The sequence below is a fragment of the Lepisosteus oculatus genome, chromosome 6 (genome assembly GCF_040954835.1).
Source record: "Lepisosteus oculatus isolate fLepOcu1 chromosome 6, fLepOcu1.hap2, whole genome shotgun sequence".
NCBI lineage: Eukaryota > Metazoa > Chordata > Actinopteri > Semionotiformes > Lepisosteidae > Lepisosteus > Lepisosteus oculatus.
The window spans coordinates 49,770,516-49,914,694 of record NC_090701.1 but is presented as its reverse complement, the minus strand read 5'-3'; the positions used below and the strand labels follow the sequence as shown (position 1 = coordinate 49,914,694).

General features: G+C 35.1%; 1 protein-coding gene across 5 annotated transcripts; it reads left to right on the top strand.

Annotated features, from left to right (window-relative positions):
• Positions 1-29,835: 29,835 nt before the first annotated feature.
• Positions 29,836-141,147, top strand: tox (thymocyte selection-associated high mobility group box). 5 transcript variants are annotated; one of them, XM_015353771.2, is made up of 10 exons: positions 29,837-30,357; positions 87,411-87,476; positions 90,598-90,705; positions 104,881-105,129; positions 124,377-124,637; positions 126,779-127,009; positions 130,462-130,542; positions 131,921-132,292; positions 139,662-139,813; positions 139,982-141,147. In XM_015353771.2, the coding sequence occupies exons 1-10, from the start codon at positions 30,256-30,258 to the stop codon at positions 140,016-140,018; spliced, it is 1,659 nt and encodes a 552-aa protein (XP_015209257.1). In that variant the 5' UTR covers positions 29,837-30,255; the 3' UTR covers positions 140,019-141,147. The 5 variants fall into 5 exon arrangements, with proteins under 5 accessions (XP_006633974.1, XP_015209258.1, XP_015209257.1 ...); XM_015353770.2 differs by having other exon boundaries at positions 126,749-127,009; XM_015353773.2 differs by lacking the exon at positions 29,837-30,357 and adding an exon at positions 32,256-32,357 and having other exon boundaries at positions 126,749-127,009.
• The last annotated feature ends 3,032 nt before the right edge of the window (positions 141,148-144,179 follow it).

The following is a 144,179-nucleotide window of genomic DNA, read 5'->3' as shown; positions in this document are numbered from 1 at the left end:
CCCTTTGATCATCTGTGTCTTACTGTGTGTTTACTTGCATCTTATCCTACAGACAACTAGACAAACACCTCAAAATAATTTTAAGCCTTATAGCTTGGAAATCCATATTTAAACTTTGCTGCCATCAGACCTTCCAAATAAAATACTATAAGAGTAGTGTTTTCAGCATGGAATAAACCTTTACTTGTTCCTTTGCAGTCTACGCATGCTGATGCAGCTACCAACTTGAAATAAAACACTATTATGAGTAAATTAGCAGCCCATAAGTAACTGGGATTATAACAAAATTGCAAACACTAGTGACAAAGGAAATACCCAATCACACATCTGCATTGATATAAAATACACAAACCAGTCAGTAATGTGTTTTGATTGGAAAATGTTGCGGGTTAAGGGTCAAGACATGGTCTCCAGCTTTGCTAGGCTCAAATCAAGGTTAGTGGTTGAACCCTCAACAGCATGCATAACAGGCACAATAGGCATGCAGATGATAGTTATATTCTAATACTTATCACTTAACTAACAACTCAAAGTGGTAATAAGCTGAACTTCCTTTCTTTTTTGGAAATTTGAATAATGTTTTACTTTCGAGACTTCCACGTTTTGAATAGTGGCAAGTGCAGTGTTACAGTCTTCACTTAGAAACAGACTGCACTAAGACTTCCTGTTTTGGCTCAAGTGAACCATTTAGTTAGTTAAAAAGTCTAAATGAAGATGTAAAAAATGCTTATTGTAATAAAAGTAAACATACAGTACTGTACAAGTAAATGTTATATAAAAAACACTGTGTAGAATATGAGACTGATTTCCACTGGTAGGGACAGAGTCTGCAGAGACAAGACAAGTCCTTGGGGGGATTCAAGTGATCAAGAGGATGTAAATGTATTCAACACTTCAATGAAATGCATATTGTGATACATATGTGATACATTAATAAATAGCCACACATTAAAAAATAATGAGATTTCTACTAAAAAACATCTTGCATGATGCATGGGTTCTTGCAACGGAGCTCCAAATGCATTCAAAGTAATTGATATTCATAAGTATCACTGTACGGTTGTCAGTTCATACAATAACAGGGGTCACTGCACTGGATTTCAAGTGCACTTTCAATAGATTAGCATGATGGACATATGTAGTAAATAAAATCTCAGAATGAAGACTAAGAGAGAATTAAAAATATGTGAAACTGATTGGTACTTATTTGTGCATAGAAAGCTGGAAGACTCAGGTTTTGCAAGACAAAATTAAAGTTAATTATATAGCAATATAGCTAAGAACTGATTTTCACAGTGTGTAGTTTAGACAAAAGACAAATCACAATTTTATGTCAAATGATTTAATGCCATGATAATTTCACTGTTGGCAGTGACTGGGATCAATTATCAGCAGGTGTGCTTGGTAAATAAAATTAAAAATACCTGCTCTGCTTGCCGATTCAGGTCCTGTGAGTGACAATGTTGCTTATTATATATGAAGGCACAATTAAGAGAGGACATTTAGATATTTTAAACATACAGCATATAAAGAGAAGAGAAATGTTTAAAGTCCCTTACAGACATTTTAGGTCATTTTAATTATGTAAAGATTTGCCATTTAACATGTATAAAACTAACTTAAAGTGGTCATGACATTATGTAAAATGTATTAATTAAATTATTTAAGTTTCATCAGTCACCCAGTCATTCAAGTATGCAAAAATAGTAAAAGAGGAACATAAAGCCATTCAGTCATTTCTTAATTTAATATCATATCACATAAATTCAGTGCTTTGTTCCTGTAAGTGGATTTCAAGTCAGTTTGGTGCTGCCTCAGAAATAATTTACCACTAACCCATACATTCAAATTTATTCATATTCTTTGCAGATTGTCTTTACTTGCAGATTCTACTGTCAGATTTTGCCTCACATTGTCTATGTGGTTTAGATCAGATGATTAGACTTCCAAGTCATATATTCTCTTCATTAGAGCCTCCTTTACAATTTTAGATATGAAAGCCATTCACTACATACACATTGGGTCATTTTTAGTAATAATGTTTTATGCAAACTATCAGATTTTAATTTCCGCATGTGTGTATCTTTACAATTATATAAAATGGGACCAAAAAAATAAATGATTTCTTTAAACAACATCTCATTTGAACAGATGCTCATTTTTGTCTTGTCAGATGAATTTGTACATCATTCCTTGAGTACTCAGTTCCAATGAAACATAAAGGCTCTGCATGTCCCCTTTCTTTTGCAATACAGAAAACATGTTGTTTTAATAAAAAAAATAGTAACACAGGAACACAGCAATGCAGATATCAGATATGTAACAATGCAGACATAACTTTATCCTGCTTTACCTTAACCACTGAACAGATGTCCATATGTCCATTTTACATTTATTAATTATGTTTAAAAATAATAACAATAAAATGAGTTGCCAATGTTTATGACTAGGCCTACAATTATTTTAATCAAATCAAAACCCTAATTTCAAATGGCCTTGACACTTAACAACATATTGTTAATAATTTGACTATTATTAAAATTACAAAAAGAGTTTCACGAATGTTTCTAAACAAAAAAAGAAACATTTCAATGATTGTTGAAATACAAAAACAGGAAAATGGAAGATTTATATAAGTTTTTAGATCACGTTATTTTAATAAAGGAATATTGAAAAAAGTAAGAATGATTTAACATGTTTTTCCCTTTTTCCCTCTTGTTCCGGTGGTCTCCTCATTGCATCCCATTGGTAAAGTCCATGATAATCACATGGCAGCATTTCATTTACTCTAGTCACAAATTTAAACTGTTTTTTTTTAACATAAGAATGGACACTATATGTTTGTAACCTTTCTGTCGATCAGTAGCAAGTTGTTCATCAAGGATCTGGTCCAGCTGTTTCTTTAAAAAGTCAGGGTATCAGTGTTGACAACATGACAGGGTAGCCTGATCCCTACTCCCACATATCTTTGTGTACGAGCCACTTTCTGAAATAACTGAAGTGTAGGGGAAGATTAACAGCAAGGTGAGTTGCAACATAACTAAAGAGACCCATATGGGCAACACCGTTTCTGTCAAGCTCCAAAATGAAACTATACGAATGGTAAGAGTGAAGATAAGAAAAAAAACCCCAAGATTATCTCCCACTTTAACAGAGGCCAAAAGGAGAAACATTTACTAAATCCTAATCCTATCTACTATATATACATGAACCAGGAAAAATAGTGAACACAAATAACGTTTCTCCTCCTATTGGAGCCAGTGGTTTTAACATTTAAAACAGTCAGTTAAAAAAACACACCACATCCTTTCTGCTTATAATAGAAAACATTTTAAAACCGACTGAAGCATTATAATCGGCAATGTAAGAATTGCACTGACTCGGGTTTCTCTGTTACTTCTGGACACAGTTGATTGTCCTTTTAAATTTGGGTTCATCCAATCAACAAAAGGCACGGGGAATCAGCCAATCCATGCAATTAACCCTCCCCCCTCGGATTCTCAACAGGCTGCGCGGACACTGTTGAATTAGGGAAGAGAGAATAAACACACCCACCCACATAAAAAAAGTAAAACGCCAATAGGCGTAACGCGTACGTTTCGGTATTTTTATGAACATCGTAAACCTAACAGAAAAAGAGCTGGCTGCAGGTGATCTGTTGATTTGGCCGTGTAAAAGAAAAGACCAAGAGATACTGAAGATCTGAGTTGAACTGAGAATAATGTGAAAGTCTGTAAAGAGATTTCTTATTAATTTGTAAAGATCTTGTTGGGTAAATGGTAAATGGTTTGGTTTCATTTAACTGGTGCATATACTGATATTGAAATACTGTAACATATTGCATTGAACACATTAAATGTTTAATTTGTTTTGGGTGTGTGGGTAATGTTGATGTGTTTATATAAAGAGTCACATTACTCCTAATCTTTTTCAGTAGTGGTCTTAGATACAGTAGGTTGACGTAATAGCCCCCCATCTTATATTGTTTTTGTCACGAACAGTTCTTTCCGGGCCCTATGCGGACGACGCAGTCCGACGGAGTGGGGGAACACTGGGGAAACGTCATGCAGGAATACGGGGCAGAAGACAGGGGGGCGTGTCCATGCAGTGCTAGTGTCCGGGGGGAGTGAATCCAGGGCGAACAATCCAAGGGTAAATCCAGATGAGGAATCCAAGACGAGAGGTTTAGTCCAAGACCAGGGGATCCATCCGTAGTTAAAACCAGAACCGGGTCGGGACCGGCGGGACAGGGAATCAGGACCAGGAAACTAAAACCATAACGGAGCCCGACGCAGCAGGACCCCGGGCTCTCACGACACGGAAATCAATGAGAAGCGAGGAGTGAGGTCAGCGTCTGGCTTTTAAAGGGGAACGGGAATAGGGAACAGGTGCAGACAATGGGAAGGAACGAGGAAGGGCTGGAGCTCCCTTAAGAGGAGGGGTTAGCGATCGTGACAGTTTTCATGTTAATAGTGACATTGTGTGAGAAACACCTGTCTAAACTGTTTTATTTTCATTTTTCACCTTTCTATGCAACTGCAATTGCATGGCAGAACCATTAAACTAGAAAATAGGGAAAACAAAAGTATAACAGGATTGAAAGCTATTAACTTGCTGAACTTAATTCAGCTATTAATTCAATGTATTTTCTTAGTCAGACATCTGAGATAGGACACGTTTTTTAATCATGTAGTATTAAGGTAAAAAATGTTTTGTATTATTATGTTTTCAAAGCACTTTATTTTCTTACCACTTTTTGTTTTTACCAACCGACTATTGTATTCAGTTCTAGTAAGAGTAACTGAGGAGAAAAAGATTGAAAAGGTTGATGAAATGATGAACATTCACATAATATTTTTGTTTTATCTATTATCTCATTTTCATGTTCAAAGATTAACACATGAGCTGACCTTTTTCTTGAATAATTTTTTAATTACTTACGTTATTATAATCTCACAGTTTATGATCTTGTGTGGCATATGTGTGTTTTTCCCTGTGCTGTTTTTGCTCTCTCAGTATGAAGATAACCTTTACAGTTTGTGGCATGACCTTTATATTTTCTTTTCCTATTGACTAAAATTGACACTAGTGGGTTCTCTGTATTTGCAGCAAAACAATACCATGAAATCAACAAGGTCTAATACCCAGAGTACACCAAATATATTGCATTTTAAGAATAACCTGAAAGGTTGAAGTTGAACAAAAAAACATCAATATGGTTCTGCAAATGCATGGATTTTTCATTATTCATTATTCTGTTGCACATTAATTTGCTCCTTTAATTTCAAAAGATTTTTTATTAGTTTTGTGTCTGATTTGCATTTTAGTATAGATAAGTATTTATATTGCAACTTGACCAACAGAGGTCAGTACTTTTCAAACAGATGATCATCTATAATTCTTGTTAGATTTTTCAAATTAATGTGAGATTAGAAAAACTCATGTGAATCATTGGGCACCACATTGTTCCTGTGACACTGCTTTTTTATACCAACAAACTAACAACATCATATACAAAAATGTATAAAGGCTAGTGAGAAGGATTTCTTGAGAAAGTTACAAGAAAAAGTCATTTTCCTCTCCAGAAAATGATTTGAGATTGCCAAACCATATGTTAATTAGGCTGTATGATGTTGGCATAAAAGCTTATTCACTGTTGAAAGTAAATTGAAAATATTATGCTCAGATGGTGAAGCTTATGTTTGGCGACGGTCCGGAGAAGAACATTCTGTTGCACGCAGCGTCTGGACTGCAAGATTTGGAGGAGGTTGTTATGTTTCTGCACAGCAAGTACATGTGAAGTTCATCTTTATTTTATAGATGAATCTGTGAAGCAATGCGTGAATCAATAAATTCTGGATCTGAAAATTATCGCATATAAAATGAGCCTCTGAGCTCAGGGATGGATAACTCGTGAAAATAGAAAAAAAACGACAACATTAGTTTTATTAACACTCCTAGCTCAGAGTCCGCACAGTTTTTACATGCCATTTCAAAGCACTTGCCATCACTAATGGCGAGTTACAAAATGCTATGTGTAATTCCATCCATCCGTTTTCAAATCTCTTTATCCAATTCAGGTCACAGGGGAGCTGGTGCCTATCCCAGCAAGCAACAGGCAAAAGGCAGGATACACCCTGGACTGGATGACAATCCACACTCATGGAGACACAAACACACACACTCACACCAGTTTCCCAGAAGCCAGTTAACCTACCCATATGTTTTTGGACTGTGGGAGGAAACCAGAGCCCCCGGCAGAAACGCACACAAACATAGGAAGAACATAACTCCATACCAATAACACACCAGGTCTGGAATTGAACCCAGGGCCCCATCACTGCAAGGCAGCAATGCTAATATGCCATCCTGTGTCATTATACATCCAAAATCTACATACTATGTGTTCTCTATATGTACTGAATGTACTACTTCATGTATGTATGGCTCTGTTCATTCTAATGTCTTTCATTATTAGTGAGAGCTGTTCACACCTGAATATTTTAATATACCATTCATATCCCTAAGTACTTGAAGAGCATATACTGTAGCTACTCTTCCCGGGACTTCTTGGACTTCTAGACTTACAGAGGCAATTTCCTCTACATTACATTCATTTTTGGCCACATCTTCATGACTTTAGAGAGACATGTGTACTTCTGTTGTATTCTGAGCCATTCTTGATATCTAATGAACACCCAAAAATTCCCTTGTACACTCAGGTGGAGTACTTATCCACTGTGCCATTTCATGCTAAAGCTTTCCTGGATAGCCTTGTTACCCAATTTGCCCCTGTCTGAACACCTTTAAGATGTTCATGGAGTTTGGTTGAGTTATATTTCAATTTTTTTCATGGATTTAAAGTGATTGCTGGCAACGTCTGATAAATCACAGATTTTTAATAAATACTGACAGTTCTAATTCAATTTATTGTATAATAGGTCAAAATAGACTAATTACTGTTAAGTATTTGGCAAAGGAGATCGAAAGCTGTGCTGTTTTTTTACAATACTGGTAATAAAGTTATTTTTATGCATGCATGTTTCCAACTGTACAGAAAGAAAGCCTCACCACTTAAAAACACCATTAAGTATAATTAGACTTTAATTATAAATATACTCTAGATTATATGGATAGCTTATACAGAATATCATATAGAACTTATATAAGTCTAGTAGTTCAGGTGGGTAGCTGCGTCAGCATGCGTAGGCTGCAAAGGAACAAGTAATAGGTTTATTCCATGCTGAAAAAAAGAAGAAAGAGAACACTATATAAGTCTATACAGTATATATAGTTATACAAATATAGAACAGAGTACTTTAATACAGTATACAATGTTTCACATTAAAATACTTCAATAAATTGTAAAAATATTTTAATTTGCAAAAAATGCAATCATATGAATGTACTAGAGACAAGCACTATATCAGTTCCTCTAGTACTCCTTGTGGCCATGACTCACTGGTCAATTAAAAGAAAAGCAGAAAGAAGGTACAGTAACAAAAAATTTAAAACTGAACTTTATTACCATATTGATTGGAATGTCTAATTCTTTAAAATCTAATGTTTTGAATGTAACATCACTTTATTAATGTCTATTAATATTCAAAAGGTTAATGAGAATTAAAACCCTTTGTACCTTGAAATTGCAGAAAACCAGATGTAGAGCCAGCATTGTTCTTCAACAAAATGCCATAATTGCTTCAAATGTAAAGATTTGTGAGTATCTCTTACAAAGTCGGCTGTTTAAATATGTTATAGTGTTGTGTTCTGTGTGTCACTTCACTCAATTGGAGAAGATTCTACTTTTACTTACAATTTAGCTCAATCTGAATTCCAAAATGACTCACTATTTTTAGGAAACACATACAGGCTTATTACATAGGAAAGAAAGAAGCTTTTGTTTTATTCCTTTTAAAAAATAAATATACTATCATTTTTGGCTAATTATTTTTCAAACAGAGTTTGAGGTCAAAATATTTAAACCTTTTGAAAGGCTCAAATTTCTTATAAACATCCCATCTATATCTCCTTATATGGTCTTAAACATACCTTTGACCTACACTAAATATGAGTGTTGTGTAATTCTGAAGAGGTTTATTTCATCTGTATGCATGAATGATTGTTTATATAGGTGAATGTAATCCACATGAATGTTTAAGAATGTTTATGTTTTACTGTTTAGATTGAATTACCATTCCAATTACAATCACCTACAGAAAACTACATGCCGTTGCTTTCTTTCAGAAAATATTAACATCTTCAAACCAAGCTCAGAGGAAACCAACTTAAGTAGATAGCTAAAAAAGCTAAGTCTGAATGATATGATGCCTGTTTATTTCTTAATGCTGGCTGGTAGGTTTGAAATATATTTTTCTTCAGTTTTCCTAAAAGAGGGTTTATTTTACAGAACGTTAAGAATGGCAGTACTTTTTGGGCTATCAGTCACACATGGAAATGAGATTAACCATCTGTGAAAAACCGCTGACATTGCTTTGGCCACTTAAAAGCTTGCTGTTGACTGCATTAGCATTCAATGTCTGTTTCAAAGTGTTCATATCCAAACATTTACCAGCAGGACTCCTTTTTCATTCTGGGCTCAGAAGTACCTCTTAAATGGACCTGCTGAAAGATACCATTAATAGATAAAGGTGTCTTTATGCATCACTCACATTCGGAATGAATAGCTGAACATACTGTATGATTAACTTATAGTGTTTTGACTGTTAAATACATCTCGATAAACAAAAGGAAAATAAAAATGTTTCATTAGTCACTTGTAAAAAAAATGAATTATTTTTCCACTGTAAGAAATAAAAAGGTCATTTATTTTCTTTTGGCCAGCTAAGCTCTTAATTAACATGCAAATCGGCTCCTTGTGTAAGCCTGTTCCACACTTTCCACTAACAGTTTTAATAACGTTCACTTTGTTCTTTGTAAAGATGTTGCAAGGTAGACAGATCAGATAGAGACAAAATGTTCCATACAAACTTAATATAATAAGCTACTTTGGTAAATTAAAGCCACAAATGTGACTATAATATAATGATTTATTTTGTATTCCCTGTAAAAGAAGTTCACATTGAATGGACACTGCTTTCATCCCATGGAAAAAGCTAGAACATCTAACTGACATTAGAACCATGAGCCCTCACTTCTATTCTCTAAGGTGTATATTCTTGTAGAAATCCAAAAGAAAATGCCACGAAAAACTGGAACCAATTTATACAAATATAACTTAAATCCCATATAGATATTGCATAGACTGGTCCAGACAGACAAATAAAGAGCATTTCATTTCAGTTCAAATCCAATCCAGTGTGAGTCTTTCATGACATTTGCAGATGCTTTATCAGTGCATTTCTACTCTGAACAACAACAAAAATGTATGAAGTAGTATAGGGCTTCTCCTGATATTCATCTTCCTTTGCACATGGAATGCTTCACCATTTATTTAACTGCACGAAAGCAATAGTTATTCCTTAATATTGTATTATGAAATATTGTTTTCACAATAATATTGTATAAAACAATATTAACTTTGGTAAAAATGGTAGTAATACAATAAACTACAGTCCAATCTATTAAACAGCAATATACTATTTGGACATGGGAAGGGAGTGAGTCATTTATGGCTTCTGCTGGAATGTAAAAATATATACCGTAACACTATATTCAGAGCAATTTAGTGTAACTACATAAATTATATTTAACACTAATGTGCAAAATCTCTGTCAAATCTATAGTTGTGTAAAGGGACTGATAAAACAACAGTAGAGTATTTTTGTACTCTGTGAACTATAGTGTAAAGCTCCAAATAACATTGATATTATTACTGCAGTCCTCTTTTCTAAAAGTTCTCTCTGCAAGGGATTGAAAGATATGCATGGACTAGGTTTTGATTATTTTGTTTAGTGTATGATGGGGGAAGGGGTTAGCTCTTCAATGCCTCCTATGTTTTGTACTGCTGGCCCTTGTCTTAAAGGGTCAGTGCACTGATTATTTTTCTTCTTCCCTTTATTGAAATAAATAACATTTTTTCCTTCACTTTCCTGCCTTCTGGCGATTCATGTGGCCCTGCTAAGGCTACAATATCACAGAATCATCTTGCACAATCCAGTAACATATGAATCAGTAGTAAAAAATCTGAATAATGTTAATAGAGATGATAAACACAAAGGCATTTTTTCTCATGACAGGATTTGGATTAAGATAATTGTGTTCTTTTAATATTACAGATACGACAAATATCTCACAGTTACACTAATGATTTAAGAATTTAAATCAATAGGTTAAAAGAAAAGAAGCATTAACCCAGTGAGATGTTTCAAGCTTTCACATTCTACACTGGCATAACCTGCTATCAGGCCAAAGATGTTTACAGGGAGACATGGAAATTAAGATCAGTACGCATTAAATTGTTTGAAAATAAAAGTGATCTCATTGTGGCCCTCTCTCAGGTGCAAACACAGAAAAATGTCAACGGTCATTCTTTAACTGTTACAGACTGGGAATGACTTGATGGAGTGTGACACCCGCAGAGAAGCAATTTGAGCATTTTTGAATGATAGAAAAGCATTTTCTATGTTCTTTGTTTGAACACTTAGATTTATCTTAATTTATAATGCCAACACCATGAAAACAATAAAAATGACCAGTCTGGGTATCACATTTATCTGTTGTCCCAGAAAAAAAGCTATTGTATAGCATTAGCGCCCTACTGTGCTTCTCTGTGTTGTTTAAGCCTGAGCACTAAACTACTGATTTTAACTAATTCATTGCTTAACTAATTACAACTACCATCTTACCTTGGTGTATAGAAGGTTATACTGACTAAATAAAGGATCTGGCTGCCCACACCTCTGGAGTTTGGACTCTCTTAGTCTGCAGTGACTTTGCTTAAGTTTCCTGTCTAATTTCCATTTTGGGGCGGCTCAATCTTGTATAATGTAAATACTCAAAGCAATTTCCTTACTTCTTTGCTTTGTAATGCATCTGGTGTGCATCACCCAGGTGAGTGCGGCATTTCAGTGGTGTGACATGATAAAATTATGTTCTTCATCTTTTTGGTGCAGTCATCATATTTTATGTATTAATTTCTGTGCGCTATTAGCTGGTTGTTGTCTCGATATGGATGTTACTTTGCTTTTAACATAAAGGCAGCTTCAATGTTAGGGTCAATTAACATAAAACGATGAAGATTTAACCAATGGATCAAAGTAATAGAAGGGCCTGGAATAAGCTCAGGGAGGTTTATGTTGTACATTGTCATTTATGTTAATAGAGGTGATCCACCTGAGTGTTCTGAATCAGCCCTACAAAACGTTAAGAATTATAGATCAAAACCTTTCACCACCTTGATTACCTCAGCACATTTGGTAATAGAATCAGAATTCTTCAGTAAAGCACTCCTAATGAAATGTAAAGAATGTTTTAACATGTTTTTGTATAAATTCAAACGAGTCTGTTAGGTTACTCTTTTCAGTGATCTTGCATGCCTTTATGTTTTTTCATTTGCAGAGCAAGCCTTTTGCTTCCAAACCACAAGCATGAAGAGAGATGCATCGATTTTATGTTATTCTTGCTCCTGGGCACTTTTCTCATTAAAATGAGAGAGACCCTCATTCAGATTAATCTGTATAATTGTACTGCATGAACATGTCAGACTATCTCAACTCTATTAAATTTTTATCTTGTTAGCAATACTGAGCAAAATGTCAGGAAAATGAAAAGAAATGGTGGTCTTATCCCCAGATGAAAAATCACTCTAGTCAAGAGCTAAAGTGAAACAGCACATTTTAATAGAACATAAGTGTAGTGAATAATCAGATCTCTCAAGCTCAGGATCATTTACAATAGCATTAGCAGAGATGCAAGGAGAAGCAATTAATTGTGTTTCTTAATCTCGCAAAATGTTGATAAATTTGTTAACATGATGTCTTTCTGTGTTATCTTTAATTAGCTGTATTCATTTAGTAATCAAATCAGCTTTTGTTAAATATTTTTTGTCTTTTACAGTATTGTTTTACATAAAATCTTCTAAAAGTCATTGATATGGCATAATCATGGAATCTCTCAGCTAACTGTGACAACATGCTTTGCACGGGGATTTGGAAATGTAACTAAACTGTAAAATGCAGCATAGCACTAAGCAAGCTCTTAATTCTGTGGCTTTTAGAATGAATTTAATAAAATAAAGCACTGGACAAGGTTTGAAATTTAAAATGTCCTCTTTTCCATCAGACATATGCTGACAAAAATCAAGTTGTTCCTTGAATCATCCTCAGCATGTTTAGCAATTATATATAAAGTGAAAGTACACAGACAGAGACAACAGCCCCTTATTAGGGCCCAACATCACATAGCTATTTCTGACCAGGTCAATGGACTTCTATATATATTATAAGGGACACTCTTTAGAGTTATTTTTTGTTTTGTAAGAAAGCAAGACTCTATTAATTATTTTGAAATGTGAACATTATTTTTTCACTACGACTTGAACCATAATAATAAAGCCAACTCGACTGTCCTTGGCGTCTTACTTTAACTTTATAGTATGTACGTGAAGGTGCTTGATTACTTGATTTTGTACTTTTAAACAATGAAGTGATTATTTCTCTGTTTTTGATCATGACACAGATCAACAGTAAAAACAAATTTTAGTAAATGATTTCCATTGAATGTTTCCATTGATTTCAGTCATATAGTTTTTCACCACCGTGTATCCATCTATAATTGATTTGGCTATACCATTTGCCCCTTTCCTATTTTCTGAATCAGTTTTTGTAATTTTTAAAAGGAGAATATAGCCTTTAATGTCCCTTCACAGCATGTCTCAAATATGTTTTGTAAAGAACATTGAGTATCTTTTGTAATCTGTTAGCTGTTTTGTTGCATAAGTTACACTGTAGTTAGTTTTAATTATAGTCGAAGACATGGTCCTTGAGGTGTAGTGTACTGTATGTGTTTACTGGTTTTCACTCCCTCTGGACTCTCAGACCTTGGTTTCAGAAATACCCTAGCTGAAGTACATTATTTTCAACAACTTTAACTTAATGTGTAGCCTCTCCTCAACTTGCTCCCTTATTTATGACTTAGCTGTTCTAAAAAGAGCAGTCACAGGTGGGAGTGACAATGGATCAGATACTCCCACAGTGAGTGAATGTTTCCAAATGGTCACATGTCAACTAATACACCGGCATAAGGAAAGCTCTGAAACTCCCTAATTGTAAAGAACAGTTCTTTCCGGACCCTATGCGGACGACACAATCCAGAATAGTGAGGAAGGAATACGCTAGGAAAAAGTCATGCAGGAATACAGGGATGAAAACAGGGGGGCGTGTCCAATGTGCGCTGGTGCACAGGGGAGGTGTGGCCGAGGCAAACAATCTAAAAGTAATCCAGAGAGTAATCCAAAAACACAAGAATAAGTCCAAAGCCAAGTGATCCATCCAACAAGGAATTAAAAACATGAACCGGTTCGGAACTGGCGGACAGGGAATGGGAACAGAGATTAAAACCTTAACGGACTCGCACGGTACGGAAATCAGATGCAGAGCCCAGATGAACATCAGCACCTGGCTTTTAAGGTGGACTGGGAACAGGGGTCAGGTGCACAGAATTAAATCCAAAGTGAGCCGGAGCGCCCTTAAAGAGGAGGGACTACAATCGTGACACTAATTAATACAGGATTGATACCTACACTATTACAAATCTCATACAACATCTTAAAAGTCCAAAGCAAAGACACAGGCCTCAAGTAGAACATTTAAATAAATTAGCATGTGATTATGAAATTGGCTGGAGCACAAACAAGACGACAGTGATACCTTAGGACCAGAGCTGTAAATCTTCCATTCTGATTGAAATATTAAGTATACCTGTATATATTTATCGGAAATGACCTGTGTCTTTTTTTCCACACAACAAGGGAAATTCAAATCTATAGTTCAAAATGCATTATATTACCTCATGACAAGGAAACATAAAAGAATAACTCTGTTTTTGTATTATCATCTTCAGAATGTACCCAAGCTTCACTGTTATGCACCGGTAAGTGCTTGAGATTTTCTACACATACCTGTTACTTGTGTATGCTATTAACAACACATGTAGACATAGTAACCATCATTTCTTGTATGTCCTTGCAGTGAACAAGGATAATTATGGAGCCATGGTACCAATAACCATTTCACTCATATTTTTCAAATCACATGAAGATGGCCAGTTGTGACCCTTTCTGTCTTGATCTTGCCAAATGTTTTTTTTTTCTCTTCCACCTAGGTTTCAGATCATTTTCTATCTTGCAAGCTGCTCTCTGACAATAATAAGGCACTGAGTGGAAAATTTCGACTTTCTTTGCCTTTCTGTCATAGTAATTTGAATTCCAAAAGCTGTTACCTTAGCTCACTTTACTGTCAGCTCAGTAGTCAGACTTGGACTCTCATTTACATACTGACTTTTATTGGTTGCTTGACACTTGACAGTAATTTTCTGTCGCTTTAACGTGCTGGTACAACGTGACCGTCATGCTATTTATCCTGACATTGCTTTTATGTACGACTATAAGAGTAACATTTTAATAGCACAATATGGACACACCACATACAATTAATAATAACCCCCCCCCATAGTACAGCACTTGGAATAATAGCATGGATGCTGAATAGCAGTAATTCAGAGGAAACACAAAGTTTGGGGGAAATTAACTTTATTTGGTCAGGCAAAAAATAGCACACAAAATACCACTTATTAATGAGAATCAATAACGAATATCTTCTTTTCAGTTTTTTTGTCTTATGGCATGCTGGCATATCAGTTTTAGAATATAGTATGATAGGTACTGTATTGCTGTCTTTCATTATTAATTTTTGATTTAAATGCTTAAATGTATTGCTTTAACACATGTTGATTACTTTAGTTATCCCTATCTCTGTTCCCTAGAGTGGCTGTTGGATATTAACAGGAGTCTGACTCAATTTAACTTGAGCTGGTAGTTTGCATTGTGCCTCGTGTTTAGTACACTACGCTATCTTATTGTCATTGGAGTTTACTAATACGTTGTTTATTACTGTTATTTATATAAGATGTACATGGGTAATTTGAAATGACTTTAAGAGTAAGGAGAGCGGTATTTACTCATGTAATAAGTAATAAGAAAGCACTGAATTTTCTTAGGACGCTGCAGGCAACATAATAGTTAATTAGTACAATACTTTAGAATAGCATAATTTAATTTAATTAGCACTCATCTACCGGCATCACACCTGCTTATGATGGAAGGTAAAGCATATTCCAGGTTTGGGTTCAATAACACCAAATTCACCATAACCTGAAAGTGTTTTATTTGAAAACTCGTGTTCCTGAAGGCACATGTAGGCATCAATTATTGATCGCTTATCGCAAAAATGCATAAAAGCATCACAGTCATTCATAAAAAACACTCAAAGGAACATATCCATCCATTATCAGATTAATACTGATCCCAGTGAGAGTGGCCACAAGTCAGAGTTTCTCCTGAAACCGAAGGGCACAAGCAGAACTGAGAGGATGTGACTGGCCTTTTCCTAGATGGGACATCAGTCCATGAAAGAAGGGATAATTTAGATCTGCCAGCATGTTTTTGGGAGGTGGAGGGAAAGACAGACATCTTGAAATGTAAGCCAGCACTGCTACTTGCCAGGTCATCATGTGCAGTATAAAAGCCTTGCTTACACAACTTCATTATTTATTCAAAGGTCAACACTATTGGGTATTATTTTCCCAGCCCTGGTTCCTTAAATATTAAAAAATAATCATAAAGAGCCGCCAGTGTACCATTTTTACAATCCCTAACAAAGCACCAGACATAACTGTCTCCAGCATCATTACAATGCTAAACCCACTGTTCAATTCTTGCTCATAAAATAAACACTGTATGGGTTTCATAAGATAGTTTATTTAAACTTACTTTAAGGAAAGCGCCAGTTTAATGTGGTTTCCTATACGCATTCAACTACATGCAATTACTGAAAGATTTCAGAATTTATCAGCCAAGCAAAACAAAATGTAAACAATACATTGAACTCTATTCATTATAGTCAGTTAATTAAAAAAAACTAATTTAAAAATAGGAAAGACATCTCACAAGAAAATAGAACAGTATGTAGTGTATTGAAGGGTTTCTTTTTCACAGTAATCTAGATGAAGCACACAGGGATAAGCAATGACAAAGGATGACACTTCTTTGTTAGGCCTACAACTATTAAGTCTCAGTGAAAATAATGGAGCTTGACAGTTCTAGGTTTATTTGTATTCTGTAAGAACAGTTTCTGCTACAGCTACACATTCCCAAATGTCTAATTTTATTTTCATTGACTTCATGTATATCTTGATTTTCTTTTTATTTTGCTTGATTTTTTCCTTGCATGCAGTCTTGAAAAGCAACTAAAAATGAAAAACGTTCATGTTAATGATTTAAAAATGAGCAGCCACTGAGTCTTTATAATGAAGACCACTGAATTTATTTTATCTACAGTATGAATGATTTTTTTTTCTTGTATATGATGACTGAATATTTAAGTAATACAGTGGACTAAATTGGATCAGCAATTGAATGTTGCACAAATAAGACTAGGATAATGGAGCAGTTAAAAAAAGGTATTTTTTTTAAATGTACATGAATTGAAAATACAAGCATGGGGCTGCAGTTCTTTAAAAAATATTTTAAAACAATAATGGAAAAGTTAGGATTATCATATATTTTTACAATATATATCCATTTTTACCTCATAAGCATAGGTTAGAAGCTGAAAACAAAGAAATATACTGCTAAATGGCAGTAATTTGGACCTCATAGTGCCTGATAAATGGAGATCACTCCATGCCGTTATGCCCTGTGTCTAACCTCAGATTTACTAAAGTAATTAGATGTTATACTGCCGCAGGTAAAAATTAAAATTAGCATAGAAATTGGGATGATGTCAATCCACAACAGACGTAAGAGCCTACTGGATGGCGGCAGCAAAAATAGAAAAAGAAAATGTTTACTCCTCTCACTGCATTGAGAAGGTGCTACTGTTTGTTACAGTATGTGCACTTCTTACATGCACAAAATGCTCGTCGGAAATTTGGGAATAACATATAAATATAAGATGTTATCATTGATGTTCCACATCCTGCTTTGCACGTGTACACTTTATTAATCTCGTGCAAATGAAAAGTGGCAGTATCCACACCCCTATCAATTTTCTCCCTGTTAAAGCCTTATTTTCCACAGGGCAAAGGGAGAATTAAAAAGCGCAATGGAGAATAACGAGGGGCATTCGTCTTTTCTGAGCAACAAGTCTACCGTTTAGTAAATTTGTAAAGTAAAATTGAAGCACAGGTAAATACTATTTTTAATAGGAAGCTCAAATGATGGTGAAATGAGTATTTCATTTCAGACTTCAGCCATTTGCCTGTTTGAAATTATTTGTATAACACTATACAGTATATGACTAGATGGACTGAACGACCTTGTCTAGTTAGTAATCTCTCATTATTTGCTTTTTAGAAGGTGGTGAAATAAATCCGGAAGACTAAATTTGATAGGTTCTTAAACTAAAATCAGTAGATTTGTAATGTAGAATCGTTCTTTCATTCCGTCTTCAAATCAGTGCAATATGTGGAAAAAAGAAAACCAACCATAGCTATTTTAAAGACAAGAGACTATATTAATCATCTACTCTGTCAGATATCTTATATTAATCATTTTTTGGATCCGCTTAAGTGTTTTTTGTTCCACACACCCGCAGGCAGTAATTACTGTAATTGTGTGCAGATTCCCACAATGTTACAGCATTGTAACAACAAAGTAGATTGCTGTCAACAAATCTTAGATAACTGCAACATTGTTCTGTTCTTGGCAAAACAAAATACCAGTGTTTACCCTATAATGAAGAAGTATACAAGCAGGTGTCATTGGGCTTCTAATTTTACTAGCAGAATCAATGGTTTAAAACTGATCTAAGCACATTAAAACTGATGTCTGCTGATTAAATTATTTAAGATTGTCTCCTTTATGAAACACATGTGGAGTATACTGGATTTGTAAAAGTCTCATATTCAGTTTATAATGCATTTTTACTTTAGAAGAAACATATCTATTTTGCATTCAGTTTTTGAGTTGTTTTTTTCTGTGTTTAATAGGCATGGAGTGTATTTTGTATATCAAAGCATCAATAAACATATAATGTAGGAAAAATATATTGGTAAAAAAAATCAAAGAGGATATTGAAAAATGTCCTGAAAAGGTCTGTGTCATATTAACATTATTTTTATCAATATATTATGCGTTGTCAGATTTCAGAAGTTTAATTTTACAGACATCAAAACAGACGTATTGACATTGACTTTTAATAAAAAATAAAGGAGTAGAACACACCAGATTTAAGATGGATATTTCTGCTGCTGATGGCATTAACTTCTGTATTTTTAATACTCTCTGATCACAACTGAAAAATCCTAACCGTAGAAAATACTTCACAAAGGAGTTATTTTGCATCAACATTACATTTTATTTCTCCTTTTTTCATTTCATTCTGACCTATTTCAATTCCATTTCAAGTGCTAATTAGGATTAGATGACATGCAGTATTATGTAATATTTCAAATCCCTGCTTTTTGTTTCCAGAACAAGGCACTCCAAATACCCAGCATAATTTAAGATTGCAGTATAAATAGACTCTTTCTCAGTGTTATTGCCTATATGCTCTTGGAATAATTTGGTGTAGTGGTGGTTTTTAACCCTTATTTTGCCTAGCCTTTTTTAATGTTTCAACGACAAATTTATCACTTACTGAAAACATTTTTGTATCTCCAGTTTTGAGATACAAATGAACAAATACGGTTTCCATGCAATACTCTTCTACTCAACACCATATAGTTTTCGAATGAGAAACAAATCTTCTACCTAGCATAAACCATTTAATTACTTGTGCAAAGTAATGGTTGCCCCCTTTTATTTTTAAAAGCTACTGTGTGAACAGTTTCATTTTGTGCCCGCTTATGTTGGAATTGCTAATTGTTTAAGTCTTGGGGAACAACAATGTCTCCTGCTTTTCAATGGGGGATATGAGGAAGAGCAGACATGCCCTCCCTCTTAAACCATTCACATTTGGACACACAACAAGCTGTATAGTGGTTGACAAAGGGATTCGCATTGATTTGAGGAGGACCAAGATCTGGTGATGTCACTGCAAGCCTATAAACACCTGGGGAAGCTGCCGGTGTTGCTATTTGCTGGGAAATCTATAGAGCTCCAACGGACTAATCCTGTGTTTCCGTAATAATGGTTGTAAATTGTGTCATCCCATATTTTAATTTCCTGACCAAGATACTGGTGCTGTTTAACATCAAGAAAGGATAAGTTATTCAAAAACAATGAAAAGGGTTTTTTGCTCAACAAAATTTAGTGGTTATGCATTATGAATGCTCTACTATGATATACTGGAATACTGCGATTTTGCTGAACTGGTAATAGGGTTATAAACCGCACAAGTGAAAAAAAAAACAGTCAACCGCACGCATTTCCTCACTGTTGATTAAACAAAAGCCTAACATTTTATTTGGGTGCTCGCAAATTCTAATTCAATTGAGTAAGTATTTTGCAATGCAAGCATTAAAATGATGAATCTTTCTCAAGTTGGAATATGTTAAGATCTGTAAAAACTAAAATAGAACAAATTAAATGGTGCCATCATTGCATTTAATTCATTTTATTTAATGTAAACAACATGAAAAACAATATGTGATGTGTCATGCTGTCTTGCATGGTTTTATTTTCCTTTAATTTGTGTGGCATAAAACCAAACACTCATAATGCTATTAGGAAATAATCAGGCCTGTAATTATGTTGATTGCTAAAGTCTTACATCAGTCCTTTAGCAAAGAGGATAAGAATTCCAGAATGCCATTAGAAGAAAATAACAGAGGGAGTAACAAATCATTAAATGTTTCATTTGGTTTATATATACAAGAACATTAATTATGTTACTTAATCTTTTGCAGCCTTTTATTCTATTTTAAACAGACATAAAATCAGCAGCACAGTAGTACATAACATGACAACCTGGCTAGTTTGAATGAGAATGGATTAGAAAATATCCTGTTGTGTCAATAATGTCCTGGTCATTTAAGATGTCTTTTTTGATAAGAGGCGCTTTAGAATTCAACCGAACATTCAGATGTAGGCGCAGTGTTTTTCTGTCACTTTAACAAGATGAAATATTGTATGACACATAAAACACATTATTCTTGTTTTTTTTAAAAACGAAATATTTACTTCTCATTGCATGGGATATTTTATGTAGCTTTTTTAAATGTAATGAAAAATAAAAGGAATGAGCTAGATTATTGGGAATGAAACAATACAGAGGAGTTACAAGTAATGCCCATCATTTTAACTCAGAAAAGGTTACTAAGGGAGACTCTTACATATAACAATACAGATAAATCCCTTATCCTTGATTGCAGTTATTTGAAGAAGACAGAAGACAAAGGAATCTTGTCTAATGGTAAGAGAAAACCATTGCTTTAATATGGGTTGCCTATAGTGCCTGGATTCAGTTGAAATGACTGATTAGAAAGGAAATGTTAGTTTTATAAAACTCCATTTATGCTATTTTTACTACTTAATTACTATTTAATCTATTTAAATCCAGACTTTCTTGAAAGAAAACTCATATTTCTAACAATACAACAAAGGTCTTATTCTTGCAGGCTGCTACAACACATACTGTTATTACATGGACATCGTCTAAAACATATGTTACAAATTAGTTCTAATATAAGCACAATTTGTGAAGAAAAAATAGGTTGCTGAGAATAAATACTTTTTTAATGTATCGATTTTACTTATTATCCCTATTTGGAAAGGTAATGAGAAATACAGAAATGAAAGACTAGGTAGTCTGCTGTAAATGTGATATGCTTGTGCTATAGATTTTATATTACAGTAAGTGATTGAGAAAGGACAGTTGCATTTTATTATGAATAAGATGTGGATTCATATTAAAAGGTCACGGGAATCTGAAGAGAAATGTCAGGCATACAGACTGACCTATTCATAATGAAATAAGCCTGAAAGAAAGCATCTGCATTATGAAGAGCCAGAAAGCTTATTGCATTTATTCCACTAAATAAACACAAGCACAGACAAGCTTAACAACAAAAAATGGCATATTAATCAACAATATGTTAATTGGATGGAATATCAATTGTTACATAATAAATTAGTTTAAAAATATTGTTATGGTTAAACCCTCTCAATTTGTCTTACTGTTTTGAGTTCAGCATTAAGGTTGTTTTAAATGCATAGCTTTGCAGACAGACTATTAGGTACTGGACAGTATCTACAAACCAAAATTCCCAATTCATTCGTTTTTAAATTGTAGCCCTAATGCCTGTGGGAAAAATGCACAAAGTAAAACCGATTGGCTTCTGACAACTGAAACAGCACAGCTTACCTAACAAGGTGGTAAATAATTAAAAGAATAATTGTCCATGAAGTAGTTCTTTTACTTCCCTGGAAGGGAAGGAGGCAGGGAGAGCAAGTGTCCGGAACAGCATGTCATTGATTCCCCTTTTATTTGGGCTTCTTATTATGCACAGTTTATAGACAACTTAGCAAAGCAGATGTGGTTTTTGGAGCCTCTTGAAAGGAGAATGTTTGGTCTTAAGTAGGTTGCCACCAGGCCCTCTAAAAACAATATTCATTGAATACTTTAGTGTTGGCACCTAAGAATGGTTTGCATAGTATACGTCAAGAGAAAAAGAACATTTTGCAACAACCTTAATGTTAATTAAATGAGGATTTAAGAAAGGACATTTAAAACCTTACTTAAACACAAATAAATCAGCAAAATAATTAAAAAAAATAATTCCTTAAAATACATACAGTATGCAGCTTCATGAGAAGGCAACAAGTGACACATTATTTGAACTGCTTTCTATCAGATGCCAGGACCTTCTGTTTAACAGATTGCGGCTTACTATTCTTTAAATTATTCTCCTAGGCAATAAAGATGCAATTCCAAGAGTGAAACCATTCAAGGACTCTGTGAATGTTAATATGGCACTGCTTTGTTCAGTTTATTAATGCCATACATGGAGGAAACAATCACAGCCCACAATGATGCAAACTGGATTTTACAGATGCCGTGAAAGCTTCCAGGGATCACTAATGTCTAGTAAGGTGTAAACACCTTGTATTCATTGATGCTTAAGATCTATGAGACATAGAGCAACATACAGGTCTTGCAAGTGCTTGTGGCATAGCTGTTTAATGATGCTGCCAGGCCCGTAACTCTTCTGATATGGAGCGGTTGAGAATGTTGCTTTCAAACATCTCATCCAATCAGTGTCCAGCTGGGCTCAAATGAAGTGATGATGAAGGCTAAACCAACCCCTGAGCATGAAGGAATACCTGTGCAACTCCACTTCATGGGGGTGAATACTTTAGTTGTTGAAATTAGCTTTCTGTATCTGCCAAATGGTACTAAGAGAGGAATGAAAACGGATCACAAGATATTGTCCATATTGAGTGCCAAATGTTGTCATTGGAACCAATTAGTAATTGCACCCTATACTCCTCCTTCAATAAAAGGATCTCTTTCAATATTATAGTCCCATGCAAGTCTATCTGCTCAGTGTTGAAGGACATGCAGCTGCCAATTAGAAAATCTCAGACTGAACGTCATCAGAAAAACATCTTATCCTTTGTGTACAAGGTAGCCATCATTTGCTGCCAAATGTGGCTGTGAGAAATGATGTTCATGTGTCAGAACATATGAAAAGTTACAAAAGAGAGGAGGCCCATTTGGTAGTTTATTAATCCAAGGATCTCCTCCAGCTGTTTCTTGAAAGCTGTTTCTATGAGGAAAACAAAGTATCAGCTTCAACCACATAGCTGGGTAACTACATACTCCCACAAACCAATTAAACAACAAATGGATCCAACATAATCCAACAAGATGGATTCGTCAGCACTACAAACCATAGTGACCATGGCCTGTCACTTACCTGCATTTTCTTTAGCTAATATGTTCCAATATTATTTCACTGTGATGACATGTTGGGTATTATGCAAAGAAAGACCACTAACACTACCAGTCTTCCTAACACAGTCCAATGGACAGTAATTGGTCACTGGGTGGACATTAAGGTGGCATATAGCCAGCTGCTGTGAATGTCCAACATTTCCCAGTCCAATTTCCTCTCCACAGTTGCCAGCCATAAAACTTTGCAAATGAATGGTGGAACCCATTCAGGCACTGTTACTGTAAGCCTGGGTTATGCATGATGCATGTACACAGTGGCATCCTCACACTGAATGTCATCCTAGAAAATGTATGTACTGTTGCATTCGTTGCTATCAATTCAGGAACAACACTGGCAAAATATATTTCCACTCTCCATAACACTCTATAAGCATTTGTTTTAATTCAGATTGGTGTCACAAGTCATCTGAAGATTTATTGCATGACTTGTATGACCTCAAGAGGATGCCATTGCACTTGTATGCTTTCAGTATATAATCTATTTTTATTCTGAAAATCAAAAATAAAAACACATTTTTTATTTTCACAAGCAAGTAAAAACAATAATGCGATTGCAATGTGATGGATTCCTACTCCGAGAATCCTGAAGTTGGTTATATTTTAAAGTAAGAACTTTAAATGTATATGCTTGTTAGTGTAGATTTATGATGTACAGTATCTAGCCATCGGGAACTCATTTCTAAAAGACAGAAAAGCAATTTAGGCAGTGCCAAAAATGCAGAATCAGAAAAATAGCGAAAGTACGTTTTTTTAATAAACCAAAACAAATAGAGAGATATGAGGTTGGAACATGGTAATTTTTTTAATTAGAAGGGGAATTAGGAAGTCTAATTTGTTAAAGTCTAAATTGACTTACGAAGTAATTGACTTACTTTTTTCAGGGTTGCTGAGTTTCCACTCTTGCACAACTTCTGAATTTTGTCTGTCAAAAAATTGTGTTGTTCTCTTATCACATGCACATTTCACAGTTAAGCACACACAGAAGTACTGAGTAGGATGAATATTGTAATAGAGTTGCAGTGAGGTTCTCAGAAATCTTCTATACCATGGCCAGTATGCAAAGAGCAGACACTATTGGGACTGAATCTTGGGCCCTGAGCACCACAACAGGAAATGAGTATACTGTACAAAAGTTACTAGAAAGACAGTGATTCTCTTTTACAAAAGACTGTTGTCTTTTTCAAAAGCTCATTAAAAAAATTCATGACTAAAAAAGTCATGGCTTTTAAAAAAGACTGTTGCTCATGCTTTCTTCTACCATCGCCTGATAGTGATGCTGTCTTCCCAGTAGGGGTCACTCTAACCATACATCCCCAGACATGAGGCACTACAGTCAGCTCATTGCCTGTGGTTTACTACCTGCTTGGTGGTAGTGGTACTGGTCTGCGGTAGTGGGAGGATATCAGTAGGATGTCTTGTACAGGAGGCGAGTTCTATCCTGCCACAACATTTAAAACTAAGGAGTTCCAGGAAGATAATTTACAGATACTCCTTTGCAGAGATGTACCAAAAAAAAACCACACTATACCATCCCATGACTGACTGGCATCCAGTGACTGCAGTCCAATAAACCTGTGAAAATCCTATGCATTGGTAATAGATGACAGTGTTCCCAGAAAAAAAAAAATAACGGCAAAAGAAATGACTAAGTTACAAGCAGCCATAAAACTTCATTTCTAACCGTTTCTTCTTTGTTGCCCATCATCCTTGTCTCCTGAGCATGGGTTGAAGATTGATTTTCATCTTCTTGCTCTTGTGCTTCATGCTGAGGACACTATTATTGTTACTCATGCACATTTGCACACTCTTCCATATGACACTTTGAGTGGGACCTCAAGCCTTTAGTACATACAGGAAATGCCACGACCAACATACTAGGAAATGACCTCTTGTGTAAGGCAGTAGGTGTATCTTCAAGTATTCAAGCTATAGTACATTAATTATTTATGACTGTTATTACATGAACAGAGACAACCCTTTTCTTTTCTTTTTCCCTTTTCTTGTGGGTAGAAGCATGTGATTCAAACACCATTATTTTCAACAGGACAAGGTGTCCAATCTGTGCTTGCTGTTTATGGCTTCATTCTACATGACTGAGTACTACATGCAAGTTGTATTCACATAATTAATACCAATGCTCAAAAACTATGTGAGTACTTTTTACAGTCTAATTACTTTCAAAATAGTATTAAGTAATGTATAGGATATGAGTTACTGTATATGAGCCTGACATGACCTAGGTGACCAATAAAATCAAGAACAACAGATTAATGGTCTGGACCAAGCAGAATGGTTTGGAACCATCTACACCATAAGCTATTAAGAACATTAAAACACAAGAATTCCGGACAAGAGCAGGATACTTTGCCTCTGTAGCTTGCTTCACTGCCAGTAATTAATATATCAACAACCCAATACCTGAACGAGATTAAATAGTTAAAGCAGAATCTGAATGAAACATAAATTAAATTAAATATGAATGAAATTAATATGAACAGGTGCAGTGTTAAGTTAATTAGCTTTGAAAAGCACAGAAAAAAGAGGACAAGAACATGTTTTATAGCATATACATTTCTCAAATCATGATATAAATTTAAAAAATGTTAAAAAAATTAAATGCAGAGCTTACATTGCTTTGTATTTGTACTGTAGTATTTTTATGCCTTTGTAATTTGTAAACCTTTTTGTGAAATGTTCTCTGTATTTTTATATTATACATGATGTTTTCCACTTGCCTCTCAAGCCACAGGGTGCTTCATTTAGTCAATTAAGGAAAATTGATTAGTTTACATTTTTCAATAGGCAGGTTAATGGGGAAAAGTTAATATTGTATCAACAATGACAGACAGAGGAATACATGACATTCTTTTCTATATTTTGATCAACAATAAATATGGTAATAAGGGCATCATAATGGCTAATAATGTAATGACACGATCACAGAGCTTTGGTTTCGTGAATCAAAAATGTGCACACAAGAACAAGAATGTTTGCAAAGAAGATGAAGCCATTTGGCCCACATAACTTGTTTGGCTGCGAGTAACAAATTGATCCAGTGATCTCATCCCTCATCTAGCCATATCTTGAAAGCAGTGAAATTGAACGTCTAGTCAATTTACTTATAATTGGTTCCAAAATAAACAGATTACATTCAGTATGAGTATCATTTTGGAAGCCATTCGTGCATACATACAAGTTAAATTAAAAAAAAAACTCAAATTCTGATATCTAATAGTTATATAAACCATTAATTTGAGCCAAAGCACTACATAGCTAGTTTCAATCATTATTGTGTGCTTTCACCCACTGTCAACAGTGAAAGTTCTAACTATGTACTGTGTAACCATAAATCTGTCTACGCCTTTTCTAACGATGACAGTTGTACATTGTCAACCCTGGAAAAGAGAGAAGTACATCTCCCAGTAAAGACACATTACCTGTTTCTGAAGCTGTGCAAAACTGCTTGACATAGCTGGTCCCTGGTTATTGACAGAATGGAAAACGCCTGAGAACCATGGACGCAGGTCACTCCGCTGTTTTGAAAGTTGTCCTGTGCCAGGATTGCTTGGGTGGCCCTTGTATGTGAGCACTCCACAAGTCACACACAAACACAAGTCACAGAAATCATCAATGAAAGATAATTGACTGTACTCAGCAGCATCAAGATATGGAACTCCTCCCAGCTGTCAGTATTTAATAGTGGGGTAATATATCTCTCTGTATCTGGAAGATTACCTGATGGATCTAAATATCTAGTAGACTGACCTTCTTCTCGATATCCTGTGTGTGACATGTCTAAACCAGCAGACCAAGACTTTACCTCTATGCATAGTTAGTCTTTGTGACTTGACTTGCAGGCCTGCCAGTTTACTTAAGTCAAGTCTCTTATACTGGAAATACAATACAGAGACACCTATAGCAATATCACTATCTGCCTTTCATTAAAGTTCATAAACTTGCAGAGATGAGTTCTGTCACACCCTCCACATCTAGAGGGCGCTCCTGCTCTGTCCTGTTCCTAGTTTCCCTGTGCTTTACTTGTTCTTCTGCTGTGTCTTGTTGTCTGGGGCTTTATATTTCCGGGTCTCCCTATACTCCTTGTTCGGCATTGGGATGGGTTTCCAGAGGCTCGCCTCACCAGGTCAACTACCTGAGGGCTTATGTCTCATTCCGACTCCGACCGATACCTTGAGCTCGGACCGAAACCCCATGTTTGCTCCCTTCCTCCCGCTACGCATATAGACCTCCCGTCTCTCCGTCTCTCTCCACGGCTAGCCCCCAGCTTCCATGACAGCATGCTGAGTCTGCTATGGACCCCGCGAGTGGTCTCCTGGCCACCCTGCCTTCAGTTTATTGTCTCCCTTTTCTTCTTTCCTGGCTTTTGTTTTTCTGGCTGCCCTGGCTTCTGGTCCTGGTATCTCCTGTCCTTTTTCCTGGTTTTTGGTTCCCTGTCTCCCTGGTATTTTTCATGTTGTTCATCCCCCTGTTCCATCAGGGTTTATTTTTGTGTGTGATTTTTTTTTAATGTGCTTTGTCTCCAGGGCTCCCGTGCCTGCTGTCTCCCTGCCCTGGGCTCCCAAGCCCACTGTATCCCTGTCCTGGGCTCCCACGCCCTCTGGTCTCTCTGGTCTGGGCTTCCATGTCCCCTGGTCTCCTTATTTTTTGTGAGTCATTTTTATGTGTTGTTTGCTCCCCTGTTCCATCATGGCTTATTTCTTGTTGTGCGTGCTTTTTTTAGTGTTTTGTCTGTTTTTTTTTTGTCTCGCTCCCCCGGAGCCCTTCCCGCCCCCCTTCCTCTACTCAATAGAGGGTTTTACGCCGGAGGAGGGGGTCGTGCTCAGCCGTGGACTCCCGGAGGTTTCCTTTCAGTTAAATGAGGTTTTTCCTCCCCTCAGTGCTGTGCAGCTCATTTATTTATTTTTGGGGCATCAGGAGCTGTCCTTGAAAGGGGGGTTACTGTCACGCCCTCCACATCTAGAGGGCGCTCCTGCTCTGTCCTGTTCCTAGTTTCCCTGTGCTTTACTTGTCCTTCCAGCGTGTCTTGTTGTCTGGGGCTTTATATTTCCGGGTCTCCCTATCCTCCTTGCTCGACATTGGGATGGGTTGTCCAGAGGCTCGCCTCACCAGGTCGCCCCACGTCTGCTACCTGAGGGCTTATGTCTCGTTCTGACTCCACACGATACCTTGAGCCCCAACCAAACCCCCTAATTTGCTCCGTTCCTCCCGCTACGCAGCCAGCCCCTGGCTTCCGCGACAAGTTCGGAGTGATCAATAAATGATTTATTAAAAATAAAAATGACCTCAAACACTTCGATCCACATGTACAATCCAGTCTCATCTCAGCTACATGGTGAACTCATCGTTACAGGTTCATAAACCTCTAAGATGAGGACAGTCATCAATAAATAATTTATTTAAAAAATATAAATGAGGTTTTATTTACTCACCCAAAAGACTTCAAAAAGCTAATCACAAACCACATGAATGTGAATATACAGTATACTTGTGAGACTTGTGAGAGGGACTAGCGTCCCGTCCAGAGTATACCCTGCCTTGCGCCTGTTGCATGCCTGGATAGGCTTCAGCTCCCCTGTGGCCCTGTATTGGATAAAGTGGTTCGAAAATGGATGGATGGATAGTTGTGAGATTAATAAGGGGAAAGCCACAATGGTACTTTTTGTGTTATTCATTGAACACATGGATATAGAAAAAGTAGATATTCATATTTAGAATTCAACAACAAATTATTATTACAATATGTGCATAGAATGAAAGGATTTCAAAACAAATGGACAGCACTGAGGAATTAATTCTAATGTATAGGTGAGCTCTACCTCTTGAGTACCAATACTTTCGTTTTTGATTATATACACATAGTGCACTATGCAAACATTTGAAAGCATCTTGTGGAGGACAGAACCAGCATATTTACCCGTACAGTAATAAGTACTTTAAATTGATTTATCAGGTAACTCACAAATTTCCCAACAAAAGGGGAACACTTTGGGTTGTTGTATTTTATTTTGTTAAAGAGGAGAGTGAAGGAAGCAGATGGAAAGATATTTTACATTTCATCCCGTCTCTCTGCTTAAAATATTTTTCAATCCATACCATTCGAGGGCAGATTGAAATGTGTATTAAAAATACAGAAACAGTCACAAATTCAGCGATTTTTCATGAAACTTGTATTTTTTCCCCACACGAATAGCTCAACGCTGTTTTTTTATTTCTTTCCTATTCACTACTGATGATTTCACATGAACCATTAGGATCCAAACTTAAAAATCTATTAAGCTACCGCAACATATCACAACCCTAAACACAAAAATGTATATCAATAGAATTTTTCAATCAAAATAAAATGGTTTTGACCATTTCACCTGCGATAAATTCTCACTGTTTTTTTACATATCTGGACACCCAATACTATTCAAATTACTACCAACTGCAGGACTGCACTTGTCCCACAATAGAATGAAAAAAAAATCTACGGCTCAGGGAAGTAAGATTTTCTACAACTGTATACACTATATAGTATGTCAATCAGTACGGAAGAATCAAGTGGAACAAGGACTGACTTTATTCCAGTTAAAGTAATAGATTTTCATAATGTCTCATAACTTGCGAAGCAGCAAAAGAAAGCCCTGTTCAAGGACTGTGAATAGAAGCGATTTGGTATTCGCTCTCTTTGTGGCGCCCCCTGTACACCGCTGAGGGGTACAAGCGCTTTAGCTCATGTTCTGTCGTGCGAGTCTTTTGTGTGAAATGTTGGAGGCTAAGAGCAAACAGAGCCCTGCTTCACTAAATGCGTTGGGAAGCCATTCCGAAAGGATCCTCTGATTTGTTTTTTTCCGTAAAAAAATAAACAGAAAAATAAACTTGCATAAAAATAGGCTAACGTCGTTCAATGAGGAGATAAACAGTAGTTTCCAGGTAGATTTTGTATTAATTCGCTTTTGAGAACGCTTGCGAGACTGGTTCATTTTTGGAGAGTTTTTCGCAAACCGCAAACGGATGTGAGGCAGAGAAGGTGTTCCTCTCTACTGTATTTCAGTACTACGAGCGCTACTAATACCCATTACTAAGTCACATACATCTTGCTCTTTTTTACTCTTAATCCTTGTGTACACGAAAACAAGAACCCGAAATACAGGAGTTGATTGATGTTTCTACTGAGATGGACGTGAGATTTTATCCTCCACCAGCACAGCCTGCATCAGCTACAGATCCTTCCTGCTTGGGACCCTCGCATTGCCTGGACCCTTACTATTGCAATAAGGTGATACTCGTTTGTTTTACTGTTCTGATTTGTTTATTTATTTGAAGTTTATGGACCGAGTCGGTGCTGTAATAAGATTTTTTAAAAAACTTTTCCCAGCGTTAATAATAAGAATAATAAGAATAATAATGACTATTGCCAGCATAACTCTTTAACGTTAGTGAGTGTCAAACTGCGTGTTAAATGAAAAAAAAAGTAAATTGATTACAGTCTCAGCCAATTGGATGGCAGCCGAGATAGAAAAGTAAGCATGCACTTTAATTATTACAGTGTCCAGATGTGTTTAGGTGATGTATCCGTTCCTGAACCAATAATCTGTAGATACAGACTTTATACGGCAGGAGCGTGCAGCACACAGCTTCTGCGTTCTGTATTGTTGGTGGTGCCGCTTTTCGGACAATAAAAAAAAACGAATGACTTTAGATATAATTCTTGCATTATGCGTGACAGCAAGATTATGTTTTGTTGTGGGTATTCCCGTTTTAGATTGTACAATGTGGCTTTCCCCCAGGAGCTCTGTCACACCAAGCAATGCATGTTACTTTTATTGATAAAAATGTTACAGTGGCAGCAAACCACAACGGGATCGACAAAGATTTCACATCATTCGAGGGCAGACGGATCCGTTGCTGTTTCTCCAGACAGTCTATCCGATACAATTAACTCGCATCGAAGATAAAATATGAAAGAGACACGAAAATGGGAAGGTTTTACATTACTCAATTAAGTTCAATAAGCATATTAACAATAAAGAAGCATTTTAGTCCTTTTGATAATAATTGTCCTTCGTTCATTTTTCATAATATAAAGTTCACCATTTTGGACTTAAATTAGAGTTTTTGTTGTCATCTTTTTCAGTGCGCACATTGACGGACTAGGGTATTTTGATATATTTTTTATGTGTTTGAGATGTTGAAGTGTTTCACCGTGCCCATTTTTCCTGGGGAATAGGGGTCATCTTCTTGTCTTCATGCTGTAGGACAGTCGTGCTTTACAGTATTTTAAACGAACGCACACTGAATACGCTAAGGAATTATAATACAGTAGATGGGTATCGAAATATAAACTATTGAAACTTGTGTATTGAGTATTAGTGTGGCTGCTGTAGTTTAAGTGACGTTATGTGATAGGATCCAATTTCGAATTAAAGATTAAAAATCCTCGCACCTGATAAAGCCATTGGAGACTTAAGACACTATTTTGTTCTTAGACAAGTTTTAACATTACACTGTGAAATGGCATGTATTGCCTCTAAGGTATTGTACATACAGTATGCGTCCCTGGCAGTGTTACAGCTACTGTAATATAGAGTTAAACATGTTTATCTCGTCAGCCAAGTGCTAGTACTACTAGTGTTGTTTTCAAATCAGAAGTGTGGGGATCGTTTACGTATACTTGCAACAGTTTTTATGTTTAAGCCTTGCCTGTACTCTCCCAGTATGTGTTTAACGAAACAAAATCTAGAAAATACTGTCATGATGTGCCTTTACGTGCTACTAATGGAACTGTGTTTTTAATGTAGGTGCATTCATTAAACGCTGGTCTACTGCATTCACATGTCGTGGTCGTATGTACTGTACTCATTCTTATTTTGTATGCAATATTTTTTTTACGGAGACCTCTACACGGCAAAGAGGTGTGTGATTTTAAGTGGAAACAAACCCTCTATGTAAAGATTTTATAATTTTATGAATCAATATAAAATGTCTAGAAGCAAATCTTTTCTGGGGGGGTTGGGGGTGGTGGCAGGTCAGTTTATTAAGAGGGCAGTGTTTGCATGGTTTCCAGAGTGTGATAGTGAGGCTTCGTGGGCTTTGTGATATTTCTCCGTGCTTAGGACTTCTCGCTGAGACCACTATCTTGTGAGAAGGAAAATTGAGGCTGGAGTGCAAACGAGGGTGATTGTGGCAACTGTGCGATCCATCTCTTATACAAACAGACCGAGATTGATGGTGTGCTACTCGATACGGGTCAGGCTTTCATAGCTGCATATATTAAATGTAAGATTTCCCCGAGAAAGACTTTGAAGAAAAAAACAGTTTTGTAATGTAGTTTTATAGCGCATAGACTTGATTTAGTTGTTAAAATGTGCTCTCTTGTGCATATGTACTGACTTCAGTCATGAAAAAATGTTGATGGTATGGTGAACTGTAAGTATGTTCATGAATAGGTTTAATCCAGTATACTTTTGGAATATTCAGTAATAAGGTGACTGTTAAATTCACTTTGTGGGGATCATACTGTAGGTCAGTTGGGCATTTTAGGCAACAATTACAGAAAATATATAATTCGCCAAACAAATAGTTACCTATTGTAGATGAATGATATTAAATTTAAGAAAACATTTTAAAAGAACATTACTCATAATGTTCAATATAGAAAAAAATGAACATATTAATTTGCCTGAGACACAGGACTACTTTGAAGTGATAGAAAGAAAACTAATCTAGATGTGCAAATCCTCGCTTGTGGGAAGACATCCAGGTACCTAAGGCAATCATTTTTCTTTGCTAACATGAAGAATAAAAATAAAAAAAAACTAGAAAATAAATGAGTTTAAATGCTATCGTAGTATGGCTGGGAGGTATGTTAATGATTAGAGGATTTGAACATACTGTAAATAGCATTTCCTAACTAGTTTTCAAAATTGTATTAATTAGCTAGTGCCTTTAGCATTTTGGACATAAATTCAATTATTGAATTAATGGACAGCTTCATTAAGTGAATTTAAAACTCTGTGTCTCAGCACTCTTCATGGCTATAGCTCTTGTGGACTTTCGGTAAAGTTTATTTTTGCTGTTTGTACATCTTCTGGTAAAATGTAATGTCTTTTATATTTATACCATCGTGTAACCATTTTTTTCTGTTTTCCATGATAGTATGAATATAGTGACATATTTCCATTTAGAAGCTGAACACTTGTGTAAACATTGTTATCAAATCTGATCAGTGACATGGTTTTGAAAGCCACTCTTTCACAATAGATGAATGACGTTATGGTTGCAGAACAGTATGTGACATTTTCACAGAGAGAAAGACATTTAAAAAATACTTACAAAACAGGTCTGAAAAATTAGAAATTAAATGGAGGTGATAATGACTATTCACATTCTGTGCCTGTCTCTAGGTAGTTTAATTAATGTTTCCATTAAGAATATTCATTACTGTTTTCACAAATTGACTTTGGTTTTCTGAATGCTCTGCAGTAAAATATGTCCATCAGTACTTCAATAAAAGCAAAACAAAAGAAGAAAATGACAGTGTTTTCAAATCATACCTCTCATTTTGAAGTGTAACTAACATTTCCAGGAATTTCAATCTCGTTTTTCTTTGTTTTTAACGTAGGAAACCTTCTTTCACAAACTGAAACAAAACCAGAATCAATTTCACCCAGCTGTGTTGAAATGCCAAATTTTATATCTTCACACCTTTCAAATAAAATGATAATTCCGTGGTATGTTGTGTTAGATATTTTATATGTAAATCAAATAAAGCAGAAATGTTCTGAATTGCTTCTTTCAGAACATGTTCCAATAGGGTTTGTAAAAATGCTACGGTGCTGCATTAAGAAAATTAATTGAGGCATTTTTATTGATGGCGAGGATGAAAACTTCTGGCATGTTTTAAGTGAATACAATTAAATAGAAAATCAGCTATGAAAATGAAATAAGAAATGAAACATAGGGGCAATTGCCTTTTGTCTTATGCTTATATAAGTCTTACAGTGATTTTGAAAACATCAGCGTTTTTACCATCTGTTCACAGAATGAGAATAAACTTTCCTATAACTGCTCTGGCAGTTAAAAGAATTGTACTTTGTGGGTAGAGGACAAATGCTTAACAAAAAAATACGTTTTTTTGCATACACCGTATCATTAGAAGCTATTAATATTGCTGTGTAGTTTATAAATAAGTTACTTGCAATAGATTGCATACACTCTCAGGTCTTAGGAGTATTCTGTTTGTACTTCAGAATTTATACTGAGAGTAGAAGAGAAAAGAATATTTGAAAACCTTGCTCAATAAGTTTCAGAAAGTTTATTGTGTCCCAATTCTAATAATTTGGTGCATGACTTGGTATTAATTATTAAATAATGAAACATGTCTCTAATCCATTATCATTCAAAGGTAAAGAAGGGGTGAATGGAAGAAGCAAAGTATGTGATTATGTTGGGATATAATGAAAAACAAACACAAATACTGCAGACTTCTCATGAATGTATTTGAAGCTCAACATTCTTATTTAATATGGATGTCTGATTAGCTGATTTATGCACTCTTTAAGCCTGCCTTGCGTTAAAGGCTTATGGTTTCAGAGGAGAAAAAGAAAACAAAAATAAAAATTCCTTCTTAATATAGAACGAGCCTGAACTCTCTGGGGAGTGGTCCACATTTGTCAGAGATGAGAGAAGCGACAGGGCACCCTTTGAGTAAAATAGAATACAGCATAGTGTTGCATAGATTCAGCCATGGTCATTAATCATACACAAAACCTGTTCACTGTGGAGGGCTAATGATTTTCTTTATGTTAATGACTTTCTGTTGGCATATAAAAACATATTCTTAATAGAGTTTCGAGGCTTTAAGTTATTAAAGCTAATGAGATAATACTTTGGTCACAGGAGCGAGCTGTTTAAGCCATACGTGCCTTTACTTTTGTAAGCCTGCCATTGAAGTGGCTTGGGGGATCAGCAAGGTTTGATGCCAAGAATCCCCAGGGCTCTCGGGTTCAAATTATGTTCGTGATTGATATTAGGAATTCACGACTGGGCAACTTCCACTGTGTAGCCTCCAAAAGATTAAAAGGAGAAAGGAAGTGTGTCCTGAAACATAATTGATGGAGGTCATAGAAAAGCCTAAAGGTATGCTTAACTTAACAATAAAGTATACGTAACAGACAAGCGCCTTGTTTTTCTAGCTCAAATGCGTTTAAAATATATGACATTTGTATATATAAACACTATATATATTGAAGCCCTTTACAAAGTTCCACAGCAAAGTAAAGCTGCTTTAAAGTAACAGAACAATTGTGTGACATTTAAACATTTAAACAATAAACAATTGTGTGACATTTAAACAATAATCCTATTTAGTTAATTATCTTGTGAGCCTCCATATGTGGGACAGTTCCACATGAAACAAAACAACAGTCTGTGTGGCATAGAATTATAGGCTGATAATTAAAATATGCAATAAATAAGTACCCCATAGAAATGGCTGATACATACTGTAAATGTTAGGCATTTAAATGCCAAAAAATCTACTTCTTTTTGGTTGCCGTACTTTGTAACCACACTGTTACAGCTCTTACACATTTACACTTTCATACACTGACTTTGGTGCTTTCAACTGTAAAATATTTGAACAGGAACATGAAAAACAAAGCCGACACAGACTGATAGATGGTCATCCTGCGCTTTCGCTATTTTTGTACATCTGATGAAAAGTCTTCATTTCAGAAGAAGCACATGTTATTTATAGAAGTACAGTCATGCATTCACACAAGATTGATTTAATGTTACACTGTCAGTAAGGTTTTTGTTATGTGGGCAAAAATTTCACCCAAGCTTTTGCTCTTAACTTATTATACAGTAATCTGTCTAAAAGAACTGCCATTTAGATGTCTTTCATTTTTCAGAGTAGATGATTTATGCATGTCTTTCAAAAGGAGTTTATTAAAATGACACCAGAGCCATCCAAATCTATGTTTTGAGCAATGCTGAATAATAATACAGGAGAAAAATGATAGAATTCAAAGGTTAAAGTACTTTTGTCTTTCACCTTATTATGATGAACAGTTTTGCTTTGTTGAAAAAGTAAGAGTTCGTGGCTTTGCTTGCTCACTTACAGTGTGACACCAAGGCCAAAGTGCAAAAATGGGTGACTTTAATTTTTTATTGAGCACTTAACTTTATCATAAAGATTAATTATTTATGCAAGGTGCAGAAACAACGTTAGTCTTAATTAAATATCCGGGAAAGAAAAAGCAGTTTTACTTCAATAATTTATCTAATTTGTTAATCTAGTTTAGGGGAATAATAAAGGGCTTGTATCTACACTCCCCTGTTGGCTATAAAAGGCTATTATGTTCATGGCAGTGGTTCAGGTACAGCTGCTGAGTGTTAATGATACATCATCACCTCCCAGATAGACACAGCAAAGGTCAGCTCAGGAGTGACCCTCTGAACACTTCAACAAGCTAATCTTCTTCCAAATTACATATTATCACCTTGGAAACCTTAGTATTGGAGGGCAATTCTTGGCAAGCAGATACCACCCACAGCAGAGTGTGTGATAAGAAGGCTGGCAGCAGCAATCATTCAGAAAACGATTTTTTAAGGAGCTGCTATGCATCGAAATGTAAGGTTTTGCCTAAATTGTGAAGCACTACCATTATTCTTTATTTTTCTGATCCACTACTGCTTTTAAGACTAAAAAGGTGGCCATCATCTGTTATATCTTTACTGCATTAAAAATGTGTTAAGACATTTAGAAATATCAGAAATTTTAATTATAGAAATTATTCAAACATAGACATAACTTAATAATCAAATTAACAGTCTGCATGTCTTCAAATATTAGCTTGAGAAATTTCAGGTAAGGGTTTGAAGTTGTAAATCTTATTTCAACTTAACAAAGTATAGTAGTGCAGTTTTGAATGGGCGATAATGTAGGACAATTCATCATTTAAAACACGCTATCTATGTATGCCTACAGATTTTCGTAACTATATTGATCCAGTTAGAGGATTACTCATTAGGCCCCTATTTTTGGACTTGCAAAAGTGATTTATATTAATGTTACTCATGTTTTGAGTCATTTAGATGGGTGATTTCTATATGATCGATTTTCAGACTTGGGCGTTCAGGTTTTTTTTTTCACTTAACCCAGCTTTCTGTTTTAATTGCCACACGTTGGAATAGCTGTCACACCTCAATACGTGAGTTTTAAAGCATATATAAATGACTAATCTGAATCATTAAAGTATTTTTAAGTTACACTGTCTTCGTCCTGTGTGAACATTACAATTCACTCTCAGATTGGAAGTGAAACAAGCAGACGTTTTTGTATTTTTCTTTTTTTTAAATTGTATATGGTGCAGGCATAGAGAGTGAATAAAGGAATACACAAGATGCTTTTGTGTTGCATTGTACAGACCTCTGTTATCGTTATTAATAGAAAATGAGGTTAATGATAAGGTTATGGAAGTATGAAGATTGCTTTACAAGCAAATAATACTGAATGTGTTCTGTGTTATAAACCAATACAGAATACTGATAGTAGTATAGATGTAAAGTATAGTAGTGTACTTCGAGCAGTATAGTGGTTTTGTAGTTTTGCAAGGGTGATCACTTAAAGCACTGCAGTATGTTTATATTTAGGGTGCAAAACCACACTTAATTTTTCTTCAGTGTTGCCTTGCTGTTCGTTTTGCTGATTGATAGCCTCACTATCACCATTGAAGGGAATGCATTTAATTTTTAGTTTATGGAAAAAATTCTATGTTAAACCAATTTCCACCCATGCAAAGGACTTGATCCTTGTGAAAATGAACGGAGAACACAGAGTTGCAAAGATGATACGGAATCCAGACTATTCTTAAGTGAAACGATAAGCATTGATTTCTAGATGGAGGCAGCATTGCGGCCAAGCATTTAGAAAATGTAGTTAAATAAAGGACGACAAGGTGGTTAGCTCAGCTGACTCATAGCTCCTGGGTCTGAGTACAGTCTGACACGTCTGGGTGGAGCATGCATGTTATCCCGTGGGTTTTCACAGGTTTCTCCCATTTTCTCAAACCTCACAAAGTTCCTTTAGCCCTTACCAGGAATAAGTGACTTTCTGAAAGCAGATGGATCACCTGCAAAGACATGTTCTTTTTGGGGGGTGGAAATATGTTTTTATTCCTCCATTACCATTTTCACCATTCTCAGGCCAGTGTATTGGGATTTCTTTCATTTATGGCAACCTTTCCTGACCAGAAATGCAAATGTGATTTGTAAAAGAATACTTGACTAAAATGAGGCTATTTTGAGCTCTTGTTGATTAGTAACAACTGAAATAATAATAATACGCCAACTAGGACAAAAGTGACTAAAGGTTTGGAGAGTTATTACTAAACTTTCACAAGTTTAAGAAAAAATATCTTTGAATGCAATACTTGGTAGAGAAGAAGTGGTCGGCTGCTGTAAATACATACTAGTCAAATTAAACATCAAAACTATACTGTCTCACACTATACCTCACTACAAACATAAATCACGTTTGTGAATTTGAACATTTATAATACAAATAATTACAGAGTCCAGCTACCAAGACATTTTCTAATATTAGTGCTTGTTCTTTCACTGTGTAAAAGATTTGTCTTTTGATTCCTAATGACCTTTGGCCTTTTAGCATTTCTAAATGTGGGAGGCAATGACTGTGGTTAGTATTTTTTACAAAAATGTAGCAGTGAAGCATATAATTGTCTAAAAAGTCTGGCAAATGTCTTCAGAGAGGATTTTGAGCATTGTACTATTCATGAAGCAATTCCTGGCATGCCAGGCAAACATTTCACCAATAATAAGTGGTTTGTGAGAGAAAATACAAAAGAATGTATATAGGTGATGAAATAATTGCAAATTGTTTATATTGCCACAAAATTATTAAACGACATTTTCTAAAGAAAATATCAGAATGTAAAAGCATTTCAGACCTATCGCTTACAATAAATTCACATAATTTATTATAATTCGAATTAATGTAACCGTAGAGAAAAAAAAATGCAGGGTATTTCCAGAATACTGCTAGATCTGTAATAGCGATTGCGCAATGGAAAATTCTGCACTAGCATTTATATTTTAGTTTGACAAAATCAGTTGCTGAAATTTTAAATTCTCTGAGGTTCAAATACTATGAAAATCAAGTCAAATACAAAAAATTCAAGTCAAGGAACGTTCGATCCATATTCACTATGTACCAGCTGTCTGGAGGAACTGTATCGGTACAGCCTGTGAGAGATGGGCAATACTGGTTCGTGGGAGGCTGGTGAATAGTCCTACATCCTTCCAATTAGTTCCATAAAACAGTGGGACTATTTCAGTAAATACACGTGCACGTTTCTGCGTATTAGTATGACTGCTGTTTAGCAAAGACTGTTAGGAAAGCTTGCTTTACAATACAATATTTTTTTTAAATTATGTAGAAGTTGGCGAAATTACTTTTCAGAGGCATGGTATAACTAAGTTGAATGGTGTGTGACCCGAAGAAGGCTCCACAGCTGAAACGCTGAGTTTCCTTTCGTTTCTTCTCAGCATGGAATAAACCTTTATGTGTCCCATGGTATAACTACGGACTTCATATAAGCTGCTACTGTGCAAAATATGTTATTTCAGATGATTTTTCGACTACCTTGTTATTCATTTTTAAAATAAACCCAGTATGTAACTAATACATAAGAGCAAATGGACAACAAAAAGCACTCGTTTTCTTCTTCAGTCCATATGTTACTAATACATTTGAACTCTTGTACTTGTAACCACCTGTTGTTTTTACAGTAGTTGGAAGGGGAGCGCAGTCTCATAATTGTAATGACAGGATAGCTTCGTTTTTTTTGTTGGGAAGTGTTTGACAAGGCATTGCAGTAGAGGACAGTTACTGGTAACATGGCATTGTCTTGTTCATGGAAAAGTAAGTGGTGTTATAAATTGTCGCTGTGAAATGCTTCTGTCACTGAATTAAAAATGGTCTCCTTAGATAATCAAATATTTTTATGATAAAGAATGTTATATTTATTGCTTTTGTTTCACTTAACATTGCATGCAGTTAGTACAACTGATCGGTGTGAGGGAGTATACACTGTGCTTGACATAATTTATTTCAGAACTAACCCATCTATCCATCTTCTATCCTCTTCATCCGATATGAAGCCTGAGCCTAACCCAGCAAGCAACATGTACAATAGGCAGGATGCCAGTCAAACACAGGGCACACACAGAGAGAGACACACACTTACACCAGTGCCAGTTTTCCCAGAACCAGTATGGCTTTGGACTGTGGGAGGAAAATGGAGCACCCAGAGGAAACCCATGTGAATAAGGGATTACGTACAAACTCCACACAGATGTCAGCCTGGTACTTGAACCCAGGGCCCCAGTGCTATGAGGCAGCAATACTAACCACAGTTGCCACAGTGCCGCCCATTAACAACACCCCAAAAGCAAAAATGTAAATTACCCAACATAAGTGCATTAGCTTTCAGCTTCTATATATTTACTATATTGTTAAGGTTTTAGAAAATGTGATTTCACAGTTACATATTAGTAATATGGATTCTGATCTGCAATATTAGTTCTTGTATGTGTTTTAGCCTCAGGCCTCTTCAATTATGTTGACATTTTTCTGGTCTTAGGAGATACTGCCCCTTTGGGTGTTACATGAAGTTGACCTTGTCTTTTTATGATGCTTGATTTACAATGATTTTTTTTATCCTAAAATTGACTGATTATAAGATAAGCCGTCTTCACCTATCGCATGAGGTGATAGAACAGAAACGTTTCTGACATGTTTGAGAGCTATGACAAAATCCTGGTGCTGTAATTTTAATATTTCATATTAACAATGTCATCGGATGTTGGGGTCAACTTTAGATGATCCACTTACTTGAAAAGTCAAGAAGCCTCCGTTATTTTTTGTTTAAACTCATTAGTGTATGTGGAAACACAGGAATGAAAGAAAATAAAAAGCCCCCAAATATTAATTTTTCAGTTGCAGTCAATCACAGAAGAAACAGGGTGAAAAGGATGCCCTTCAATACTCATAATTTATGAGGTGGCTATACAGTTGGACAGTTCGGATTTTAGGAACAGAATGCTCATTCTGTGCAGAAGAAAATACAGGCCTAGTAAATTATGTATGTTTTTTTATGGTCAATTTAGATAGTAGTTTGATCTTTCGATTGCCAGACAAATTGCAGACAGCAGAATACATCAGAATGAAAGAACATATTTGGTTTCTTTATGGAGAAGCAATTGTCACAATAGGATGTTTATCTGGGTTATGTTTATACTGCATATAATGCTATATAAACAGCACTGCACTTTTACAATGTCTGGAGATTGTTGGTTCTCATGTCATACATTTATTTTTGTAGTGTTTGCCGCACATTTCTCTTCACTTCGCTTGAGATTACACTATATTTTAACACTGGTTTGCTGCCTTATAATTCTGCCATAAAGGTGGTTTATATGAATTTGACAGCTACAGCTATCATTATATGATTTTCTTTATGTAGCCAGCCTTTCAGAAGCTGGTTTCTGCTTACTAATATATCAGATAAATTGCCCTGGGTCAGTGTTACCATTTTAAGATTACTTTTAAGATGTAAGTATGAAGAATCTTGGATAGGAACAGGTCAAGCTAATGTCATTTTAATGTGTTATAATGATATAAGCTATAGAACTTAGTAAAATTACTCCTTGATTGAGATGTACTGAACATTTCACCCATGCAAAAAGTTTAATTTAAAGATCTGAAAATAAAACAGAGCAGAAGCTCTATTTGCATTTAAATGAGCTCAAAAATGAGTTTTGTAAACTTGACAGTTTTGATTGCTAAATGAAAATTTAAGCTACTATCTGACTTACATAAAAATATATTCAAATTCTCTAGTATCTGCATTATCTGTTCTTTTTGTAAATAAATCGGGGGTCCCAAATGCTTGTTGGCAGGTGATTAGAGCTGTCCTGCAGTGTTGTTCCCTCTGTCATGTGCACCATTCATTAGAAAGGTGATTTGTCATGAGTGTTAATAGTCAGGAGGCAGCTGTTCTCAGCATGGTTGGAAAGCATGAAAAGAAGGGAGATGTATGATGAGTGGCCAGTAACATTTGTATTCCAACAGTTTGCTGTATGTTGAAATTTCACAAGCTTTTACATCATAATTCCAGATTCTTCAGTCATGTCATTAGCATACAAAGTTAATTGTTTTTGAGTGACAGTATCCAGTCTTTTTTTGTGCCATTGTTTTGTAAACAGAACTTTGGACATCATGTGGTTTACTAGAAATTGGCAGCAAAGTGCTCTGATTGACAACCTTCTCTCTATAGACATGTGGGAGTGACTTGGGTGACTTCTGATTAAAAGTGAATAAAGCATTTTTTATTTTGTGGCCAGTACAAGTTTCACATGGACAATTAACCTTTGTGTTCTATCTCCCTGATCTGCAGCCATTGAGAAGTGCAGATTCTATGTGTTAAATAAAGCAGAGATCTGGGAAACATCTAGAAATTAAGCAAATGATTGGGCCAGCTTAATCATCAGTGCTTTGATGGAACTGAAACTATAAGACACTGACTGTTCAGGAAGAAAGTTGCAGATCCCTGCATTATTTGTTTCATGCAAAGCTTAGCCATGGTGCCTGTGCCGTATGTTTTTTCTTATGTAAATCGGTCTAAACATTGATTCTCATTGGTTCTTCCCCCGTTTCTGCACTTTGTTAACCCTGCTGTGGTTACAGAGCTTTGCTGTGTGAGTAATGGCAATGCGAATGATCTATGATCATGTCCACTGATTTCAGCCAGTGAGCAAATGAAAATTTGTATGAACTAAAATGACTTTTCAAAGCATGCTATTTTTTAACAAAAAATCCATACTTTAATTTTGTAATGATTGCCATGCGCTTTCAGGCTTTCCTTTTTATTTAAATATTAATCAAATGGTTTATTGGTTTATAATCATTGATTCGCTTAACTGGAAGTACTGAAAGGAGGTATTATAAACTAAGACCAATAAGTTATTTTGTTATCTGTGTGTTTTTTTCAAATACATACAATGCAGAAACCAAATAATATAATATATTTTTTTAAAAACTCAATTAGAACATTTTCTTATCCATTTATATTAGCCAGAGCTTTTAAAAATGTAGCTTAATCTTCAGTAGCGTTTCAGTTCAGTCTGGCAAGGAGTCCTTAACTTAAACTGTTTTTAAGTAACTCCTTTTTAAAAATATATGTATTTTGGATTATGTAGTGTCTTAGCGACATATGAATTCCTTTGACACATTTCCATTATTAATCATACGCTAAAAAAAATTCTGAACATAATAATTTCTTAGAAATCCAACCTAATTGCACTAAAATTCCTTCTTGCTGGTAACAAAAGCTGTTACTGTTTAAGTTCCTGTTCAGTGGTTAGTTGGTACGGTTCAGTGAGTGCTGTCAAAAAGGCTTTTCTTCTGATTGACATCCCCACAGGAATGTGAATGGAGATTTTAATTGCATATCATGTGTGCATATCAGAGGAGATGGATTCACTGGCTCTTCCTGCAATTCATCAATGCTTAACTCTATTTCTCTACAGGTCATCCATGCAACAACAACAGTGAATTTACATTTTTGAACTATTTTTGAGGGGCTGAAAGAATGTGTTATAGCGAGCCATTTTTCACCTTGATAGTGCAACTAAATCATACATTTGCGCTATTGGGAATGTGTAATATCTGTTTTTTTTGTGAGAAAATGTTTTTGATTTGGGTATGCTAATGTAATATTTACTTATTGCCAGAGTATGTCTGTACTTTTCAGTGTAAAAAGAAATGTCTTTCAACACTAAACTCATAGTTTTAAAATATAAACATTGACACCATGCAATGCATTGCATAAAAATAAACGCACATAGCAACTTTGCTGTTTGAGATGGCTTTTAATTATTAAAGAAAGATGTTATAAAGAGCCCCCTGGTGGAATTCATTAGTTAGTGAATTCCTTTATTTTCTAATTACAAAATAAAAGAAAAGCTTAATTATATAATCTTTATGAGAAAATAAGGACTATCAAATAGTTTCTAATTCGGGTTATTATGGCAGAACAAAACAATAATAAACACATTTTATTATTTATTATAATTTATCTTTGTGGTGTGTACAAAGGTACAGTTTTATCTGGTACAGTTGTGTGTGCAGTAGCATTTTGTAAGAAAACCAACAATTTCATGGAAAAACAGAAGATATTAACTGGGAACTGTTTTTTGCTAATTGACACAGTCTTTATCTCATTTAGTTTCCACATTCAAATCAAATGAAACTGTAAATGAAATAGCTCCTTTATTTTTTTTATATTTACACCACTTGTAAATCATACAATAACTCACTTTTATGGCCATTAAAATTATGGCCTGTAAATATTCACATATTTATACATTCTACTGTCAGAGAATGCATTATATATTGTACAGTAGGGAAAACAGTACTCCTAAATGATGTGAGCTCTGGTGCAACAATTAGTAATGATTAAAAATTTGCATCTTAAGCAGCAAAATACTTAATTGTTTTTTTTGTATGAGTTTCTTTAGTAGAATGCATCATCATCTTATCTTTAGGACTGTTATTCAGGAGTAATACAAAATCGAATACATCGGCTTTGTAACACTGAATATAAACTAATGTGACAGAACAATGAAGTAATTACATGAATGTTAAATAATCATAACACTGACATATTTTTAAAGCCTGTTGAAATGAAACTCATCCTCCCTACACAAATTTATCCCATGCTGTGGGATGAATATTTGAATATTGAATGAATATTTGTTAAGGACCTATTGTAGGTAATAGGGTTAAACTCAAATGGGCTTGCTAAGCAGTTTTCTTCTTAGACAAGCTGTTTATACAGTAATGCATTAATGTAACCCCCCCACCCCCCAGCTCAGTTTTCCTTTTCTTTTAGCATTATCAAGGTCAACAAACATGTTTTTGGAGTGGATGGGACTTTACAGCTTTTTAAAGTCTTGTGTAAATAAGACTTTCTGTTTGTTTTAATTCACCTTCTTGATCTTGCAAAATGTATTTTGGAGTAGAATTTTATAAATACGCAGACCACAGACCATAGCCTTTTTGGAGAGTGGGCCAGGAATTGTGGTGACCAGGACTGATTTTCTCGCCTTTTGCTTTTTGCTGGGAGGACCCCTGCAGCTCTGTGTCTTTGATATCCATTTGCAATAACCACCGAGTCCAATATGGTGAGGTGGAACAAAACAGGACGCACCCTGGACGAGATGCTGATCCAACACGAGGCACAGATGCATGCACGCACCCAGAACTGGACTATGGGAACACATGGAAGCCCATGTGGCTGTAGGGAGAATATGGAAATTTCACACAGAAGGTGCCCCCTAGACCCAGTCAAACCCAGGTTCTGTGAAGCAGTAGTTTGGACAAGTTATTATACTTCTTATGATGTAATATCAATATGTAATATCTTATGGTTTTGTTATTGTTCTGCTATGGTGGACTTGTTGAGAAGCATTAAAGGACAAGAAAGAAAAAAAGATGTATTATACATTTTCCTGCACTCCTTCGTATCAGAACAAGGTCTTTACAAAAACACTCCATTAATATAAGTACAACTTTGTGGTGAAGTGGATGAGATAGTTGCATTTGAATATTTATTATCCATTCAAATTGTGCTGTAAGATGTGAAGCCTTGAAAAAAAAGTATCACCATAAAGAATGAGCCTGACCTCTGTTATTGCATTCAATATTCTGTGTCATGGTGAGAATTAATGTCGCCTAAATTACAGCCTCAGTGGATCTGTGAGAATAAAAAAAAAACGCTTTTCTTAAAGAAAAAAAAAACTTGCTTCTGACCTCACTTTTAAAGGGAGTGTATCTTCTTTGAACATAACAAGGCATACAATATTCTTCTGAGGTAAATCTGGTTTACAATCCTATAGTTCCAAGTCATTCACTCATTTGATACCACACACTCACTCTTTACACTAATATGTTATGGTATTAGACCACAATTGCACCTTTACAATTGCTGCATTATGTGAAATGAAATATACTCTCTTGTCTCCAGTTACATTTTGCATACACCATGTGCACATGACTACTGATGCATCTAGTCCTCTACACAATTGCCCATTCTTAGCAGGTTATGTTTAACATAATTTACTCTTGAGTAACTTTCCCCCTATTTTTAAACATATCTCATACTATATTACTTATTTTCCCTGAAGAGGTATGGTCTTCCAAGCTATCCTGAATTAGTTTTTAATCACATTTTCTTGTGTAATTTTAAAATATGTCTCAGCAGGGTGTCCTTACTTGTGGGGAAATCATGAATTGGACACACATTGGAGTAATACATGTAATAGTGTTATACATCTGTATTGGTAACAATGATGCTGTTCCTTGGGTTGTCTCTATGTCTGCTTTATAGAACTGGAATGTTATTGAGCACACTATGACCTGAATTTTTTTTAATAACACAATACAGTAAGCAGGACTAATGCTCAGAACAGCCAAACAGTGTTGGTAAAATCACTTTTTAGTGACTGCTGTGCTAGACATATTGAACTTTGTCTTTTGTCCTTATTTATTACTGCGTTGAATAGCTAATCAGATATTTAGTACATTTGGAGGGATGTACTGTAGGCTTTGCCAGCAGGCGTTTTCTTATTGAGTTATATTTTGGTTTCTCAGTAGCATTTGGTGTAGCTAAGTTTTTCATTGCATGTGAAGATAAACCCCAGGGCAAATCATTTTTTGCCTGCCACAAATGTCTCATGGAAACTGGCATATGATGTTCATCTTTTGTTTTTCTGTTGGACTGATTGTACAAAATATATGATATGAGCAAACTGTTTTTTGAGTATCAGCAGGGTTTGAATGAAATGTCATGTTTTAGATAAGAAAATAGTCTTAGAAAATATTTATAATATGTCACAACAACAAAGGGTACACGCAGGAATTACAGCAAAATAACGTTTTAGAAAACAAAGCATCATACATGAATTAGCATTGATATTAACCCTCACTTTCACAAGTGGGACTTTTACACCAACCAAACATACCAACCGGAATGTTGAATATTGTTTTGTATTTCCTTGGTCTTTGACTGTAATTTTGACAGTAATTGTGAACACATTGTTCAAAACTTGGTGCTGGGTCTCATCAAAGTAAGAACATATAACTGACTTCATAGTCAAGTCGCTATGTAAGAGGACAACACTAGACCTGTAAGGACCCCTGCCTTGCAGAAATTAGGGTCTATTGACCCTTCTGAGCATGAGAGATTTTTTTTATTGTTTCTTTTATTTAAGTCAATTGAGAATAAATTAGCACTTAAATGATGAACTGGCCAAAGTTAAGCCACCACACTATAAATAAAGCAGTGCAAGAAGGAATAGAACAATCACTAATCACATCCTGTAACGTTATTAACATTTTATAGTGTATTGACACCACTATATAACATTTTGCATGAGTTAAATAGTTTCCTTATATAGCTCAGTCGTTTTTTAGCATATAACATCTTCGATTTTTTTTATTCTGTATCAGTATGGTAAATTAAAAGTTTGGCAGACAATGACAATCTGATTTGATCTAGAATAAGATTATCTCTAGAACATAATTGGATTTCTGTCTTTGCTTTTCTGTTAGCTAATCTCGTCTGGTAGAAATGAAGCCAAAGATCAACTCATTAAATTGCTGAACATAATGATCATAAAATCTGTACATGCATTTATGCCATTTTGGCTAGGGGAATGGGTTTTTTTTCTTCAGATAGTTTATAAATGCTGGCTTAGATCAGTGATTGCAATTCATTCATGGCACTTAATTTGCTTTTGCTTTTCCAGTAACAATCCAAATGTGACTATCTGATTAATCTCCCGTTTGAAAAATCAGAAACATCTAAACAGATGGTGAAGTGGGAACCTGTATTTTAAATAGCTTAATTGTTTGTTTTGTTCCTGCTACAAAACATATTGCAATAATTTTACTTTAAAAGATTTGAATATTAAGTGAAATACATTTAGAATTTTTAGTACACATATTTAGGTAAAATATAGTTCAATATGTAACTCCATTCTTTGAAATGCATTTTTATCTCTTGAAGAAAGGTTTGACAGAGATTACAACAAAGAATTATGCAGTAACAATACAGTAGGTGTGTTACTTAAACCATGATTTGCACAATATTTCAGATTTTCTACTTCCGAATATACAATATTTAAACTATTGAATGATTTATGATACCTGCATTGGCAAAATACAAACATAAAATCTATAATAATACTAAGGGGAGCAACATCTGGACAAGACAAGTCATCCTGGGCTGTGGAATATTGCTCTTTCCTGGTGAGTGAGTTCCAGATAGTTGTAGATACTGGGACACATCAACATAGCAGTATGAAATGAGGCACCTTCTTTTTTCTCTGTATAGATTACCACTGGCAGAACAATTTTATTTACCATGCAGAAGTTATAGTGTTTTTATGAAAGCAAGCGTCATCGCTATAAGGTAACAATGCCAATCCAATACAAAGACAATCAGGCCAATCACTGGACACTGTTGTGCTCAACCAATGAACCTAATACAGCTTCTCTGCTAGGAATAGTTGGGGCTATAGACCAAGATCAGATGCACTTCCAAGAGTAATCAAAAATCTTATCTGCCTATGAACAGCCCAATTCTCTGACAAACAAAGGTGTGTTGTATTTACTATCTGTGGAATCAGGATAGAAGTGTCTTATTTGTTTTTTGGACCAGAATGTCTGTGCTCTGATTATTTTTTAGTGGACAGACACCTTTTGACTTATTAGTTAAAGTCAACATCTTCATATGGACATTTGATTACTTTTATGATTCTGGGCATTTACAGACTGTGATACAAACTTATATTCATTGAAGGTGCATATTAAGGTGCTCTATAATAAGGTGCATATTAAGGTTGGCTATAACTCACCATGCATTAATCTTGCGCAGCCACACTGAACAGAATAAAGGCAAAGTAAGACTTTTGCTAAGCTAGTACCACAACCAGTCTAAATTATGGTTTATTTTATATGATTTATTAACTAGTTTATTGCAGCAGCCAAACATTACATGTAAAGGTTGTATAGTTATTTATATGAAAAGCTTTTAATGTTACCTTTATCTCATTCTCCTTATGTTCTCATTTTCCTTGAGAATGCACAAAAAGTCTGTAGTTGCGAGCTCAGCAAATATATGTTTTTTAAGAACTACACTACAAGGCAGTGCTCTGTACTGTTGACATCCCTGGTCTTAAGTCCAACAGTAATTCTGGTGATACACAGACCACTCAGCTTTCAATCATAGTACATTTTTGTAAGGCTAACATTTAGTGGTTTGGGTAAATTATGCTTATCCATGGCTTGCCTATATATATTAACACCTTCTGCTTATACTTCATTTGTAGAGTGACTGGCCAAAGGAAGAGAGAAAAGCACCTTTACTATTGCAGTTTGACTTTCAAAACAGTTTTCCGCGCACTAGAGTTACCTCGGGCTCTGCACTGCCATTTCTGAAACAGTCTCAGCTCCTGACAGACCAACACACATCCAAATACACACATACAACGTTTATGAAGCAGTATAACACTGCCTTTGTATAGCTGCTGTCTCATGAAATTTTAATGCAATAGGCCATCTGTAGGTGAATTAATAGCCCGTTGCTTGTTCTTTTATTCAGAGTAGACCTGGGGATTTAAGTGGCACCTGCCAGCCTTAAATGGCAGGTGACTCTTAATGGTGAGTGCGAAGCATATTGTGTGAAGCTGACCACTGTCCTATGATAAACGTATCTCATATCTCAGCTTCATCTGGCAGGTGGGCCTCCCCCTTTTCTTGTGAAACACAATCAATTGTGACACAGCAAAATTAGATACTGTTTATTATCAGTTGAAATCAAAAACCATAACTGGCAAGCCATGTGTCCATTGGAACAGTTTTCCTGCAGGTAGAGAGGAAGAGTACACATGATTTGTGGCAGTGCAATGTAGAAGTGGAAGAAAATGCCACCGATTCAGATCAAATCTTTCCTGTTATTACAGATTTCTAAAATTGCTAGGGGCCCTATTTTTATCCAGTTAATCATGGAATAAGGGTGTATTGTGAAGGGAGATTGTATTTAAAAACCTCCAATAAATAAAAGGTGGTAGGTGGCAAAGCACATTTGTGGGAGATGCTATTATGGAAAGCTTCCATCTGAAGTGGCAATACATTTGCAGTGCTGCTTATAGGAAAAATACCTTGGCATGGAAAATGAAATGTGTGGTGATAGAGTGTGTATAGATGTATAAGGCAAATGTAGATGAAGGTGTTTTAATTGGGGGTGATTAATTAATTAATTAAATTGGTTTCTCATAGAAATCCTTCTGTTTTGCCTAACAAGCAAGAAGCACAATAATGGAAGTCATTATTTGTTCATTAAGAAGGTCCTCAATAGGAAAAAGAGAATAGGAGACTTATTCCTATTATTATTCAGATCTTATGGGAAAAAGGTTTTGGATACCATGAACAGGAATGCAGGACAATTATATTCCTTTATAAAAGAGTCACTTGTCTGACATTTTTTCAAAATGACATAACTCAAGTGGAATTACTGGTAAAACATTAGGATCGTAGGATATTAGGATTAGAATTTTTGTGGCATCTGACTGACTGTTTGTCTTGGTTGTCGTGCTGAACTGTAACTTCTCCCTGTTAGCTTGCAAACCTCACAACAAGCTATTAGAATTTACAGGTGCGAATCTCGTGAAAATGGTATCTTTCAACTCTAAATACCTTATTAACCTTTTTAAAAAGGTATGGTCAATTAGTAATCAGTAATAGCTTTAGTAATAGATTTTTTGTTCTTTAATTTCACAATTTAAGTCCATAGAGAACAAATTCTCTTTTAGAATTATGACCTGGGGACCTGTCTTCACAATTTACTGGAATTGGGCACTTTGGACAAATGTTGCGTTCTTAAAATAAGAATTAGGAGGCTTCCTGTCCCATCTCACTTGAGTCATTGGAGAACTAACATATCTAAAATTCCTGCCAGATGTTTCTTGAACGAGCATAGATACATGTCCTGTCTGCCAGATACCAGATACTCTGGAATTATTACTTCTTCTCTTATTGAATTCCCTTTTTATTTCCAGTTGTGATCCAGTGTACTTACAGTAGGTTCCTTGGGTTGACGCTATGTATACATCTTAGAGTTTTAGACATGTTCAGATCATTTCTCAGTCTCCTTGATTCTAGATTGAAGAGATTTAGTTCCTAGATCGTGCCAGGAAAGAGGGTGCGCTGATGCCAGTGAGGTTCAATCATCACTGCAGTAATACCAGCCAGACTGTTTTCTATAGTCTAGTTAAACCGCAACAGGGAACATTCCTCTCTAGAAGCAAGGATACATTTGCAGCATTCTCCAAAACACCAACATATCTATAAACTATATGGCTGCATAAAAATGTCCCCGACTGAGGAATGTTGAAGGGGCGCCCAGATAAGAGGGTAGCATTGTAAAAAATAGCAAAATGTGAGGACCATTTTGTTCCAATTTTAATATCTTTCTACTAGGCACCACAACCCATAATTAAATATGAAATAACAGGGTTGAATCTCATTGCACTCTGTCAAAGATATGCCAGCGAAGAGTAGCTCTTGCAGTTTATATGGAAAGACTACATTTTAACAGAGTTGTCGCTATAAAACTGAAGCTCCATTATCACACCCAACCATGACTGAACACAGCACAGATGGTCAGAAAAAAAGTTTCAGATACCATTCTTTTAAACGTTTATTTCTAGTTTAACTCTAAAATTGATTTTCTAGACTAATTTAATAGCATACATTTTCTAGTAGCACAAGTAAGGCAGTTTGGTCTGTTGGTTACGTTTTCTGTCCCTTTTTTTAAGAAGTGTTGTTTGCATTCTTCAGTTTGTGCTTATAAATCCCCTTCCTTTTAGAGAGCTGAAATATTTTAGTTAAGAATATATGATTAACATCACCTATTTCAGTATGACTGTGAAAATGCCACCAGGCTCAGGTTTTATTAGTTTTTAGGTACTCTGGCCCTTCGGAGTACCTCAGTGTTATTCTAAAATAACCCAGTAGTAATGAAGCTTCTTCAGTAACAAAGGGCATATAACAGATGTTTTCTTTTATAAGAATGTGTGTAAATATTTATCATGTTAACAATTTCTTTATCATTTTGTGCTATTAATCCCCAATTATTTTGTAAATGGTTGCGTCAACGTTTACAGTTTTTTTTTTATTGTTGCAGTGGGTAACACAAATAATAATAAGTTTTAAACTGGACACAGAATGTTTTCAAATCAAACATTTACATGGTTACACTCCTAACAAACCAAATTTCATGGTTCTTTCCTTGATTCATAAGAAGGAATTTTCAGAATTTCCTTTGCCATCTCTATAATCTCCCTGAATTTCTTTTAGGGAGGGGGAGTGTCAGGAGAAATGTTATCCACTTTGGTGTTTGCTTAAACTTTTTATTTTTTTGGCTCGGAATGATGTTTGGAACCAGCAGGGCTTGAACTTAAAAGCGGCTTGAAATAGCACTCCTTTTTAGTGTAATTGCACATGAGATTTTTAGGCAACTGTAGACTGTTCATAAAATAATAGAAGTGTGCACAAGATAACTCTGGTAAAATGTCTCACAACAAGATATATTTAACTAAACTTATGTGAATTAAAAAAAAAATTGAGTGTCATACAGTAGGTTGCTTTTTTGACCATACCAACTGGTCTAAGGCAGATCAGGCTGTATTTAAGCTTTCAGAAACAGAATAAGCACACTTTGGAAAATTGCATTCCACTCTGAGAAGCTTAACGTAAATCTCTATGTGTGTGTTTATGAAGTTACATTAAATAAATTAAAGATATATATTTTTTTTTTATTCCTTCAAGTTAAGAACCAGTTACTACTTTGGAATTAAGAAAATTACTTCTTTATGTGTTCTTTCAAATTCTGTCTCATAAGTGATACAGTTTTTGATTTAGTTACATCTGTGAAAGTAAAACTAACCCCTGTTGCTTTGACTTGTTATATTATATGTACTATAGCATTTCACCAGGCTAAAAATAGATTTGTTTATGGAATGTACAATATAGATTTTCTACTGATTTATTATTATTATATTTAGGTGCTCACTTGTTATTTCTGTGTTTAGCAAAGAAAATATATAATAAATAGCCCTAATCTTAAAAGGTGTTACAGAAAACAGTGCTTTGTTGTAGAATCAGATCATTTAAAATTATAAAACAGAATTGTCCAGAAATCCCTGATCCAAATGGAAATACGGATCTTCTGTGCTTTCTAGCGGAAGCAAAGATTTCTCTATCTCTGCATCATTAATATTTCCTAACTTATGGTGATAAAATTGATGTGCAAAAAAAATTAGCATCAGTTTTTATTTTTTGGAAGTCTAGAGAAACTGTCCTTTACCTTCTGCTAAACATTATTTGTACTGGAGCTGAATTTGGGTCTGATTACGCATTTATGCTTTTGTCATTGGAGTAATCCAAGTCTTGGCTTTGCTTCAAAAGGAAATCAGCAAGGTCCCAATGAACCCTTTTTTCTCGTTTATACTGTGTATATATATAAACATTTTTATCTGCCTGTTTATTTAAAATAAACTTCATGTTTTTGTCAAATTGCTCTGTGCAGCTTTTTGGACTATGTGTTATTCTTGGAACAGTTTTCACTGGTTCAAACAAAATTAATAAAAACTGAAAGCCAGTTTCACTCCCATCTTAGTTTTTAAAGTTGAAATAACACATTGGCTTCTGTGTATATTTATTATGTTTTCATTGTCATTCAATTACAGTATATGCTATATACAGTACACAAATACATTATGGTACCAATAGCCCCATAGTGCTCTCATTTTACTGGAACGTGCTGAAGAAATCCTGAGTTTCATTTTGCTCATGAAATTCAGATTTAGTCTCTGTGACATGAAGGTTGTGGAGTCTCCTCCCCACCAGTATGACTATAGTGCTAAAGCAGTTTTAATTCTTCAAAAGGTCAGCACCACACATCATATATCTTCATCTGCAGTTCGGTGAGATTAACAACTGTGGGGTAATAGATTTGCTGGAAAATCTAAGGTACTAAGTCATGAAATAATGAGGATCTTCTCCTGTTGTGATGTCAGTGTTCATTATTGAGTATTTTCTTATTGGACAGATTATTTAGTAAGTGCGTAATAAGTTATTTTTTGTTACCTACTCATTTGTAGAAATGCTGAATTGTGTTAAGTGCTTACCTTTCTAATGCATTTATAATTATGTACTGTATGACTATTGGTTGCCTCCTTGAAGGTTTTGGGGCCCTTCTTAGGAGACTAATACTTAGTGAACCATATCCCAGCTGCGTGGGTCTTGAGGAAGTTGATGGTAATGTATTCTGTCATGTTTGTACACTCAGTTCTCAGTGAACAACATACTGGGGAGGTAAAGGAGTTTCAAATATATCACCCTAGTGCAAAATAGGAACAGCTGCGCCATTGTAATTAACTACAAAGAAATCTTTGAACAAAATGAGGCTAATGACATGAAGTTCACATGCCAGAGTGTTGAATATTAAACGCCCTTTTACAGGTGGTTTGCTTTGGAACATGAAATGACTGCAGTGCAAGGTGAAATAAAAAAAAAAATCAGTTATTTCTTATTTAATAATATTCAGTTCCTTACCCGTAGACGACTTTTATTTCGACATTTCTCAGGCTGGATTAGAAATTCATATATGAAAGCTATTATGTTTAATGAGCACAATACGTTTTCTCTTCCATCAGCCTCCATTTCAATTCTAATTGTCTTACATATACCAGGAACCCAGGAAGTGATCTTTGCAGTTTACATTCAGTCAGAATTACTGAAGTATTGAAATAATATATTCTTTAAGAATTATGTTGTAGTACAGAGCTATAATGCATCTAATGTGTCTTCTGTCAAAAAAGAAAAATATGTTTGGTTCAGACATGGGACTAATAATAGGAGCTTGTCTTGAATGGTTTTGGTATAAACAGTGAGGCATTTGAATAGGCTTGATATTTTACAACCATCATGATGATGCTGTTCTCACCATGTTTTAAATTTTACACCGGGTCATGTTTTAAATCTAAACAGGAAGCAAAAATTAAACAAACTGTTCCCAGATTTTCTTGGAAAGAAATGTTACAATGTTCGATATTATAAGGGTTTTAGACTTTTTAAGTTTGTTTTTCGTTCATGCTTTAAAATCCCTCAAAGTGGGCCCCTTGTAGGAACTTGGAATAGAATTAATGTAAGCTTAGTCCAAATTACCATTAGAATGGTCTTTTTATTTTACTTTATTTATACAAAGATCTTTGTTTTGTTAAAACGGGGACACCCAGTAGAAAACACTTTAAAATAACACTACATGAACAGAGTTAATTTTCATCTGTTCTCCCCTGAGTGTCTCAAGAGTATATTCAGATATAATAATATACCATTAGCATCAAATGGAGCTAGACTCAAGGAATGTATTTGTATAAAGGAAAGGAATTAATGTCACTCAGTCCTCCATAGTTTACATGAAGGCTCTAATGCTAGTGAAGGCTCTATTTTAGTTAAATTTTTGTCATCCCATTTTTGCTATTAATATTAAGACATGAAATCATGCTGGTTCAAATATATGAATTAACTTCAGTCTAGCAATTCTGAATAAGAAATGCTGTTCCTATTCATCAGTATCTCTGAGATTATTAGAAGAGCTTGTGAAGAAACTCAGATTATAGAGATGCAGTAGCCTATCTATTTAGAGGCACCGTTTTTGTTGTCAGTAATGATAAAAGCATTTTGTTTTATCATTGGGAAATCAAGACTCTCAGGTTTTGCAAGTCTTTTCATGTATAAGTAAGTATACGATCTGTAAGTAGATATCTAGTATACTACAGGCAGATTACTCTGACAAAAAGAGCCTGCTCTTTTTTTCTCTGCAGAAAACATCATAAATAAATACTTCATATAATGGGAAACACGTGAAAATATGTTTTTTACATGTTCTTTGTAACCATACTCATTGACCCAAACAAAACCATTACCTAATCCCAAAGCACTCAGGTAAGAAGAGGCAATTAATATTTTAAGAGTTGAAAACAAAAGTGCATGAGATTAGTTACAGTCTCTTAACCGAAAGTGGCAGAAGAGAAGCTATAAACGTGGTGCCTTATAAGCTGTCTTGACCTCTCTGGTAAAAAAAAATACCTTCCCCTAAAACCAATTTATTTGAAAATACCCATAAACACTTGTCAGTTAGGCCAGTGCTGAATTGTAGTTCTAGGTGCCTGTGTTCAACCCATAACGTGATTAAAAATGGTAAAATGCATTACATGTCTATTTTGAAATTATTTGTAAATAATGTTTCATCAACAAGGATTAGTTTATTTGGGCAGATATGCTCATTATCAGCCTTCTGTGATCCAATTTGTACTATAATCTCTTCTTTGACACTGTCACAACTCTCAGCATGGTATCTGGAGAAATTTTGAGTCACTCATGTAGACACTATCAAGGAGGTTTTAAGTTTGAAATGTTTCATTGTTTAAAATGACACTTTTATTAATTAAATTACATTTTTCTCATAGAATATTAACAAATTGAGTTCTGGGTACCAGCATTGAAATATGTGTGGTTCATTTTACACCATAGTTGATGTTACATGAAGAAAAAACACAATTTTGCTACCATGAAAGATTATGTAAAATTATTGTTATTTTCAGACTAATGAACAGAAAATATAAGTGATTATAATTTTCTAACTTTGTAAACAGATGCAAAAATGTAGTATTGTATTTTGAAGTTGGATGCAGTTTAAGATACTAAAATAATCTTATTCTAAGTGCAGGTTATATGATATTACCAAATCAAAGGAAAGTGTTTAAATCATAAAATTCGTTATAATGCATTTTTACTAATGTCATGCAAATCCTATTAAGTATTTTTAATGTTTTTTTAATCAAACACATTTAGAAACAAAACAGACATTCATCACTGTTTTTACCAAGACAAGATCGGTTTCTTTTCATATCCATTATTGATTAGTTATTATTAAGAACTAGTGCACGGTATCTGTGCTTATAAAATACACAAGCCATACAGTACTTTTGCATCTATAATTAAATATATACCAACATTTAAAATCATACTCTTGGAAATGTTTCAGTTTTTAACAGATTTATTGTAAACTAGACACCGCAAAGCTAATCTGCTATATAATCAATGTAGATGAATGTCTTTATTTTGAGAGTTACATAGATTCTTCACAATCTCTTCACAATTTTATCAGATGGATTACACAACGTGCAAGAGCATTATATTCCATTTTGGCCTTTTATTCCTTCATACAAACGTCTTTATCAAACGTTTGAAAAAGTTTACATAATGTCAGTGATCAAGGAGAGAACATGCCTGCTATAATTTTTGAAGAAACTGAAAACTGACAGGAAATAGGTTTGGTGGTCCACAAAGTTAAATACGTTTATAAGAGTCTTCTTTAAAATAAAGTAATTTGTTTGATAAGTGACACTCTTCCTCAGAAGGATTTGCTTGACAGCAACTGACATATCACAATGACTGATCATAATGTAAAAAGATGTGAGAGCATGAATTCCTGCCTCAAGTACCAAGTTTCTTTTATACAGTATATGTACTTCTTGTTAGCTAAGTATTGTATACATTTTGAGTTTAAAAATGTATTGCAACCACTAAAAAAACTAGCTCTATAGCTTTACATAAGACAGTTGCAGTCTGCTATAAATGACTAAGAATATATTTTATATGCACCTCATGAATTGTGTTTGTTAATACTAGCATGTGTATAAAAGTTTAGAAAGAACTCCTAAAAACTCTTAAACCACAATTAAATGAGACAGTTATGCCATCTGGAACCTTTTTGCTATATTACTCCATGATGGCTTTCTGAAGGATCCGTAACATCATCTCAACTAAAATAACTCCCTAGATTATAATTCTGGTTTATGCATTATTTATGTAAGGATGTCCTACCGCATTTAATTATACTTCTGTTTCATTTAATTTTTGACCCACCTGGGGTGATAGTACCCTGTCATTGTTCCATTGACTTGAAATACTTCAGTGGGAATCTCAATTTAAAAACGTCTGAGTTTCAGGACCTTGGTACAGTATGTTTCAAATGACAATTGTTAGTTTCCCAAGCAGAAAGCATGATTCTGCAATATCTAGAGCTTACCTGAATTTCCTGGGAAAGGTGTGTCTTCTGATTTTATGACTTGGAAAGGTGATTTTTGTTTAATGTAAATGCATCTGACAGTGAGAGAAGAAATCTGAATGTAGCATTTAATGCAAAAGGATTGGAAATTGCTGTTTAGAGAATTGTGATAAATGAAAAAAAAACATAAATAATACATCCAGTTTTACATCAGCTCTATCTGCTTCCTCTGAGTTCTAAAGCATAGCTTAAGAAGGCATTAGGGAAGGTGTTAACAGCTGCATAGGTTTAATCAATTAAAAAGTGTAGGTGAAAATACCCAGGAGTGCTCCACTTATTCCCTACTCATTTGTCTGTTAAACTCATGTTTAAATGGCCTCTTAGCTGTATACTTTCTTACATTTTATGTTCAGTGATTACTATAGAAATGGTCCCTTTTAAGACATTTTTCTGCTATAATAAATAAAGACTGACTCATGCTGTGACGGTTTTTATGATAATGCTTCTCTCTTCACCTCCTTGAGATGATTATAGAATTTCCATGCTGTAGTATTTAATCAAGATGAACCACCTGATCAACACAATCTCATATTGATTTCATAGATCTCAGACTTCTATCCCTAATCAGATCATCATTTCAAAGTCATGACTAATTTGACACTCAATTCCTTGATTATCTTTTAATACTGTAGGTGTTTAGAAAATAACTGTGTAAGAAAATGATCTTTTAATCCCAGTTTTGACAATACTGCTTGTCGCTTTGGGTCTTACTGTAGTACAGTATGTTGTTATGCATAATACCATTTTCATCTGCAAATGATGTAAATTGAATCATTTTATTGTTTGGTTATAATTCAATATCACAACAATGCAAGAAAGACATAGACACACTGCAGTTTTCTGTGACCTGGAATCTAACATATTTTATATTTTCAATGCACAGTTCTTGAAAATCTCTATTATAACACTATGATAACCTCAAACAGCTGTGCACATTTCAAATGTCTTTGCAGAGGTATACTGTATGTGAGTGTCCCAGTTTTGTTTGATGTTAATGAAAGATTCGGTTCCATTCATTAGATCTTAACATTTGCTGCTGTTTAAAAACATGGATTTATCAGAAGGATGATAGACTTTTTAAAGAATAGAAATTATGACCAAAGAACAGATCATTACTGTATGTGCAACACTATGAGGTCTGGGGTGTACTAGCAATTCATCAGATTTTTCTGTATGCAGTTTTATATTGCTTAATATCGATTGGAACTGTAAGATATAAGAGTTTTATAAACCATGTTCTATTAAACAAAAAAATAGACAATCTAAATTATATAAAATGTTGAATTCAAAATATGGACTTTCTGTTACTGAGGCCTAGAATAAATCAAAATTTAAACACACCTGCCAATCACAAATTATAAACCTACTACTTGGCAGTGGCTTTCTGTTTGCCAGAGGCTTTTACTTCTAACCCAATGGAAACCTGCCAACAGGCAACTGTACTGTGTCTATAATTGCAACTGTACTGTGTTGCAGTTGGTGGATGGGTTGTTTCATCCAGGCCTCACTGTTACTGAAACATCACCAAGGAATATTTCAAACAATGTTTTTCCTTAATTTGACCTTTTTTATTTAAATTACTGAAGTATATATAATTGTAAACCATTGGTCGCATTCACAATAAAAAAGTAGATATGGTTGCATAGCAACCGCTACCAAATGTCTCACAAATTGAATTACAGGATTTTATTTTGCCAAGAACAAGTACCGGACATGTTGAATTTGTTATCGCTGTGATGAGTAATCAGTTATCTTTTGAAAGGACCCACGTTTGTGCTACATTATTAGTGTTGTTGTTTTAAATGCTTTTTGGTCATATGCTCAAAGAATGAAGTTGTTGTTATAAATAATTATCTTGTAGTGTTTATGAGACTATTTGCTGGTCTGAAAGTCAGCTGTACTGAACCTTAATTTACGTGTTATGCATCAGGTCTCAGAAGCTCTCTCTCAGAATCTACTATAGGAGCTTTCAGATCAGTTATTTGCTGATCTGAAAGCAAGCATTGTGATATCTAAAAGTTTGAACCTAAACATATTCAACCTAATACTACACTGACAAGCAGTTTTTGGTTCATCTTGTGGTTTTCAATGACAGCCTGTGAAGTTACAGATCATGTTTGTCACTGTATATAGATGCACATCCCTTCAAGAGCTATTGACAATGTTATGTATAGGTTTTAAAACAGCAGCATTACCACCCTGTAACCTGAACTCAGAAGGTTGAGTCTATTAAAGGAGAACTTCAATGCTATTTTTATATTTTGGGGTTGGAAAGAATCGGCATTGATGAGTGCATTTCAAACCACATTGGAAGGAAAATGTACACAGTAATGTGTTAAAACCTTCAATTTACATCATGAAATAGGTCAAATTTCAAGGCATGTGCCATATTCTACAATTAAACAAGGCAAAAAATCCTCAGGTTACGTGAAGTGGACCTATTACATTGTAAACAAGCAGGCTTGTGAATACATATCTTTTAATCCAAAAGAAATATTGATCTTGACTTGCGACAATCTTGCCGATAAATATAACTTATTCTGCATGCAGATCACACTGGAACATTTTTGCAGTGAAATGTCTGTTGTACAAACTTCACGTATTCATTTGTACATCACATTACACTTGTCATTTCAGTGACTAGTGAGCAGGAAGGGCCACTTCACATTGCAATTTGAGCAAACTCCTATCCCAACAGACTCACAGCTGTTATTGCTTCCAAAAGTGCTTCCACCAAGTATTAACACTGGTAATTGGAGACTTTTCCAAATACGATATTTCTGTTCAGGATTTTGATATATATTTTTTCCAATCAAATATTTTCCTTTCAAAAATGTGTAGTGTGGTGTCTAGATAAGATTTAAAAAATCATAATTTGATCATTTAAATGCATGAATCTCTGAGGCACCAACATAAAATGTGAAAAAAGTTCAAGGGGGTGTAAATGTTCTATAGGATCTATGTATTATATAAGCACTATCTAAAATAATGGCTTTGTTTCTTTTTCATAGAGAGACCTTTCAGGTTTGTGTTGAAAAGAATACAGTCACTAAGAATAATATACCGTATTAAACAATATATTTATATAATGGCGTGAATAGTTTTTTATCTTCAACTGATTGTAACGTTCATGTAACTTATTATTTTGATAGTTATTGTATTACACATGTCATGAAACCACACCTTTTCAGCAGTCAGTAAAAGAATTGGATTTTACAACAGTACCGGTTTAATGGTTCCTAAGGAACCAGTTTATGTGACTAAGCTGTCACAGGCATAGCTGGGTCCCATTAATCTAGGCCAGATTTGTGTGTTTGTTCAGGATGTCGAAATCTCATGTGAAATGGAGTGCTAAAAGGCCTGTCATGGCAACAACATGTATCAATAAAGTCATCTTTATTTCTTGACAGCAGGGGAGACCTGCATTCTAATGTGGAGGTGCAGTATTATGATGTGTTACAGACACATGACTCCATTTGTGCCACAAATGTTTTTTTTTCTTTAGTTTGTTATTAATATAGGAAGTATTTGTTTGGCATAACGCATATGCCAAAGCTTTTTGCATGTTTAATGCTGTATTTCTTCACAGTTTGTGAATGTCCATGCCGGATGATTCTGTGTTTAAGCAGGATTGAGATTAATTAGGATACTTAATTAGGAAAAATATAAAGATTTAGTACTTTGGTAGCATTTGATAACAAAATAAAATTAAGATGCGTATGTAGCTTTTTGTCAATGGCTCAATAATGTTGAACAACGGGGTCAAGGTTGTATTTGGTAATGATATTCATTGAAAGCAGATTTGACTGCAACTTAAAGTAAATACCTATATCCTCATAATGTAATATAGCATTGACTTTTTCCTGTTATTGTAAATATTCTGCCTTTTGTTGCAGCATTCCAGTAGTCATGACAAGCTAAGGTGGTATATTAGATGTAGTAGCAGTAACCTTTAAAGCAACTTTGACATTTTGATTTTTTATTTCAAATGTCTTTAATGGTTATGATTCACATCTAATGTGAATGTAGAAATAAATGAAAAGATGGCCAGGGGACCTGTTTCTAGTGCAGAATCTGTGTTACTCACTGGTTATTATACTCCAGCTGGAATTTACAAGAATTAAGTTTAATTACCTTAATCTAAAAATCAGCCTTTCCCTCTATTTTGTTTGGCAATAAGAATGCTTGGTTTAAGCAAAGAATTCATTTTGCAAGAACGCTTGTGTTAAATATCAGTAAAGAGAATTAAATGAGGAAATTAATACAGTGACGGTTACTATTTCATTCTTTAAATGTTTTCTTTTCCCATGTGGTTCAGTAATCTTATAGTTCTGATGTACAAGTTAATGTTACTGGTTTCAGCTGGAACACAAGATGCATTTGAAAAGAAAAGAGCTTTGACCTGCTTTCACAGCAGATGGAACATTATGTGCAGGAGAATACACTGCAAATACTGAACTGCAGTACAACATTCACAGTGTTAGATTCACATGTAGATGTTGATTTAAACGTTATGGATAGAAACAACAGTATATCTTAATACTGTTCATGCAAGCAGAATGCAATGGTGCACACAAGAAATAATTTACACATCTCTGATGACATCATTTGTCAAGCACTGTAGTTCGTTCATTCGTTTTTTTATTTCTCTTGATTTTCGAGCTACAGAGGCTTTCAATAATTAAATGTGCCTTAGTTCATTACACTCCACCTTTAATTAGGTAAAGATCATGTGTTGTCATGTGTCATTATTATTTTAGATAAATAGTAAATACCTTATGAATGAACTTAAAACAATTATTATTTTTTTCCTAAAAAATGCCTTTCCTGAACCCCTGCACTACTCACTTTAGATACATAATAACTCTGTCTTTACATCATGCTCCTCAGTGATTTAAACAGATGGCAACAGCTTCCCTCTTGATTATAACTTTGAGGCAGGCTTTACTAAATGGAAACAGCAGGGTTCATTAAGGTCCCATTTGATGTATCAGTATTATAAAAATACCATGTTAATTATGCTCAAACGCTGCAAGTTACCTCCATTTTTCTGCAATCAGAAGAGGAGAGAAACCCTGTGAAGCAAATTAGTCCTAATTGAAAGAGGACTGATTAATATTTAAATAAGGCATTGTGTGAGGGATTCTGCCATGAGAAAAATAAGCTGAACATCTGAATTAATTGCATAGCAGGTTAAATTAAATTTCATATAATGGGTTGGAAGATGAGTTGGCACAGTGCTTTTACAGGGAGCACAATGGCTGAAATACCAGCCTTTTCTTTTTCTCTTGGCTAGATTCCATTGAGATCCTTGTGGTTCTACCTCTTTGTTGTCTCATTTTCACAGCAAACAAAGGCACTAACAGAAAACTGCAACCACATTTTGAAAAATGTTAATCCTTTTAGGACACAGCACCTGCCGATATTTTCGACACCCCACTCCCCATCTCCTGTATGCTTGTGTGCATCCCCACAGTTGTAGTTTTTGAAGCTTGTGTTGGCAGTTGATATTATAAAACAGGCCAAACTTGGACGTAGACACAGTTGTGCTCTTAGTAGATTGTTACATTTCTGACAATGTCCTGTGCAGGAGTGTGCATGTGGAGTCTGTTTAAAGTGATTAGGTTTCTTAAGGGTCCTTGTTGGAGAAATTCTACCCAACATAAATTACTTATGCACTGTGTAAAAGCGTTCAAAGAGAGAATGTCATGTTGTAGTTGTTGGCAGGTTTCCAGACAAGAGGTTGTTAATTACTGTATGGCTCTCATAAAACTGAAGACCTAAAAAATAAAATGTGAGAAAGCGGCACTGAATTTTTAAAATACAATTTTCTGAAGTTGAAAACTCCAAGAAGCAATATTGCATTAAGGCTTGTTTTAAAAAGACGTCAGACCAGTTTTTTAAGAACGACATGAAAAACAAGCAGCTCTGACTCAATAAAATGTTCTCTTCTACCAGAACTGGACAAACAACAACAACAACAAGACTAGGAACATTCAGAGAAAAAAATAAGCATCCTAACATTTTTTCTTAAAACACTAAATTTAAAGTGCATAAAAGTGTGTTGTGACCTCCAATTCAAAATAGAAATGCTCCTTGCAGATGTACAAAACAGTGTGTCCTATGGAGAACTGTTAGATGTAGATTTTTTGAGTAGCATCTGTTTAATAATGATCATGATGCGGATCATCATGATTCTGAGTTAAGAGATCATATTCATTATTTAGACATAAAGATGCAGGAGCGAAAAGTGTAGCAAAAATTGCCTATCAGCATTCAAGCAAAGAGAGAATATCCTAGAGAATAAGAAGTTAATTTAACCATGGTTGTTGACTGAAAGCTGGTATTCAGCCATTTTATGAATTGCTGAATGTGTAGATGTATCTGATACACATAAAAGCCAGTAGTATCTAGAAACTAGACTCGTCTTATAAGCTATTCTCTTACATTCTTCAGTTTTACTAATTTCTAATACACTTGCTCGGGGCAATATTTAGGGTATTGCTTTTTTGTGTGCTAACCTTGATTAATAGAGGTGCGCTAATTTCCATCAGCAGAATAATAAGCATGCTCATATTCTGAATATCCTGAATAGGCCTGTATATGTCTTACTTATGAATCTAATGGCTGTATTCTGTCACTTCAGACAGAATCTTTTTAAGGTCCTCAGCTGGACCTTTGCATACTGCAGGTTTTTCAACATGTTATTATTTTTTGAGGGGGAAATTTTTTCAACCATTTTAAATGTCCTTTTAGACTGTGAGTCATGAAGGACTTAATAAATAAATAGTTGCTTTGTTTTGACATGTACTGTATGGAACAAAAGCTTCTGTTTACCATCATTAGAGAAGCAAAAGCTGCATCAGAAACAGACCATCTGACACATATGTTAAATCTGTAAGAAATGTTCTAAAATTATGTTATTTTTCTATTATTATGTTTTTTTATTTTATGTTTGGGCTTAGATCTTAAACTACAGAAACCAATTTAGTGGTTATTCACAATAATGGATAATATATTATACTTCATGCATGTTGTCTCACTTGCAAGATCACACAGTCGGATATAAAAAGCACAAAGAACATTTTTCTTGTTGGCATTTATTTGATAAGATCTGTTGTGATTGGGTACCAAAATATAATTCTTTCCTAAAAAGTCTTCTATAATGTTTTTATGGCCTTTATTTGTGCTTAAGAGCAGCCATTCTGAGAAACATTAAATTGAATCTTTCAGTAAAATTCCAAGAGCTTCAAATTGCTGTAACTGTATTGGTGCATAGTGTCATGTAAACAAATGTCACATTATCTTAAATTATTTCAGATTAGAAAATCTGTATTTTACTGCCGTGTTGAAAATAGAAATAGTTTTCAGTGTGGTCGTTTTACAGAACAGATTTCTACATTTATTGTTTAATTTTTTAAAGCAAGACATTTCAAGTTCTGTTATTTATTATCCATGTAAAATCTTTAAAAAGCTGCCTGTTTAAAAAGAAAGAAATTAACTGTATTTTTAGTACTTTGCTTTATCTGTCTTCTGTTTGTAGAAAGGTTTTTCGGACATTTCAGCAGCTTAAATCAGCTCTGTTCTGGAATCTATGTGTGTTCTACCCTGCTTAGTTCTTTAAATTGCCTTATGGTCTGAGGTGCTTGACCCTCGTATGTTTTTTCAATCCCTAAGTAGACATATTGATTATGATGAGATATGGAGACTTAAGTGGACCAATCCAGCATCTAAATATTGCCCTTCTTCATTAAACCAATCAATCACTCTGCTTTTATTTTATGAAATGCCCTTTTTTGGTAATTTCAAGGCACTTTAAGCAATTCATGTTGCTATAGGTCAAATACATCATGGAGGACAAGAGTTAAAAGTTGTTACAAACGACTGGTTAAAAAAGGGGTTGACCTTACAGTTACCAAGTCAGACTCATAAAGTCCTTACTTTGACATTTTTTCCAGAACAAAAAAAAGTGAGTGTTTAGACATACTGTATGCTGGCAACTTTAAAATTACCAAGACACTCAATGTTTCTCTGCAAAGTTATGTAAGAAATTGACAACTGTCATAGATTCTTCTGCAATCAAAACTGACTGGTGCATGACACAGCCCTAAATCTCTATTGATCCACCCCGGCGCATCACTTTGGGTCTAGTTTTAGCATTCTTTGTTGTTTCTCCTGATATGTAAGGGTAGTATTCGATGTAATTTGACATGTATGCTGAGAGCAGGATGAGAATACAATATGAGTATGTTATCCTTCCTTTAATCTGTAGTGTTATGTTTAAATATTTTTAGTATTATGTATAATTGCAGATTTACTGCACTTGACTAGGACAAATCTTTCAGAGATATCTGGTAAGATCAAAGTTCCACTGTGCATGTGTATACCATATAGATCTTTTGATAATTCTAAAATGTTTTTCACTGTTCTTGGTCACTTGAGAAAAGAAGACTATACTTCTTTTCATTTCTTTTCATCAGAAAGCATACTTTTTGCTCATTTACTTCAAATGAAGAGGTCGTGTAGCAATGGAAAAACCTTATTACGGATTAGAAGAGTTCTTCCAATTGCAGACATTCTTTTGATCATACTGCATTTATAGATTTCTTGCAAATACATGAACTCTGTCAAGGGACTACTATAAAGCAGTTGTGCTGTAGCTACATATATATTTACGTGGGTATCTTTAATAAGGAAATTATTATTTTACTTTCATTTTTTTCATCTGAAACTGGTGATATTCAAATCCAGTTGAGGAGTGAATATTCCTGCACTGCACTTTCTCTACTTTTTAGAGAAAGTAGAGTCACTGGAAATGCTAAAACTACATTTTGCTCCTAAGTAGCATCTTAAAGTATACAATCTCCGATTATTTTGATGAAACTTTTGATTTGTAAAGAACGTTTCAAGCCAAACCTTCACAAGGCGCTGTATAATATTTATAAATCAACTAATATAGGAAATTACTAATCACAACAATAACAAATGGTAGAGTTACAGAGATTCTTGGTAAAAAATTAGATTGATTAAATCATTTTAGATAGATTTAGACAGTCATTGGTCCTCCCCAATCAAGGTGTTTCTCTAAGGAGATGTATACCCATGAGATGCACATGTTACATGCAACATTGTTTTCTTACTCATCCAAAGGCACTCAGGAATTATCCAGACCCAAATGCTGAGCAGATGTCATGAGAATATATAGCAAGAGATTGCTGGTGCATCTTGTTTTTTGATGACAGGCCATTCGTTGTCCAGTGTTTTTTAATGATTAACATTATAATAATTAGAAAGTAATTGGAACATCATGTTATATTAAAAGAGTATGCAAAGATGTTGCCATAGATGAGACATATCAACATATACAAAAATAACAAATACCACACACTGCATAGTTTACTTGAGAGTTTTTACTTTTTATGACAAAATTATTACAACAAATGATATTGGACGGTATCATTTTTGTGGCTTTTGTTATTGAGCAAGAGTTTTGCCATCCTAAATGTAGTTTTTTTTTTGCTTAGGTTTATGCTTTCACAGGTTGTCACAAATTCTTTGAAAAATTATAATAAATTAAGTTCATAGTCGATTAGTTCCAAGAATATGCGACTGATATTAAACACATGTTATCACAATCTGAAAATGTATTCAGACTCGATGACACATAGTCATGATAATTACACAACATGGTCATCTTCGTGACAGATGTAAATCTGATGTGAATGAAGCAGGAAGTGTTACTATGTGTATTATTAGTTTTACCCTTATTACCTACCAAGAGGCCCTTTAACTGAAAATTGACATCTGGCATGTAGACACTCGTTTGCATTCTTGGGTCTCATCTCCTAATGCCTGATTTGCAGGAGAGGTTTGATTCTTGGTCTTCTACCAAACAGTACTTCAATTAAGAGAAGATATCTTTGATGTCCACTTGTTCCAGCTTGCTCTAAGCAATGCTGGCTGTCTTTAGATTTTACACTTAAGAGGTTTCCAAAAAACATAAAAACACATTTCTTACCTCTTTGGAAAATACATATTTTTTGTTTATCCAGAATGCAGACTTAATCTGTGTTTTATTCAATATTTAAATCACCTTTTGGCTCTTTACCATGGAAAATGAATTATTTTTATATTAGGATGTATTCTATATGGAAAGTATTCTTATTTTTGTGTGCACATGTATTCTCAGATGTTTGTGCTGCACTGCAGTTAAATATAGCAACATTCACACCACTTGTTGATTGGTGTGGTAAAATGTTAACCTTAACACTCTCCTTAACACACTGTTTATATTTTAATCTTGTAAATATTTAAGATGAGAATATAATTTGGAAATTGTAGATTTTCTGTGTTTTTTTATTTTTGCAGTATAAAATTATCAATACGGGGTGCATAAAGAAATATTAGGTATCCATTCATTTTCTAACCACTTCATCCAGTACAGGGTCATGGGGGAGCTGGAGCCTATCACTGCAAGCAGTGGGTGCAAGGCAAGATAGACCCTGGATGAGATACCAGTCTATGACAGGGCACACACAAATACAGACATGCACACACTCACATCAGCCCAGTTTTCCTTTTGGATTATTGAGTGCCAACACTGTGATGCTAACCATTATTCCACCATGCCTGCCCCATCACACAAAAATACATATCACAGAAAATAAATATATTGTTGAAACAGGTTTTTTTTCTGAATTCATTATGCTGTCAGGTACACTGCAATCTGTTTGCACACAAATGAAAACAAGCAGCATCTGAGACAGGCAGCTGATGTAGCAGTCGGTTCAATTAATACCACTGAATTCGAGCATTGAAAAGAGTAAAAGTAAATAGCCTGTAGATAAAAACAAACAAATGAAATACCAAAATTAAAAATGTGTATTATTTGTGTCACCACCTGTCTGAACCACACAGCCACCTGATCTTAGCAATTATTTGTAGATTTAGTTTTGAACATTTGCTTTCCATGTTGCAGACTTTCAACATGCTTTCAGAGGACAAGTCACATTTATTTGGCAGTTTGGCAGTAAAGGATATGATGTCATAAGCTCAGAGCACAAACTGTTTGGTGAGAAATGGTGAACTCTGTCTCCAAGGGATCACTTAAGCTGTCAAATTATAATGGCAGAAAATGTAATGCTAGAACAATGGCTTGTGACACCAGCCCAAACATCTGCTACATTACAGTGTGGAAACCCTCATTTACCACTTAAGAGAAATAAATGAGACACTTAACTTAAACACGGTGTGATAAAAATAACCTGACCTATCTTTCACTTGCTTACATCCTGGACCCTGAAGGTGCTTTCATTTTGTCAATATGTGCTCTAGAATAAAACTTGACATGCATCGGCACTGAGGTAACAAATAAAAACAGACACATACTGTACCTGTTTTGAGAATTCTTTTAGGTTATAGGTGGTATTTTTATTTTATTTGCTTGTTAACATTTGCAGAAGAATCGCATCATGATTTAAGTGCTTTCTGAACACTATAAAACTGATCAGTAGAAATATAAAAAATATTCTTACCTTACAAATATATTGAGATATTTAAAAGAAACACAACATTCTGATCATTCTCACATCTTTAACTGGTTCTCTGTTATTTTTATTTGCTTTATAACGGTCTTAATTATTCTTCATCTTTACACTGGATAATCAGACTACTATATTAGTCAGGAAAGCAATAGCATTTTAGTTATTCAGTATTTAAATTTCAAGCAAAAAATAGCTTTGCAGACAAATAATGTATTTTCTCAATTCTTGAGTTTAGGAAAAAATCTTATTTATTTGTTGAAAATGTCCTGAACAAGTTGTAAGGATACCCAAAGGTGGAGATATGGCTCCTGTGCAGCCGCAGGAGTAGCTGGTAGACGAAGCAACAGACTATCCGAAATCGAGAGGCGAGTTCGTGGTCAAGGGGAGTAAGGAGGGTCGAAATCCAAGACAGACACCAGAGGCGAACAGTCCAAATCGAGAGGCGAGTTCGTGGTCAAGGGGAGTAAGGAGGGTCGAAATCCAAGACAGACACCAGAGGCGAACAGTCCAAAACGAGAGGCGAGATCGTGGTCGGAGGGAGAAAGGTAGGTCGAAATCCAGGACAATCACAGGAGGCAAACGATCCGAAACAAGAGACGAGGTACGAAGTCAAATGGCAAAAGGGGAAGTCCAAAATCCAAAGTGTCACGAGGTATCGGGTACGCCAGGTAGAGCTCTAAGGGCGATACCTCAATGCCGAGCAGCGGGAAGCGGGTTATGATGGTATAAATAGCGCAGGGTGCCGCGCGGTAAAGCGTGTGCAGGTGGATTAACACGTGCGGCGGCGCTTGCTATAATTAACCTGCTGCTGGTGCTGATTAGTTCGCTTATGGGTTGTTCTCCGCTGGCTGGCGGTCGTGACACAAGTGCACAAAAAAGAGAGAACAAAGTATAACCCTGTGAATAAATTGTCGCATTATGTAGTCTGATTTAAGATTTAAGTATCTGAATAAAATTTAATTTCTCATAGTTTAATTATATAATTGTAACAAGCCTTCAGTCCAAGCTAGGAGCAGTTTAAATAGATTAGAATACTGTATTATAGGACTCCAAGCACACACTTGCTGTTTTATATGGAAATCAAATTGGAACTGATGAGTGTGTACAGTAATACGAAAAAAAAAACCCCTAAGATTTCTGCTTTTCTGATTATTTATATATTATATATTTATATAGCCTAGGTAAGGTATTCGGGATATGGAGAGTTTGAAACCAGGAATAATATAAAACACTGATGCATTTTCATTTTCATGCATAAGCTGTTTTATGTTATTTTTCCCTCTTTTAACTTTCAGGAATACCCAGCATATACTGTATCTACTGTATCCCTTTTAAAAAATCCACTCCTGATCTGTCATCCCTTCAGAACTACTATCTTCTCCACAGGGGTGTTAACCCTGGCTTCCTGGCAACATTTTCCCATTATTTTCTAATGATTTGAATAATCCACATCTATGAACTGGCTTCATCACTTTGTTCTCCTCCCCACTGGTAGCAGGTGTGCTATGAGATTACTGGCACACTATGGCTGCCGTCGCATCATCCAGGTGGGGATGCACATTGGTGGTGGTGGAGGGGAGTCCCCATTACCTGAAAAACACTTTGAGTAGAGTGTCTAGAAAAGTATATAAATGTAAGGAATTACTATTATTAATCTCATTTTGCAGGTGTTCCTCAGGGCTCTGTCCAAGGTCCCCCCACATTTCTCTTTCTACATCCACTTTTAGGTCCCATCATTTCTTCCTCCAGAGTTTCACGTCAGATTGATGCTGCCAGTGCTCAGATCATTCATTTTCCCTTGCTGCAACTCAGATCTTCTACCATGCCTGTGCCTGTTTTTGCTGCTATCTGTACAAGCATGCACTGCCACCATTTTCAACTCAACCTCTCAAAGTCTAGGAAGTTTTTTTTTTCATTTCTTCTATTCCTGCCTCTGTGGACTTCTTTATTTGTGTCTTTACTGCACCACCCTCTCCTCTTCTTCTTCTGCCTAGATCCTCTGTCTTACTCTTGACACTTCCCTCTTCTGTTCCAGCACATTTCTTGTCTCGCTCATTGCTCTGCTTCTTATGCACCGCTCACTGAATCTTAACAACTCTTCTACACAGTAGACTGTTGTTACTCCTTGTTGGCCAGGCTCCCTGCTAAAACTACATGTCCACTCCAAATCTTTGCTTTTTCTCTTCTTTGCTTTGACCTCAACATTAAATTCCTACTTCTGCCTGTGTCTGGTTCAGAATCCTAGTCTTTCTTTGTCTCTTACCTGTCCTCAATCCCTTCTCCCTCCCTTTAGCACCTCCCGTTCCTCCTTTTCTAACCGATTTTCCACACCCCTCCATGTTCTCCCCACTCACAGAGCCAGGCCATTTTCCATCCCTCACCCCTCCCGTTTTTAAACAAACCGAACACAGTAATGAGACTGGCTCAGCGCCTGACCACCTTTCACCGCCAGCTCATGGCTCATCTATTTAGACATCACCTATGGTCTCTCAGCTTTCAGTTCCATTCTTCTGTATGTCCTTGACTCTCAGGCTGGCAGTGCGATTTGCTTATTTTTCCTGTTCATTGTTGATACGGAATACATGCTGCTGGACTGCCTTTGCTGCTTCTTGATATCTACACCATTCATAAACTGTTGTAAATCTTACTATTTAATTGTGCCTGTCACTCTGCTTGAATTGCACTAGAGTTTGAACTAGTCATATTTTTGTTATTTTCTGATCTTGTTGTATTCACTTGATTTTTACATACCTACATTATATACTTCATTTTAATGTATAAGGTTGCTTGGAAATAAAGAATAATATCAAGGAATTACTTATTAGTTATAAGAATATGTAATTGTGGGAGCATTTGTTTTATTTTAAGAGCTTAATGAGTAGAACACAGTAAAGATGACAGATATAGTAAATTTAGGTATTTCTTCTTAGACATCTTAGAATTGCCAATGTATTTGGAAGATGTCAGAGTGGCCGTCAGAGTGGCATTTTAAATCTCCATTTCAGATCAGAAAGAAGAGAAGGACAAGGAACAGATGAGAGAGGGGCGTGCTTGTCTTTTTTATAAGTTTCATTCAGTTCAATCTTCTGTAGTAAGACGAAAATAAAATTCTGATTGTAAAATATTACCTGTTTTTTAACTCAAGACTATTTGACTTCTTGTGATCTCCATTTGCATTATGCAGTGCATGTAGTCTGTCCCCAGATTTGAGCTCCCATCTCAGGCACAATTAAGAAGTCTGAGCTACACAACCCAAATGGGTTTCAGACCCACCTGGGGACTATACTGAACCTTGACTGCTGAAATGGGCTTTTCAGATTATATAAGTGCATTATGTGTTTATGTGTGATTTTTCTGAGAGCATATGGATTTCTCATGACCAGCTAAAACTGATAATTGGACTTTCCATTGAGTTCCAGGGTTAAAATACAATTAATATTTAATAAAATGTGAATGTTGTTTTTGCATTAAATGTATTTTATGTGCATAATACAACAGACGTAAGCAGAACAATCTTCTTGGTGCAACCCAACCCTGCTTCTTGCTATATTAAAGTGTAAAAATAATAATCATGAGATTGTTGTTTCACCTTATGCTTATTGCATAGATTCTACGTGCTGACTCGGCAAACTCCCAAAATGAGTCTTCTAGCCCAGAAAACCTTTGGAATGTGTATAAGCCATTTTCAAACATCCAAGCTCTGCAGCAGTAATTAATGTATTTTTTTTCTTTTTATGGCTTATGCATTATAATCCTTTACATTGTTTTGACAAGGGGTTCAGACTCAGGCTTGTAAATCTGAGCGCTTAAAGGATTTATTCCCTGTGTATTGCAATTTAGGAATGAATACCTGAAAGATAAATCAGTCCTACAAAGTTTAGTATTTAAATTTGTTTCTTGCAAATATAGCCATATATGGTCCCACACCCTGGTTAGAAATAAGTGGAAGTAAAAGCTTAAGTTGCTTGCCCCAAAGGGAGTATAGAGAAGTGCAACACAAAGGAGCTTTGTGCATGACTGTACCCCAAACTCTACAAACTCTAACCCACCAATGCAACCAGTCTTCTCTAACAAAAATAAGTAGAAATTTCAAATAACTGTTTAATTTACTTCCCATTTTCCAGCCAACTTGTTCTAAGAAGAAAAGAATAGAAGCAGAGAAATTTAGACCGTCATTTAGAATCGTTATTTACAGGTTGCAAAAGAAATTTCGTTTGCATCTTTTTTTTTTACCGATATGAATCCCCCGTTATTAGTAGACAAGAAAATCACAATAGCTCTCTTTCTAAACCAGAGTGGCGGAGCAGCAGGATTTCAGGCACTTGGTTGTGCCGGAGCTTTAGAAACAATTGCAATTTGGAAATAAAACATGATTTTGTGGTGGTGCAGTGCAGACAAAGAGGGGATCATCAAAAGCATGATTTTCAGTTAAAAGATGATTGACATGCTGATATTGCAGGGAAGGGGTGGGGGGAGGTGCACTGGTCTCTCCCTCTCGACTCTGACCTACTTTTGTGGCTGCTTATTATTCAAGCTACAGTATATGTTTCAAAAAATCTGTGTAATTCAGTTTGGCATCCTCTCCTGCATGTTCACCCTGGAGCAGTAGGTGCTCTGTAATATTAGCAACGTCCCCTGTTGAGTTGTATTTAATATAAAAATCCTAATATACTCATAACTCAGGAAGAAGCTGTTAATTGTTACTAGGGAACTGCTTGATTGTAGACTACATGTCTCATCAAGGGCTCTGCCTATTAGTAACCAGTGTTGACATTTAGATTTAAATTGAATTTGCTCCTAATTAAACCCGGAGGGGACTGATCCTTTCAGATCTACAGGTTAATAATATTAGTCAGAAATTGTTAAACACTGAAGCTAAATTCTCCAAGAGTATTGTTGTCTGCTGAATTTCAGGGGTTAGGGGGCGGGCGGGGGGGGTGCATAATTAAAAATAAAATAATTAATTAGTCGCTTCATGTTATGGAATTTTTAATGTGCATATTCTGTTTTGTTCTGTTTCTTTTTAAATCCCGAACCATAAAGGTTCAAGTAGTTGTGGGCGTTAAAAAAAAGAGATTTCAAACTGAATTTATTTTGTCATCTTCAGATATTTATTTTAAAGAGCCATAGGAAATCAAACAACTAAACCGTTACATAACGTTGTTGTTTCCATTAGCAAGGTGTTCTTTTCCACAGTATTTTGATGTGGCTTGTAAGCATATTTCTTTTCTGTTTGTGATCCTACATGGTTTTGCACTTATGGTACAGTCAGCATACAGGCCTCAGAGTCAAAAGACCAACCAAATTGGTGGAGAAGGAGTCAATAAAATACCCCAGTTATGTAAACGTCTGCTAAAACTGCTAAAAAAGTGTCAGGCTGCAATGGGAGTAATGATGAGGAATAAAATTGGTTCCAGTCTCCGAAAGATTTATGATTCTTGAAATACAAGTTAAAATGCTAGTGCTGTTTTTGTGGGGGGTAGAAAATAAGACTTTATTTGTAAGCACTTCTTGTCACAGAAGTACCATTCACCATTTGATAACCTTTTAAAAGCTCTTCTTGCCCATAAGAGAATGTTTTAGATTGACCTGATTTACATTATATATCTACTTCCATATAAAAACATAAGAAGCATAATACAGATGAACTATAGATGCCCTGAAACCAAGATCTTTTTGGTTAGAAAAGAAAAACAGACTTTTGTATACCTCTGATTTTATAATGTAAGACAGAGATTAGAAATTTGTGTTTTATGACCACAGAGTTTTTTAATTGATGTGTCACGGTAGTTGATGATGGATTACTGCACCAGCTGTGGTTTAAGAAAGTCCTTTCTTAGCCAAACAAGCAAACTAGATTCAGCCAATATCCATATGAACTTCTTTTTCTGGAAAAAAATGGAAAGAATTGAGCATTTAAAAGTCATTGAATCTTTCAAACTCCAGAGATATTTCCACTCAGAAGTTTGTTTTAGAAAATGTTTCCTTTTTCAGAACTTCAAAACATTTAAACATCAATGTTTTGAAAATGTAAGGTTTACAATTACTTTTCTCATTGGAAAAATGATTCTGTTGAAATGTAGTTTAAAATGCTCCTAAGGGAAATTACAAAGGTGTCTCACATAACACATAACACTTTCCATATATTTGCAATAAGCACACTGTAAAACTTCACAGATTAAGCTAAATACAGTATGTGAAGTTGCCATCTAATCGTGTACTGTAAATAAGTGTAATATTTCATCAGCAGTTAATAGAAAACTTATTTGTACTGTATATACAGTATTCATACAAACATGATATAAATAAACTTCAACAGAAACTTGCTTTAAATAAGGCTTTTTCACCCTTAATCATAACGTACATCTGAGCAGCAACTTTGATTTGGAATCTAGATCAGTAGGCATCCTTCTTTTCTTTTAAACTCCACCCCAGCATCTCAAGATCTGCGGTCTGCAACGTGCCAATTTATTGTTAAACCACACCTCTGCAAAGGTGCAAGGTGAGGTTAATTCCTCACTGAAAAGTAGAAAAAAAAACAGTTCTGCTGCTGAGATGTTTTCAGGTGTGACACACCTCAGCAATGTTTTTCTAACTGAAATGTTGAATTTGCTGAATATTTCAGTTTTTTTAGATTTTATTTACTCACTAATGGGACAAGTGGAATAGATTTGTTCTGCATCTCAAATAGTTTTAAACTGTTTAAACCACCCATTTGCCACTGATTTCAATTTTATACTTCTCTTAAGTTGAGTCTTCTACCTTCAAACTCTGCTTTCCAGAAGGCATTGAAGGCCTTTTTGTGAGTACTTTGTAAACATTTCCAAGGTACTGTATAGCTGATGTCATGGAAGGTAGGGTTACCACAACTGACTAATTGACATTATCCAATCCATTATTTATTCTTACCATCCAAGTAGTGGTATACACCACTCAAACAAAGTTTCCCAAATAAAGAGAAAGATATTAAAATATGAGCACACCTTTGGACCAAGAGCAAAACCATCTGTTTAATTTGTTTACACTCTTGATAATAAATTGTTTTCTTGTTGACTCCCCTGTATATGTTTAGAAAGCATGGGTCAACCACTGCCAGATGCAGGTGAATAGTTCATACTTTAGAAACTACAGTTGCTTTCTGTACTTACTCTGCATCTACCATTGTATCACAGGATGTATAACCTGTGTATCCTTGCTTAAGATTCATTCTTTTATCCTTTCAAATCATCTTTCTGTAAACATTCTGACTATGTGCTTTTTATATGACCTTTAGGGCATTTGCTTTATAAACCATAACTCTGGTGTCAGATCTTAAAGCAGTTTTAAGAAGGAAAGCGAAGCACAAAACAAACTACAACAGAACAAAATTCCATGCAAACAGAACAGCTTCATTATGTTCTCGGAATAAATACATCTATGCATTCAGTCAAGCAGAATAATGTATTCATGTCAATTACAGTTTAGATAATTGCTTATATAGTCTTCTGGCAATGCAGCAAAAAAATCAAAACAAATTAAGCTTTCTGTACAACACAATTTTTATAAAATTGTCAGAAAAAGACTTTTCAAAAAGTGTTGGTAGTTCCACAGCACACAAGTTTGATTAACTTGTTTGAAACCCTTCTGTATCACTTACTGGAATGACCCTGAACTGTTTTCTAGTGCTGAGTGTCAGCTACTTCTTGGTAAGAATTAGTGTCAACTATGTTGGGATATAAGCGTGGTCTATAGATTCTCTACTTAATTGTATTAAACTTAAAAAATTCTGAAGTTTGTATAATTTATACCACATTTCATTCTTAAAATGCAAAACACCTCTCTTTATACATTAAATACACTATCCCTCTTTTCACATTTAAGTTTATACATTGTTGAGTTGCAGATTTCTTGATGCTTATCGTAGCTTTAATTCCTCAGTCTTCATTTTCTACTCATATAATAAGCTGTATTATAATTGCTTTGTTAATTAGAGTCAAATTAAATACCTTCCAGTGTAATTTCCTGAAAGAGTTACTAATTGGGCTACTGCTCATGTGCACTTCTTCTTTACTTAATTAAGAATAAAAGCTCTAGTGATCACCACTGGCCGTTTTAGCTTTGTAAAATCTGAATACTGGCAATACTTTATATTATATACTTATACTGTATACTGATAAATATTAAAAAGAGAAAATGAGTACAATATTGAAAAAAATAGCAATTTTCTTTTTAATGCAATTGTATACCCCGTAAATGCATTTATAATGAAAGTAAATAATATGAATAATTCTGTACAAGAGATACCTCAGACTGCTGTTTTCTATTCTTGGCCATCAATGTGTTTATGGCTGCAAAATATCAATATTTCTACTAGGAAACATCATGATACTGCTATTGAATCAGTGCAGGTTGGGTGGGAAGGCTTGTCTGTACAGTATGTCATGTTCTCTCAGGTTGACAACACAATATTTGTTGAGGTTGAGACCATCATGGTATTGCCTAGTTCCCCTTCGTTTTATGAGTTTGCAGCATCTGCTGATGAAGCCAGTCTGGGGAATTAAGGGCCCAACTAGACAGATCAATTTTCACTCCCTGCCTCTCACACACATCCGGGACAAAAAATCCTCATTTGAAAGTATCTTTATGAATCAAAAGATTATTATTTTTTATATATAAGATGACCATAAATTCTGCAATTGTATGTTTATGTTGTATGTTGTATGATAGTAAGAATTTGTGCAGAAATGTATATCTTGTAATCAGAACTGAAAGTGCTGGGTAACGCAAAGCTGTTGTTTTCACAGGGGCTTTTTACAGGAAATAAAAAGATGAATATACTGTTAGAAGTGCAAGAAACATCATGTTTTCAAGGCTGTAGGATTCTAGTTGCCACAGTGCACTTTTACACAAGTTCATTAAACATTGAATGATGCCTGTTTGTAGTGAGGATATAATTAGCCTTCGAGTACCTAAATCGAGAATGATGTCATGTTATTGTGATCTGTAGCTTAGAGGTCCAGTCTAAGGAAATCTAATACTTGTGAGCTACCATCCATCCATCTCACCAGCTCTCCACCCCTCCCCCAACTAATCTGAATATCCATCCATTTTCTAACCACTTCTTCCAATTCAGGGTCGCGGGGGAGCAAGAGGCAAGCAACAGGCACAAAGCAGGTTTCACCCTGGACAGGACGCCAGTCCACCAAAGGGCAGACATAGAGACACGGATTCAGACACACACACTCACACCTAGGGCCCGTTTTCCCAGAAGCCAATTCACCTACAGACCCAGTATGTTTTTGGACTGTGGGGGAAAACCAGAGCCTAATCTAAATATGTTTTAGGAATAACGATAACTCATCTGCCCCTCCTCGATTACTTACCCACTTCCAATTTTGTCTGTACTGCGCGAGATAATTCACTCCAAGCAGATCCCATCATTAAACTAAGCTTGCAGCATACTCCTGCCTCTGTAGATTTGGCCAGCCTTCAGGATAGAGAGACACAACTGTCAGATTAGGTGAGGTAATTGGAGGCTCAAGGTCTGTGTTGAAATCATATCTTCTCTTTGTGCTGACCCATGGCCACTTCAGCAAGAAAAAGCAGCCCTGGTCAATAGATGTGCGTGTTTCTGGAAAGCTAAAAAGAAACACGTAGGCCTGAAATCTGATGTTGCCGCATTTATCTTCAAATTAAATGAAGATAAATGTGAACACTTAGAGAGTTATTTTTATCAGTTTCCTTTTAACAATATTCCCTATACAGTGAATCATGTCTTTTGGGGAATTGACAGTTTTGCTTAATTTCCAATTACAAACCAGAATAATCTAGATGTGATCTAAAAATGCATCTAGGCCATATTTTCCTGAATAATAATAATAATAATAATAATAATAATAATAATAATAATAATAATAATAATAATAATAAGATTTGTAATAAACATTAGGAATAACTCCTGTTATATTGGTATTCTTTTATATAAATAACAATTTATTACTGGTAATTGGCCAGTGAGAAAGCAAATCGTGCCTGTGTGAATCACTAAATCATTTACTATGACTCAACTTGCTACCTCCATGCTTGCAGTGCTGCATGCTGTTCTCTAAACCACTCTCACCAGCCCTTCGCTTTACGTTTGCTGTATCAAACTCCAGGTTTTATATAACCTACAAAGCCACCGAGAGAGAGCTCAGTGTGCAGACCAAGATAGCCTGAGGTTGTTGCTGAGTGTTTTCATTTTATCTCTGTACACAGCCCAGCTAGGCCTGTCAGGGGCATGTAGTTTAACAACAGTTCCCTGCATCTCCATCATGTAGCAAACTCCTGCCGGCTTTGAAGAGTCTATTCAGTGATACAGCATTTAACATCAACCAAGCACATTGACTACAGACATCATGCAGACTTTCATTGATTACAGCCCAAAGGCACACTAAAACTGCTGGAGGCATGAAAGCACATCTTTGAACAGGGCCCACCTGAAACGTTCAGGTATCACATTTAACTTAACTGGGATTTGAACCAAGACAGGCACAAGTTTATTATTCCATTTCATCTAATTTATGAAGGAGTCAAAAATAAAACATTTGAAACGCTGGAATATTTACTGTGAAGATTACATGTTCCATCTTATTTTGGAAAAAAACAAACATGGAGCACTTGATTTGAGATGAACCAATTCAAATTTTTCCTCACCGTTGCAACTCATAAAAATGAGGCTACTGTAGTTATTATTTTAAAACTGCATCACAAGTCAAAAGAACACTGTTTCTGAAAGCCAGCAAAATTCCTGTCAGAAAGTATTTAAATTAGCCGTGCAGGAGCATATTTGTATTAAACATAGTTTTAAACGCTAATACAATACATCCTTGTTAAACTAAAGAAATGGATTGGTATTGTGTCTGTTTCAATATTGTTGTAATTTTGTAAGCATCTTTCCTCCACCCTGTCTCCACCTTTGTATCTCTCCCTTGGTCTCCTTATCACCAGGCATGGTGTCCTAGCATCCCTGCCCTTGGCCGGAGTTTTGGGCCTCAGCCAAGCGGGTTGAACCAAAGTTTCCACAAACGTAATTCTAATTTCATACCATCTTCGGACACCCTAGTTTCTGGGGTTACATTGTATGTATTATTCCGGAAATCCCATGACCGTGCATTGGTATAACATTGGAATAAAATGGTTAGAAAATGGATAGAGAGATATATTTATATAAAGTGCGTTTTGAAACCTCTGATTGAAAGGCACTATGTAAGAATACAATGGATTGATTAAAGAGTTTTTATACGTCCACAGTCCATGTCATTTCAAGTTTGTCTCTTTATGAAACTAGAATTTAGTATTATAATATATATTATTTATATATAGTATTATACTACTAAGTGTTATTTAATAGTACTGTAATATTTTAATATATTATAGATTTAATTATAGTAAATATTTTAGTTTAGATCGAACCACTGGTACTGTAGCCTTACCACTAATAGACATCAGACTGCTCTGTTGTTTCTTTGTTCAGTTTCATTGCCAGTTTCTGAACTACATTTAAAATTCTCCAGTCCGTGGATATTGCACACGTTCTATTGTCAGCTGAAATATCCTGCTGAAAGGTCAATAAATAACATCCCTGATTTAGTTTATGTACAACTGGGAACAGAAATCATTGCTTCTTACTGTTTGCTTACAATGTTACAACTTGTAACATCATCACAATGTGAGGTGAAACAAAGAGCATTCCATACTGGTCAAATCCTAATTAAAGACATACTTGCTTTCAAAAAGATCCTATGGGCCGTACCAGCCATTTAATTTTGAAACATGAAATTGCCAAAACAGACTCCAATTAATTGTATCTAAGAATAATTGAATAGTCAACTCATACTGTATATTGGAAAATTGAAACAAGGGAAAAATGTAGTCATTTTACCACTGATCTGTTAAAAGACAAATCTTAATGACCATCAACCAATGCTGTTGTATTAACAGATGCTATATGAAAGGATTAATATGATTCATTCAGGTGAGTAGAGCATTGTATACTATTTAATTATGTTTTTAAAGACCATTTACACTGCTCTTAATAATGTTGCTGGGCTTGCAGTATATCTGACCCTGTGGACTATATGTTTAAATCTTAAAATTAGGTTTATTTTTCTGGATTGTTAAGCATCAAAACAACAAATGAAGTCTATTTTGCTGGTAACACCCATGGGACATTTCATGTCAAAACAAACATTTTTCAAGTATTAAAGAAGGTTATGAATGATCATTTCGGTATGTGGTTACTGGATTAAAGTGTTCTTTTTCCCAGTAGTTATTTAGTCACATGGTCATTGTGCGGGGTTCTGCCTATACAGTAATTGTACGTACAGTATACCTCTGACTAGGTGGTGCCTATAGGAAGTATCCAGTGCTTTTCGACTGTAGTTCTAAACAACTCATTGATTTCTCATTGAACTTGCATAATGATATTGAATCCTTATTTCGGTGCTTCAGTAAACACAACAGTTTGCATTTAGTATCATATTACAATTTCTTTTGAAACAGAGCATGTAAAGCCAGTATGAACAAGTCAGGAAATGTCTTGTGCAGATGAGGCAGGGGTGTATTTCTTTAGTAAACAAACTTTGCCAGATCAGATGTGATGCAGATCGCTTTGGTTTCTGCACTGACTGATCTAAATTATGACTAAGATGAGCCTATTTAGAATTAAGTTTGATGTTGTGATTACCTTGAAATATATTACCTGAATCCTAATTTATATGGCTTTTGAATGCTCTTCTGCACTTTATGTAATTTGTTACAGTCATTGCTTCGACACATATATATTATTAGTTAACAAGACACCTGACAGAATAGCTTCTTGATACTTAATTGCTTTATGTTAATGCATTATTGATGAACTAATTGAGCCTCCTTCAGCGGTTCTGTTAATGTGAATGTGATAAATCTGCTTTCTATCACAAACAATACCCAAAGTGTGTCACTTATGTAAGTCTAAAACATTATATTACTTTAATTTCCATAATACTCACCACTGTACACTTTCAATTATTATATTAGATTGAAAATTCTCTTTCCATCTTTACCATCATATGGGAGGCTCCTAAGGCTAAAAACTCTTAATTTCTAAAAGAGTAATCGTTTGCTAAGCATATTTTACAGCACAGTGTTTGAGGGATCTCAGTCTTTTCTAGTGAATGTTTTTTTTAGTGAAGGTCCTTTGTTTTTTAAAGCTTTTAATGTGGTTAAATTTAAAGTCCTGTGTAAGAAAACTTCAGAAAACAAAAAAATATTGATAATTTTGAACATTGTAAATGATATGTAAATGGTTTGTTTCAGGATGTTTTGGATAATATTTCTTCCATGTCTGGATGAAAATATAACCATTGTGTAGCTTACTGTGGGTTTATTAAACTGTGGTTAAATTCCTTCTAAAACAGCTAAAAAGGAATACAAAGGAATTTTGTCTGAAACGTCCTGAAACAAAATTATTTTTAATAATCCAGACCATCCTATCTTTGCCAAAAATGAAGACGACAAATGTTAAATAACCACGGAATAAGGGCCTTCAAATGATAACCTTAATAGAAAATAACATTTTGCACAGACATACATTTGCTGTTTTCAGTCTCTCAGGTGTGAAGCAGCCATCATATGATGACTTGGTGTCCCTGCAGAGATGATTGTAATACTGGGACAAGGTCATATTTTATGAAGCAAAACTGTACTGTTCAGATTCATTTAGATAGTGCATTCATATGTATGCCAATGGAAATTTGTATTGGAATTGTTTTGTTTAGACAATTGTCCAGTCTCTTTTTCTATATATATCTGGAAAATAATGCATTACTAAATATGCTGATGGATCCTAAATATTTGGAAACATTCATATCATAATGCTTTATAGAATAGTATAATATAGCATTATTGTCAAGAGATACTTTTGATTACAAACCCTCAATGATTTTGATTTTCAAAAGAAGTTTTCTCTAGGGTCTCCTCTTGCATACTGTTCTTTATACATTATCACTTCAAGACCCTAAGAAATTGAATTTACATTCATTCAGTTGGGTTTAATGAACATGTACAGTATTAAGAAATGTTATGCAATGTCACTGTTCTATTTTGAGGAAAACAGCATTGTTTTAATTCAAATATATGAGATACAATTATCTTAAATCTCAAACTATAACATATTAGTTATTTTAACTTATTAGCAATAGATGCTGTCTAACTGATTTTGCAGGAAACGAGTTTTCTACAGAAACTCTTCTTGTCTCCCTGGAATTCCCTGAGGAGTGATACACACTGTAACCATGAGCAACCCAATATTATTCAAGCTTTTCTCCTTTTAAGTTTTAATTTAAGTGAAATGCAAGTGTGCAGGTCTTTTCCTACTTTGAGTTTGTTTGTTATTTTAGTGTAACATATTCTAAAATATAAAGCTGACAATTTCATTTTTGTTATGTCAGCATGCAAGCTGGAATTATATTTCAGCCTGGAATTAACCCTTTACTTGTTCCTAAATGTTTTAATATACAGTATTGCACTGTAGTGCATTTTAAGAACAGCTTCTGCCTCCACACATCTACCAGTGATTAAAATTAAATATAGACATTTCAGAAGTTTTCTGTGTTGTAGAGAGGCACAAATGGATATATTTTAAAGTACAAAATGGAAGTTAAAATGTGATCGATATGGAAAGAAATGCATACATTCTTTTTTTTTAAATGTCCTGAGTATGTCTGTTATTAGGTCTGTTGCCAACATTGCCAATTGATACAGGCTCATGGAGAAATGGAAATCATGGAGAAAAGCTGGGGTATGCAAAAAGACAAATTCCTAATGCAAGAAGTTGTACAGGGCTAATAAAGAAACATTATCACATTATCACTTACATAAACACTGCACTGTAAAACAGAGTGTGGATGAAACAAAGCCCTTGTGAGGGTGTGTCTGCTGAAATATACATTATTACATCACTAGCTCGTAACAGTTCCTTGGGTTTGTATCAAAGAGCACCATATACCAGTATTTGTTTTATTTCTTTAATAAAAAAGCAATGATTAATAATTCATCAAAATAAACACATTTTAATAATTAGCAGTTATGTCCAAGTGTGAGACACTCGAGGATATCTGAAATTAGATTTCACTCTTCACAGCAAAGAGGACAAAAGGCTTTGAGTGTTTCATTTGTTTTCAGAATATCACAGAAGAAAAAAACATTTAATTTGAAAAAAAACAACCTTCAGTTTGACCCTTAGGTTCTTAAAATAACAGTCAAGCGTTCATCCACAGGAAATTAAAAAACTAAAGATGACAGAATTACCTTTTATAGTGACTACAATGTCTTGATTTTGTTATTGTTCTTATTTGTTGTGCCCTTGTATGTGTATACTACAGTATGCATTGAGTCATAAATTAAAAACTCAAAACTGTTTGCTGCATGTCTGACAACTGTTTCTTTTTACTTAATGATGGACTTTCTTGAACAAAATGCTCCATTAACAATTAATAACTCAGGTCCTTTGAAAAACCCTCATGGGTAACTCTTTCTGGGATCCCTGACATCCCACTTGTGTGTACCTGCAAATGTTCGCAGTGATAAATTGCAGTTTTTTCTTTTTTTTTTGGTACTATTTGACCTGCCCACAGTCACTCTCTCAATTAAAGTAATCCATTTGCATGTAAAAAGTAGCATATCTTTCCTTGCTTTAAAAGGCCTAGAACATATAAATTGAAATATAAGATAAAGTATTCTGGAAGTAGTGACAGTAAGCTTCTTTAATCAGTGGATTCAAAAGAACTACCAGGGGCAAAAATGTAACAGTTCCTGTGTTCATTAGAATGAAATAAAGGCTTTTCTGAATTCAAGGAAAATCGTTATAAGCTGTGACTGACCCATTTAGTTTTTACCATGAGAGCAGCTCAAAATTGCTAAAAATGATAAGTAAAATGAAATGCCACTCCAGTTATAGTACAACAAACAAAAACAACAAATGTTTTCATAGACACCTATAATCTGCAGAGCACAACAGTGGTTAATATATTAATCATGTTGTATATAATATTTGATTAATGAGTTCACACAATGAAGCACAGATAGCCTTAATATAAAATGAACAGTCCATCCAATTGAACAGCACACTGAAAGGCTTGCATTAAAAAGACATTCAATACAAGACAAAATGATCAGTTATAATAGAATAATAGGGTACAATGCTTTTGTCAGACCAAGGAAAACGTACTCAATGCACAAGAAGTCTGATTCATAAAGAACTTCTCAGGTCTGTTTTCCAGTCAGCCTCTGTTTTTTTGTACATTCTTAAGATCCAGTCTGCCTTGGCATTCTGTACAGATAATAGATCTATATTCATCTGGGATTTTAAAAGACCCCAATCACACCCTGACAGTTTTCTAATGGAATTCTGATGGCATGTCCCTCTCCTGGTATTGAAATCATTACTGATTTCGTCTTTTGATATTAATCAGTCATCTTTCATTGCTTTTAATGGGAGGCCTTTGAAAATCTTGGTACAAAGTGATTTGCCATCTGGCGAAATAGGATTCTTATCGTCAGCTAATTTTTTCACCTTGAGAGACCGCAAGAAATGATAGAATGTGTTGTTTAATTTTCATTGCCACAATGCTTTTATGATCCTAGAAAATTACCCTAAAAAGTGGTGATCAGGTGTGTGCTTTCTTAGTTCCAACTGTCATTCATTAGAAATGATTAAATTCGCCGAAAAAAATAATGTAAACTTTGATTACAGTACCTTTTCACGGCTACACAACATTGTGCAATCAATGGCAATTGCAGTGAATGAGAGGGTACTGAAATGCCTCATTCTTTTCCATGTAATTAATCCGTGTTTTTATAATGAGGTGTTGTGCTGCTGTAAATGTTTGTCACAGAAAATCCACAGAAAGTGCCTTCATTAGGATGTAGAATGTTAAGTTTAATTGAGGCTCCCTGGCTTCTGACACATGAGGAGCTGAAGTGGCTCTAAGGAAAGCATTTCGGATCTTCCTGCCTTGCCCCATTCCCTTTCTTTTGTCCCAAGCAGGGCAATTCATTTAGTGATTCATTAGGACTAATAACAATATGTATGCATGCTACACAGAGTGAGCCATTTTGTTTCATAACAGATTGCAGATGAAAGGAAACCATTCATTTCTTCCCTGTCTGCTGTAATTACTAGTGCACTAATTACCCCAAATCACTGACATCCAGGGTCAGTAAGGATGGGAACAGGCACATCAAAGACGATTTCCACAAAAGCAAAGACAATGCCCCTCAACAAAGCCTCTTGGAAAAAGCAGCAATGTTTGTTTGGCTATTTTGTCCAACACCCCTCCCTTCCTTCCCTCATCTTTCTCTTTCTCTCTCCTTCCTTCTCTTTGATTGTCTGTTTTCGGGGGGTGAATACTTTCTGAATGTTGTTATTTTGTTTGCAGTTTGACGGGGAAAACATGTACATGAGCATGACAGAGCCGAGCCAGGACTTCATGCCAGCAAGCCAGGTGGGTTAATTAATCTTCACTGCCTTGTTTCAAGTTGTAATTAAACAAATTTAAAGGGATGCATTGCAAATTAGTGGTGGTATCAGTAGCTGCCATAATCAGGAGTAATTATAATTTATAAACAAAGCATTTAAGCCCAGTTTCAAGTTAATGAGATGGAGCTGATAAAGCACAGTGGTTGGCGGGTTGCTGAAAGATGCTGCAGCTTGTTTTTGTACTTGAGGGGAAAGGCAGATGCTAGGCCAATCTGATCCTTCCCAGCAGTTTTTCTTACCTTTAGGAGAAGCAGTCACTCTTAGCAGGTGCATCACCACGATGGTTCTTATCACAATGTGGTCACGTAACTTGATAAGTGTCCAACTTCTCCATTTATGCAAATGTCACTGGAGGTCTGCAGAAGTGAAAGCTGTGCACGTGTGTCCCTCAGGTGACCCAAGATGTTAAGAAAGAAGTACATCCTAGATGTCACAACAGATCTCTTTTATGTGAGAAGATCTGCACAATTTACTACCCTGGCAAGGCCAATGAGACTGGGTTGAGCCCGATTCACTCTATTGATTCCTGTACAGAGGGGGATATCAGTACAGGCAGTATTAAATTAATCGAAGTAGGGCCCCTAACAAGCTCTTAAAATTTTAAAAACGTAGATGTGGTTAAAAGTATAGTTGTTTAGGCTTTTTAAAACAAGCATTAAAACCTTACATTGCGTTTAAAGAATACATTTACTGTAATTAGAAATGTATCGGTAACATTTAGTAACTCTTGAAGGGAGATCTTGTGTACTGATTTGCATGTTCCAAAGAAAATAGTAGGTACAAAATATATTTTATATAAAATTAAGTTTCTAAAAACATAGATAATTTATTCAAGATTACATAATTAATGATTATGTATGTATTGCTGGCACTGAAAAATCAGATGCATTTTTAAGTGCCAGCAATACGTTGTAATGTGTTTTTCCCTTGTGGTCCATTCTTCAGTAATAAAAAACTTCTCTATCTTGCATTTGAGCAGGACAGACTTATGGACAGCTGTACAATTTGTGTCTGACATGCCACAGCTGGTAGTTTCTATTATTGCATGCATGAATAATGTTACGCCAAAATTGTTTTCCTTTTGTGCAGTATGCATGTTCTCCCCCCATATTCATTTGGGTTAATGCCAGATTTACTGTTTTCTTTTTGCCCTGTGATGGGCTGGATGCTACAGAGATTCTTGCCAGCTTTCTAAAGATAAGACAAAACTAGATAAACATCTTTCTGTTGGTTGATTTTAGTTGGGTTTTACGGAGGCAACCATATATCTGCCACCACCATGAACTGAGAAAAGCTTGGGCTGTAGTGTGGGCTAGTGGTTAGGGCTTTAGATTTGTGACTGGAAGGTTGTGGCTTTAAATCCTAGGAAGGGGCACAACTATTGTACCCTTGAGCATGGAACTGAACTCATACTGCATCAGAAAAATGGGTGAGGATGTGTATCGCTCTGCTTAAAAGCATCAGCCTCGCTTAAAGTAATGTTATTGGAAATAAATAATCCCATAAGTAGCATCCTCACGGTATTTTTCTCCAGTGTTTATGGTGTGAATGCAGTATATCCAACTCTATTGTTCTTTACTTCCCAATCGTGTCTACTGTGAGGGACCATTAGAATATTATAGGTTTTAAAAGGTACACTTAGCCGTTAAGGCAAAAGAAAAAGTAACAAAAAAGAAAACTGCTGAAGTCCTCACAGACGAAAGCTCTTTTAAGGCGGTAATGTGATGTTTGAATACCAAAAATAACTTACAATATATCAAATGGCAGCATCTTTGTTTTTATAGTTCCATAATCCAATTAGATAAAGAGGGCCCCACCACCTCACAAAACTATAATTGCATAAACCAAGACATAAAATAAAAATAAAAAATTGTACTTTAAGAATGTGCAGTTAAAAAATAAAGACTGCTCTAAGTTTTGCGTTGTGGAAACTAAATCTCATGGTTTTCATTGCAATTTAACTGTATGGTGCATACCAGAGACATTTAATATGGTTCAACATAAACAGTTTAGTCTGGTTTTCTTTTATTTTTTTTCTTTAAGTGTTCTTCCAGTGCAAAGGCTTTACACACATTACATGCTTAAATATTATTTTACAGCTTGGGCTTAATGAAAAACAAATGTTAATTTATGTGAAAAAAAAAACACTAGCACTAGCTTTAATTTCACTTGTATTCTCTATCATTACAATCTCTATATTATTATATTTCATTTTAGATATTATATTATTTCCATGTACTATACACTACTGTATCCTTCATATATTTTATGATGTATACTGTTGGAATAAATATGATTTTGTAGAATGCACTAAATGGTTGAGAATGTGCATGAGCTCAGAAAATGGCAAATACTCTTGCACAGCTACAAGTTATCTATAACTGAGACAATCCTTTAGTGGTTCATTTTTAATATTTAAAAAGTAGATATTAATTTACAACTGCAACTGTCATCATGCAGATCAAGCAATTTTTTAATGCTTTTGCTGTTTCCATGCAGGTGTAATTAAACTACTGTTAGCAGGAAAACAATTGTTAAAACAACCTGGGTCAGAAGTGGTATGGTAAAAATGTAATTGTCTAAAAAGGATGAGTTAAAATAGTGAGAAATTCCAGGGGCTAAAAAAACATGTTCTACACTGAAAGCATTGCTAAGAAAGACATCGTGAGGAGAGATAGCAGGTCGTTTAAGGACTTGTGGAGATAGGCCGTACCCAATGAGTCAAATGAAAACTGTATTAATGTACTCTGTATATCTGCTGATTAAGTAATAGATTATTTCAGTCCCTTAAAAGCAAAACAAGAAATGCTGTGAATCTTATTATACTTTAGAAACAGGCAGGAATTTAGTCTGTTTATTATCTTCCTTGCTGTGTGTTATAAAACTAAGTACTGTACATTCCTAATGCCAAATGGATGCAGAACATGCTTTCTGTTGGGCTGTATCATGCATACGCCTTTTATTTGGTTTCTAGATTTTTTCTGTGTATATCCTCAGTTATTGAATGTCATAGGATATGTTGGGAAATGCGCTATCCTCTTTTTCATAATTCTTAGTTGATCCATTCACCTTACATTTCACTTCAGTTCCGTGTGCCTGACAGCCCCTCCCAGATGCAACAAAACTTGAAACAGACAGGACCCCAAGGGAAAAGAGATGTGCCATCTCAGGTGGATTATCCTCGACTATCCTGGGTAAATAACGTCTTAATTAAAAAAAATGTAAAACTTTCATGACTTTTGCATTATACAGATACATAATTTATTTCTTTGTGTGTTTATTGAACTCATGGCGAAAAATAATAGATCTGTCTATAGATCTCACTGTAGGTTTGTTGCCTTTTGTCTTTATATTCAGATTTTTATCTTAAGAGTGTATAGGCAAATTTAGTGTCAGGTTCAGCAAACGTAAGCTCATTTAGACCCCTTAAGGTCTTAAAGTGTGAGGTCTAATTGCATTTATTTGATACAGTGGAGATGCAAATTGAATCAGTGATTGCAGCTGCAAAGCAGCTGCAGCCTTTATACAGAATAAAGGGCCCCCATATAAGAGCTACTGTTAACAATGGATGTTAAAGTAGGGCTATTTGCTGGTATTGAAAGCAGCTGAATCATTTGCAAACTATAGTCTATTCAATTTTCACGCAAGTGACTCCTACCTAGTATTTTTTATGGCTTAGTTAGCTCTGATGCAGTGCAGTTATTTGTGGTGTTGCACAGTGATAGTTTTAAAAACTTTGAAAATGAATCCCAAACAACCATGTGTAAGCTCTAGTTAGGTGGCCTTTTGGGGCTGTTGCTCTCAGCCCAACTCATCATGTTTATTATAGAGGTAAAAATGTTTTTTTAGCCTTTTAAAACCCGTTTGTAATTTGTGTTGTTTTTTTTTGTTATTCACTCTTCCCAGTACATTAATCAATAGGGGAAGCTACAGTACTTCTAATTACATTATTTCACTGCTGAAATGCCCAAGGGGGGAAACAATATTTATTCCATCAACTGAACAACCCCTGCTGTACTCCTGTTTCACAAAACACGCATCTGCATTGTTAGTTTTCCTGTTCTATTAATCTAGATTTAATTCCATAATATCATTTTCAGAATAAAACAATGTATTATTATTCATTTCTCAATTTGTGACCTTCTCAAGATATGTTAATGGAAACAGAGAAACTGTCTCCTGAAATACAGACTTACTAACGCATGTTCGTTAAGAGAATGCATCATTCTAAGACACATGCGCTGTTCTTCTAAAGTAATTTACTAGTAATTTAATTTGTTAGTTTCAGAGGAAAAGGTCCAGATTCCAAAACCTGTACAGTGTGAATGTCATGGTTCACAGTTAACACACATTACTGCCCAAATCTTTCACAATATATCAATATTTACACAAAATTACTTTTTTGCATTATTTGTATACAAAGTTTGGATAAGTTATAAACTGTTGAATATTATTAATCTCCGATAATTATTTATTAGCTCTTTAATTATTGGTAGTCTCCTATAAAAATTGTTCTTGGCCTTGTGATCCTATTCCGCACTAGGAATTCAAGTGGATTTTTTTGTTATATATATGCTTTGTTCATATTGCCTCATTAGAAGACTGTGACTACTTCTTTACTTCAGGGGGAAAAACAATGTATGCTGACAGTGTCACATCTGGCCTTCTTCACATGATTTGACAAAAATGAGTGAAGCAGTTATTGATATGAAAGCTCCAGAGTCATTGTTCACAGTAGGGACTTACAGGAAGATATAGCTATGTTTACATTTTGTTTATGGAATATTCAAGGAAAAAACTAACTTCCGTGATAACAATGAAAAATATGGTGCAGCACTTAACACTAATTGAGTGGCCTAAATTGATTGTGACCATTTCATAATACAGAAGCACAAATGCTTTTCAGGGACAGTATTGTGGCGATTAACTGAGTTGGTGTAGTTTTAACTTTTGCAAATAAATGCATGTTTTTGTGAAAAGCTGTGAGAATTTTCTCCAAATATTGAAGGTTTCAGTGACAATGCAAGAACATAATGAAGGTGGGTAGCTGCGTCAGCATGCGTAGGCTGCGAAGGAACAAGTAATAGGTTTGTTCCATGCTGAAAAAAAGAAGAAAGAAAACACAACGTTTCGGCCGTGGAGCCTTCTTGAGGTGTCAAGAACATAATGAATACTGCAAACAAGGAGAACATTCAGCTCATCCGGCTTGTTGATTGCTAGTAACTAATGGGTCTGAGGATCTCAACTCGATGCTTCTTTAAAGAAGAGAGAGTTTCTGCTTCTAAAAATCACCGGGGTTTGTTGCAGACTCCCACAGCACTTTGTGTAAAAAAGGAAGGAAAATCGTCAGAATAGAAATGGAAATTATCAGCCATTTATTGTCAGAATTATTTTTATGAATCACCTTGCATGCAAATGTGGAAAAGGGAGGGTTTTGATGGTATTGCCTTTCGTCATGGTAATGGAATCAACGTGCCAGTTAACCCTATGAATGAATCGGAAAAATTAGACAGTGACACGCCTTACCGCCATAGCAAAACAGATGGTAGGTTTCAGGAATAATCCACTTTTGCCTTTTGTTTGACCATCATTTGACACAGTTCCCTCAATGCAAAATATTGTGCTGAAAAAATCAAAGTACATTTTCTAAACTTTTTGACAAAAAAAAGTTAACTCCACAGCAAATATTCTAATGGATGGCATATCCAAAGATTTGTTTGAATTAGGTATCCAGACAGATCAAAAATCAGTTTTAGCAGTAAAGAATGGACATAAGTTGCCTACCATTAGAATAAAAAGTGTTCCTGAAAGTTTCTTTTTTTAATGATTAAATGGCTTGTTAAACTAATGGCTACAATGTCCATCGTTTTGTAAAAGTACTGACACTATCAGCACCTGTGCTATACTAGTTGAGAAAAACTATAAAAGTACGTATGGATCTAAAATCTGATTTTGTAAGTAATTTAAATCACGCAGCCATTGAAGAAAGACTCTGTTGAAGTTTTCTCTTTCCAAAAATCTTGCATTCTTTCTCCAGATAAAAGAATGTGTAACCCAGTTAACTACAGCTGTTAATTAAAACAAGATATTGTAGAACATTTCCAGCAGTTTCAGTATATTGAGCTTTCAGAATAGCTTGCAGCTGCACTTCTCTTAAACTTGCATCATTTGGATGTGTTAGTTAACTTCTATTATTATATGTGTGGTTAAACAGTCCTCCTACCCTGTATGCAGCTATTACAACATAACTGGTGACATTATCCAATGACCAGAGTGAGCTGAGTCAGGAAGAGATCTCCATTTTCATCAGTCTGAAAAACAGCTGAGCTTGCAAGACACTGAGCATCCCTATCTAGTTCAAATCAGCATTTTCAATTTTCTTCATGAACTATTGTGAATTCCTTCAAGTTGTCAAATGCCATTCAAGATGATTAAATTGGCAAGATAAAGTTGAATAGCCCTGAAATGTTTCCCAAATTTAACATGGCATACATTTGTTGCCGGTAAATGAATTCACAATTAAAACACTATCGTACTTTGCCTGATTGTCCATTTCACATAAAACAATTAGTCAGATCAAATCGTCGGAATTCCACCTTTAAAAGAATAAATATCCTCCTTTGAAAATCACCAGGGAGCAGGTAGTTAAGAGAAAATTAATTTCATTGCCATTGGAAAATATACTGTAGCTGTCATGGCATGATATGCCTTCATTTGCTGTAACCTTTAGTTTTGTTTAATGCAACACCCGACATCACCTTGACCTCTTTCACTAATCGGTTGTCAAAAACAAAATATTACTTTATCACGGAATTCATTAAGGCAAAGGCCTGCTTTTGAATACAAATGTTAAGCTTGTCTTAAAAAGGTAGGGATAATTATATATTCTAAAATCTGCTAATGCAAAATATCAGAATCAGTGTAAATGTGCTGGAGAAAACTTGTTCAGCTTTATACAGGAGAGAATATCATGGTTGTGTTAGTTGTAATCTTCTTGAATGATTTCTCTAATGCCTTAGTTGCTTTGGTAAATGCCTGTGTTATATAGAAAATTAACTTCAGTGTTGATCTGTGGGAGTTTTTCTGTATTTGTTTAAGCGTTATATTAGCAATAAAGCAATCTAAATCCTAGGCCTTTTACAGACGGCATTGAAACATTAAACATGGTGCCTCTTGGGTTTAATTATTGCAGGGCAGAGAGAAATGACATTTGCAACACCTGTTTCCAACTTGCTTTCTTTTTCTCCCTGAGATTACAGTTATTGTTGTTTGTATCCTCGGGACTTTTTGATTAAAACGACACAAGATTTCTAGCAAAAGCAATTGAGGCATGCATGTGTAATCACACGGGATGAAAAACATCTTTTTCTCTCTTTGATTTCCATTGTTGTTTCACAACCCAGGGGAATGTAGGTGATTTGGCACGAAGCAGTAAGGAGTAGGTTGAATGTGAAGTCATTCAGGATCATCTTGCTTTGAGAAAAAAACCTAAATCAGGGGCAAACAGGTGTTCTCCCTGTAGGGGGCATGTGCCTAAATGGTTCAGTGAGCAAGCTAGGAATCCAGGTAGAAATCAATGCAAGCGCCCCTTCATGATAATACAGCTTGTATCAAAGGCGTAATAGAAGACTTGTTTCTCCATGCATATAGTGAAGGACAGACCATGTGTGACTTGAATTAGAGTTGATGTTTTGAGGTGTGACTTCTTATGCATCTGTTAGAACGGTTGGGTACTGATGATGCTGACTTGTCAAGTGGCTCAGAAGGTAACGGTTTTAAAAATTGCAAGAAGGGCACCTTTAAATATTGGTTGAAGTGGAAGAAATCACAGGACCCATGAACAGCTGTTTTTTAAACAATACTGATCCGTTTAAAAGTTTAAAAACGTCGCTAATCCAAGGTATATGAAAGGAGGCACTATTATTTACAAAACTAGTGTTAAAGAGCAATAAGTGTCCCTGTAATTTGTCTCACAGTAGTGTAAGAAGCTATTTAGACAATGGGATATTAGATATGTTGAATTTACTTTCTTTTTAAATTGCATCTATCTTTTTTTTACATTTTGGGATTATGTAATTACATTCAATTTTCAAGAATAAAAACTCTGCAATTGGTATAGTTAATCATTTTGACTTTAGTTTGGATCAGGATATTTCTTGGTCTCAAAGAAAACTGGCCCTGCGGCAGTTGATCCTTTAGGTTCACTTTTCATATCAGTAAATGCTTTAGGGTTTATAGAAATTGCTAAGTAGTAACATACGGCAGCCTGCTGTTGTTGTAATATGGCTGTAAGCACATACCATAATTCTATACTTGTAATTTACAGGATTAGTTGTGAATATGTTTCTGAAATCCTATAGTCCAGTGTCCTATATAATATAAATCTTGCATTGTGAGCAGTTGTGGATGCATGCTTAGTCTACACAATAATCTTATGGCCTCATTCAGTAATATACTATACTTCGATAAGGCAAGAAATTGAAACATAAATGTTTCATTTAATATTAAGCAAAATTCACTGCAGGGAATGGAGTGGAGTGGAGTAAGTGGAGTAAAACAAGTCCTTTGTTAAATGTTGAATATTTTACCACTTCACCCTTCTGATCCCTCCCCACCTGACTTCCTTACCCTGCCAGACTTGGCCATTAGTGAAAGCTGCCTTTATTAAAATTAAATGATGGCATGTGAGCCATAAATCTGTCAGCAAGATATGACTGTTTTTGAATATATTCTCAGAATGTTGAAATGGATTCAAGACATAACCACGGTATGTAGCTTTTTTTAACATATAAATTGAGGTACCCCACATTAACCTGAACATAAATATATCGGTTCTATTCTAAAAAATAGGCAAACAAAACACAAACCGAGACTAAATATGCAAAACGTTTTCACGTGGATTGTTCAATGCAATGTATGTTTTAGAATGGCAATTCCTTCCATTGAAATGAAAAAAAAATCACATTTTTATTTTCTTCTAATTTAGATCTTAATTGTACTTTTAATTAATCTATGCATTTGCTGATATTAGTATAAAATGGATGGTTTCATATTACATTACAAAAAATATATATATATATTGCCTTGTGGGTTTGTTTAGAGGTTTAGTGAGGAATCTGTAACTTCACAGTCAGTAGGGACTTCCCCCTGGTGTAACTGTTGTTTTCTCAGTACCCTGGGACTTAGTAAGTGTCGCATATCAGCAAATGCTGGCCAGCTCTGTCTATACTCATGAGACTGTTGCTTTTTTGGAAATAATATGTACAAATAGATTATTTTGAATATTGAAGATAGAAACCAAAAAATATTAATAGCACTATTTATTATATAAATCTGTATATCTGTAAGTTCTGTATTCAGAGTATTCTGTGAGCATTTAGAGTATTTTTCTTAAAAGATTTGTTTTATTATTTCTTTGTAGTATTTTCATAGTCAGGAAAACACTCACATACAGTAGGAGCAAGCACGATCTAATTACTTTAGCAGAGAATCTAAGGCTTAGAAAATAATTAGACAATGACCTTAGGATTTTCAAAGGTAAAAAAATGGAAACATCTGAACAAATGTGGGATATCGAGTATGTTGAAAGCAAGTGCTGGATATATTTCGAGGCTGCAGGAGGGTACCTCAGTGACTAGAAAAGAGGAGTGACTGTTGGACAATGTTTGGCAGGGGCTTTAGTGACAAAGACACTTCACTTGGTGAAGTTTCGAGAGCAACAGTATCTGATGTGAAGTCAGCGTGGAACACTGAGGGAAAGATATCATCAGCACATACACCAGGATCATGGCATCAGTGCATTAATTTAAAGTGCAAGGCAAAACAAGAGAGCATTTTCCGATCAATTGACTGCAAATGTCAACCCAGCCAGTTATATCAAATATTTTCAATTTATCTCCATTTTTTTATGCTGCACTTTGAAAGCAGGGATACATAACTGTATGTGTTGAACTTTTATTAACTAATGCCTATAGAAGAGCATAATGGCATGGTTTTGTTTCATTATTTTTGTTTTCTTATAGGCAAAACTATGACATAATGTTAGAGTATTTCTTGATCTCGGCAGGTTTCTGTATTCCAGGACAGATGAAAGTGAAGACAGCAAATGTTGTTGTTTTTTTTCATCTATCAAGGATACACCTGCTGTTTAAGATGCCACCTACTGGTCTTTAATTATGTAAATTTCACTACATTTGCTGACATGACTCACATTCTTGCTGCAGTTGGCTTGAATTAGTCTCATAAACACGTAAAGAATTGGCGATTGTGACATGAAATCGCATACTCTTAAACTTTGAAGACAAAAACTGATGTCCCTTATCACAGCACCAAGGGAGAGATTTCATAAATTCAGTTTGACCTTAATGATCTTTGACCAAATACATGTCATAGCCCACAGAATTTGATTTATCTAGTTACTCTTAACAAAGGCTGGCAGCTCAACAAGTCCAAACTAGTTACAGAAACCAGATTAGAATGTAACATTCAAATGATTACTGTGTAGAGTCCCTGAGGTATTCATTACAGACAAAATTGCTCTTGTTGCCTTCCATACAAGCTGAGCTGCAATGGGAAATGAAAAGCTGCCTGGAAAAATAGGCCACCTAATTAAGTTAAACTACTCTAGCATTTAGCCTGACATCTTCATTACTCAAAATTAAAAAGCTGCTTCATTTTAGTGTGCAGGTTACTGTTGTTTACATTTATTTTCCTTTTAATTGGTTTTCTTTGAAATAAATCTTCCACAAAACCATACACAGAGCAGCAAGATATTAAAGGCTAGAGTAACTGCACATTAGAGTTGGAAAATGAACAGGAGAAAAATATGAGCAGCCAAAATGAAAATAGATTTGTCAAATCTTAAAGGTCTGTGTTCATAAAGACAGCGTAATCACCATGTACAATTGCCGCAACAAAAACAAATGGAAAAGTACATCTGCCCTGTTAAAAAAAAATGTATATATGCATATGCACGTAGGTAAAGTCAAGTCCTAGGTGAGAAACAGCAGCTGTTATTTCTGAGATAATTGGAAGCTGTTTGTGGTCAGGTGTCTTAATACATTTTTATCAATTTTTTTTGTTCACTTTACCCATAATGTGCTGGGCTTTTTATTTTTCAAAGCTCTATAAACACCTAAATGAAAGATGTTAATAAAGAAGATTAAATAAGAGCAATACTTAAAAGGAAATGTTTGCCTTGAGTGTGAAACAGATTTGTAAAAGAATAGGTTATAACATGTTCATTGATTATTTTTCTGTTCAAGGGACAGGCATATTGGACAGTCATGTCCTGTTAGGCAAAATGAACTATTAAATTAATAAAGCTTGGACATCATAGATGGAGTTGTAGTTAGTGCTGCTGTCTCATACCTGTAGGGTATGAAAAAAGCGTTCTTTTGATGAACTGGAGCTTTTGTTTCTTCGCATATTGTTTTTACCGGGTTGGCCACTTGCCTCCTAGATTTCAAAGAATTTCCAGCTAGGTTCATTTAAATTTGTCTCTGTTTGTTTGAGTGTGTGTACCCTGCGATGGACTACTGTCCTGACTAGACTGTAGCACTGAGAGTGTTCTGTGTCACCTGGCTGCTGGCTTCCATAGCTCTTACCAGGACGACGTGGTTTTTCTGATGATGAATGGATTAATAAACAAGCATATATCTAATTAGATGCTTTTTATGTGATTAAATGTTGAATGTTGTTCCTGTCCATCACTGCTAATGTTAATTAATTTGCACTGCCCATACCCCATTTTATCTTTACTTGGGGATTTCATCAACAGAAAATGTAACCTGAGAAGAGCAGTATTTCAGAGCTCTTTGTTTTTCAAAGTGGGATTTACAGTAGGCCTGGATCAAATCAAAACTGTGGATCCACCTGCCCACTAGACTATAGGACTTTCCCTGTGAAGAGAAAGGATAGGGGAGAAAATTCTGTCAAGGATAAAAAACACTATCATCTAGGTTTGTTGATTTAAACATGGATGGTTTGATTTAACTTGGGCTACAAAGCCGGTCTTTGGTCTTCTGGGATAAAAATGTTAAATGAGCATTCATGTTACTTGAGTGTTAGGCTTCCCTTGATTTCTGGATAACTGAAAAAGGTTTTAAATCAGGGTGTGAAAATAGGTTACTTGGCAAGCCAGGTAATAATAATCCAAATGAGCAATATGACTTGAGCTAAAAACTACAGTTTAGAATTTAGCCACCTGAAATCACCGCTCTTTATTGTACTTCAAAGAAGACAAATAGAGCAATGAATTTTGTAGCCTGTTAAACAATGAAATCTTATCACATAAATTTCACTGCAGGTGACAAAATTGTCTCTTTCAGGTGATAAATGCTTATGAGTCACACTGCTCTAGGTCACCTTTCCTTACCTTAACTCACTGTGTTAAACATTACCAGTGAAGTTAATGGGATTTTCAAGATCTGAGATTGGTTTTAGAATATTGTCTTTGCTTTAATTACTTTTATTACTTTGTGCACTATGTGCCGGTACTTTAAAGGTTAGTAGGAAAAAAAAGATTTTAGTCCTAACATTTGAAAGTAAATATTTAATTAACCTTTTCTCCTTTTTACTATGTCTTGAACCTTGTGTAATGTGGAAAGTTAAAAATGGACATATGTCAATTCTGCTACTTTTTATCATTAATAGGGGATCTAAAGCCAAATTATTATTTCTTCTGAGTAAATTATATTTTCATTTGGCCTTCAGTGTTATATTTAGAAACTAATGAAGCACGATGGGTTACAGACCAAAGAAACAAGAAATATAATTTGTGTTAGTGTACTGAATTAGCTGCAGCTAAGTGCATTGAAATGAGATGTGCATATCATTAGAGTGTTTTTAAATAGCTAAAACATGTTTTAAAAATGTACTACTCACATTAGTTTAATAATATTAGAATTGATTACTTTGTTTTTAATGGATGATGTATGGCTTGCACCTACTTTATTCTTTTTCAAAGCTCACAGTATGCCTATTGACCTGAATGAGAAAAACATACATATATATATATCTTCTGTATCTTAGTGCCTCCAATTTGTTTTATTAGGTCATATTCATATCACAACCCATTTCTGGGAGTGGTTACTTTGAAAGAAATAAAAAAAAACAACAGGTGCATGTTTGCCTTAAATTTAGTATACTTGAAAATGAATCATATATCTAAGAAGGAGAGGAAATAAATAGTTTGTGTATAGACAAACCCACAAACCTTATCCAGGTTTAGAACTAGAAGTTGACAGGTGAATGTCTCAGGAGAATACACCAGAGAGACAGTGGTACTGTGAAGGGAAGACCAATAATTAGTCAGGGATTCCAAGGATGATAATTGCTATCATTTCTGCCAAAATTAAGTAAAACTAAGTTCAACAAATAGATCTGTAATAATTACTGTGTGGTGTATAGTCTGAAGACTTCTTTGGTAGTAGCACTGAGCTTGTCTGGTTTTACTCAGGGCTCATGAATTTAAAAATCATGTTTGAGTTCATTTGGTAATCAATATTTCTGTCGCAAATATTGTAGTACAGCATAGATACAGTATTGGAAACAATAATATATGTAGTGAAACTGCATTTTAACATATGTTGCATATATGTTTCGAATGGCACCTGTTTAAATTAGCATATTATTACATTTTATTTGGCAACTGCATACATGTATTTTATAGGAAATTAACAGGCATTTTTACTTATTTTTATTATTTGTTATTTGTGGGTTTGCAATATTGAAATTATATGTTAGAGCACCACAAACAAAAAAAGACGTTTGTTATACTATTTACTGTGTTTTCAGTTTTAGTTTTAGTTTTCAGTTTTAGTTTAGTACCATATTTAACCAGCAGCCATATCACCCTGCAACTCACAACTGGCAGCCCACTGAAGCTCAGCAGGTGTGAGCCTGGTCAGTACCTGGATGGGCGACTTCCTGGGAAAAACTAAGGTTGCTGCTGGAAGAGGTGTTAGTGGGGGCCAGCAGGGGGCACTCACCCTGCGGTCTATGTGGGTCCTAATGCCCCATTATAGTGATGGGGACACTATACTGTAAACAGGCGCCGTCCTTCGGATGAGACGTAAAACCGAGGTCCTGACTCTCTGTGGTCATTAAAAATCCCAGGGTGTTTCTCGAGAAGAGTAGGGGTGTAACCTGGCTAAACTTCCCATTGGCCCTTACCAATCATGGCCTCCTAATAATCCCCCTCTATGAATTGGCTACATTACTCTTCTCTCCTCCCCACTGATATCTGGTGTGTGGTGAGCATTCTGGCGCACTATGGCTGCCGTCACAACCATTGGTGGTGGTGGAGGGGAGTCCCCATTACCTGTAAAGCGCTTTGAGTGGAGTGTCCAGAAAAGCGTGTAAGTGTAAGCAATTATTATTATTATATTTATGGGTTCTAGTCTTCAGGGCCATTTTTCATAATCGGCAGCAAAGTCAAGTGTCCCTTTCAAATTTGTGACATGCGTTGTTTCTACAGTTCCATTATCCTTGTAATATCCAAAAGACAATAACATCTCAGCAAGACTCCTTGGCCGTCTTGAAAGATGTTGCGGGAGAAGACAGGAACCTTCTTAGCAGAGAGTGTTGAAGTGATCCTGCCCAATATTCTCCATTTGGATTAATTTGAACAGGAGGATTGCATTATGCCTGAAATAACTATATTGTGTCAGGAGGTTACCCATCCCTAACTTGAACTTGAACTTGAACTTTATTGCCATATGTAACCGGTGCTGGTACAATGGAATTCTTACTTACAGAAAGACTCTCGATTGTAAAACAAGTGTAAAAAACAAGACAAAGTTGCAACTTTGTACCTGTTGTATCATACTGTTGTACCCTAGTGTATCATACTAGGGTTATTATCGGGGCAAACACATTCTGATTATCTCTGTTAGTGATTTGTTTTATTTTATATCAAATCAGGCTTATGTAGATAGTCTTAAACCCCACTGTAACTTTTGGATGTAGGTTATGAGATGATGCTTTTGCTCTTATGGGGTGGTTCTGAGGTTTCTTGTGTGGCACGGTGTATTGTGTGAATACCTGGGGTACGAAATAGTGAAAGATTTCAAGTATAACAAGTGCTGGAACTGTACACACAATTTTTGGGTCAAGATGGTATAAATACCGGGGGTTTGGACTGAATTTTGGTAGCAGCCCTGCAACAGCTTACAGCAAGCGAGTGGTCGTTGTGAATTCCCCGGTATGTTGTTTTTTTTCAATTATTCAGATTCATTCCTTTCAACGAGTATGATGACTAGTGTAAACTAAGGGGTGTTTGTGGTTGTAAGGTAATAGGTTCAGTATCTACCTCCTTGGCATTTGAGGAAATCATGTCTTTAAGTGTAATGAAAAATAAGCACTCTATAAATGCCCCTATTTACTCACACATGCACAAACAAAACAAATTTCATGCCAGTTACCCTGTAAAGATTCATTTCCAATACATTCTGTGCTGTGATAACACCTGAGCCTAAAGTTACTATTCATAATTTAACAATGTGCAAATGGATGCCTTTTATTTTGTTTTTACTTTCCCGCAGTGTGATCTACAAAAGCTGTTACCAGCTTCAGCTTTTACACTCAGGTGGCTGATTCTCAGAACAAATAAGAAAGGCTTTATTTTATACACGCTATACCTTGCAGTTTCAAAAGTCTTTCGGGAAGACAAGATTACAGGAGCAGCCTGCCGTGAGGACTGTTGTTTGAAAAAGTAGCAGAAGGGGTGGTTTGCAAATCCTTGGGGTTAATGTTAGACCATGTATTTAATTCACATGAAATAAACTTTGGATTATAGCCATCAAGCGGGTGCGCTGGCAATAGTTTCATTTTGACTCTCGTGACTCTGCTATGCTGTTATGTTAGGTTTGTTAACGAAGCCACTTGCTTTAAACATTTTCTTCAGAGTTTAAATTCTGTTAATTTTCTTTTAAATTTATTTTAAAACGTGTACATCATCCCTGGCTGTTTTATTAGAGCAGATTAATTTACACACCGCACTATTTCTTAATGACTTTGACAAATGTCTAATATTTAAACGTTGAAATGCCTCAAACTTTTATTAATGTTCAACATATCTTATTTGTGGCAGAGCCTTTTCTCACCTTTTTCGGCTTCTACAAAATCAAGCATGCATGGCAAAAACCATCGTTTTTGTGGAAACCTTTTAACATTTTGGAACATGATGACATTCCTTCAAATTGCTAAGTAAATTACACTGTGGCTTTTAAAAGGACGTATGGCTGGGTATGTCTGAGGTTAAATAAAACCCCAAAGCAGTATTAATACAGTGCTGATGCACATTTTCATAGAAAAATCACTTTTTTATTGTCCATTACTGCAACCTTTTGCTGTTTTAGAGCAGGTGCTGTGAAGTATTGCTCACTGCTGGGAAGTGCTTGAACAGATTTTCATGGTCTTAACACTTTCAATAGCAGTAATCAATGCCACTCAGCCTAATCTCAGAAAAGTATTATCTTTTAGTGAACCATTACTTTTCTGAACAATCTCATTCTAAAGAGTGTTCAAGCTTCAGTTGCAGCCCTGGATTTCTATTTAGTGACTGAAGGTCATGGGTGTAAAGAATACAGAAGTAAAAATATACTGTAAGATACTATTGTCAACCAATTTAATACATATTAAATAGTAAGTGTGTTAGGCCTTTTAAGACAGTTTGTCAGTGAGATATTCTTTTTTTCTGACTCAATGTAAAGAACTTATGCTGGATGCAAAGTATGCTGTCCCAAACTAAATCAGACATCTGTGACAAAACACAACCATAGATACAAATTAATAATAAGATGAGTTGGCTGTTACAAAGGGAATAAATCTGAGCTTCATTAAAAACATGATTGTGACCTTTTAAGGAAACAGTTGGGCTTGAATTTTGGATTAAATTCTTTCGTTAATTGCTTTAACTGGCCGTGTTACAGAATGGCTTGCTTCTTGTATGAGCAAAAACTGTTATGTAGGCGGTGGGAAAAAAAACTAATTAATTTTTGTATCATATACATCTGCAGGGTTTGGATCACAACAGAACTTTCAAAGTTAATGTTTAATGAACAGCGTGTCAATTGGGCATCATGAAGTGGTATTTTGTGAGGAAATGTTCTTTATTGACTATTGCGCATTTCTGAACATATGTGCCAATAATGTGCCAATAATAAAAAAACAGGAAAAATACTATTTGTAAAGGTTCAAGAAAGTTTTTCTTTCATATTTGATTTGTTTATTATTCAGTTATATATTATATCTATGAATCTATAAAGATATAGATCACAACTATGAAATAATTGTTGTTATTAAACAGTGAGGCTGCAGTTGCTGAATTCTGTTTTCCTATCTTTTTGTTCTGTTTCTCTAATTAGTCTTACCCTGTGCCCAGCCTTGGTGACGAAGACTTCAACATTCCTCCCATCACACCTCCTACACTGCCCGATCACACACTCGTCCACATGCCACATGAGCCAGAATCTGGAGGGTATCCTTCTCTTTGCACCTCAGTTTCCCAAAATGGACTGCTTCCATTCCATCCCCAGAACATGGACCTTCCAGCCATCACTGTGTCCAACATGCTGAGCCAAGATGGAGCCCTGCTGTCCAACTCCCTGTCTATGGTAAGTCCCCATCACAGAATCAAAATGACAAAATGATGTTTAATGTGTTAGGATCGAGCGCCTGATGTGAATATAACCAGCTCCAGTCTAGTTAGAGAAAAGGAAAATTGGTTACCTTGCTCAAGGTAATATTTTTAATTGTAGTTTCCATGATTTTGGCTAGCCACAAATGTTTGGTGGTTAAAAGCTGTGAACTGTACAGTATTGTAACATGTGATACCTTTGCACGTGATCCACCATTCCTTTTACAATAATGGAATCATTTCATGAAGCTGTGATCACCAAATTAGTTTTTATTGTTGAATAGTTGGTATTATTATAAGTATTTTAAAATGAGAACCATTTTGACAAATCATAAGAAGCCAATGACTTTTTAAAGAAAATTACTGGAAAAATATGTGCAAGAAACTTAATTTTGTTACAAATACAGTATGACATACCTCTATTCCACGGTGCTGACTTGATGTAGCAGAGACTGCCATTAGATGACAGTTCATTTTGTCACCAAGAGAAACACAGCTCATCTAAAATGATGTCCTACCAGTGAAATGTGCACATTTGTACAGTTATATAAAATGTCATGTTTTGATCATCCTATTCAAGTCAAAATGGCATTATATCTTTTCAGAAACCACTTGTCATCCAAACATTTGCCATATTCTTTTAGAATATAGTTATATGACTTCTCTGATAGGCTGAATGAATGCTTTCTATTGTACTGTTGTTTATTGTCGATATGCTGAAAGACTATATCATTTCCTTTGTGCAAGTAGCCACACACATATCCAATTAAATATTTTTTGTTCTGCAAATATATGCCTTTAAGAGGTTGAAAAGCAGAACCTCTTTTATGATGTTATATGTTTACCACATTTCAAAAAGTACAAATGCATGTATATACATAAGTATCTGATGTGAATTCAAAAACACAGCTTCCTAATTGGCAATATAGTATTTTCTGCATTGTGATTGTAGTTAGTCATTTAAGTACTTGGGTGTACATTCTGTAATAAGGAGACTTCATGATCCATTTTTTAAAATTAAAGACAGTTTAGGATTTAAAAGTTACTGCAGAAGTATCAGACATGATTGTGACAAGCCATCACAAAACCCTAAATAACGTTATACACATTAGTTTGGATTATAAAACATGGGACCCTAATACAATTCCAAGCAAATTCTATATTTCAGTTTTGTTAATAGTTTTTATTTTGTTCATTTTCACATTTTTATTTGATATTTTTTATATTTGCTTCATATTGCATTAATAAATGTACACCTGCAATTTGATACTCTGCTTCTGAGTATTGGTACCGTTAACATCCAACAGAGACATTAATTTATTGAGCATAATACATTTTTTTAATAAGCTTGACCATATTGATAACTCTGCTAAGTGTCTAAATTGTCCACATGTGCTTTTGGCTGTGAGTGTGCCCTGCAGTGAGCTGGTGTCCTGTGTAGGCTGTGGTTCTGCCCTACACTTGATTTCAGGTTGGCTATAGCCCTTACCAGGAATAAACAGCTACTGTATGAGATAATGGTTAGAACTGAAACCCATTCTTTTTTTTTAATTCTAGCAAGTGGTAATTAACATGTCTAATGAATTGCTTTAAGACACAAGCTGTGAGTGCTTCTTACTGTTAATGGCATCGTACAAAGTACTCTCATCCTCTGTCCTAAATTAATTAATCCATTGAAAATGTTAACTAACCACTTGCTAAGTTTAATGTGTTTAATAAATTCTGAGTTAAAGTTATATTTGAAGAGTTAATACTTTTAAAATCTGGTGACCACATTCTGTTATAGATGCTTTATACAGTTATAATTTGGTTATTTGGCACAAATTAAGTGTTTAAGTGTCAACAGATCATAGGCCTGAGAATTAGTGAAGGCTATAAAATATAAAAGGCTATAAAATGCAGACTCTTGTAAAAACAGTTTGATTAGCTATTTTAAATTATTGTTGTGATGTATTAATTTTACAGAACTGTCAGTTTTCTGTGTTATCCTATAAGGAGGTTTACATACAGTTACTTTATTTATTTAATTCTTAATCTATATGCTAGCTGTGTTCAAGTGTTTAAAATTTAGCACAGACACTGTCATTTTGGAAGAATCCACCAACATCAGAGTTCATCTGTTTGGATGAGGTGTGCTTGGAGGTTTATTGCAGGAGTAATTTCTTTAAAAATCCAGTTGGCAGCAAGTGAAAGAAAAAGATATAACAATGCTGAGCATGTCTTCCAATTTAATAATCCTAGAAACACAAATGATTTACTTGACAAGACTGCAGCTCACCATCTGAACGGAATGGCTATTTTAGATAGTTATATAGTTTGATGTCCTTTTTTCACACATATATTTTATCTATCTTATTATCCCAATGAAATGTATTGAAATGTTGTTATTGTGAAGGGTACTGTTATTTTGAAATTTAAGTTGAATACCTAATCTTTTTTTTATAAAGATTCATAAGCAACTAAAAAGTACCTGTTATAAAAGTTTTTTTTTTAAAATGTGAATATCTACCAATATTCAGTTTTATAAAATTTAATGAAAAAGAGTTTGCTGTTTTTCTATAATCCTATTTTGGATTATGGTAGGGTTGGAAAGGGTTTTCTGTGTTTTCTAGTGACAAATCAATATTTTAAAGAGTATAAGATGAAAGCATCAGAAGAACTCAGTTGTACCTACAGCCCGTTATTCTACAAACTGCTGTAATCTGTCTTCCTATGTCCTCTCCCATGTGAATACAGCTTGTCTATGTAGGTGTACTGTGTGTTTTTGATAGAATACACTTCCAGTCCGTGTCTGGAGGAATTGAATTGCAAAGTGATAGTTTTGAGGTGGGGTTTTTTGTATTAAACCAATAGCATTGAGGAAAAACATGTCCAGATTTAATGCAAATTGCAGGCATCCCCACTTACTTTTTGTCACATCCTTCTTTAAGAATAATACAAATTGGAATACATCACTTATTTTGGTTGTTATATATAACCAAATAATATACAATGGATTTGAGTTTTGTTATGGTTAGATCATGAAAGAGAAAAAATGACAGCAAACTCATGAATGTGTCATTTGCCTTTTGAGGTTTAGAGGGGTATTCCCTTTTAAAGAAGGAAAAAATACTCTCGTTTTAATTTCAGATGTCTGATTTTGGATGTTGTCAGGGGATAAACCATTCACTTGTTCCTCATCATTTTATCAGAATCCGTTGGTTATTTCAGATTGTTTTCATGCAAAACAGAAGGAAAGGGAACTGGAGAATTTTAAAAGATTTCTGCATGTGTGGGGAAAAAATCATGCATAGAAAGTGGCGAAAAAGTTTTTTTTTTACCAAATCAGGTTTTATTAAAATAATTGCATCTTGAGCGACTTTACTGGTGGGGAACTTAAAGTTGTAATCAGTTTTCCCAGTGTGCATCAGGTTCTGTAAATAGTTATGTGTGAATTGTTGCACTTAAGCAAATGTTGACAAGAGCATTTCTTTCAAGTAGGTATGTGGTAAATTAGCACTGATGGAAATGATAAGAATCTACTTTCCACCTGTTTTAAGGTCTTTTTCTTTTACTGTCCAGAGAAACTCTACTAGTGTTTTATAGTCTCCCATCTCTGATTCACAGCCTGAGTCCTCACCGACTGTGGTTTCCACAACTTTTCAATCTTTCATGTCAGCCTACTGTACCTCCATTCTCGTCTTTGCTGCCACTTTTGCTCCAAAAGACTTTCTGTCCACCCTTCTTAAACTGTCTCTTTTCTAGACATCCATTCCTAAACTGTGGAGCAAGCTACCCACAAAACGGTGCACTCCCTAACCAGATTTTGGAATTTGCACAAGAGTCATCCGTTTACACCTGACAGTTTACACATGACCACTCAGCTCTGGATCAACTGCATCCTTCAATAAGGCTTACACTGTTTGCCACTAATGTTTTTAAATCTGGTAATATAACTTGCAGTTATTCACTGTAAACATGAGCTACAATACATACCCGCGAAGTATTTACATTTGCTGCACCTTTATCTACACTGTCTTTCTGTTTTCCTTTTTATGTGGCATTTACAGCCTGTGCTGACCCCAGTTCCAATCATTTCATGATTGATCTTTATCTTAGCATTTAATGTACATTTTCAATAATGTCATTCACTTATCATAAGGAATCTGCTTAACAAATACACAATAATAAAAATAGTTTACAGTGATTGATAGCTAAAGGGAATCTCTATTTTTACCTCTGTATGCCAGTAACTCATTCTTTTAGACTGTATTCACTTATATGAATGCCTACATATTATTTATATATTATACTCCATCTTTAAGATACTCCATCTTAACAATTACCTTTTTTATTCAATCAGTTTTATCAGAGTAACATATTAGTACTGTAACTCCTTTGTAATTCTCTTTTTATGGACAGAGGGAATTGAATAAGAGTTTCACTGTAGCAACTGGACATTATATTTTTTAGGTCAAGTTCTAATCTTGGTGTGGATTTCATTTTTCATTTGATAAAATTAGAAAAAGAGGGTTTTCTCCATGCACACAGTGCCCCATGCCTTTCAGGTCTGGTCTGGTCTCTCACACCACTCGCTGTGCCATGACTCGAATGACTGTTTCCATTGATACCAGAATATTTAAACATTTGTTTCTCGTGCACAAAGCCGCCAGTGTGCAAAAGGTTGAAGGAAATGGGCAGCCCTTGGAAAGTGTGCTGATATATAAAACTCCCAAGTTTCAGATCCACTTAAGTGTGTCGAATGACTGCATATTTGTTGTTGCAGCATCAGTATTAGAATATATATTAAATATACAGGAACAAGTAGCCATTGTAAAGTTGATTAAGGCACAGGTACTGTATGTCATCATAAAGTGTTAGGCTTATCACATTAAAAAATATCTATACTTTCCTTTATACCAAGAAAACCTTAACAACTCAAATTACCAATCCATTTCTTGATAGCTTCTTTTCTTTGCTAGAGACTTCTTGCCTGCCTCATAAGTATTCGGCATGCAATTTGATATTTGCTGGTCAATTGAATTTTTGATATAATTTGGGTGTTAAAGTATATGTTATTGATATGTGTTTTTGTGTTTTGGGGCTGGGAGCAGTAGTTGTACTTAAGATTAGGGTTAATTAGTTTTCAAAATTACCAACTACTTTCTTTAACAATAGATAAAAAAGAATAATTAAAAAAAATACCCTTTTGACAGTTAATACTGGCCTAAAGAATATCCATGTTAATTTGGTCTTTCAACTTTCAACTGACCAGCAGAGGAACATGTTATGTAATGGAACAATTTAAATTTGAATGGTTTAGGTTTCCTGAGGGTAATGGAATTTTTAATGCCGAAGAAACGAAACTTATAGAGTCAGGGTTTTGTTTTACTTGAAAGAGCACAATTATGGTTTTTATATCATACAACATGACTAATCTGTTTGCCACAGTGTAATTTATGAGACCCCGAAAGAAAAACACAAAAAAAATTCTACTCAAACAGAAACTTAACATGGGAAAGTGATCATTTGCTTTTTTAAAATAAATTTCACTTGATTTCCAATAAAAACACATGCTATTTAAAATTTATGAGTCAGTATTAGGCAAAGAAAAAAAAGAACTTTCCTGCATAATTGATGCAAAATAAGAAATGTGGTATAAACATTTTTATAATCACACCCTTGAAGTTACACAGGGAAATACATACTGTAGTTATAGAAATAGTTTGTGAAATTGTTTTTTAACATCATCACTTAATGAATCCAAAGTTCAAAAGAGACAAAAGAATGAATGTACTGTATAATAAGAAAAGGCCCATTCCCTTTCCATCCACCTTGGTCTGTATAGCAGTGTGATCCAGTCCTGTTTAGAGGATGATTGAACATCCTAAGCACCAAATAAAAGCAGGCAAAAATTATACCTCCTGGTCACATTGCAGCACTACAGAGGTCCAAAGTACACAGCCAAGTACTGTATTGGGACTGGCTGTTGTACTCACCTGACCTGAATCCAACTGGAGTGTTAGAGGTACAGAACATTTAGTTACACAAGAGCCCACTAATTTCAACAGAGTACAGTAGGGAAATGTATACAGGAAATACAACAGCAATGTGCCCAGAACCCTCCACAATTAAATACATGTTAAAGGAGAATGTGTTATGTACTGTCTTACAGTATACAGGATAAATATGGTGATCTCTCTTTCTCATTGCAGTTTAATTAGCATATTTCCCATCATTCCTTACAGTTTTCCACTGTCTTATTAATGTAGTGCTGTTTTTGTCTTTAAATGTAACATGTAACATAAGACTGGTGTAACATGTAACATGTAACATAAGACTGGTGGGCTGCTTATTTTCTGTCTTGTTTAGTTTATGTAGGGCCCTTTTTGTTTTTAACGGCACATTTCGTAATAATGTCCCAGCTATTTATTGTTTTAACAAATAATGATATGAGTATAATTCATCTTTATATTCCATTCAGGAACATTGATTCAGTAATTTCCGCCTGTCCATAATCAGAATATAAATTAAAATATTTTTACATTCGTGATAGAGAATAACTGTATGTTCACATGGTTTGTATAGGGTTTTCGGTGCACTGTATACAATAAAAAATCCCAATCTATCTTTCATGAAACCTAACAACACAGAGCAATAATGTTTGGCTCTTTAGCACAAATAGCATTGTTTGTTTCTCTGCTATTTTGTGCTGCATATTGTCTGTATACAAGGCTGAATTACAGTGTGCAGCACAGATTGAACCTGATAAATTGAAATTGTATTTGCAAATTCCATATTTGTGATTGTTTGGAAAATATTTTTCAAACACAATTATGAGAATCGAGATTGTTGCCACAAAAACATTATAGCATTACGATAAATAAATAATAAAAAATAGAATTACATGCATAATGAAAGATTTCAAGATTCACCCTAGGCATTTATTCTTTTCACCTTAATGTTCTCAGTGCTGGAAGAGTATCCATTAAGAGCTACTATGAATTATGGTTGCCAAGCAACAAGGGGGAGCCTGTAGCAGCACTAAAGAATGAAATGGCTGGTTGATAAAATGAATTTTCTCTGAGCATTAGCCTGTTGAAACTGCCTTTTCTTGTGGAACATAAAGTGCATTTATTTGTCTCATGCATTTTTTATTAGAAAATTATTTCAGTTCCAGGGGCTTGAATCGTTTTGCTGCAGGAGATATTTGATTTTAATGTGTTTTACTAAAATGAGTATTAGAGGAAAAGGATTTTGCTTCTGAGTGGAGGCATTGAACCATCTTCTGTAGCTTCTTTGAAAGAGAAATAAAAAGACGCCAAATGCATGTGAGGATTTCTGACTTTCTAATTCAAAAAGAAAACATTAAGCAAATCAAGCATGAAGTGTGTAGATGTAAACTAAGATGTAAAAGGACTGAATTGAAGGAGAGGATTATACAAATGTATTGTAAAATGTGTTTTAAAATCTAAAAGAGTTATTATAAAGATATAAAGGTATGGAAACTTACGAGGCAAATGGTACCCAAACATACAGAATGTACCCCAGAGTGGTCACCTTTGTCAGTGCTTTTAACAGAAGAGCCAGGTTCTCAAGACTCAGTTTAGAAACATAGTACAACAGGTCTGGTACAAACAGAGACTGTATGTAAGGCACACAAAAAATAATAATTTTAGTTTTGCTCTTGTTATAGTATGTGTGTTCATTTTGTTTCTTTCAAAATGAAAAAAGAAAAGATGGAAACAAAAGTTACATTAGTCTAAATGATTCATTTGTTATTTTAAAATTACAACTTAAAGCGAAATGTGTTGTTTGCAAAGAAAATGCACCCCATCTTTGTGCGGTTTTACCGATTTGAAATAAAGTGCAGACATTTTGAGATAAAAATCTTAGGTTATGTGGTGACTGGTCAGTATTACTCATGGATTATGTTACTTTAAACACATGAATCAATTTGTTCCCTGTAACATGAGCAGCCAACACTGTAAAAGGTCCTTTCAAACAAAGAAGGAAGATTTTAAAATAAATATTAATTTTGTTTCAATCACTTTTGTGCTTTGATTATAATATTATTTGAATCCTTATTTACAATTATGTTAATCTCTATTCCTATGCTGCTTTGTTTTAACTGCAACAAAACAGATTTTGTGATGCACTTGTACATGTTAGCATATAGTATATTAAAAGGTACTACTAAAAATAAAGAATAAAAAACTTGCCTTCTATTATTATATGATATTATAGATGATAAGTAATGCATTAATTTAGCTCATGCCTTTACCTAAGGTGATGTTATTAACTTAATCCAAGCAATTTATTCTTCATTGTTTGTCATTTCAATTAACAAAAGGCAGGGCTCCCAAAGTGTTTATTATAGCGAGTTTGTGTTTTACTTATGGTCCCTGTTATTTTTATTGTATTGCTTTAAGTGAAAAGACTCCTATTTAAAGGGTGTTTTCTCCAAAGCATTACTTGTTTCTTCTTCCTTTTTGTTGAGTCATGGTATATCTGTTCTCTTTGTTCATATCCAATAGGTGTTAAAGTAGGTTTACTGGCACCAGGTTGTCTTTAAACTCCGCTTACTGAAGTTATTAAACATTTCTGCTGTTGTAACAGGGTTCAGTAGCACAGAGCCTGTTACAAACAGTGACATCATTCCCATGGTACCTACAGAACATCCTCAGTCTTCAAGGTAGTGAGGGAGAGTGTTGCAGGCTTATCTTCAGATAGACAAGTAATGCCACATACTTTAATACATATCTTGTCCGTCTATAGCATTCATTGGAATCTAAATGAACTACTGAATTTGAGTATAAATAATATATATTATTGTGTGGTATTCATTTTTTAAAGAAATCCTGCTGCTTGTACTAATAGCTTCTGTTTTTCAGGCCTATGGTACAAAGTACTTAAAATATTTAATTTTCTAAAACTCATAACAATAAAAAGAGTCAAGTGATATGGCTGTATATCACTTAGAGGCATGCTGCCTGACATGATAAATCATTTTATGGAAAGCACTGATTCATCACTGCCGTAATTAAGATCACCAACAGCAATAGATTAGCTTCCTCATTGAAAAAGCCTTGTCAAATCCCTAAGAGATCCCCATCAGTTTGACATTTTTACAAATGATCCTGATCCGTTCATTAGATTTTTATTAATTAATTACCTTTGGCAGACAGAAGGTCTTCATCAAGTTCAGACTGCTGAAACAGGTCATTTTTTTGGTGTAGCACTATATGACAATAGCATTAAGTAATCTTTAGTTTTGTTTCTGCACCATATATCTACTGCAGTTGTGGAGTGCAAAGGCATTGTGTTTTGAGTATCACCTTACCATGCTCAATTAGCATCACGCAAAGCAGTAGATGCATTTCTTTAATTAGGGAAAATAAATCCCAGTGAAGCTTGACCCTTATATTTGGGCTACCAATGTTACAACAGTATCCTCTATTTGTTATTTAAAACTTAACAATACAGTACATTCAACTTGGGGCTTTTGTTATTGACTTTATATAATCTTTACGCTACAGCCCTTGTTCATATGGCTCAGAAGATTTATGATAGCCAAAGACAAATAACAGAATCCACACTGCAAAATAAAGTACATTATTCTATATTATACAGCAAAAAATGTAGATCGTCAACCATGAATGGCTCATATGCCTTTTCCACTTCAAGCAAGGCATTTACAAATGTTACAGATATACAGGAGTGTCTTTGCTCTTATCCTTGCAGCCAAATTAACTTATTCCAAATTAACTCATTGCTATACCTGCTGAATTTCTATTTTTAGATTTCTCACTGTCCGCATTGGAGTAACATCCATAAATACCACTAAACATACTTTGTTACCTCTGCGATGTTAAGGCAAATGTTACATGATTGTTTATTTTTATGAATATAATATTTCATGTTGAAGTGCCCAAGAGAGACAAGGCAATTGTTCCATGAATTGAACCTCCTGTTTCACAAAACACACAGTCCATAGTGAGTTTCCCAGTTACAATAATCCGGAGTATTCCAGCTCTGCTTTCAAAATAAAATACTGTTTCTGATAATAATAGTGGTGGTAGACTTGGAAGTAAATTTTAAAAAATTGCTTCTGGGGTCAGTGCATACATCTGAGAAGCAAAACTAATACTTAATACTAATACTTAAATAATAATTAAGGTTGAGGATGCCTTTGTCTAGTAAAGTATTGCAAATTGATGATTGAGATTGTGATTGAGATACAAACGGGGCATTATAGTGTGTTTTATATTGTGTCTAATGATACATATATGGAAAAAGAAATTGGGTTTTCCATTGTGATGTAGAATTTTATACATGAAACCATACACCATTTAGATTGGCGAGGTTTTTTGTTCATCTAAAGAATGGATTTATTAGTCATTTGTAATGCTCATCAAAGTTTCATATTGTTCTTGTGAACCAAGTGGGGTTAAGCTTGTGACAAGCACTGCTGTGTTACTCTGGAAATGTGTATTTTCATGGTTGGTGGCTAACAGTTAAATAAGGGTCTTCAGGGTGAGAAAAATATATTTGATAATGCGATAAGACTTTTGATGACACAATGCCTTTACTATCCAATTTCTCAGAAGTTTGTTTGCATCGAAATAACTCTGTTTTGAACACGCAGAGAGACTTAAAATCTTATAAACAGTACAAATTAACATTACTTAACATTATAAAAATGAATTAAACATGACAAAAAAGACATCATATACCACTCCTACTAAACTGACTTGTTTTGTGCTTTTTTATAATTTACTATTCTGACAATAAAAATGTTATATAGGTTTGATTAGTCCAGATAAGGTAGAAATGCATCAAAGGCAGATTTAATTAAATTCATGACCAGCCTTGAGAAGACAGACCCTAATACCTGCCAGTCATCAACTTCAGGGTATAAATTCCAATCTGCAGCCCACTGTCTGTCAGTGTTCATCATGTTAAGACCCCTCCTATGCCATCAATGCAGTAACCTCCTGGTGTAATGGGGGTATTCCAACTCACCTGTCCTATGGCTAGCCTGTCATTTCTCAAACCAAATGAGTTAAAGCCAAACGTATCTTTTCCCAGTCACATGCTATTGTCTGACTTTATATTGTGCCATTGTAACCGTTTACAAATTAAATGAGGTTTCACATTGAAAAGTCACTACTTTCAGCTTCGCATACTTTAAAAAAAAGTTTATTTGATTGTTTTTCAAAGTCAGTTCCTCTTTCCTCCAGAGCCAAGGCTGCAAGTATCTCCAAAATGCATCTATTTTTAGTTCACAAAATGGAAGGATTTTACACAGAGAAATTAGTTTTGATGACCTTTTTTTTGCATCAGCAAATACTTTAGTCATAATTAAGGCACTTTATTTCTTAGAATATTGTTCAGTTTTCTTTAAGGTACGTGTAATTTTCACCGTTGAGGAAAAAAAGGTCTTCGTAGAAGCCCACAACATTGTTCTTCAGCAACCCACAATATTTAAATAAGTTTTGGTTTTATAATAATTACATTATGTTACTGGAAATATGTACACATATATATTAATTTACATGCCCACGCTTATCAGCCAGAATGCTGTGCTGGCATTTAAGACACCTCCAGGACTATTTTATTAGAAAACATACAATAGCACGCCTTTGTGGGGAAGGAGATTGGAACATTACATCCTGTAAACATTCTAACTTCTTTTTATGCATCTTTTCATGAATTATTCATGATGTTTTCGGTGGATTTTCTATTTTCTGTACATTTATTACACTGTTGTTTTAAAATGATAAAATGATAGTATCACAGTAGTAAAATGGTATAAACAGTGTCAATACAAATTTTAATGAAACATTGCATGTTTTTATTCCTTTTATACAATTTTCCACATAAAAAGACATAAAGTGCAGAATATTTACCAAGCCCTACTCATAATGTTTTCTTAATCTTTAAAAGCCAAGACAAGTCTTTTTTTATCAAATGCTTTATTATCACTAAAAACACATAGTTTTAGGATTAAAAACCTATTACTTTTGCTCAAACCCAAAAGACGTATTACATTTTGCACTTACTGCAGAACTTAATAACAGCCACTTTTCTGATTTCATGGCTGAAAGCACACCCCATAAAGATTTAAATAATTCAGAAGACCCAATGTAGAGACTGTATTAGATGCTAAGTGAATTCTTTAGCTACTGGAGATGGTTGACCCTTCACGTCTGAACTCAGATCTCTGTTTACAATGCATTTGGTTAAGAGAAGGTTATTTACTCTCAAGTACCAGTGACAAAGATTAACAACATTAAGAAAACATATACTTGCATATTGATTTATTCAGCTACCTTACAGTAAAATTTAGAACTTTAAATGTTATGTAAACCTCCTCCTATTATGTGTTGTAAATCAGATTACAAAACGTTAATCTTAAAAATAAGTAACATTGATCTTAAAAATAATGTATTATTACTATATATTTCTTTTGGGGGTTATTTCAGCTTTTACAAATGGAAGAGAGAAAAAGATCTGGAAAGTGTAAAAATTGCTAGGCTAAATATATTTTAATTAAAGTAGCTTAATCCTTTTCAGATCTAATTTATAAACATAATGGTTATAAAGTAGCATTTAGTGACCCAAAGCTTAGGTCTTTAAAGCAAAGTTGAGTGTTAAGCTTTGTATGTAAAATAAAATACAGGACCTAAATTAAAGAGCTTATTATTTTGCGTTATCCCTAAAACATTTTGAGCATCACAATTACATTTTCACAGCATTTATTAATTTTTAATTAGACACACTGTATTGGTCTTCTATATTATTCAAAGGTAATCAATATAAAACATTTGATTTGCGGTCCTTCTAAAACCACAGACAAAACAAATAATTAGAGCAATTCAGGATGCATCTGGAAAACACATTTGAAATTGATTTATTTCATAGTGATAACTAAAGAACAGGATTTCAAGTGCAATTTGTTATTATAAGATAAATATCAGGAATGCTCCATTAAAATGTTGGCACATTCATTTTATTGAAGAGTACTGATGCAAACTAATGGCCTTTATAAGTGTGAGAGTCTCTCTTTCCTCTGTTTTTATACATAGTACAGACACTATTCACAATTGTTTATATTTTAGTATTTTGTTTTGTGAATAGCGTGGAATTATCATTTTATTCCATTTAAATCTTAATAATCTTATTTCATTGAAGCAGCCAGGTAAAATCACTGAAATGGTCCAGTTTAATAATGAAAATTCCAAACAGTATTGATTCTCAGCCATTTTCTATCTGCAATGATTGATTCAGCATTCCTCCCTGGGTTCCTTCACATTGAGCACTCTATGTTTCAAGAAATGAGTTCAGTAATGTTAATGCTGTAACAGGCAATTGTCCTTGCTAAAAACATTGGCCTTCATGGCAGAAAGAAGATGGTGATTGTTGGTTGAATTGTCTGACTTCTTTAACCACAGCACACAGATGATCAATTGTAGCACAGTTTTCATGGCTGCACCTGTCATTTATTATGTAGAGCACAATAAAAGGTATTGGGTATATTTCACATAATTCATCCAGTTGAAGGGTTTCGGGTGATGTGACATCTTCGATTGCTTTGTCAACTGAACTTCCTGCATTGTGTTACTGTAATGCAATTCACTTTGAAAGAGAGCCATTAAACTTGACAATTAACAGACACAGCGGCTTACATTGTGTTAAAGGACGCAGAATTTAAAATTTGGAGACAGATTTTAATTTGAGTCAAATTTAAAGATGTGTCTGCATGCAAGAAGCCCACCTTTACCACTTCTGAGTAGGAATATTCCATTTGAAAACTGAAGGTTGAAAGGGGGGATCCCTTTTTCTTCTGAGAAGTGAGCGTGGGTTACCCAATGTACTGGGAAACCATAACCACTGCAGCCCTTGGTCTGCATATGAAATGTCAATTATTTGCAATGCACTACTGTGTTAGTATTTTGTCCTGGAGCTTACTTAAAAGTTATGTATCTGCCATAGAGGTATAATGTGTATTATGTCATACTTATGTTCACTGTTCTGATCTTTGATCTGTGGTCACATTCACACATGGGACCTACTAAGCAGATATTAAACGTCGTAAACCTCACATCGCCATAATTGTGATGACCTTTAATAAGTTCAGGATGTAAGAAAATCACATGAGGGGAATGGGAGCTCTCAGAGCTTGCACATCAGCTCAGAAACCCTCTCAAAATTTGATATAGTTCTGTAGAAAACAATATTTATGTTGTGAGGGTTACTAAAATATAATTATGTAGTTATCAGTAATGTATTTCCCTAACTCTTTCATGATCTTTTTGGTTTTTTGGTTTATTTTTAACATCAAATACAAGTCTTTTCAAAGTTTGTTTTTGGAAGCAGCGAATGTTGTATTCCTTTGTCCATGTCAGAGGGTACCCGACAAGGGGCTTGTAAGTGAAGGGCCAGGGAGCCACGGTCACAGAGAAGCTGCAGCAGGCTCTCTCTTCCAGAAGCCCTGGGGATAACACACTCAGCAATGTTCAGTGTCAAGTGATGACAGGCCGGGGTAAATGGAAGGGCTTCAGAGATGCCTCGCTCTCTTGTTCCTGAGGAATACTGGCACACTTCCAGGTCTGGCTGCTAACACCCCATAAGCAGCAGCTGGTAAGTAACATTAACAAACAGAGCCTGGAGGCTGCCTGCATTCCCGTTCCCCGTTTACCAACTGCTGTGTGGTGAAACAGCTGGATCAGAGGAGACAAGGCCCAGGAGCACTGACAACAGCCTGCTGTACAAGTGGTTCGACTACAGATTTCTGCTAGCAATCTCTTTGATAATGATAGGCTTGGGCGCTGATATCCCTGTCATTTTTAATAATGCAGGGAAAGGAGAGAGGATGCTTAAAAGTTTGGAAATCCTACATCTGTTGGATGAGATATATATCTTGTAATTGGCATCTTTCATCAGAACACAAACTATGGGGGGGTAAGGTATCTCCTTTCAAGTTGTAATCTGTCTGCTCGTTTGTTGATGTTTGTGAATAAAGACTTCAAGATAACTTCATAAAGAAGCAGTTGACAATTACCTTTTGCACGGTATGGTTTCCTTTATGGGGGCAACTAACCTGCGAAGTGTTTTCACAGTTTTTGGGAGTAAATGCCGAAGGGCTTGGGAGTATATTTACATTTCATTTTCAAATAGTTTTTTACTAATTTGAACGTCTTTTCAGTACTAGATGTGATTTTAATCTGGTGCAATGTATCTCATTTTGTCATAACCTGTGGTTAGAAGTGTTATGCTTTCATCAGTCACCTCTTTGTTATCACGGTTTCTGTTAAACTGAATTACAGTAAATGTAGAAGTAGAGTAATTTAATGTTTTATAACTTAGCATCCAAGTAGATATGATTAATGTGCAGAAGGCAAACATTTTTTCATTATTATAGAGCTGAATTCAAACTCTCTACCTGAAGATACTGAAACATAAAATGTTCAAAATGGCAAGCTATTATAAGGTAATTTTGCAGAAGACTTTAAGATGTTGCACAGGAAATTACCTTGAAATAGTAACTGAGAACACATACTGTATATTGCATATACTTGCAAATGTTGTGGAACAGCTACAATAATTAAAAAGTAGATATTAATTCCTTGATTTTTTTAAAATTTTTGTTTCATGTGAGATGAGTTAGTAAACATGAATAATTAACAAATATTTTCAGTGACACTATTTTATAAAGTGCAGAATTTGCTTTATAAGTTTATAATAAATACAGTTGTTAACACTGAAATACAGTAACTATCATTAAAGTATTCATAAACAACATATGTGACTTAAGTTAATATCCAGGTAGTTAGTCACTAGTACGGTTCACTTACTAGAAGATCATTCTGTTAATATTGTCTTCATATATTACTGGTCAGAAGAGGTCACGATATGAATTTGTGTCACGTTAATATTTCAGTATGATAATGAAAGTTCTGATAATGTGAACCATATGATTTTAAATAATAAATCAATATCTTTAATTTACTAAATGTGCTTTAATTTACTGTCTTCACAAAATGACAGTAGTGGAGAAAAGTATAGATGATGTGATAAATTATAAATGTGTGATCGTGCCTTAAATGTTATATAATTATTCTATTAAAATATTAAATTTCACTTAAATGTTATATGATTATTCTGTTACATATTTATATTCTATGTTTGTATAAGAGTAAAAAGCAGTATTTAACCCTAGTGTAATCAAGCTATTGACCTCAATTAAAAGCACATAGAGGACGCAGGGATGCATGATAAAGGTGCAAGCATACATTTTGTTTAAATTCATAAATCCCTCTATTGTCACAGCTATACAACATGATTAATTTTGGTTGCACTCTAATAAACCAAATTGATGATCACAAAGTCAAAGAAATCCTGTCAGCATGTTAGCATGGGATAACTAGAAAAACTATCATGCAGCTTCCACAGACCAGACATTAATCTCTCCCTTTCATTTACATGTACCTACTATATCTTCTTTTTTTCTGGAAACCAGAAGGCTTAGGCATTCCGAATATACAACACTGGAAATATTTACGGAAACGAAAGGAAAAGAAGAGATTTATAATGCAAATTATTTTTAAAAGAAAATATTATTAAATGCATGTGTAATTCACACAGACTATACCTTATACTGCACACATTTCGGTTATGGGCTGTAAAATGGTGATCCTCATACAGTAATGTGTTAATTGCTTGGTTGCTATTTACAGCATCTTGGTAGCCCTTATTGCCAGAGAGGTTCTTTAAATGACGAAGGCCAGGCCATCTTTCTTAGTTTTCCATTCGCCACTTTTCGTTCCAGATATTTTTCACCACATTTGCCGTGCACATAGAGTCCTTGTTCTGTTGAAAAATAAACTTGCCCAATAAGATGCTTTACTGATAGAATGGCACAGGGGATCAAGCCGTGCTTGTACCTGTCAGCAGAGAGGGTACCCTAATTTTTATGTAAATCGTTGGCAGCGCTGGCTGAGATGCAACCCCAGAACTGTATGGTGCCACCCCCATGCTTCGCTGGCTTCACTTCACCGTGCACTGATTATTACACCCCTCTCCAGTCCGCCTTCGAAAAAACTGCCGTTGGTTATTGCCAAAGCGCTCAAACTTGGACTCGTCAGCAAAGGCTATGTTTTTGCAAGCTGGATCTTCCCACTTCAGCTTTTCTCTTCTCTTGCCTCCCCTCAGTGATGGTTTCTGAGCAGCTACGTGCCCATAGAGACCGTTCTGTGCTAGTGTATCTCTTGCTGTTCTTGAAGTAACTTTATCTCCCAAACTTGTAGGAAGGTTATTCATATGCTCTGTACCAGAATATCACATATCATGTATAAAATTTACCGTGAAGAGCTTGAGAGAATTTAGATTTTCTGCCTTAGCCTCTTCGTATTTCTATCTCAACAGTGGTATTATTGCCTGTACTTGTACTGTATATGCCATGAGCTGCTGTGACACTGTCTTATTGATTTCTTGACAAACAGTTGTATTTTATCTATATAATGCTATATGAGGTAATATTTCATTTTAGAAAAACTAAACTAATGTTATGTAAGTTATTACCTTTGTGTACACTCTTTTTGTTTCCATATGTATTTCTAGTACTGTATCATTTTATTCTTTAATATTAAACTAGTTATTGCCTATACATTCAAAAGAAAAAATTTTGTAAAACCAATAACATGTAATAAAGTGCTGGACTAAAGTGCTATTAGATCAAAATCAGAACCCAAGAGAAGACATTGAAAGGCATTAATTACATATTATAATTGGGGCTAGGAGTTTGCCTCAGAAAATGTGAGCCTAGATCACAGTCATGCTGAAAACCACAAAAAATCTGAATGAGAATAAAGTCATGAGGAGAAACAGTTATCCACGATTTTTAATAACTCATATGGTGCCTAGCGTGCACATGTTGAACAATTAAAATAATCTGGAGGCTTTTTTAAAATTTGCTCTGGGATTGCAACTTCTAACTCACACTTAGCCTCTAAACTAAGTGGAGAATACAGGCACATGTACATAGTTGATAATTTACAATTAGTATAAATGTAAATTAAAGGCAAACACATAACAACGAAACAATAGTAAGTTTAACTGATTAGAGTCAATTTCAGTCCCGGTCAATTGCTTCAAGATGGCTTCAGCAGCTGTTTCCCTAACCTTTAAGACTGAAATCAAAAGTAAAATGTCTCTCTGCTCAGCTGTTTCTACTGTGATAGTCCAACACTTTATTTTTTTTCCTCTTCAGAATTTATACTGGTATAATATGTTGTACATTGAGATTAGCCAACTTTATAGAGCACCGTTGTTTGCTGAGAAGATTTTGACAGAGTGAGAATGGTCTCTCAAGCATCAACACTGTTTACTGCTGCTATTGAACACTATCAGCTACAGGCACAGCAGATACAGCAAGTGGTGGTAATAGTGAACACTGCTGATGTTCACAATTTAGAACATGTTAAAATAAATTGTTACATTATATGTCAATCAAAATTAGTGATGGCAGTTATGGCATTTGTGATGTACTACAGTGTTATCTTCAAACAACGGGATGTCCTCAAACTTCTTTCTCATGCATATTTAAGTATTTAGCTTGATTTAGGTCAAAGACAGGCTTTGACAGCTGCTATTCTGGACAGCTTGGGCGTGCTCAAACCACATAGGCCTATTTTCTGAATTAAAGGAAAATGCAGTTTTTGGGGTGTGGTGGCTCAGCATGGTGACACAGTGGTTAGACGTGCAGCCTTGCAGCACTGGAGACCTGGGTTCAGTTTCAGACCTGGGCTGTTGTCTGCCTGAAGTTTGTATGGTCTCCCATGTTCACATGGGTTTCCTCCAGGTACTCCAGTTGTCTTCCATAGTCACGTACTTGTACTGTAGGTTAACTGGCTTCTGGGAAAATTAACCTAGTGTCTGCGATTATGTGTGTGTGAAGGATTGGCATCCCATGCAAGGTGAACCGTGCTTTGCTCCCATTGCTTACCAAGCTAGGCTCTGGCTCCTCCACTACCCTGAAGTTGATGAAGTGGTTAAAAATGGACGGCTGTTTTGTTGAAAGTTAAAGATGTATAACCAAAATTCATGGACATCAACAACAATCACTGTAACTGTGACACTAGTACAAATGTGCCCAGCTTAAGTATGATTCAGAGGTGATTTGTAGAAAGGAGGCTGTTATGGGATTTAATGATTAAAAGCTTGTTTCTTTATTCATTACAGATGCAGGACATGACAAACACAGAATCATCCCGATACAACACTCACCCACAAATGGAAGCTTTGAGACCCAGGGTCCAGTCTGTTATGCTGCAGCATGGTCAGCTCACCACTATCAACCAGTCACAGCTCAGTGCACAGCTGGGATTGAATATGGGTGGAAATAATGTTCCTCATAGTTCCCCATCACCTCCAGGAAGCAAATCTGCAACCCCGTCTCCTTCTAGCTCAGTCCATGAAGATGACGCTGATGAGACATCAAAGGTACATTAAATGTAAACTTCCAATTTTTCCAGGCTTGCATAGTGTATTCATGAATGCTTTAAAAAAGGAAGAGCCACATCAAATACATTCAAGTGCATTATGGCAGTATGCAGTAGCATTATTCAAAGCCATGGTTTCCTTTGTCCATTCCATGGTGCCTTTCATTTTATTCCTCTTGATTTACTTAAATTGGAAACTATAGCAGCCTGACACACACAGTTTATGGCAAAACTGCAGTGTTAGAATAATTGCAACTAACACACATAAATACACATACTGTACAATGCACATACTCTTAACTTTAAAAGTGAAATATATTATGCACACCCTGAGTGCAGTTTCCGGGCAGGTTGGAGACATGTAGCAGCCAGTTACTGCCCTGGTATGCTATGTGTGCCCTTTGGTGAGGGAGTTACAAGATTGGCTTTCGTGCTGAAAGTCTGGAGTTATATTAAAGAAGTGTGTGTGTTTTCAGTTGGTTAGTTGGTGCGTGGATTTGGCAAGTCCAGTTCAAGATCCTTTCATGCAATTATTTGTTTGAGTGTCAGTTAGGTATAATTTTAATTATTTTGGTGAAAGTGATAAAACAACTAATTTCAGCTGACATTTTTTCTTCCTTTGTGAAGGAATTAACAACACATTCAGTGAACACATTATGTCAAACAAGAAAGAATCTGTTCATGCTCCATGAAACCCATTTACAGACCTGAGTTGGAAGGGGCACAGAAAAATGTTAAGCAATATGTACTGCATGATTAAATTTGTATTAAAGAAAGATCTTTCTCATATTCAGCATTATCCAATGGCAAAACGTGTTGCATTGCTGTAGCTAGATAGAATCAAACTGTTGGCTTTTACTCCAACTTTATTTGCATACAACAAAATGCCAAAGAAGTATTTGAATTCAACTGGAATTGTAAATTACAAAAATACTACACAAAACATTTTTTTTACAAAAATAGTTCAGTAGAGAGTCAGCATAAAGTGTGAAGTGTTCCAAGGAAGTCATCAGGGGAAATCCATTATTATCTCAGAGAAAACTAATTTATTGTAAAACAACACCATCTCAGGAAACTGTACAGCAATGGCATTAACATCTGCTGTTTACTCAGAAAAGTGTATTTCCTGCTATCTTTTTCATATGACCTTGCAAGAGAGGCAGGATGAGGCAAATGAAATTAGACATTAAAGGAATTTTTTCTTCATGTTATACAGTATTACATGCTTTTCATCTGTTTAGAATTATAATTTAGTAATTAGAATCAGAACACATAGGACACTTCTTTAGAAAATAAACAAGATTCATGTCACTAATTTCTATGAGATCAGAAATAGTAACACAATATAAATACTTCATTTATGTTTTTTGACTTGTCTTTCATCCCAGTTATTTATTTATTCTGCCACTACCAAACTCTGGGAAGCAAAGATCATAAAAACCATACTGTGTATGACAGAAGATTTATTTCACCACAGGCATCATGTGACATTAATCTCTCTCTGCATCTAAAAATGTGCATAAAACATAATCTATCAAACAATGGCTCTGTGTATTACACAGGTTCAGATTATTCATATTCAAAACAGAAACAGATTGATTTTATTTATGAACCGATACTAGCTGACATCCAGATTAAAGCGCAAAACTTTTTCTCTCACCTATGCATTTCAAGGGGAGGAATATTCTGTATTATGATATTCCTATAAAATATGATTTATGATTTAAACTAATCAATCCTGTAGTCTGGTGGTTGGCTGAACTGGTGTGATAGACAGGGGTCAGTAGGGCTGGCTTGGGTGGAGTGAACTAGATGCAGTTTATCTCTCTGCTTCCCAGCAGAGCCTGTTTCCTGCAAGTACGTATACTGTATATTGTTGTTGATCTGTCCTTCCTCCTCCTGGCCTGAAGCAGCCATTCTAGCTGCTAGTTGAACGGAACCAGCTTTTCAAAATGGGTGGGTCTGTTCATAAAAACACCAAAATCACTGTTTTTCCCCTTTATCTTTCTCATCTTGATTGGGTGGCTGATGTTTTCCTTGTGAAATAAAAATTTGGAAATGTTTTTTTCCGCTTGCTGTATTTTATTGTCTTTGCTTTTTTTTATGTCGCAGTTTACTGAAAACAGATATCATGCCTTGCAGATGAATGGGGCAGAAAAACGACCAGCTACTGACATAGGAAAGAAGCCAAAAACTCCAAAGAAAAAGAAGAAGAAAGACCCCAATGAGCCACAGAAACCGGTGTCTGCCTACGCACTCTTCTTTCGTGACACTCAGGCAGCCATCAAGGGACAAAACCCAAATGCCACATTTGGTGAAGTTTCCAAAATCGTCGCTTCTATGTGGGACGGCTTGGGCGAGGAACAGAAACAGGTGAAATACAATGATTTTAATAAAAATCCAGTATCCGTTTGTCTATATGTACATATGACATCAACCATGTTTTATGGGTACTGCCTGACAAATACATGTCAAACAAAATAACTGCTTAGCAGTGATTTGTGACTCCTTAGAGTGGTTTTAAATCCTAAACTGTCAATATTTCATAAAGGAGTGTGTTATTTCTATCATGTTAGATTAAAAATAGAGAAAAACAACATTGCCCTTGAAAGGAGTTTACATATACCAGAATTATGAGCGATCTTTTCCATGACCCATTTTTTTTACTTTCAGGACACATTTCTGAGAAATATAAAACCCACAATGGATTTGGGTAGAAATTCTTTTCCAGGATTCTTTAAGCTTGATCCTAACCTTATCTCAAACACCACACCCATTACACATTCTTTATTTCACATGAAGCACCTCATCTCATGTCCTGTGTCCGAACCTCAACTGTGGCAGAAGTGAATTTTCATGCAAATATGTTTTTATATTCCACTGAGATCCATAAAGTAAGCAGTATGTTAACCCAACAGGTGTCAGTCAACATTAATGTTAAGTATTGAAATTGTGCTGTAAAATTGGGCTCTTTATGTCATTCCACCTTCTATGACATTGTTAAAAAACAAAGGCGTTGACAGTATTAGAGAAGGAATACATATTGTGGTTTTCTATCAGCTCTATGTTTATTTTTTAATTCCACACATCCTGTCCCATGCCTTATGCACCAATTTTGTACTGTATAATCTACGAAGTAAAGATGCACACACCGTTTGCAAATAAGGAATATTATAAATGTGTCAAATGACATATCACTCATCTCCATTATTTTTACAATGAGCAGTAAATGATTACAATAACAAATTGTATTTGGTTTATTTTGGTTTCATTAATACAATATGTAGTTTATGTTTATGAAAGTGAAATTAAAAATAAAAGTTAAACAAAAGCACATATCCACATTTTGTGGATAATCTTTTCATAAAATATTTTTAATTAAACATATCTATTTTTTCATGTGTATCAACACATGTATATAATATATAATCCATCCACACCAAATGTGAATTTGGTGTGGACAATCTTAATGTGACAATCTTATTAATTTATGTACACTTTCCAAATCAACATACTTTAGAGTCTGGGATGGATCTCTTTCTTTATCTTTGAAACATTCAAATTAAGCCATTATCTTTCAATATCTTGGTGTGTTGTAACCCTTGAATGCATTGCAGTACCAGCAAAGCCAAGCAGAAAATATCGCTGAAGGCTGAAATAAAATGTTTTTCACAAGAAATGTGAAATACAGCTTTGATCTTCTTTTCAGAGGAACTGACAGCTGTTATCAACTCATCTGAGTGATTCATTGTACGTCAGTTAATTTTGCTTGAAAAGGGAAAAGGAAATTTAAGAGCAAACATTTCTGGAAGCACTAAAATATGTGAAGAGAACTAATTAACATTATTTTTCCCATTCATCCAAATGTACTTGTTGTCAGCAGTTGCTTTAACATTATAGATCCACATAGCCCTATAGCATGTCTTCAAGCTATCACAGAGACAGCAAACAGGTGATATTAAAAATACTTAGCATATGTTTGGTTTAGGGCTGCATAGTTCACATGTTGCTCAGCAAGCAACAGCTCTGTATGATTTAATTCGCTCAATTCCTGTGTTTGATGCCTCACGAAATTACTGTTAATTTGTTAGAGAGGGGCAGCCTGGACACAAGTGCGAAGAATTTAATTTTCTATCCTTCTTTCCTGCTGATACGTTTTCTTTCCCCTGGTAGAAGTGGCAAATGTAAACAGTTAATTTGCTTCAATTATGAGCCTGCCCTCCTGAATTAGAAGCAGCAGGGAAACGATGAGACAGAAATGCACTTGTGAAGCAGCCAACAAATCCTCAGAGCCCACAAACCACTGTCTTCTCTGAATCGTCAGTAATTCCATTAATTATATGTCCAGTCAAGTCAATCAAATCAGTAACTCCTCTGCAGCATTACTCTGATAGCAGAGCTCACATCATGGCTAAGTCTTTCTTCTTCTCCTTGGTATAAATTGTGAAAGAAATACAGTTTTTATGGGATTTATTTTAGAATTGATTGGGGTTTCTGCAGACTTGTGCAGTCTTACTATTTTTTTTTCAAATTTATTACTTTTTTAAATATAAATTGAGATAAAAGTGGTTTTAAAATTTAAATGACTTTGTGCATTTTATTTAATGTGTTGCAAATTAAGACAGACATACCATAGGCTTAATCCTATAGATCTGTCATTAGTGCAAAATATCCTACTAATTGATTATTAACATTTGATTTGGCAAACAAACTTTAAAATAGATGTTCTAGTTTAATTTAGCAAAATAAAACAATTAGAAGCAGAACACTCTCATGCTTTATGCTAAGTTAATCTAAAATGCAGTAGGTTTAACTGTAACAATTATAAAATTAAATGGCAGGGGAACTCACAGCTTGAAAATCTGATGAAACTTTCATCAACAGTAATATCCCACCTGGGATTTGAACCCACAACTTCCCAGTTCCTTTACTATTTCACACTGCTGCTCGTGTTACAATGGTTCATAACCATAGGAAATGAGAAAGGGGCACATTTGACTAACCAGTTGTGAAAAAACGGATCTGTTGAAGAACTACAAACATTAACAAGTCAAAAACATACAAAGGCACTTTGATAGAATACAAATAAAGCTTCTATAACCCCCCTGAGGTCTTAATTTATAAAATACCACCTTTTTATGTATATGCCTTTAATGACTTAATGTGTTCTATTAAGAACCCATGATTTCATCATAAAAGGGCAAATATAATTGCAAAACAGTCAAATGCATATTTAGCCATCTCGCTAACAGTTCGAATCTGACAGCCCTACAGGACAATCCTGCATAATTTACACAAATATTAAACTGTTAATACAGAACGATAGTGTAATAAAGCTAATATTTATTATATATATATATTACATAATAGTAAAAATAAAGCTTTAATTAATGTTTAGAAAGTGAACAGGCAATCTATGTACATTGGAAAGACCTCAATGTTTAAGTAAGACCTAAATTATGTTAGTTAAATTGTATGTGTCTGTTTGAAAGAATAATCAGCTGTCTTTCTTAATTGTACTTGACATATAAAGTCTGTGTAATAGAGGGTTGCTATGTGGGTCTAGCTGAAATGTCATGAGGGCAGCTGCACTAAAGAGCTGAAAGAAGTAGTCACAGCTGCTAGAGATAAAGAGGAGAAAGGAATGGATAATAAACAGCCCAAAAGAAAATAATATAGGGAGCATTCGTAAGTAATGACTTATTGTACTATTCTGCCAGCAGCAACAAAAAGATTACAGATCATAAGGGTACTGTAGCTAACTGAATTAGTAGGAATGATTGTTTATGGGTGCTGAGAACTTTTTTTCAATTATTATTTTGCAGTTATACAAAAAGAAAACAGAAGCTGCCAAAAAGGAATACCTCAAGCAGTTGGCAGCTTACAGGGCTAGCCTGGTTTCTAAGGTAAGTGTGCAATGTGCATATTTAATTTATACGATCAAAGTTGAGGCTATTTCAAGGAGCTAAGGTGACTCCCTACTGCAAATCCTATGAAATATTCCTTTGAATTGGTGCATTGTAATGACCTAAATAATATAAATTATTAACTTCACAATTGAATCTACAAGTAACATAGCCCCAGCTGGGGCCTTTGATAAGTAAAGACATGCACTACTTGTAAAGCATACAAGTGGGAAACTCGCAGAAGCTGTGAATAACTAATATTCAAACGAAGGACCCAAATCAATTAATTATACGCCTGTAGGGAAATACCATTCTAGAAAGAAAAGCAAACACTCTCCAGCTCCCTTTCCAGTAAAAACACTCTTCCTTCCAAGGATAGAAGCATTCTGCAGATCAATCCTAAATGAGAAGACTTTTCACCCTTGCCTCAGTTATTTCTGCTTCTGAATAAATTACATTTTTGCTAAATAAAATTGGCGAAGAAGCCTCTTATTTTTATGCCGAGAAACAAGGTTTTAAGCGATAAAGCTATAGTGTTTTTTGCTGTTCATCACTGCATGACTTTTTAATGTTTAAAAATCAGTACAAAAGTTTATCACTGTTTATGTTACTGTTAAAACCTCAAATGTATATGATTTATTTGTATTTTTGGGTGATTTCACAGTAATTCTTGTAGAAATAAATCAGAATTATCAGTTGTTTCTTGGTTCAAAAGTACTATATTTGAATAACCTTGATTATAAATTAAACCCAGCATGATAGCTTGTGGGCCTCCACTGTAAACCTCAGAAATTTGGATTTAACTTGCTAATAATTAAAACTGTTGATATTCTATGGTTAATTGATAATGCCCAAATATTAAGTGTTTAAGTAAAAAAGGAATTTAATGAATTTCACCAGTAGCTATGCACTTCTTAAATCTGCCTTTAGAACTGCACCCTTTTATAATGCTGTCAGGAATGAATTTTTAACAAGATGGTCGATTTCAAATGGTCAGCTTACAGTTTTGTAATTGGTTGTTCTGTTGGTGATGGGTTAATAAAGACATACAAATCCTTTTCTCTGTATGATACATACAGTAACAGATTTTAAATATTGTGTGATCTTATGTTAAGTTGTAAGCTACGTAAGTGCTAAAAACAAGGCGGTGGTTTAAAATGTATTTGTGGCCATACTTCGGACATTTCTGGGAGACTGTGTATTTCCTGGTGCTCGACTGTAAGCTTATATAGTAATGAAGTAGCAAAGGTAGAGGTAGTCAATCACAGGCTGGAAGAACAGACTGTAAAGATCAACTCACAACCAACACCTGTGGATCTTGCTTGAATTGATGGCCTGGTGGTAGTTACAAGCTGATTTTTCCTATCGTCTTTCTCAGAGTTACAGCGAGCCTGTTGATGTAAAAACATCCCAGGGTTCACAAATGATGAACTCCAAGCAGCAGGTTTTCCCTGGAGCTGCGCAGTCTCATTCGGGAATGTATATGGGATCTCCTTATCATCAGCAGCCCGGAATGAATCCACACTTGCCTGCCATGCATCCCAACCTTCCCCGGAGTATCGCCCCCAAGCCCAACTCACAGATGCCGGTGACTGTTTCCATAGCCAACATGGCAGTGTCTCCAACCCCCCCTCTCCAAATAAGCCCACCTCTGCACCAGCACCTAAGTCTCCAGCAACATCAGTCTATCACCATGCAGCAGCAGCTAGGCAATCACCAGTTACCACTTCATTCCCCATCAATGCAGCAGGTCAGTACTACATCTGTTGTCTTCTCTCTTAAAACCCACTTTGACTGTTTGTAAAGCGCCTTGCGACGATGCATCATGAAAGGTGTGATCCGAAGTAAAGATTACGGTTCTAACATCGTGTCTCAGGAGCCAAAGCGAATGTTTTATTATTTACCCCCTGGCATGACGAAAAATATGGAACTGAAGAGCATTTCCATTCCTTTCACGCAATGAACTCTTGTGGTAGAAGAAGTTCAGCCGTATGGAGGAGCTCTTTTGGATGATTTCAGAAAATATGAAGAATGTCATGTGCTGTTACATAATTATAGAAAAGTAATGTCTGATAGGATTTTAAATGTATTACTTGTTGACAATTTAATTGCTTTTACTATATATCAATAGAAATATTAGTAAATATCTTAATAATGGAATGCATGTGAATGAATGATATAAGAATTGCAACAAAAATATTTCCAAATATTTTTGTCTTTCTAGTTTGGTTTCTTAGATGGTGGATGATATGACTAATATCCCACCATTGTTTTGATATAACACAGGCTATATAAAATACACTTGAGGTCAATGTGTTAAATGTAATAATTTGAATCAGGTGTCCTTCATAGTCATAGTATTAGAAAAATGACTTGTGGCAATGCATATGAAGATTAAGTTATTTTAATTAGAGATTTCTGTAAGGAGGAAATTATCAATTAAAATTCCAATCTCAGTATGTAATCAGGTAAGTACAAAACTAAATTACAAACCTGTTATATTTCATACAACATCTGACATGTTTTTGACACAATATCTATCTAGCTACAGTGTGTGTATATATACTTTATGTATGTGGGTGGGTGTGTAGCATGTGTTAGCTATATGCTCCCATTCCATTTGTCAGGATTTCCAGTTCTCCTTTCTATTCCTTGCACTCTGAATGAGGTCAAGAAAGAAATCATTAATATCTGTCAGCTTGCTTTATAACCTTACGGAAAAATCTTTGTATGATATCGCACAGACAGATTTTCAATTTTCTCTTGTAATAAACAGATGCATTAGGATTTGGATGTAATTTAAGGTTGCAAAAAAACATTGAGATTGATGAATACATCAGTTGGGAAGACAAAAAAACCCTGGTATCTGATGAAAACACCTCTTCAGACAGGCAGGAAATGAAATTAGTTCCCAGTAAAGTGTAGAGATGGGGATCAGTGTTCAGTTTGGCTGCAGGCTTTTTAGGAGTTGATGCTGCAGCAGAGAGAAACTGCTAAGGCTACAAAAATCTAATTAAAGAGCAAATGTCCCCTTTGACATCAAATTAATCTCTATCAGTGCCTCTTCTTTTTGATTTCTCTGTAACACTGCAACATGAAACTTTAAATTCCAGCCGTGTTTCAAAACATTGAGTAATTTTCTCTTGAGGATCACACTGTGAAATACTAAATTATTTTTTTCTTTTTTAATTAGACCTGTAAGCACTCAATTCTCTAAGCCTGATTTCTGTATTATTAATGTTTATCAATGACTGCAAAAGCAGACACTATTAATTTACTGCAGTTAGTAAAGCGTTTATTAGGCTAGCATTGTCTTAAACTATTTAGAGCAGATAGATGTTTCTTACAGTACATGTTTGGGAGTCTGAGGCTAGGTGTGAACAGGGGCTTGTTCAGCATAAACAATTGTAAATAACATTATCATTCCATCTACTATAGTGTTCCGGGATTAAGATGTTTTCACTAAAGACAATTATTCTCTCAAATTGAATTAGATTCACTTCGAACTGCATGGGTGAGAAATTGAAATGATTTAGAATGGGGGTTATCACCTCTTCAATCACAAAGCACCCTTGCATTTTTTTTTTACTTGGAAAATACCCACCCACCCCCACTCCCTGGTGAATCAGTTCAGTACTCCATTGCTGAGTACGCTATGAGTCACGTGATTTTAAATTTGGATTGTAGTGTAAATGATTCAGAAGAATTCCTGCATTCTGTTGGCATTTAATTACTTTACATACCAGACATTAAATGGTGCTTTTTCTATGGTAATATCTAATTTTAAAACAGAACTTCAGAAAGACACTAAAAACTAGATGCAACTGTCAGGTGAAAAACAGCATCTAAAATGGGCTGAATCTGTATCATAGTGTTTTCATTGTATAGTGAAGAAACATCTGAAGCAGTAGTGGTAGCATTCTCATACTGGCAAGGGATATAATAAATATCATAGTGCATGTAGGCGTACAGGTAAAGGCAGAAGACATACAGGTAGTACAATCACTTTTGCTGTGGTTACCATATGAAGCCAAAGCTAAATCTAAAGATGCAGAACTAACTGTACGATTGCTCTAGTGCAGGAAATCCCCATGGGCACACAGATGCACAACTGAATGTCTTAAGGTTAATCAGAAGGTGATGGTGGTCCTTCCTCATGAAATAGATTTGTGGGTGTATTAAGTACATCATCCACTGTCTGCTGTAAGGAATGTCTGCTGCTCAACTAGGCATGGCATGACTGGTGGCAACATAGATATCTGCACCAATGATCACAACAGGCCACACATACTGTAATCCATGAGAAGTCATCTGCATGCCGCAAACAGTGAGAGCTTGTCCACCAAACACTTTACTAACGATGAATTCAGAACACCAGCAATTGAATTAATCAATATTGAGCAGAATCAATTTGATCTTGTAGAATTATCATCCTACCATGGCAACATCATCTGCAAATATCACCTTTTGCCCTTCTCTTGCTCTCATGTTGGGAAATGTAATTACATGTAGGCCACCTCCAAACAAGGAAAATCCACTCTTTACCTTGGGCAAAAATGTCCCTGGACCTCAAACCTATAGTTCACTTCTGGGATATATCTGACAGACTCCACAAATTCCCCCAGAAATCTCCTGAATATGGGAGACATTCTGCAAGAAGAAAGGCATTGGGTACCTCCAGCACATCTTGATTCATTTGAGCCACTACGCACTGAAGAAACTCCTGCTTTGCCTCCAGTGGTAGAAAAACCCATTCTGGTGTCATGTAAAAATGACCTGTTAACCCCATGTTAACTCTTTAAACCTAGGAGTCACGCTTAGATTTTTTCACAATGATATCTCAGATGATGCTCTATTGGGATTAATCAAGTAGATGTCTTTTTTCTGGGCCTAAAATCAAAGCTGTTAGATTCTCATTTCTAACATGTATGCGCTTGCCTATTATTAATCATGCAGATTTAACTGGGGCTTCCTTTTGTCACCATCCTTGGCACATATTACTACATTCTCTTGCAGTAGTAGACCCAGTCTTCTGGCATGGAGGAGTTTTTTGCTGCCTGAGGAATGGCACTATGTGACTGCGATCGGCAGGGGTGAAGATGTAGTTGTCACTCATTGTTAACTTAGAGTTAGCAGGGTGACATCCTGGGACAGACACACTGATTCTTGCTTTACAGTGATCTTTTTGTTTCTAAAGCCGTACGCAATTTTCAGCTCATGTGAAATGGGTTGGGAGTGAAAAATATTTTAGGCAAGGACTCAAACCATCACTGTCTTTAAAAAATAAAGTGCTTTTATATTCCATTTGTCATCTATTAGGAAACCAGTCTAAATATATACTAGTTTAATATTTAAATGTGTCATTCCAGTGTTTGTTAGTTAGTAACTATCAAATGTATTTTTTGTTTCATAACTAAGCAAAGCAATTGTTTTTGACTGCTGTCATAATACCCCATAAGCTCTCATTCAAGCTCTAAAAATCAATTAAACAATCTCTAGTGAATTTAGAGGTGTAATTATACACTTTAAAATATAATAATAATTGAAAAGCAGAGCTTTTTATTTTACCATATTAAGGAATTATTGTGTAATGATGTCATTGTTTGTCTTTATCAATATTTTACATTAAGAAATAACATTGGTGTATGCAACCTCTTCATAAAAAAAGGTGTATGTGCTGCTATACAAAACATGGGTTAACTCAGCACTTTTATCACTCTTCTACAGGAAAATTAACTGATGCCGTGGCTGAATGTCATTTCAAACGTACTTTCTTTTCAAGTGGATTAAAAGATAAATTTATCTGAATGCCAATTTTAGATTACCATAGTGCTCCTTGTACTGCTATGTCAATCTTAGAGGAGGAAAAATGCTTAAACATCGCCTTTCTTATCCCACTTTAAGTTTTTAAGCTCTTTTCATAGATCTTGCTTTTATAGCAATAGTAAATCCAGTATAGTGTAATAATCTTCATTCGTTTTGCATATTTGTGAAGAGCAAATAAAAAACTGTGGTTGAACTTTGGTTAGCTCAGGCAGGGGGAGCAATACAAAGAGACAGATGGTGCCTTTGTGATTGAATGAAGGAGAAGAATTTCTGGGAACAATGCATGAATAGGTAGAATCTAACAAGCAAAAACCCAGCCACCTGCTGCTGGCTTCTTTCAGACAGACTCTCTTGTGCATTGCAGGGATTAACTTCCCTTTCAGTTTTCTTTTCTAGATAAGTACAGGAAAAGTCTTCAAATTAAAATATTTGCTCTCATTTTTTTCGCGTTTATGTTGATTTAAGCTCCCTTATTATACTGTAATATTGTATGAAATTCCAAGTGAAACCACTTTTGCTATCGCTTCAGTTTCATCAGTCAGATTGGCTGGCAGTGCTTTGTAGAATTCAAATTTAAATCTGTAAAGGCAACTGCTAAATACAAATGTTTGGAAAGATAGAACTTGCACAAGTTTTAACTTTACATGCCATCCTATACACAGACAATTATAGGCATACACAGGGTGTCACAGCACTGTTGAAGAGCTAGTAAGATAGCAAGTCATTCACTGGAATTCTTTTTGAACCCAAGACCTTGGTGGTGCAATTAACATAGAGAAAAATAAACTATGAGAAGCATTTAAAGAACCTCTATGTCTGTTATTTATATACATTTTTGTAATATATGTTGCTGTGCCTATTGAAACAGATCATTTTTAAAATCGAAAGCTATCATTTCATTAAGGGAATATAAAAACTATTTTAAAGTGCAACAAAATCACCATAAGAATAAATGATAAAACATAAAAAGCAACTTATTGTCAAACCCAGTCATTAACTGTACTGTCCAACCTGCTTGAATATAATATTGCAAAAGTCTGTGATAAGCTTTAGAAAGTGGCACAGTTCCCATTTCCTGTTGACACTGTTCTTATTTCCCGATAAGGAGATGACAGAAATGTGATAATCCATGCATAGTATAAATTGTGTGGTTGTTATGCGTGCGAACGTTAATGACTAACATTTTCCTTTTTTACACTACCTTTGTATATACCAGAGATTATCTATATCTATTTGTCTATATACAGCATATCTATATATAAACGAGATATCTTTTCCTCCTTTTTTTCCATCCCAGCAACATCGTGGGAGTTATAAAAACTTTCACTGGCTTGATTCTCCCTCTTTATACGATGTAAAACCATTACCTATTTCAAACCTTCTGTTTTCAGAACAATTGCGTTTTTAACCAACCTCCCTGGACCTTGGTATCTTGGCATAGTCGTGCGGCAGGAGAAGGGGAACGGTTTGATTATAAAGCAAAGAATTGGATAGATCACGAAGGTGCAGCCATGACCTCTGTAAGCCACGCCCCCACTGTGCTTGCTCATGATTATGCAATGTAGCCAGAAATCCCGAACCACACTTTTGACAGAATAAGTGAAAGCATTGATCTTAGAAATGACAACATGACCTTCATAAGACTGGTCTTGTAATTGCATCGCCACTACTTTCCTTACGTTTTGGAATGTTGGTAGTTTCGACTCAATTACCATGTCATCTTTCGTTTTCAAGAGAGACAGAGTACTTAAACATAACATTAGAAATTTGGCGGAGGGCATTACATCCCTCTAGCCTGTTTGATGGTCAGTGGGAAACCAAGGTAGATTATTCCACACTCCCATACCAGGGTTCAAGGTTTTAAATGCACTTCCACTAACAGTCTCTATTGAGGTAGTTAATTATCTACTGGTGGCTTCTGTGCCTCTTAAAATTCTTCTCCGTCTGGATTAAAGTGCAGTTTGTGATACAGCCATTAATCACAGCATCGTTCTACATTGGATGGGAAAGTATCTAGAGATCTCTGGTGATTTCCTTCATTGGTTTGTCTCCTATTTTGCTATCAGGAGCTAGTTTGTAATGTTTGTGTTAAATCTAATGTTGCCCCATTTACTGTGGGTGCTCCAAAGAGCTTGATACTAGTTTAGTATTTATATCTTGGTCAAACTCTTCACCGTAGACACCCAGGGTTCTGTTACTACTCTAATTACATTCAGATTTTATTTGCAGACTAAATCAGATGCCACTTCTGTGGTTTCTGCATTATATATATACTTTTCTGATATGAATATATGGATGCAACAGAAATTTCTCAAGGTAAACTGTGACTGAGGTTGTTCTCCAAGGCTCTCAACATCAACTTCACAAAAATCAGTGCTATTGTCCACAGTGCAGAAATCAAACCACTGATGGCAGGTAGAAATCCTAGCGTCACTCTGTGTCATTTAAAGTGTAGGTGTCTTTTTTCCCACTAGCATAAAATTTGCTCCATTACCTTCCTTGTTCTTGTCTATCTGGTGTTGAAATATAGTTATTTGTCTTTATTCAATCAAAATCTGCCTGCTGTAATGTCTTGAGTTTCTTCGAAGGTTCTAAATAGGCTTCAGGCACTTAACTCCTGTCCCCTTCACATTACGGTGCCTACCTGGGAAAAATAGATCCCAGGACCTTAAGGCTCTCAAGATAACATTCAAGGCCTTTAGTGGCCTAGCTCCAGTTTATTTTAGAGATTTACTGCATGACTTCAGTCCACCTATCAATATACAGTACATGTAATATCTCTGATACCAAATATCATACTCTAAAAACCTTCTAGAGGTTCTGTGTTAACATTTGTAAATCACACTTACATGTCTTTTCTCTAATGGTTTTAATGTATCATATAATTTTACTCTTGGTTTCCTTTTGTTTTTACTTCTGGTATATGTACTGTAGCTTGTGTGTGCTGCTGTACAGCACTTTTGAGTTTCTTGGAAAAAGTTCATAAATAAAATTGCGTTGTTAAAAAAAAATGCACTCTCAAACATAAGCCAATGAAGGATGAGGTAACTAGCTTGAGAATATGAGACATTTACACAAGGTTTTTGAAAAACAATTTGCCTTAAAAATAAAAGAAATCTAATTTTAACTCTTTTTTAAGTTTAATTGCTATGGAACAGGAGAAGACTTTAAATTTAAATTTTAACATTTTGACCCCTTGCGCTAGAGATTGCTTAATTTACGTACATTGTAGAGGAAGGTGAATGTTTTGCTATTTGCTAAGTCATTTATGCATAATTTGTTCATTCTTGCAGGGATACCCTCTTCAAGCCGAGTTCCAGAACATCATCAACTCCGCTTCCTCTGCTGGTCAGGTTGTGCCTCCATCAATGGATTACATTCGTTCTGGGTGTAGAAATCCTCCGCAACAGAGTGTGGACTGGAGCAATGACTACTGTGGTAATGGGTCAGTAATCATTTAAAACCTTGAAAATGTTTGGTCAATGTTAATACGATTCTAGTTAGTACGACAGTACCTGGCTCCAAATTTTCCCATTTCTAATAACCACAATGCAGAGGCTTAAGATGCACGATATGTAGTATTCTCATGTAATGTTCTTCTTTTCTCTTCTAGGAACCTGCAAAGGGATAAAGCTCTGTACCTCACCTGAACAGGTGAAATGTTCCTGTTCTCCAGTGTCTTGAAGTCTTCATAACTTTTGCCGTGTTCAGAGGGCTGAGGCAGTTCATCATCTCAATTGAAATTAAGTCGCTAAGCACTTAGAACCTTGAAATGTATATCTGAGTTCCTGATTTTACCTGCAAAGAGAGCAAAAACCTGTCTTTCTTATTTCTTAACAAATATTTTGAAAACTTTCATGGACCGATTCTTCTTTTGTTGCAAAAGAAATCTGGACAACATGGCTTTTATGTTGGTTTTTGCTGTGGAGTGCTGCACTAGTGAACTGCCTTAGAAACTGTAGTGTGTCTGCGAAAGAAATCCTAGAATTCTGTTGGTCTTAAAAATGAGTGTTAATAGGAACTACTAAAGACTTTTAATGGCTTGATATAGCACTCATAGTGAGTTTGTAAATAGATTCTGTTACACTCTCTTAGAGTATAAAAAAGGTAAACTTTTTTAGCTACAACATTGTTTTGAACTGGATATGAGCAGTTATTTCAGTCTTTTAAGAGGGATATTGAATTGGCAAATGTTCCTATTTTTTGCTTAATTTTTAAGGGAATGAATCCAGTAAATGACTATATTTTGCGAAAAACAAAAAAACAGTTATGTTCCCAAGTTATTTTAAAACACTTGATGGCATTGACCCATAGAGTAGCATGAAATATTTGATGATGTTAATAAATGAAATTTAAAAAAATAAGCAAAACAAGAAAAAATTTATTTTGTACTACATAGAAATGCTTTTTTGTATCACTTATGGTGTATTGATTAGTAAATGTCATTCAAATCCTCTGTGTAAAAAACTGCCAAATGCTTATCTGGTGTTTATTAGATGCAGTGACAGATTGGAAACAGCTAAATTATAACCTTGACATATGGCTGTGTATTATTATTGTTTCTTTATACTGTGTCTATATTTAATCTTTTTTTTTAATGGAACCTGTTGCGCCTATTTATGAAATAATAAATATAGGTGTTTGTAAGTAACTATGTTAGCGTTTAAAGATGTTTCTGTTTATTCTGGCAGAACAACCGTGTGAATACTTTATTCTTATTTAGTTTCTATTGTGTTAAAAAAAATAAAGCCAAACCTGCATTTTTTGTGCAGAAATCAATCAATGTGGTGTTGAATTTTTACTCCTTGGACTCATTGCAAACAGCAATACTGAAAGTATGTTCAGTGTAATGTTCAGTATTTAGTTTAACTGTACCGTTCTTCCTAACAGTTCTCTTGATGAAGCTTATATTAGTACTGTACTGTTCCACTTGTGTAGTTGCCTGAGGAGTTAAGAAACTAAGCTGCATTTGTACCAAGGGAGCAAGAATATGCCCTAGTGTCCTTTCTACCTCATCAAAGATGTATTTGAGTCAAGTATTCTATGAACTGTTTCACACATAATACCCACAAAAATAAGGAGACTTCTAGAACATAAGAACATCTGCGAATGAAATGTGGCTATTCTGCCAATCTAGCTTGTTTGGTTGCTAGTAGGTAATTGATATACATATGACCTCAAGCCAGTTTATCAGATTCAACATCATGGCTGGGTAGTCCCATCAGCTTTGATAAGGGCCTGTTCTCAATATTAAAAGCACTACTATACTGTACATTTTTGGTACTTGCCTGTAATATTCTACATCCATCTGTGTTGAATGCCATCTCCCAGATGTTTGGCAAGTTTTGAACTTTGGACAGTTTTGTCTAAATGTTCAATTCTGCTCCTAAAGGGCCAGTGTGTCTCTGTGTTTTCTAAATCACCGACATCTGATAAGCAGGAGCAGTAATTAACTTGGCTTGATTAAGCCAATAATGACCTGACCGTGGTTGAATGAAAACCTGAAGATACCTGCCAGAAATGGGATTTCACCCTCCTGGTCTGAATGTTTTTCAATTTCTTTTGAAGTTTCTACAGTGTTTGCTATTCCTCCTAATTGGGTATCTGCAAACTTCTATAGTTTACCTGCTGTACCAGAATCAAGATCATTGATATAAATCAAGAAGAGAAGTGGTACTAAGACTGATCTCTGTGGTACCCCACGATTTACAACAACCCCAATTTGGGCATTCACCAGTTTTTTGTTTCCTGTCCATTAATGCAATCTTAGTCCAAGTCCATGTACTATATTTATTTAAATACCTGTGACTTGAGTGCCTTCTGAAAGCCTAAATATAACATATCATATGCTTGCTTTTCTGTTACTGCTGTTCAAAGAATTGCAAGTTAATTAAGCAAGACCTACTTTTTCTAAATCCATAATGTCTATTCTCTAGACTCTTATTGCCATACCAGTGATTCTCCAGTGTAATTGTAATTAGCATTTCTGTAATCTTTATGATTATAAAATTAAGTACTATATCCTTTTCTATTACTTTATTGGCCCTTAAATATCCCTTCTGACTCGTACTTGAAGTTCATCAAACTACGTTTCCTTCAATTCGGTCCTGTTATTTTAAAATTCTTTTATATATTTTTAAATTCTTTCTTTCTCCTAATATTTTTTTCCATTTTTTTATTAAGCCATTTGGAGCAGTGCTTTCTACTCTTTGATTTTTTCATTCTTGTGTTGTACCTATTCTGTACATCAAGCTTAATATCTTTAAATTGCCGCCTTCCATTCTCTACTGATTATTTTACATATCCCACCCTACGTCTCTTATAAGTACTGTCTCATTTCTTCATAACATTCTTTACTGAAAACAAAAATCTTTTTGGGATTTTTTTTGCATCAGGTCTCTTAATTATCATCAAAGCATACCTTTTGCTAAAACAGTTGGCAAAGGGTATTCTCCCCTTTGTTTTCCTTATTCTTTATTGTTTGAAATGACTCTTCAATTAAATTATGTGTTTTTTAAACTCATACTCATTTTACTAGTAGATAATACTTTATTTTAAATAAAAGTACTTGGACACACATTATTGGACTAGATTGTTTTAGCCAGATAACTTGATTTACCCATTGAGGTACCATACTTTACAAAACGTGAAAAAAAAATGATGGCTTTGCTTGTGGAAGACAAACACGATTCCCGCAAGACATAAAGATAATTTGGACACCTTGGTAAAATGTGCAGATCACAACTGAAGATACTCTATGACACAAAAACTGAGATGGTGAACAAGAAATTTGTGAGCGGACAATTCGATAATATTTTAACAGGATGGATGCCCATAGTAGGGTGAAAAAGATGCTTAACGTTGTGAAGGCCAATACTTATTTTCCACTGAATATTTGAAGAATGATTTCTTCTCAGAAATGTCATGCCCAGACAAAGACACAACGATTGTTTCACCAAAAAAGCAACAGCATGTTTGGAGGAAGGCAGTTGAAGAATGAAAAGAAATGCTCCTCACACCCAGAGTTGTACATAAAGGAGATTGTTTAATAATATGGTTTGTTTTTTCTTCCCGAGGCACTTCTGACCTTTGTGCTGTAGAAGGATCAATGAATGCTTCAAAATAGCAAGGAATTTTGCACTCTTGTACAGGATGTTAACCAGTGCTAGAAGGCTTATTGGACAGAGGTTGGTGTATCCAGCAGGATAATGACCCTTAGCAGTCTGTGAAGTATTCAAAGGAATTCATGTAAAAAATGAAGATTACAGTTATGGTTTGGTGATCTCAGTCTCTAGACTGGGTTTCCATCAAGATGTTGGGGAGTGACTTAAAGGTTGTTATTGCAAAGAGAATACTAAAGTCAATTGCAGATTGTACAATGCACTCCCTTTCTGTTTTATGTTTCTTGTATAACTGCCCACATTTTCTTCTCTTTTCATATATATACTGTATACACTGTACATGTAGAAACAGTACAGTATTTTATGTATATACTGTACATTGCATATGCAGTATTCACAGTACATGATACACCTTTATTTATGTGCAGTAAAAGCTGTAGAAAAGCACGTTTTGTGATTTAAGAAAACTGCTTCAAAGTTACTTATTTTTCTCCCTAGTGAGCCAGACATTTGAAAGTGTTTAAACTCCATTTAGACTCTTCTGAATGTTTTGGTTGCTGTCTGCTATAAGAGACATGGTTAAGCTTGTCTCTCTTAAACACAAGCTTGCATCATTTTGCTCTCCTTCTACCTGAGGCCATTCAATAGTGCCGTGGTTTTGTAAGTGAACCTTCAATTAGGACAGCAGCA

What these genes read in the sequence shown, in the direction of transcription:
- tox (XM_015353770.2), top strand. Translation starts at nt 30,256, where the DNA reads ATGGACGTGAGATTTTATCCTCCACCAGCACAGCCTGCATCAGCTACA. An exon ending in ACCCTTACTATTGCAATAAG is followed by an intron (nt 30,358 to 87,410) that starts GTGATACTCGTT and finishes TTTTGTTTGCAG; the next exon opens with TTTGACGGGGAAAACATGTA. An exon ending in TGTCCAACTCCCTGTCTATG is followed by an intron (nt 105,130 to 124,376) that starts GTAAGTCCCCAT and finishes TATTCATTACAG; the next exon opens with ATGCAGGACATGACAAACAC.